General features: G+C 47.3%; 4 protein-coding genes across 11 annotated transcripts; 3 read left to right on the forward strand and 1 right to left on the reverse strand.

Annotated features, from left to right (window-relative positions):
- Window positions 1–1284: 1284 nt before the first annotated feature.
- On the reverse strand, window positions 1285–75596 carry LOC310711184 (F-box only protein 44-like). 4 transcript variants are annotated; one of them, XM_083512714.1, is made up of 7 exons: window positions 19135–19645; window positions 17494–17760; window positions 13549–13726; window positions 9501–9596; window positions 6518–6638; window positions 4253–4464; window positions 1285–1986 (listed from the first exon to the last, which is right to left on the reverse strand). In XM_083512714.1, coding segments are annotated over exons 2-7 (849 nt in total). In that variant the 5' UTR covers window positions 17735–17760; window positions 19135–19645; the 3' UTR covers window positions 1285–1985. The 4 variants fall into 4 exon arrangements, with proteins under 4 accessions (XP_083368840.1, XP_083368839.1, XP_083368838.1 ...); XM_083512713.1 differs by lacking the exons at window positions 1285–1986; window positions 19135–19645 and adding an exon at window positions 75431–75596 and having other exon boundaries at window positions 2725–4464; XM_083512712.1 differs by lacking the exons at window positions 1285–1986; window positions 19135–19645 and adding an exon at window positions 57707–57729 and having other exon boundaries at window positions 2725–4464.
- Window positions 22881–31105, forward strand: LOC310711188 (F-box only protein 44-like). Its single transcript, XM_083512721.1, has 6 exons — window positions 22881–23278; window positions 23812–23929; window positions 24984–25079; window positions 26077–26212; window positions 26352–26698; window positions 30846–31105. The coding sequence occupies exons 1-5, from the start codon at window positions 23017–23019 to the stop codon at window positions 26475–26477; spliced, it is 738 nt and encodes a 245-aa protein (XP_083368847.1). The 5' UTR covers window positions 22881–23016; the 3' UTR covers window positions 26478–26698; window positions 30846–31105.
- LOC310711190 (F-box only protein 6-like) lies at window positions 33653–44648 on the forward strand. Of its 4 annotated transcripts, none has more exons than XM_083512725.1 (6): window positions 33653–33698; window positions 39373–39637; window positions 40078–40195; window positions 41516–41611; window positions 43258–43396; window positions 44311–44648. In XM_083512725.1, exons 2-6 carry the CDS (start codon window positions 39376–39378, stop codon window positions 44425–44427), a joined length of 732 nt encoding a protein of 243 aa, XP_083368851.1. In that variant the 5' UTR covers window positions 33653–33698; window positions 39373–39375; the 3' UTR covers window positions 44428–44648. The 4 variants fall into 4 exon arrangements, with proteins under 4 accessions (XP_083368851.1, XP_083368850.1, XP_083368849.1 ...); XM_083512724.1 differs by lacking the exon at window positions 33653–33698 and adding an exon at window positions 35324–35427 and having other exon boundaries at window positions 39376–39637; XM_083512723.1 differs by lacking the exon at window positions 33653–33698 and adding an exon at window positions 35328–35427.
- Window positions 49117–62723, forward strand: LOC310711187 (F-box only protein 2-like). Of its 2 annotated transcripts, none has more exons than XM_083512720.1 (6): window positions 49117–49745; window positions 52659–52929; window positions 55414–55540; window positions 57959–58054; window positions 58951–59086; window positions 61247–62723. In XM_083512720.1, the coding sequence occupies exons 2-6, from the start codon at window positions 52677–52679 to the stop codon at window positions 61379–61381; spliced, it is 747 nt and encodes a 248-aa protein (XP_083368846.1). In that variant the 5' UTR covers window positions 49117–49745; window positions 52659–52676; the 3' UTR covers window positions 61382–62723. The 2 variants fall into 2 exon arrangements, with proteins under 2 accessions (XP_083368846.1, XP_083368845.1); XM_083512719.1 differs by having other exon boundaries at window positions 49131–49745; window positions 52676–52929; window positions 61247–62717.
- Window positions 75597–133545: the final 57949 nt, after the last annotated feature.

Consider the following 133545-nt stretch of genomic DNA (forward strand, 5'->3'; position numbering starts at 1 on the left):
TTGTGTGTTAGCAAGCATTATGATTAGCACAAAAAAAGCCCCAATGTTATGTGTGACCCACTAGGCTGAATTCAGTTCCACCACTGGTCCCCATGAAGCATGGCTGTGGCCCCTGGAAGGCGCTCCACGACCCTCTGTGGTGCATTTATTTTGCTTGGTTACTTCCTCCAAAAGGGTGCTGTACAAAAGTTTAAAGCAGTATATATAGCACACAGCGCACGCAGATTTCTTTAACAAATTCTTCAAAAGAACCAACATCACAAAAATCAGCTAAAAAGCAACAACTCGGGATACTTTGCTACAACAAAAAATGAAAATTTTATTATGAGATTACCTTGAAGAAGTCGTAAAAGGTATCAGTTTAAGGGTCTGGAAACCAAGACAGGTGAGACACGGTTGAGGGAGCTGGGTCTGTTTAGCCTGGAGGAGACTAAGAGGGGGATACAATATCCATCTTCAAATAACTAAAGGGCTGTCCTAAGGAAAATGGAGCAAGCTTGTTGTTTTGGTGCTCGGGAGGGTAGGACCCAAACCAGTGGATTCAAGTTACGAGAAAGGGGATTCAGACTAAATATCAAGAACAACTTTCTGACCCTAAGAGCTGTTCAGCAGTGGAATGGACTCTTCTTCATTGGAGGTCTTTAAGCAGAGGGTGGGTGGACATCTGTCATGTATGATCTAGATGAGATTCCTGCATTGCAGAGGGTTAGGCCAGATGACCCTTTGGGCCCATTCCAACTCAACTATTCTGTGTATTTGGAGGTAGATATATAGATATAGGTAAAGGAGCCCTGGATGGTTAAGTCCAGTCAAAGGCGCTCATCTCGCTTTCAGGCCGAGGGAGTCGGCGTTTGTCTACATCTGGGTCATGTGGCCAGCAGGACTAAACCGCTTCTGGCACAACAGAGCACCGTGACGGAAACCAGATCGCACAGAAATGCCATTTACCTTTCCGCTGCAGCGATACCTATTTATCTACTTGCACTGGTGTGCTTTCAAACTGCTAGGTTGGCAGGCGCTGGGACAGAGCAATGGGAGCTCACCCTGTTGTGCGGCTTTGAACTGCAAGCTCAAGAGGCTCAGTGGTTTAGACCACAGCACCACACATATCCCAGATATAAATCTGCTTCTAGTAGCTGAAATATGCATGGGAGCACAATTGAAGTGGAAAAGCCAATTGCTCCTTTGATCTTGATGGATACTACAGGAGGGATATAGAATGTAGCGTTTTCCTCTATGCTGACGTCTTTAAAAAGTGATTAATGTAAAGAACAGGCAAACACATTTGTTGAAAGATAGACTTTATTTGCCAGGTTTTGTCACAGTAAATGTCAGGGTGGCGCTCAACCAAATTTCTTTTTCTCTCTCTTATCGTAAGAGTTTGGATAACTCTTTTTGTATGAGACAGTTCTTTATCCCCTCTGTCTTTTCATAAGTTCTATGTTCACTGTCACAGTTTACTCTTCAAAGATTATTGAAGGCAGTGTTATATAGCCATGGCAGAAAAACGAATTCATCAAATTCATCTGGCAAAGGATTTGGGAGAAGTCTCAGAGTTCTATGCATTTGTTTATGAGAAGGAAAACAACACCAAGATGTCTGCAGCGAGGATTGCATTGGGAAATGCAGCAATCAGGGCTTCGGTTTAAGGAAAAGGCAGGGGTCCTCATTCCCTCCAGGACAACTTTCTAGGGGCCACAAACCAGCAGTAGGAGCGGCTTGAGGCAAAACAGAAGGCTTCACCCAAACCATGCACAATCCAGAGGTTTGTATACGCAGGTTTCTCCACCCAGGCAAGCTAAAGGCTTTATTACAGCTCAGGGACACATTCTGCTAGGCAAAGGCACTCAAGGAAGCAAGCAGAGCAGGGCCAGTGAGAGGAGAACCCCGAGGGCCGGATGGGAGGGCCGCACCTGGTCCCAGGGCTGCAGTTCATCACCTCAAAGTTAGGGACTAGAAGCTTGAATGGTGTCCCGGAGGACTCATCTGCAAAGGAGGACAAAGATATGGATTTAGCACAGGGGCAGGGAACCCTTGGCTTGTCACAGAACTACAACTCCCATCAGCCCCAGCAAGCATGGCATGCGCAATATCAAGGAATGACGGGAGTTGTGGCAGGCCCAAGGTTCTCCATACCCTGACTTAGTGTAAACCACGGTAATCCCCATAGCTTGCTTTGCTGTGCTGCAATTCCCTTTATAGTAAATAACCCCTCACAGTCAGTTACATAGAAATATGTCTCTGAAGAGCAGAGAGAAGGAAGGGAGCATCCTACCCACCTCAAAAAAAAAAAAAAAGTGAACCCAGAAAAAGACAATGTTTGGTATCCAGTTACTATGCCAAACACAAATTAGGCCGCAAGCCTAACCCCACTTACTTGAAAATAAACCCCACTGAATTCAATAGGGCTTACTTCTGAGTAGACACAGGATTGCAGTGCCTATTCCTATTTTATTAATTCAGGACGAGAAAAAGACCCAGTTCATGAAGAGATACTTGATTTACATGTCGCTGTAGAGAAAGACAGAGGACTCTTTGCTACCCAAAATTATCTACGTTCAAAAGTCAGCTTCCATCGTTCTCCCTAACTGGCCATTCTACAAAGATCAGGAAGCCCAGATGCGTCTTTCTTTCTTTTTTAAAAAAAGTTTTTATTTATACTTTTCAAGTTTATATATTTCATTAGTTTCACAATCAATTTAACATTTCAAAGTTTGACTTCCCCCTCTTTCTGTGGTGCCTTAAATTTATTTTTCAATATCTTCTGCATATCCAAATTCATTTAATTATCTACTTTAAATATATACAGTGGTACCTCGGGTTAAGTACTTAATTCGTTCCGGAGGTCCGTACTTAACCTGAAGCTGTTCTTAACCTGAAGCACCACTTTAGCTAATGGGGCCTCCTGCTGCTGCCGCACTGCAGGAGCCAGATTTCTGTTCTTAACCTGAAGCACTATTTCTGGGTTAGCGGAGTGTGTAACCTGAAGCGTATGTAACCTGAAGTGTATGTAACCCGAGGTACCACTGTACTCTTATGAAACTGCAGGTTGAGACTTCTGGTTGGCCGCGTGATTAATGGCGGATGAGAGCTCTTTCAGAAGAAGGAGTCCTTGCGCTTTGGTGACCGCAACAGCGTCGCGGAACCCCGAAAAAACCCCAGATCAAGAGTTCTGAGGACCTGGTGTTCTGGCGGGTACCCCTTGTGACTCCCCTGCTCCCCGGTAAGCTCTAATAGGAGCCCCAAGAGCGAGCGGGGTTGGAGACGCGGGTACTGTGGAATCTACTCGCTTTCTTCATCGTGCGAAGCTCCGAAGTCTGGCAATCATGAGCGACCAATTTCTCTGACCAAATTTTAAAAGACTGGGTAAAAAAAGGTTTTAAATTAGGACTGTCAATTGGATTGGAAGGGATTTAAATTACGGAGGTTGATCCCTTTCCGCTGAAGTAGAAATGAAAGAAGTTACCGCTGACCGAAACTGTAACTTTAAAAGACTTGTCAAAACTTCCAAGGAAACATTCTAAACCCCTCTTTCTGCGGGGGGGGGGGGGTTGACTAAATTGAAAGACCCTGCAAGAGATAGATTTGACAGGGGAATAGTCTCTTTCTGGAAGTGGACCTCCTGGTGGGGGAAGGCTAGACTCCATTATTGTGTCACAAAGGGAGAGGAAACATTCAACTTTCGTTTTCCTCTTTGGGGACTACAAAGTAACTGCTGCTGTCTGAGCTTGTTAAAATAGTATACAATGTTTCTTTTACCCTCCTTGAATTGGATATAAGTGTGTGAATGGATTTTGGATGGTTTTTAAAAAGAATAAGAAGAGTAAAGAAATTAAGACTTTGAAAGGGGGGAGCTGCTGAGCTGTCTGCTGCTGCCTGTGCACTAAAAATCTTCTTGACTGGGACTGGGTGAGTTGACCTTGATACTATGGAATAGTCAGGGCTAATGGTGTAGGTAAGTCTGAGAAAAGTAAAATGAAAGACAGAAGAGACTCCAAAACACCAAATTTTGAAGAGGCGATGATGCAAATGTTGTCGGACATAAGAACAGATGTCAGAGGAACGCAGCAGAGTGTACAGGACAGAATTAAGAGTCAGCGGGGGCTGGCAGTGCCCATTGGCACTGGTAGGGCAGTAGGTAGGGAGCCCACCTCTAGGTGGCGCCGCAGCCAAAGACAGATGGAGGGAGAGCCAATAACAGGCAGAGCCTCCCCTTGATTGGTTGCAAGAAGACAGGGGGGAGGATCCTCACCAGTTGCATCCGCTGCCACTAGCGCCGTCTTCGTCATCTGAGTTGGGAAAGGGCTCTATGAAGTCTTCGTCCCAATTAAACGGCCAAAGAGTGACGCTGCTCCTGGTGACTCTTACGCTGTTCTCGGGTGGCTGGCCGCTCCCGTTTACAGCCAGGTGTTCAAAGAGGATGTAGCGGAGTCCAGCCTGGCATTCGATAATCCCTTGCGAAATCTGAAGACAGGAGAGAAAGAGAGAGATGCTGAATACAGGGCAAGGCTGCTGAGCTAGGAGGAAAACTACCCCTCTCAAAGGTAGGGGTCTTTGGGCTGAATGTGGCCCTCAAGCCTGGCCCCTGGATCTCCCCTCTGGACACTCCACTGCTTTGCAAGTATTTTTAGGAGCTGGGAGATCTCCTTGACCCCCCCCCCCACACTCAACCAATATGTCCTGCCAGCTTACAAGGAATGCACAAAGGTTCACTGTGCACTTGGATTCCATCTTTTAGCATGGCAGAACCGATGTTTTGGAACTCCCTGCCCATGATGTTTGTCAGGTGCCTTTGCTGTCCTTCTTTCAGTGCCCAGCTAACCCCTTTTTTCTTTTAGGCACGCACACACAGACATCCAGGGACGCGGGTGGTGCTGTGGGTTAAACCACAGAGCCTAGGGTTTCCCGATCAGAAGGTCGGTGGTTCGAATTCCCGCAACGGGGTGAGCTCCCATTGCTCGGTCCCTGCTCCTGCCAACCTAGCAGTTCGAAAGCACGTCAAAGTGCAAGTAGATAAATAGGTACCGCTCCGGCGGGAAGGTAAACGGCGTTTCCGTGCGCTGCTCTGGTTCGCCAGAAGCAGCTTAGTCATGCTGGCCACATGACCCAGAAGCTGTACGCCGGCTCCCTCGGCCAATAAAGCGGGATGAGCGCCGCAACCCCAGAGTTGGTCACAACTTGACCTAATGGTCAGGGGTTCCTTTACCTTTTACACAGACATCCAAAGACATGTATATATCAATGTGCAACTTTGTTTTATAACATGCATGTCATCTAATTTCGTTCCTATGTCGTGCATTTTGCTTTTTTCATCTTATTTCTCAGTCATTAGAGCATGGGGCTCTTAATCCCAGGGTTGTGGGTTCAAGCCCTACGTTGGGAAAAATATTCCTGCATTGAAGGGGGGTTGGACTAGATGACCCCTGCGGTCCCTTCCAACTCTGCGATTCTCTGAACTTGCTTTATTCATAATTTTGTGTATATCATACAGGTTTTAAAATTTTGTTGTTGTTTAGTCGTGTCCGACTCTTCGTGACCCCCTGGACCAGAGCACGCCAGGCACTCCTGTCTTCCACTGCCTCCCGCAGTTTGGTCAAACTCATGTTCGTAGCTTCGAGAACACTGTCCAACCATCTCGTCTTCTGTTGTTCCCTTCTCCTTGTGCCCTCCATCTTTCCCAACATCAGGGTCTTTTCCAGGGAGTCTTCTCTTCTCATGAGGTGGCCAAAGTATTGGAGCCTCAGCTTCACAAGCTGTCCTTCCAGTGAGCACTCAGGGCTGATTTCCTTAAGAATGGATCGGTTTGATCTTCTTGCAGTCCATGGGACTCTCAGGAGTCTCCTCCAGCACCATAATTCAAAAGCATCAATTCTTCGGCGATCAGCCTTCTTTATGGTCCACCTCTCACTTCCATACATCACTGCTGAGAAAACCATAGCTTTTACTATACGGACCTTTGTCGGCAAGGTGATGTCTCTGCTTTTTAAGATGCTGTCTAGGTTTGTCATTGCTTTTCTCCCAAGAAGCAGGCGTCTTTTAATTTCGTGACTGCTGTCACCATCTGCAGTGATCATGGAGCCAAAGAAAGTATTCATTTCTTACTTTTATAGACGATGTTTTCTCCAATGAGCTCAAGATCCCATATATAACTCTCACCTCCTCATTTTATCCCCAGGGAGGTAGGTTAGGATTGGAGAAGACATTGAATGGGTTCAAGCTTCATAACCAGGGATTTGAACCCTGGTCTCCCATGTAATTGTCTTGACACTCTTAACTACAACACCACACCGGCTCCCTCTTTTTGTGATGACCACAAACTCCTTTAGATAAAAATAAATGAATAAGCACCCGCTTGCCCACTTCAACCTCTGCTCCTGCCCATCACTCCTGGAATGTGGCCCCCGGAAGCCTGCATACAAGGGAATGCCGGCCCTCAGATTGATAAATCCTTCCCCCATCTACTGCAGGCTTTGCTTCTGCTCCCCATCCCAAGCATTTCCCACTGGGGCTTACAGACCCGACGCCAGCGTGGAGCTTCCGAACCGCGCCCTTCCGTATGGAGGATGTGGAGGAGCTGAAAGTCTGCGTCCAACATCTTCACACTAAGTTGATAGCGGCTGCCAGGGGGACAATAATAGCTGTTTTTTTTGGGGGGGGGAGGGAGAGAAAACATCAGTTTGGGCAGAAACCAAACTAGGCATGATTTGAACACTGAACACCAAACCAAGAGTATATATTTCGTGACCGATAACCTCCAGATAAAAAAATCAAGGCAGCCTAGACCTTTCGATACAAATCTATTCCCATGTACTTGAATGTACAACTTTAAAACAGTTACTTCTAATAAATAATAATAAGTAGTAATATAGCCAATAATGGCGAATGGCTGTAATTTACATCAATCAGTTTCATGCATAAATGCGGCTTTCAATGGCCATTATTATTATTATTATTATTATTACAGTCATACCTCGGGATAAATGTGCTTCAAGTTAAGTATTTTTGGGTTGTGCTCCGCGGCGATCCGGAAGTAACGGAGCGTGTTACATCGGGGTTTCACTGCACGCACATGCGCAGTCAAAATGACATCATGCGCATGCGCAGATGTGGCAAAACGCGACCCGTGCACGTGCAGGTCGCGTTCGCTTCAGGATGCGAACAGGGCTCCAGAATGGATCCCGTTCGCATCCCAAGGTACCACTGTATTATATTTCTATAATGCTCTATACGTGCAGGTCTCAGGGAGGATACAACATAAAATCGCAATATAAAACCACAATACACATAATCAAAATATATAAAAAAACAACCCAATACATTTTAAAAGGACATCAGGTGTCAGTCAGGCAAAGGCCTGATTAAAGAGGAACGCTTTTGCCTGACACCGAAAGCTGTATAATGAAGGAGCCAGAGAGCATTCCACAGATGGGGAGCCACTGCAGAGGAGGCCCCGTTCTTGTGTTGCCACGCTCCGGGCCTCTCGAGGAGGAGGCACACGATGGAGGTCCTTGGAAGATGATCTCAGGGTCTGGCTAGGTTCATATGGAGCTCTTGAAGCCATGGGGTCTGTGTTCTCCCTCCACTGTCAAGAGGTGGGACACATTTGAATACCAGTTGCACAAGAACAGGAGGCTAGACTAGATGGGTCACTGGCCTGATCTAGGAGGGCTCTTCTTACGTTTGCATGCAAATATATTATTTGGTGTGTCTACAAAACATAAGAGCCTGCTAGATCAAGCCAATGGACCATCCAGTCCAGCGTCCTGTTCTCACAGTGGCCAACCAGATGCCCATTCTGGGAAACCCACAAGCAGGACCCGAGTACGAAAACCCTCTCCCTTCCTGCCTTTCCAGCAGTTGTTACTCAGAAGCATTGCTGTCTCTGACTGTGCCATTCATTTACAGATAGGTAGCCGTGTTGGTCTGCCATAGTCAAAATAAAAAAAATTCCTTCTAGTAGCATCTTAAAGACCAACTAAGTTAGTTCTTGGCATGAGCTTTCGTGTGCATGCACACTTCTTCAGAAGCCAGTACACTTCTTGGTATCTGAAGAAGTGTGCATGCACACGAAAGCTCATACCAAGAACTAACTTAGTTGGTCTTTAAGGTGCTACTAGAAGGAATTTTTTTATTGTGCCATTCATGTCTGCCTGCAGGCCCTTTCAGAAGGATCTTATCTCAGTGAGGCACAGCTTGCTCAGGAAATTCAAGGCCTGCAAAGGTGCAAAAAGGCTCAGGGTGCTAACAAAACAAGGTTATTTATGTATGCTACTACTGCGGCCCATGTTTTGTTAGCCCCAAAATGGAAAACGAGCAAGGTCCCAACTAAAGAAGAGAGGCAACTTAAACTGATGGAATATGCGCAGCTTGCGGACTTAACATATAGAATAAGACAACATATGTTTAAAGAAGATTGGAAAATGTTTGTTGAATATATTGGGGGGGGGGAATTGTGTACACTCGAAAACATTGGCAGCATTCAGATAAATTCAACAGTGCAAATAAGTTTGGATGGATGCAATAATGGAATGGTTCAGTTTATATAAAATATGCAGGGATTTATGTTATGCAAAATGAACCATGGAAAGAGAAGAAGGGAAGTCATTGGTATTTTAAGGTTGTTTAAATGGATATTCTAAACTGTAAAACAGAAAAATTATAGGGGAGGGGGAAGGCTCAGAGCAGATGAGCAGTGTTTTATAACCTTTGGTGGTTGGACTACAAGTCCCATCATCCCCAGCACACCAATGGTGAGGGATGATGGCAGTAGTAGTCCAGTAACACTTGGAGACCCAAGGCTGAAGGGTGTTCGGTTGGAGCACATTGCCAGCTTTGGAGCTGTCTGGAATCCTACCAGATCCTGCTTTTCAGATTTCTACATTTCACTAATTTTACAAACATTTTAACATTTCAAAACTTGACTTCCTTCCTCCTCTTCCTGCGGTTCCTTAAATTCATTTTTAATATCTTCTTCATATCCAAATTAACTTAATTTGCTCATTTATTCATCTATTTCAAATATATATACAGTGGTACCTCGGGTTACATATGCTTCAGGTTACAGACTCCGCTAACCCAGAATTAGTGCTTCAGGTTAAGAACTTTGCTTCAGGCTGAGAACAGAAATCATGCTCTGGCGTCGTGGCAGCAGCAGGAGGCCCCATTAGCTAAAGTGGTGCTTTAGGTTAAGAACAGTTTCAGGTTAAGTACAGACCTCCGGAATGAATTAAGTACTTAACTCGAGGTACCACTGTATTTAAAATTGATGAATAAATGAGCAAATTGTATGTAATTGCAGGTTATTTACAATAATCCTGCCAACGTTCTGTTTACAATTTATCTGTAAATATTAAATAACCATTTCCATTATTTTGTTGTCTTGATCTCTTAGTCTTCCATTAAGTTTTGCCATGTCTGCATATTCCATACATTTTTGTTCTGTCCTTTGGACCACGCAGCCCCACCCCCTCAATAACCAAGACTGGATGCTCTGAACCCACCATTCATTCACGGTGATGTTAGGTCTGGCTTCATCTATTAGCTCGTCCCAGTACCCAAGGTCCTTCAGAATGATGAGCTGAGCCTTGCTGCAGAGCCTGAAGCACAAAGGAACATCTTGTGTGAATGTCTGAAGGCGTTTGGAGGATGGATGGCCTGAGGTCGAATCCCGACAAGACAGAAGCACTGTTTCTGGGGGGACAGGGGTGGGCACGTGTGTGGGGTTCCCTGGTCCCAAATGGGGTAACTGTGTCCCCGAGGGACCAGATTTGTTGAGGTTGGAACTTAACAGGTTAAGTTCTTCCCATGATGCCACACCATTCTGACGTCATTTTTGGAAGCTTGGGAGGAGCTTGGGCAAAAGTTTGCTAGTCTCACTCTGTACTGTGAGGGAAAAGGAGTAGTCCTACAAATGGCTACAAGCAGTCCAGGATAATCCTGAGATATGTCGGAATAAAGAGCTGTAAATAGACAAACCTGTCCTGTGTGTGTTTGTCTGGAAGCTGAGACGAGCTGTGTGACAGTTTTACACCGCTGTGTTTTACTCTGCTGGGCGTGACGGAGAAGAAGGAGCAGATCGCGCAGAGGAAGTGTGCCGGACCTGCCGAAGCTGCCATAAAGAGCTAATTGAGGATCGCAAATCAATTAGCGGGAGTCACGTAAGATCAATCACATTGCAAGAGGTTATGGATGTCCTAAATCATCGCTTGTAAAACTGTCACGGGAGATACTGCCGGAGCTTTGATCTGCGGTTTCGAGCAGAGAAGCACGGTAGGAGACGCAAGCAAGCAAGCAAGCTGGAAAACGCAGAAAGTGCCTGTGTTGCTGAGAGCTGAGGGCAGCAAGGTACCGTTTCTCCACGGAGCTGAGGAGCCGGAGGAGCTGGTGCGTCTGTAAGTACAGCTTGGGGCCCCTTGGGAGAACGGGAGAACATGGCAGATGGCCAGGAGGTGTTTCAAGCTCCGTTTGAACAGCTTGAGGAACTCACCGTCCAAGCGTGGAATACCTGGACAAAAAGGGTGAGAGCGTGGTTCATGGCCACGGAAGTTTGGGACATTTCCCAAAGGGAACCAGTGCAACTGGTGGACAGAGATGACAGAGATGCAGGAAAGTCGCAATCTGCTTCTCTGGAGGAGAAAATGCAGAGGGTGAAAGCTATGAGAGCTGAGGTCTGCATGTTGCGGGCAGGTGTTCATGCAAATTTGCAACATCACCTGGGAGGCGTTGAATCTGCGTGTGAGGCCTGGAGTGTGCTGAAACGTCTGTGTGAAGGCTCAGCAGGAGGCCAAGGGCAGGTGAAAGCTGAAAGCCTAGAGATGGCTGGAGCCCCTGTTCCTGATGTTTTAGCCTCAAGGAGTGCTAGTGAGCAAGTCGGGGGGGCGGAAACTTCCAAAGGCAAGTTTGAAGAGTTTTCCACTGAACCTGCTGGAATGAAGCGGCAGTTCAGGGGGGGCGGATCTGGCAAGGAGTGCTTTTCCGGAAGAAGGAGGGCCAGGCCAGCTGGGAGGAGCCCCAGGCAGTGTTTTTCCACTGGAGTTTGTCGTTGCTACGTGTGTAAAGCACCGGGACATTTGCGGCGAGATTGCCCCCACCGGAGCAGAGAGGCAAGACAGGATGTTGCCAAGGTCAAACAGCTGAACTCTCATGGGAACCAGTCGGGTTTCCATGGCATCCAGTCTGGGAAAACACCCAGGCGTGGGACTGAGGCTGGTGGACGTGCCAGGTGCCAGGAAGAGACTTATCTGATCACGGCTAGTCTGGCGTTGGCTAAAGACAGCTGTGGTACAGAGGAGCTAAGTTTTGTTATTGACTCTGCAGCTAATTGCAATTTGATTCCAGAGACACCTGCTGTCGAGAGGTGGAACTGCACAGCAATTTCAGCTGGAAAGACTGTTCTCTTTGCAAATGGACTGAAAAGAAATATGACTAATTCTGTAAATTTGCATTTTTCTATTTTACAGGAAACGTTGAAGTGTTGTACTGTTCCTGGGATGCACCACTGTCTTTTATCTGTGCCTTATTTACTGAAAATGGGATTTACGGTTTGTTTTCAGGATGATGTGTGCACAATCTCCAAAGGAGGGAGGATGCTTGCCAAGGTTAAAAAGGGGCAGAATGATCTCTTCATTCTTAAAACGTCTCTGGAGGGTGATGGGAAGGTTGAGGAAGCACAAGCACTGCGTGCTACAATTCCCAATCATGATGAATGTGTTCATGCTTGGCATACACGAACAGCTCATAGTTCTCTAGAAGAACTACAGGTGCTGCCGGAAGTTTCTAAAGGGTGTAGGATTTCAGAATGTGGACATGCTGTAAGTTGTGAAACTTGCAAACTGGCAAAGGTAAAAGGATGCAGTTATCCAAAAGTAGAGAGGATAACAACAAAACCTTTTGAACAAATTCACATAGATTTGTGGGGTCCTGTAAAGGAACCAAGTCTGGGAGGGTCAAGGTTTCTGCTTACGATGCAGGAAGATTTTACGCAGAATACCTGGACTCACGGTCTCAAATCCAAGGATGATGCAGCACAGCTGATCAAACGTTGGATTGAGGAGGTGGAACAAAGGTTTGCCACCAAAGTGCAAGCTGTCACAAGTGACAGAGGTGCTCAATTTACAGGTTCTGCTTTGCAGAAGTTCTTTCGCAAGAAAGGAATACGTCACACAGTGACTTCACCCAATCAGTGGGGGGTGGCAGGGCTGAAGTGTCAGGCTCTAGTTAAAACTGCACAGGTGTTGCTGAAAGATTCTGGGTTACCTCCAAGGTTTTGGCTGGAGGCAATCAAGTATGTGAGCTTCACCTGGAATCGGACCTACAATTCCATGGTAGGGGACACACCATTTAGGCTGTTGCATGGCAGGAAACCCCAGATTCATTTTTTGCGTATGTTCGGGTCACGTGCATCTGTGTCAGTACCTGCTGCTTTGCAGGGGCCAGATGGATCCAAGTTCCGGAAAATGATCTTCTGTGGGTATGAGCCAACAGCGAGTGCATGGAGGTTTGCATTTCCATCAGGTGATCAGAGTAAGTTGCTGATCAGCAAGCACGCTGAGTTCTATGAGCAGGATGAAAAGTCAAAACCCGCTGTCAAGCGTGATGTTCTCTCAGAGTGTCTCTCTGACTCAGAACAGGAAGATTCAGAGGGGGAGGAAGGAGAGGCTGAGTCTGCTGATGACGATCAGGTAACTGACCAAAGTCAGGAACAGGAGGAGGTATCTGTAGTTTCTCCACAGGTTGTGAAAAGAGAGGCCAAGAGTGAGCCTAGTTCTCCTGTGAGTGTAATGGAGAGGATTCGAAAACGCTTTAAGTCAGAGGGGGAATCCCGTGATGCTGAGGACACATCTTCTGGTGGCAGTGAGTCAGAGGTAACATCTGAGTTTGTGCCCAGAAGGTCTAGTCGCTCAACAAAGGGCATTCCACCTGAAAGATACCAAACGACAAGTGCGTGGGCCAGATTCGCACAGTGTGATTCTGGGAGTGTTGAAGAGGTTCAACAGGTGCCTGGGAAAGATGCCGGGAAGGGGCTCAAGGCAAAGGGAAAGGTGTTGAACTCAAAAGGGTCTTGTCAGAAGGTGCGGCAAGAGGGGGTGTTGAGGTTGGAACTTAACAGGTTAAGTTCTTCCCATGATGCCACACCATTCTGACGTCATTTTTGGAAGCTTGGGAGGAGCTTGGGCAAAAGTTTGCTAGTCTCACTCTGTACTGTGAGGGAAAAGGAGTAGTCCTACAAATGGCTGCAAGCAGTCCAGGATAATCCTGAGATATGTCGGAATAAAGAGCTGTAAATAGACAAACCTGTCCTGTGTGTGTTTGTCTGGAAGCTGAGACGAGCTGTGTGACAGTTTTACACCGCTGTGTTTTACTCTGCTGGGCGTGACGGAGAAGAAGGAGCAGATCGCGCAGAGGAAGTGTGCCGGACCTGCCGAAGCTGCCATAAAGAGCTAATTGAGGATCGCAAATCAATTAGCGGGAGTCACGTAAGATCAATCACATTCCAAGATTTGCAGCCAGGGAGTCATTTTGGACTCACAGCTGTCCACGGACACTCACCCGTCACATGCAGCAAAGCATCGGTTGACCCACTGTGGGGAGGAGTCTTTCTTTTTTGCGTAGGAATTCCTCTGGAGGAAACTTTGCACGGGGAGGGCTGCCAAATCCTCCTCGGACAGCTCCTCGGTTTTCCAGTGGCCCTCGGAAGGGACCCTCATCGCCCAGGAGTCCAGGCCCTCTGCGGAAACCAAACCAAAACCAAAATGACGGACACTGAAGGAGGAGGATTTTGAGTCAGTGGAAGCAACAGAGGAGTCAGCAGCCAGACAAAGGAGAGCGTACGGATCCTGGAGGAACACGCAGGCCTGCGAGGACAACAGGGGGGATGTTTTAGGCATGAACACAGAAGTGCCTGGCGTGCTCTGGTCCATGGGGTCACGAAGAGTCGGACACGACTAAACAACAACACTGACATCACACGCAGCAGCAGCAGAAGAAGAAGAAGAGGAGGAGGAGCAGGAGTTTGGATTTGATATCCCGCTTTATCGCTACCCGAAGGAGTCTCAAAGCAGCTAACAATCTCCTTTCCCTTCCTCCCCCACAACAAACACCTGTGAGGTGAGTGGGGCTGAGAGACTTCAGAGAAGTGTGACTAGCTCAAGATCACCCAGCAGCTGCATGTGAAGGAGTGGGGAATCGAACCCGGTTCACCAGATTACGAGTCCACCACTCTTAACCACTACACCGCGCTGGCTCTCAAGCATCTTGCCTCCTTCCCTAAGTCAGGCAGAAGCTTCCTGGGCTTTGGAAAGGTGGCGTCAGGGTTTAATACTTTAATACTCAGATATACCAGGAACATTTAGGGGAACAGCCTAGTACCTCTAGTCCACTGACTGACTGCCATTGAACCCTTCCCCATTAGGCCTGGGCAATAATAATAATAATAATAATAATTTATTATTTATACCCCGCCCATCTGGCTGGGTTTCCCCAGCCAGATCAATACATCGATATATAGCCCAGGACCGTTATGTGGTGGCAGACCGCGATGACAGCTTCATTCAGCGGTACAGTGGTGCCCCACAAGACGAATGCCTCGCAAGACAGAAAACTCGCTAGACGAAAGAGTTTTCCGTTTTGGAGGTGCTTTGCAAAACGAATCTCCTATGGGCTTGCTTCGCAAGACGACAATGTCTTGCGAGTTCCTGCTGGTTTCCCCCCTCCCCCCTTTTTCTAAGCCGCTAAGCCGCTTATCAGCTGATCCGATCAGCAGAGAAGCCGCTAAAATCCGCTAATAGCGCTAATCCGTCAATGGGCCTACTTCGCAAGACGAAAAAACCGCTAGACGAAGAGAATCACAGAATGGATTCCTTTTGTCTTGCGAGGCACCACTGTATATCACTGGTGAAACTGCCACCGCTCTCCAGTCCCTCTGCCTCCAGCGCCCAGAGGGAGAAACAAACTAGCTGGGAGCTGGAGGCAGATGTACAGCTGGTGAAACTGCCATCGTACTATATCCCTGCAGAGGGAGAATCAAGCGGAACTGGCGAGGAGTTCCTTTCTCTGCTTCTTTAAACTGCTTGCCTGAGGAGCAAGCTGCTGCACTTTCCTGAGCCAAGCTGCTTTACAGAGCCCTCGACCCACCAGCGGCTCGCACGAGCCAGCAGCAGGATGGGGGCTCTGTCAAAGTGCAAACCCTCCCCAGCTGAGAGAGCCCAGACTCCAGTTGAAGGAAAATGTTATGAAAATGATGTATAGATGGTACTTAACCCCTGTAAAACTAGCAAAGATCTACCACAAGAGTGATAATCTATGTTGGAAATGTAAAGAAAAAGAAGGTACCTTTTACCATATGTGGTGGACCTGTCCCAAGGTGAAAGACTTCTGGGAAAAGATTTATAATGAATTGGGAAAAAATGTTGAAATATACATTTATTAAGAAACCAGAAGCCTTTCTACTTGGAATAACAGGTCTGGAATTGCCCAAGAAAGATGTCAGATTGTTTTTGTATGCCACAACTGCAGCTAGAATTTTGTTGGCCAAAAATTGGAAATTACAAGAAGTGCCAGCAGTGGAGGAATGGCAGATGAAGATGATGGACATTTGGGAGCTAGCCGACCTGACAGAAGAGTCTGCGACCAGAAGGAGGAGGAGTACCAAGAGGAATGGAAGAAATTTAAAGACTATTTAGCTAAATATGTTAAGATAACTTAAATAGAATTACTTGCGAGTATCAGATCGGCCTAAGACTTAAATAAGTGATGTTAATTGACCAAGTAAATTTTATGTGAAAACAGTTTTGGAAAACTGCTACAATGATTTATATGGAAACTCAGCCAGGGGGACTTGAGGAAATCATCCAACAATGTTAACAAAAGTGGAATTATTATAGCTAGGATAAATGTGTGTTTGTTTTTTATGTTTTATTTCTATTTGTTTGTTATAAATTTGGAAAACTAACAAAAAACTAATAAAAAAAGAGAGCCCAGACCCCACCTGGCTGCCTTCCTCGAGGAGGGGGTGCTGTGCCTTCCCTCCCAGGTAGACGGAGCCCACCCTCCCGGTGAGAGGCAGCCAGGTGGTTTAGGGGCTCTTTGATGCCCCTGGCAGGCCCCACACTCGCCAGCAGTCCCTCTCCACAAGGTGAAGACACCCACGCCTTGTGCTCGGGAAGGTGGGTTGCGTCATTCTTCCCGGGGTGAACGACACCCCCACCAGAGCGCACCCGCACAAGCGAAGGCAGTCAAACGCACAGAGCCAGACAGGTTCCATGTGCTTGGCTATTGCTGCTAGGTTGGTCTTTGGGAGTGGGGGGATGAGGGAGCAAGATAGCTCACCTGCCCCCAATGCCAGCAAAGGCAGAGGCAGCTTGGGTCCTTGCTGCTCCAGCACGAGCGGCAGGGATGTCAGAGCTGGCTCCGCTGCTTGTAGGAGCCATTCCGCCCTCCAGCTGAGCAGCAATTCAGGGCCAGCTGTCTTGGCCCCCCAGCCCGCAAGGCGCTGGACTGAAAATGCCTCAGCTCCCACAATGAGATCTGTGGTGTTTTCACCTGGCACCTCGCCAGCTGGGGCCGATGCAGCTTTTTTCAACATTGCAGTATATCGCCAAACCACGATGTTTGGCTGGAGATGCACCGCGATGTCGAAAACCCAGCACTGCCCAGCCTTGTTCCCTATCATTCGCAGCAAAGTGCCTTCCAAAAATGGTAAAGGACCCTAACAGTTAAGTCCAGTCACAGACAACTCTGGGGTTGCGGCGCTCATCTCGCTTTACAGGCCGAGGGAGCTGGCGTTTGTCTGCAGACAGTTTTCCCGGGTCATGCGGCCATCATGACAAAGCTGCTTCTGGCGCAATGGAACACTGAGACCAGAGCAGCGCACAGAAATGCCATTTACCTTCCCGCCACAGTGGTACCTATTTATCTACTTGCACTTTTTGGCGTGTTTCGAACTGCTAGGTTGGCAGGAGCAGGGACCGAGCAACGGGAGCTCACCCCGTCAGGATTCGAACCACTGACCTTCTGATCGGCAAGCCCAAGAGGCTCAGTGCTTTAGACCACAGTGCCACCCACCTTCCAAAAGGGTCAGGCAAATCATTTGTCAGACTGCGGCCATTTCCCTTTCCTTATTTATTAAATTTGTATACAGTGGTACCTCGGGTTAAGTACTTAATTTGTTCCAGAGGTCCCTACTTAACCTGAAACTGTTCTTAACCTGAGGTACCACTTTAGCTAATGTCGCCAGAGCACGATTTCTGTTCTCATCCTGAAGCAAAGTTCTTAACCTGAGGTACTATTTCTGGGTTAGCGGAGTCTGTAACCTGAAGCATCTGTAACCTGAAGCGTCTGTAACCCGAGGTACCACTGTACTGCCCTTCATCTGTAGATCTTAGGGATGTAAAAATGCAAGGTAACAAACACAAAACACATAATAAAAACAAAGAACAGAAACCAAGCAATAACCCCCCTCCTCCCCGTTTCCCCCCCAGCTGAACAGGGATGCACCTTTGCCGCAAGGATTCTTGATTAAGTTCTTCTCCCTGTGGGAGTAAATGAAGAAGGCCTTCGACTCTTGGGTCTCGGGTCCGCTCTTTCGCTGGAACTTAATCTTCCACAGCTCGGGGTCGTCCACCAGGCGTCGCCACTGGGAGCAAACCAGACGGCAGTTGCAAAGCAGGTTCCTCGCTGGTACCCGGGCCAGCACCTCCAGCAGGACATGTTCAGGCAAGTCTCCGATAGTCAGCATCTTTCTTCAAAGTGGTCTTTTGGCCGCTTCCAGGGAAGAACCACAAGAGGGCGAGAATGAGAGAGAGAACCCCCACAAGAACAGCAGCAGTGGGAAATAGTTGTAAAGAGGAACGCTGCAACAAAATGTTGTAGCCACGTGCTTCATTCCTTTCCTGCTTCTTCCCCCTGGTTTCTTTCTCTGCTCTAAGAGCCAGTTAAACATTCTGTGCTCTATCCACATCTATCTGTTGCCCCCTTTCATTCTTAGCTTTCCTTCTGCATTTTGTGCTGGCCATCAGGCAATGGCATTTTGCCTGACCTAGGAGGAGCCTTTCCCAGACCACGCAGAAGCAGCTGGGAAAAGAGGAGTTCAGGGATATTTTATTTTATTTTATATAAATTGTGTGTCTTTGCTTCTCAGTATGTATTGTGTTATTTTATGCACTGTTATTTTTATTGATTATAGTTTAGAAACTGTTTATTGTAATTAAGAGTGAATTTGTGCCTAATTCTTATTTGCTGATATTTAATTTCACTGTGCACTACTATATCCCAATGGGTTATCGAAGAACGCTTTATTGGCTATAAGTTGTTCATTTTAAAGTTATGTTTTTATTATGACATAACTTTTGTATGTCATAATATTGGATTGGATCATATTGTTATAAAGTGCACAATCTTTTGTTATTTCTTCCGCTTGCAAACCGCCCTGTGTATAGTGCTATAGAAAGGTGGGATACCAGTTAAAAGTGAAATGAAATTAAATGAAGTGAAATTAAATCCAAAATTAGCATATTACATTTAGAAACCATTTAAATCAGCCCCACTCCCCAAATAAAACAGCACCCACCCAAGTTAAAACCCCATCCCCCGTTAAAATGTTAAGTTAAGCAGGGTTCTTATCGGGTTGTATCCATCATCAGTTGCCTTCAGAGATGACCCATTAAAATGAGTGAAACTGGCTAACGTAGGCCCATTCATTTCAATGGGCCTATTCTGAGTCATTACAAACTATTGCATTTCACTGTTCTGTACTGACATGCAGAACCCATTGGCTGTGGGTCTAACAGGGATCCTCTGGATAGGCCAATAAATTTAATTCTGAGCATGCCCACGGACCCCAAAACGCAATTGCTCCATGCACGTGGCAACACTTCATAGCGAGGGGAGGGACTCTCATCACAAGTTCACACGTATCTGAAACCCTGAAAAAACACACACGAACTTATACTTAGAGGGAAGAAAAGAAGGAGGGGTCGCTCTGCACATGCTCAGAGGCCATGTCATCACTTCTCCTACCGCAAACAGGTCCGGAGGGCAGGAGAGGGCGGACCCCCCCCCCAATACAAACTGAACCTCGCAGGCTCCACAACGTCCCCTCCCTCCAAAACAAACAAACAAACAAACAAACAGGCTTACCGGGGCTGGAAAATGCGCAAGAGCCACGCGGTACCCCAAGACACTCAACAGCCTTGCAGGAAAAAGAAACCGAATGTGAACATGGGCGAGGGCGCAGGAAACTCTCGGGGAGGGTCCCCCAAGGGAGCACCACCCCTTGTAGGCCGGGCGAGCAGGGGATTCCCAGCCGGGGTGACTTTGCGCACGATGATGCGCCTCTCGGATTGAGCGCGCCCCGGTCGAGGACACAGACTCTTCTCCAAAGAGCAACTGCAATTCCCAAGTCCACTTTTTCCTGCGTTTCCCGGAAAGGAAGTCTATCTGCCTGAGCTCAAGGAGGCTGACTTCCAAAGCACGGTTGCAGAAGGACCCTATAAAGCCTTCGCTGCCAGGATGGAGAGCCCTGGTTTTTAAAAAAACCCGCTATTATTATAAATACTGTAGCTTCCAAAAAATCCATGCACACGTCCAAGGAGCGATCCCCAAGTAAAGCTCATTTGCATAATATGACGAGACTCTCCTGTCGCCCTGCCCCGGATTTCCTGCTTGGCAGGGGGTTGGACTCGATGGCCCTTGTGGTCTCTTCCAATTCTATGATTCTAAATGAAGCCCTGGTGGCCAGAATAAGCTTGGAACCGAAGCGTTGCGCGCGCCTCTGTACTTTGCATCTGGAGGCGCCTTAAGCTATTAAACGATTAAAGCGGGAGGAGAGGGGAGGGATTCCTTTGGAAGGAGCCAGCTGACGTCGAAGGAGCGTCATCGTATGCAAATGAGCCAGGATTCCCCTCCTCGAGGCGGAGATTGGGTGGCGTTATCTGATATCAGAGCAGTTTCACTTCCTCCTTGTCTTCTGGGCGCAGAACTGGGCAGAGACGACTCTTTCCCCCAGGAGGTGAGGTGGGGGTTCCAGGTACCGTAAGCTGGAGGGCGGGGGGGGGGTGTTGGGGTAAATCCGTTTAATTAAAACTTTTTTAAAAAAATAAGGAAAGGGGAAAATTTATAATTTCTCTTAAAAACCATTGTAAACAGTTAAAATCGTTAGTTGGATTGGAAAAACACTTGTAGTTTAATGGTGAATTTTGGATGCAATGGAGATGTAAAAGATATGGATTATTATAAAAGTTGCAGGAGGAAATGACTAAAGATAGGACCCACAAAGGGGAAGAGAGAAGTCCAGGAGATTCTTTGGAATCTTGTCTTTATGATTGTTACGGAAAAATCTGGGTGCGGGGTTACTCTGCCACCCAGCTCGTTGGACTAGGTCCGCGGGTCCCTGCGGAAGAAAATGAGCTCAGCCGGACGCAGGAGCAAACTACAGAAGGTCCAAGTTTATTGCGCAACAGGTTCAAGGCGAGATTGAACAGCGAGAATACAGTGCAAAATACATCCCAGTTACATCATGAATACATTAAGAAGAGGTTGGGTTACACAGATTAACATATGGAGGAGGGAGGGGGGAATATGCAGAGCTGGAGATATGGAGGAGGGAGGGGGGAATATGCAGAGCTGGAGATATGCACAGATAAGCACATCCTGAGAAGACAATGGTCCATGTATGCATAGTCTGTCACCTGGCATCGCCTGGAGGAAGGGCTTGGCAGAACGATTTGACCAGATTAGGGTCTTGACATCTTGCTTGAGGGATTATGGAGGACAGGGGAGGTGTCATGGGGTCCTAGAGAAATTGAGCAAATTGGCACGTTGATTTTCTATGAATTTTATAGATTTTAGTCCCTTTTGACATTGACAATTGGAAATAAATGGATATATTGTAGCAAAGAAGGAGGTGAAGAAGACATGCCCCCCCTTCCGTATCAATGATGTATGTTGGATATGCGAGTGTAAAATGTTAATTCGAAAAACCAAATAAATAAATTTGCAATAATAATAAAGCACTTTGGGGGGGGGGGGGGACCAACCAAAACGTTATTGTTATCTAAGTAAGCAAGCTTGCATTTTCGAGGGCAAGCTGTAAATAAGTATTTAGTATAAGTCAGTACAGTAAAAAGGCCTGCATCAGAAACAGTCTCCAAGAGCACAAGTGGCCACAGTGCCTCTGAGCAGGGAAAGAAGGAACTTCCCCCATGATCAGAAAATGAGAAGCAGTGGAAGGCTGTGGACTCTCCTTCCTTGGAGGTTTTTAAGCAGAGCTTGGAAGGCCATGGATGCTTTCGCTGGGATTCGTTCCTGCCTTGCAGGGGGTTGGACTAGATGACCCTCTGGGTCCCTTCCAGCTCTAGGTAAAGATAAAGGGACCAGAGGTACCTATTTATCTACTTGCACTTTGACGTGCTTTTGAACTGCTAGGTTGGCAGGAGCAGGGACCGAGCAACGGGAGCTCACCCCGTCATGGGGGTTCGAACCGCAGACCTTCTGATCAGCAAGTCCTAGGCTCTGTGGTTTAACCCTCAGCGCCAATCGCGTTCCCAGCATCTTCCAGCTCTACGATTCCATAATAACTTGGATGGCTTTAAAAGAGGATTGGGGAAACTCATGGAAGAAGATGAGGAGATCCGTGGCTGCTAGCCAGGATGGTTGTGCTTTGCCTTCACAGGTGAAGGCAGCAATGCTTTTGAATGTCAGTTGCTGGATGTGCTGGGCCCGGGGGTAACCCGAGAACCACGGTCCAGGTCTGGTCCAGAATCCATAGGTTCCACTAGGAGTCAGTCTGACAGGGTCAAGGCAGGACACAAGGCAGGAACCCAGGCAAGGACAGGTACAGGATCTCAGACAGGGTCTGGTATACAGCAATGTTGCTCCCGCAACCTGGGACAGGGTCTGGCAGCCTTTTATCTCGGGGGGGGTATCAGCTGGTCCTGATCTGGCGACTCATCTCCCTGTTTCGCCTGAAGGTGAGCACTCCTCCTGCGAGTACTCAGGTCTCTCCTTCTCTCAGACCTTAGTCTCTGCAGCTCGGGAGACGTCAGTGAGTTACTAGACCCAGGGGCCGCCTCAGCCTCCCCTGACCAAACCGGTAGTGGAGCAGCTGTAAGTGATGGCCCAGCTGAAGGCAACGAGGTAATCCCCGCATCTGGAGCCAGGGCAGGCTCAGGCCCCTGACTCGGCCCAGCTGGTGTATGTTGCAGGGGAACCTGTGCAGACTGGGACCCTTCAGGATCAGGACTTATTTCAGATGATGCCTGAGGCAAAGGATCCGGTGCAGACTGAGACTCCTCTGGTTCCAGGTCTGAGCCCGGGTCCCAGGCCATCACATTGGGAACCACAGATGGTTCTCTGGCTTGTGGGCTTCTTTTGGAGGCATCTGTGAGAACAGGATACTGGACTAGATGGAACATTGGCCTGATCCAGCAGGCTCTTCTCATGTCTCCATTACCTTGTTTAATCCTTATTTATTTATTTTTAAATTTATTTATTTGGTTTTTCAAATTAAAAATTCACAGTCACATATCCAACGTACAACATAAAAACAAAATTCCAAGGAATCTCTTGGACTCCCCTCCTCCCCCTTTGTGGGTCCTATTGTTAATCATTTCCTGCAGCATCTCTTAGGATAATCCAAAATCTTTTTTACCTCTCCACTGTGTCCAAAATTCACCATTTAACTACAAGTGATATTCCAATCCTACTGACGACTTTAACTGTTTACAACGGTTTTTATGATAAGTTATAAGTTTTCCCCATTCCCTATTAAAATTTTGGTCTTCCTGATTTCTGACTCTTCCGGTCATTTTGGCCATTTCGGCATAGTCCATCAACTGGATCTGCCATTCTTCTCTGGCAGGGACTTTATCTTCTTTCCATCTCTGTCTAATCCTCTTTTAAAGCCATCCGAATCGGCAGTCGTTGCTACTTCTCGCGGGAGCGAATCCCAAAGTCTGAGATGCTTTCTCTTCCATTTCTTCCCCCGCCTCGTGGGCCTCCTCAGACATTTCCCAAAGGAAGATGGTGAATATCGAAGACCTTCCCAAGGAGATGCTGCTGGAGATCTTCCTTCGGCTCCCTTCCTGGTTCCTCCTTCGCAGTTGCCGTCTGGTTTGCTCTGGGTGGCGAGACATGGTGGACCCTCTGAACATGGGATGGAAAGAGAAGTGTGAGCAGGCCGGCTACCCACTTGGAGTGTTGACTGGCGCTCTCCCTGACTGGAAGACTTTCTACTTTCTCTGCAGAATGAAGAAGAACCTCATCAGGAATCCCTGCGGCGAAGGTGGGGAGCAAGAACTTATTTCAGACTTCTCCCGCACCATAAATCATAATAATATAATAATTATTATTATTTATACCCCACCCTTCCCGGTTCAAAAACCGGGCTCAGGGCGGCTAACAACAAATTTAAAACATTTAATTATAAAAGCAGCATAAAATACAGTATAAAAACATGAATAACCATAAAATTCAAAATTCAAAAAATAAGCATTAGATAGGGACACGGGTGGTGCTGTGGGTTAAACCACAGAGCCTAGGACTTGCTGATCAGAAGGTCGGCAGTTCGAATCCCCGGGACGGGGTGAGCTCCCGTTGCTCGGTCCCTGCTCCTGCCAACCTAGCAGTTCGAAAGCACATCAAGTGCAAGTAGATAAATAGGTACCACTCTGGCGGGAAGGAAATAGTTTTGGTTGCCTCGGGTGATTACCTTTATCTGGAGACAGTGTTCGTGTGTAGGAAGTGCAGAAATCCCAGGTTCAATATCTGTATGTATCCTTTCCTTTCACTGTCCTTTTCTTTCTGGATTCGCCACAGAGGGCCTGAACTTCTGGCAAATTGGGCCAGATCAAGAAGAGGCCTGGGATGTAGGGAAGCTATCAAGGGATGACTCTCCCTTTGAGGATGGAACATGGTGCTTTGGTGCATTTAGCGGGTAAGGAGCACATTCCCAATCAAATGAATTTGGGGCGGTGGTGGTATGTGTTTAATAATAATAATAATAACAATAATAATAATTTTTTTTAAATATATATCCCGCCCTCCCCAGCCGAAGCCGGGCTCAAGGCAGCTAACAACAATAAAATAATACAACATTCTAAAATCATTTCATTATAAAATTCATTCAAATCAAATTAATGGCAACCATTGGGCTAGAGTTCTGTGAAGATTGCCAAAGGAGGAAGTCAGGCTGTGCCCTGGCCAAAGGCCTGGTGGAACAGCTCTGTCCAGCAGGCCCTGTGGAAAGATGTCAAGTCCCGCAGGGCCCTAGTCTTTTGTGACAGAGCGTTCCACCAGATCGGAGCCACAGCCGAAAAAGCCCTGGCTCTGGTTGAGGCCAGCCTAACCTCTCTGTGGCCTGGGACCTCCAAGATGTTTTTGTTTGAAGACCGTAAGTTCCTCTGTGGGACATACCAGGAGAGGCGGTCCCATAGGTACGAGGGCCCTAGGCTGCATAGGGCTTTAAAGGTCAAAACCAGCACCTTAAACCTGATCCTGTACTCTACCGGGAGCCAGTGCAGCTGGTATAGCACCGGGTGAATGTGATCCCGCAGCGAGGACCCTGTAAGGAGTCTCACTGCGGCATTCTGCACCTGCTGGAGTTTCTGGGTCAGTCTCAAGGGCAGCCCCACGTAGAGCGAGTTACAATAATCCAGTCTGGAAATGACCGTCGCGTGGATCACAGTGGCTAGGTCAGGGCAAGAGAGGTAAAGAGCTTAGCAGTTACTTATTTGTCCAGTGGGAGTTTGCTATGGGGAGTTGAAACTTTGCATGCTTTCGTGGAGGGTAAAAGCTTCTGAGTTGGGTCGTTGAGTTTGTCAAAGTCAGTAGGGCATGGGGTCAGGAAGGGGTTGCAGCCTGGGCCAGACAGAGAGGTTTGGAGGGCTGCAGTAGGTGCTGGGGCCTGAGATTTCCCACCAGTGCTCTCCAACCCAATATCAATGGGTCCACGTGGGTGATGGTGATAATGGCTTTGATCTCTTTTTCAGGCCCTCACCCAAAAGCCAGGTCATCGTCTTAAAGGATCATGGCTACTGGGATGAGCTGATGGATGAAGTCAAGCCTGATATTGTTGTGAAAGACTGGTGAGTGCCGGAGCCGACGAAACCAGGGATTGCGGGCTGGGTAGTCCTCCTTGATAGCAGAAGCAAAATGAACCCCTACCGTTGGGGTTCCTCGTCTGCCATGATTTCTGGGCAAAGCGAGGAACGCAATAGATAGCGAGGAACGCAGTAGATAGCAGAACTCAGCTTAATTTGGAATCAACAAGTTCCTAGTCCTCAGGGTTTCGAAGATCTCAGGGCTTCACCTCCTTCCCCTGAATTGTGCCAGCTAGTCCCTATAGGTACAACTGTTTAGAAACTGGTGCCCATGTTTTGATTTTCCTCTTCCTTCCTTGTCCCTTTTCTCTCTTGTGTGGTGCAGATTGCAAGCAAGTGCTGCAGATTGCAAGCCTGTGAGAAGGGGTGGTCTAGTTTTCAGTTTCAGTTCTGTGTAAGCTGATCTGGGGGCCTTTTTGGCTTAAAAGCAGGGCACAGATACCCTTTGTTGTTGTTACTCGTGTCTAACTCTTCATGACCCCATGGGCCAGAGCACACCAGGCACTCCTGTCTTCCACTGCCTCCCGCAGTTTGGTCAAACTCATGCTGGTAGCTTCGAGAACACTGTCCAACCATCTCATCCTCTGTCCTCCCCTTCTCCTTGTGCCCTCCATCTTTCCCAACATCAGGGTCTTTTCCAGGGAGTCTTCTCTTCTCATGAGGTGGCCAAAGTATTGGAGCCTCAGCTTCAGGATCTGTCCTTCCAGTGAGCACTCAGGGCTGATTTCCTTCAGAATGGATAGGTCTGATCTTCTTGCAGTCCATGGGACTCTCAATAGTCTCCTCCAGCACCAGAATTCAAAAGCATCAATTCTTTGGTGATCAGCCTTCTTTATGGTCCAGCTCTCACTTCCATACGGATACCCTAAATAAATGCATAATAAGCAGGCAGCTGCAAATTCTCCAAATGCGATCAGCTCTTTTTTGCGGGACCGGTTCCTCCTCAGAAATCGCTCTTGTATCGTTTTGTGCCCCAAAATAGGTGCGACGTCCTTGACGAGGACCCCTACAACTACACTCTGCACGTGAAACTGTTGTCTGCTGATTCTGAAGTCCTCTGCGAATGTCGTGCTGAAGAGTTGGTCTTAAGTGAGCCCGGAGAGACAGAATGGAGAGAGGTTAGCATGAAAAAGGCATTGAATCAGCTCTGGGATATTAATGTGGGCCTTGAGTAAACAGTTCTTGAAAACATCAGTTCCTTCCTCTTCCTTTTGTTGAACTGACTCCTAACCATTCCTCCTCCTCTTTCCTCTCTAGGGCTCGTATACATTCCATAACTACCCTGCCGGAGTCCGTTACATCTATTTTGAACATGGAGTGACCGGTGTGGACTCTGGGGGCCTAACTAACAGCAGCATCACTGTGGGACCCAGATTTCCCTAGAAAGAGGAGGAACTGCCAGAAGGGAAAACGGTTCCACTCATCTGCTTGAGCAACAGGGCGGGGAGACACACAAGGGCTCACTCTGTTGTGTCATTCTACACACACACACACACTTTCCAGCTAAATGTGTTGCAATCCTGGGTCCTACATCTGTTTTCTTGTTGTGTTTTTGTGTAGTTTTCAGATGATCAGCATTTTTTTAAAAAAAAGAGTGTGTGTATGTGTCAGGGAACTGCCATCAGAGCATCAGGTGGTGGAGGGACTCAGGCAGGATGAAAGAGACTCAACTGCTGAAGCAGGGACCAGCAGGGGGAGGAGTGGGTCTCTGAGGGAATGCGAGCAGGAGGGAGGGCTCAGGGAGGCTTCCAGCGAGAACAGTGGGGAGGTATCGGAGTCTCCCATAGGGAGACCCACACCTCGCAGGAAACTGTCACGCCGTGAGTCCAGGAGACGCGTTTCCGTTAAGGAACTTCTTTGCTGGAAACGCTTCCGCAGACAGCCACTGTCGGACTCTACTAGTGACTAGAGCAGACATGTCTGAGGAGCTCCGTCACACACGGAGGTTTGTGGGGTCGCACAAACTCTGAGGGAGCACGTTTTCACGCACAAGCAGCTAATCAAACCCTCACAGCAGTCCGACAGTCTTTGTACGCTGCCTGTGCAAGAGAAGGCATCATGAGCGAACCAACCGGAACCGGAGGAGCAGGGGCTGGAGCTGGTCCAAGCTTGGAAGATAGATACCGAGCGTTGGAGGTTCAACTGGCCCTGCAGACGGCGAGGTTGGAGGAGAGAAGGGCTCAGGATGCAGACAAGAAGGGGAGAGCCACGCAATTCCCCAGAAAGGTACCACCACAGTATGCAGATCTCAGCGACGTGTTCAGCGAGAAGGAAGCTGACCAACTACCACCTCATAGACCCTTTGATTGTCAGATCAATTTACTCCCAGGAGCACAGCTTCCCGTGGGCAAGTTGTATGCCATGTCAGACAGGGAAATGCAGGAGTTGCGAGGGTTCATTGACAAGAACCTGAAGAGAGGCTTCATCAGAGAGTCCAAAGCAGCAGGGGGGAGCCCAGTGTTCTTTGTGGACAAAAAAAATGCGGACAAGCCGAGACTTGTATGTGATTTTAGGCGGCTGAATGCAGTGACTGAACCGGTGGCGTTCCCTATGCCCAGAATTGATGATATTTTGACCAGGGTGAGGAAGGGAAAGATTTTCACAAAGCTGGATCTAAGGGGGGCGTACAACCTGATACGCATAAGGAAAGGGGATGAATGGAAAACCACCATGTTTACCCCTTTGGGGGCGTTTGAATACCTCGTTATGCCATTTGGATTACAAGCAGGCTCCGCGTGTTTTCAATCTTTTATGAACCACGTGCTGGGCCCTTTGCTCTACAAGAATTGCGTTGCCTTTCTAGATGATGTGTTGGTGTATTCTGAGAATGAGGAGCAACATGTGAGAGACGTCAGAGAAGTGTTGAGCAGACTGCAAGCCAACAGGCTGTGGGTCAAACTGGAGAAGTGTCGGTTCCATACCAAGGAGGTGGAATTCCTGGGGTACCGCCTGTCAGACAAGGGATTGGCCATGGATCCCGGCAAGGTACAGGCAGTGCTGGAATGGAAAACACCCAAAACCAAGAAGGATGTGCAGAGGTTCCTAGGGTTTGGAAACTTTTATCGTAAGTTCATCCGCAACTTCGCCCATCTGACGGCGCCCATCACTGACTGTCTCAGCAGTAAAAAGAAGTTTGTATGGACGGCGGAGGCGGAGCGAGCGTTTGAGGAACTGAAAAGGGCCTTCGCCTCTGAAGAACAACTTCTGCATGTGGATTTACGAAAGAAGCTAAGGGTTGAAACAGACGCATCTGACAGAGCCATAGGGGCGGTGCTTCTTCTGCAGCCGGGGAAGGAGGAGTCAGAGTGGCGTCCGTGTGCCTTCTTCTCGCGGAAGCTGAACAAATCCGAGAGGAACTACACGGTGTACGACCGAGAACTGCTGGCTATTCATGAGGCGTTCCGGAGATGGAGGCATCTGCTAGTTGGTGCACAACATAAAGTGCAAGTGTGCACGGACCATAAAAATCTAGAGTACTGGAGAACGGCGCGAGTGCTCAACCAAAGGCAGTTGAGATGGGCCCAAGAGTTCTCCAAATTTAACTTTGAGATTTGTTATGTGCCAGGCCCAGAGAATGTTAGGGCGGACGCTCTCTCACGCAAACCTGAATATTTGGAGGGGGAGGGAGCACCCGAAGAAACCCATATCATTCCAGAGGACCGCTGGGTGTGTGGGGCGACTTTGGTGGGGCAAAGGGAATTGGTAGAGGGTACGGTGCAGGATGCATACGCCCAGGGGAAACTCAGGGATCTCAGAGGGGAGGAAGACAAATCCGGTGGTTTTGAGGAGAGAAATGGGGCATTGTATTATAAGGGAGCGTTATATATACCTGAAGGGGAATTGAGGGAGAAGGTACTCAAGCAGCTGCACGATAGCCCCACAGCAGGGCACTTTGGGCAACACAAAACCATGTGGCTGGTTACCAGGGAATTTTGGTGGCCCAAGGTCAGGGAAGATGTGCGGGAGTATGTGAGAGGGTGTGAACAATGCCAAAGAGCCAAGGGGGAGAGGCAGGCGCCGGCTGGTTTATTAGAACCACTGCCCACACCTGAGAGACCGTGGGAAGCAGTGGCAATAGATTTCATGACTGATCTGCCAAGGTCTAGAGGGAAAACAGCCATCATGGTTGTAGTAGACCTGTTAACTAAAATGGCCCACTTCATAGCCTGCTCACATGCGGTTACAGCAGAAGAAACCGCCAAATTGTTTGTAGAGAATGTGTTTAGGTTGCATGGCGCCCCCTTGAGGGTGGTTTCAGACCGAGGGAAACAATTTACTTCCAGGTTCTGGAGGAAGCTCATGAGCTTACTGCATGTAGAGGTTAATTTCTCGACGGCCCGTCATCCTGAAACCAACGGGCAGGCGGAAAGAGCAAATGGGGTTCTCCAACAATATTTGAGGTGTTATGTTAATGACAGAGAGAATGATTGGGTGGAGAAGTTGGCGTTGGCAGAATTTGCCTACAACAATGCAGAGAACGTGTCCACGGGGATGAGCCCCTTTTTGGCTAATCACGGGTGCCATCCCAGAGCCTTCCCAGGGGGGGAGGGGGAGAACTGGAGCGTTCCAGCTGCAGAACAGTTCGTGGAAGAAATGGAAGCGATCCATCGCCAGCTCCAACTCAATTTAAACAGGGCTAAGGAGGAATATAAGAGGCAGGCAGACAAAAACAGAAGGGAAGGTGAAAGCATCAGGGTGGGGGACCAGGTGTGGCTGTCAACCCAAGGGTTGCCATTCAAAGGAGGTTGTAAGAAATTAAGACCCAAAAGGCTGGGTCCGTTTGAAGTCATACAGCAGGTCAATCCAGTGGCTTTCAGGCTCCGGTTACCGAACCACATGAAGCTGCACCCAGTTTTTCACAGGTCGTTGCTGTCACCGTATAGAGGAGACAGTGAGGGGAGGGTCACTAGGGGACCAGCAATGGAGGAGAAGGAACACAGCTACCATGTAGCGGAGATCCTCGATTCCAGGTGGAAGGGAGATCAAGTAGAGTATTTGGTAATGTGGGAAGGGGAACCGGAGTCGGAAAACACCTGGGTTAGGGCAGAGGATGTCAATGACGAGGTTTTAATAGAGACTTTTCATCAGAGGTTCCCACGTAAACCTCAGCCTGTAGCGAGGTTCCGAAGGGAATACTTTGCCACCACCGACGAGGAAGAGGAGTTGGAGGGGTTCCCAGATTCTGAAGAGGAGGAGGATTCAGCTGGCCAGGACGACGATCGATGGAGAGAATTGTTCGAGACGTCAGAAGATGAGGAAGATTCGTTTCGGGGTTTTAGCCCTTCACCTCCCAGGGGGGAGGAATTGGGAGGGGGTGAGGGGGGCCCTGGAGGGGAGGTGGATGTCAGGGAACTGCCATCAGAGCATCAGGTGGTGGAGGGACTCAGGCAGGATGAAAGAGACTCAACTGCTGAAGCAGGGACCAGCAGGGGGAGGAGTGGGTCTCTGAGGGAATGCGAGCAGGAGGGAGGGCTCAGGGAGGCTTCCAGCGAGAACAGTGGGGAGGTATCGGAGTCTCCCATAGGGAGACCCACACCTCGCAGGAAACTGTCACGCCGTGAGTCCAGGAGACGCGTTTCCGTTAAGGAACTTCTTTGCTGGAAACGCTTCCGCAGACAGCCACTGTCGGACTCTACTAGTGACTAGAGCAGACATGTCTGAGGAGCTCCGTCACACACGGAGGTTTGTGGGGTCGCACAAACTCTGAGGGAGCACGTTTTCACGCACAAGCAGCTAATCAAACCCTCACAGTATGTTATTTTGTAAGAGAAGGTGAGGGACCCGGCAAACAATATTATACTGCAAAAAAGAAAATGCAACCAGCCTCGGTATTGCAGTTGCGTTGAGGAAATACATAACGTGGGACTCATCTACACAGCTGCAAATGAAACGTTTTAAATGTGTTGTAAAGTATACAAATGTGACACCAGATGGTGACAGTGAGCTATGCAAAATTCAATGTATTTTTAAAAACATGTTCGTTTGTTTTTAAAAAAAGCATTTTCCCAGCATGGGGTGGTTGGGTTTTTTTTGGTGTGTGTGTATATCCCATCGTGGTTAAGATAAAAGAAAGTCCTTCTTTACACAGCTCACAGTTAAGCTATGGATCTCTCTTCAATAGGAGACAGCAATGGCTACCAATTTGGATGGCTTTAAATACGAGATCAACATGGAGGAGAGGTCCAGTGCCGAGGGCCTTCTGGTGGTTCCCTCTCTGCGAGAAGCCAAGTTACAGGGAACCAGGCAGAGGGCCTTCTCGGTGGTGGCACCCGCCCTCCCACCAGATGTCAAAGAGGAAAACAACTACTAGACTTTTAGAAGACATCTGAAGGCGACCCTGTTTAGGGAAGCTTTTAATGTTTAATAGATTATTGTATTTTAATATTCTGTTGGAAGCCACCCAGAGTGGCTGGGAAAACCCAACCAGATGGGCAGGGTATTATTAATAATAATAATAATAATAATAATAATAATAATAATAATAATAATAATAACAATAATAATATGAGCCATGATGGCTGTCTTCTGGCTCTGCAGTTGGAGGCAGCAAAGCTTCTGAAGACCAGGTGCTGGAGACAACAGCAGGAACAAGTTTTTTGTGTGCTTGAACCCTCTTTATGGGTTTCCCATTGAGGCATGTGGTAGGCCACTGTGAGAACAGGATGCTGGACTTGATGGGCCAGTGGCCTGGGCCAGCAGGCTCTTTTTACATTCTTATAAGTACCTGGGAGTGATACTAAAGGCAAATGATATACGGTATATACCCCCCCCCATCCACCCACGGTCAATTCAGCTGTGTCAAAATAATGAACTGAAGTCAATGAATCTCTCCAGAAAAAAAGTGATAAAATCGTGGTGTAAGTCAGGGTGGTATAATGGATACAGTGGCGGACTCGGAGCTGGGTTCAAATCCTCCGCTTGGATACGAAGCTGGGGCCGCTCGCTGCCTCTCAGCCTAAGCTGCCCTTGCAGGGCTGTTGGGATAAAATGAGGAGAACTCTGTATGCCACCTTGAGCTAGCTTGGATGAAAAGGTGGATTCATAGAATTGTAGCGTTGGAAGGGACCCTGTTTAGGGAAGTTTTTAATGTTTGATGTTTTATCGTGTTTTTAATATTCTGTTGAGAGCTTCCCAGAGTAGCTGGGGAAATGGAGCCAGATGGGTGGGGCATAAATAATAAATTATTATTAATTAATTCCCCTATGGATCATCTCATCCAACTCCCTGCAATGCAGAAATATGCAGTTGTCCCATATGGGAATCGAACCTGTAACATTGGTGTTATCAGTACCACGCTCTAGCCAACTGAGCTATCCAGAATGCAAGCAGAATAAAGAAATGAAAGTGAGGAAGTAGTCAGATTTCTAGAGGAAATAAAGTGGTACTGCACTGATGAAAACTGCTCAGCCTGAGGACCTCATTCCCTTCCGGGAACCTCATGCCTGTGATGGGAGGGGCCAGAGACAAGGGGGCGGAGCCATGAATGCAAATTTTACCTTTGTCCACACACTTCCACACTGCTCTCTATTCCCCATCTAGGCAAGCAAGAGGCATTATCAGAGTCCCCTCCCCATATTAAATTAGTATCCCGCCTTCCCTGCAACAACCTCAGATATGCAGATGACACAACCTTGATGGCAGAAAGTGAGGAGGAATTAAAGAACCTTTTACTGAGGGTGAAAGAGGAGAGCGCAAAATAAGGTCTGAAGCTCAACATCAAAAAAATGAAGATCATGGCCACTGGTCCCATCACCTCCTGGCAAATAGAAGGGGAAGAAATGGAGGCAGTGAGAGATTTTACTTTTTTGGGTTCCATGATCACTGCAAATGGTGACAGCAGTCATGCAATTAAAAGACACCTGCTTCTTGGGAGAAAAGCAATGAAAACCTAGACAGCATCTTAAAAAGCAGAGACATCACCTTGCCAACAAAGGTCCGTATGGTTAAAGCTGTGGCTTTCCCAGTAGTGATGTATAGAAGTGAGAGCTGGACCATAAAGAAGGCTGATCGCCGAAGACTTGATGCTTTTGAATTCTGGTGCTGGAGGAGACTCTTGAGAGTCCCATGGACTGCAAGAAGATCAAACCTCTCCATTCTGAAGGAAATCAGCCCTGAGTGCTCACTGGAAGGACACATCCTGAAGCTGAGGCTCCAATACTTTGGCCACCTCATGAGAAGAGAAGACTCCCTGGAAAAGACCCTGATGTTGGGAAAGATGGAGGGCACAAGGAGAAGGGGACGACAGAGGACGAGATGGTTGGACAGTGTTCTTGAAGCTACCAGCATGAGTTTGACCAAACTGCGGGAGGCAGTGGAAGACAGGAGTGCCTGGCATGCTCTGGTCCATGGGGTCATGAAGAGTCGGACACGACTAAACGACTAAACAACAACAACTTCCCTGCAAGGAGCTGAATGGTGGTGCTCACAACTGTCCCTTTGTATTATCCTCACAATGACCCTGTGAGGTAGATTTGGCTGAGAATGGGGATTTGAACCCTGGGCTCCTAGGTCCACGTTCAGCAGCCTAAGCACAATGCCACAGTGAAGACACCGTGACAGGGGAAGCTTACCTGGTTGAACATCTGCCTGTTACGCAGCAACTAAGTACAGCAAATCCCTACAAGAATTATAACCATTGCTAACTCCTCTTAACATAATTGTCTAACAATAATGTACTAAAAAAAAATATTAGTTGTGAGAAATAGATGGTGCGGTAACACCCACTTTGGAACTCCCTGCCTGTTGACATCAACCAGTCGCCTTCTCTGTACTTTTTTGCAGGTGTGTGTGGCTTATACACCTTTTAGGGTGGCAATGCACAAATTTATTTATTTATTTATACTTTTCATGTTTATACATTTCACTAATTTTACAATATTTTTTGACATTTCAAAATTTGACTTCCCCCTCTTTCAGTGGTTGCTTAAATTTATTTTTAATATCTTCCGCATATCCAAATTAACAATTTGCTCATTTATTCATCTTATTTAAATATATACTCTTAAGGCTTAAACGATGCGGGTGCCACTGTGGTCTAAACCACAGAGCCTAGGACTTGCCGATCAGAAGGTCAGCGGTTCGAATCCCTGCGACAGGGTGAGCTCCTGTTGTTCAGTCCCTGCTCCTGCCAGCCTAGCAGTTCGAAAGCACGCCAGTGCAAGTAGATAAATAGGTACCACTCTGGCGGGAAGGTAAACAGTGTTTCCATGCGCTGCTCTGGTTAGCCAGAAGCGGCTTAGTCATGCCGGCCACATACCTGGAAGCTGCTGGCTCCCTTGGCCAGTAAAGCCACAACCCCGGAGTCGTCCGTGACTGGACCTAATGGTCCTTTACCTTTAAGGCTTAAACACCTTTTTGTTCACACAAGCCTATCCAGATACATAGATGTTGACATCACTTTTGCTGTTGATTTTGCATGTTTTTTACTGATTAAAAAAACCAAAACTGGTCACATTTCTTGTAAACTGCTAGGCTTTCTTACAATCAAGTGGTATGCACATATTGTTAAATAAAAGAAACATCATCAAAAACTCAGGGTAAAGTGGACAGAAAACAAATCCATGTATGCGATCACAGTGGCTAGATTGTTACTTGCCCCAAAATGGAAAGAAGCAGAAGTCCCAACAAAGGAAGAATGGATTTAAAAAAAAACAACTTATGGAATATGCAGAAATGGCGAAACCTTCCTGGAAGAATATGAAATCAAGATAACAAACTTTTTTTTATAAAAGAATGGAAAATGTTTTATGGAATATTTACAGATAAATTGTAAACAGATAAGATCATTGGCAGGATTATAGCAATAACCTGCAGTTTTATAAGAGTATATATTTGAAGTAGATGAATAAATGAGCAAATTAAGTTAATTTGGATATGCAGGGGATATTCAAAATAAATTTAATGAACCGTAGAAAGAGGCGGAAGTCAAGTTCTGAAATGTTAAAAAAAAATGTAAAATTAGTGAAATGTATAAACTTGAAAAGTAGACATAAAATTTTAGAAAAGGATAAAGGAAATCCAATATATGGAAAATCCCTCTCCCGCCACCTTGGTGGGAGATGCGATTGAACTCTCTCTCATTGATTTGCCACTGGCTTGGGAAACGTTCTTTTGGAAGGGGCGTGACGTTGCAGACGCGTCACTGAATGCAAATGAGCTGGGGTTCCCCTTCTCCGCCCCGCCTAGGAAGGAGGCAGCGCCTGGCCGCTGACGCCTCCCTGAGTTATCTTGCCCGCCTTCTGCTCCTGCATGCTGAGCGGGGCGGAGACGGAAACTTCCTTCGTTTTGTCTTTCCAGAGAGCTTGGGACGCTGCCATTCCTTTTCTTAACCGAGGTAAGGCTGGGCTTACACTAGCTGCGAGGTTGAACCTCAAGGCAGCAACACTTTGGTGATAGGGTCTCTGAGCATGGAAAGAGTGCCTCTTCACTCCCTCCTTCGCTTGATAAAGCCAATTCTTACCTATCTCCAGGCTAGGCAAAAAGGCTAGTGACATTTAGGGCAACCTCTCGGAGCCTAGGCTTCTGCATTCTGTATTTGCCATCAGCATGGATGAATTTTTAGGGCTTATTTTATTTACCGCATTGATATTCCACCTTTTCCGCCACATGCTGGCTTGCATGCTCATTAACTTCATTAGTTCCACTCTGAGTAGGCCTAATATTGGATGCAAGGCATCGTTAGCAAAAGACTTTTGCATTAAAACTTTTGTTCCCTCTAGCAATAAAATGAAGGTTGAGTGTGAAAAACAGGTTGGGGAGTCTAAGCTGTAGTGGAATATATTTAAAGGAGTATGTGTTTTTAGTTCCTATTTCCCTCCAGAGCACCAAATGAGAAAACTCCAAACTTTAAAACAGCTGCAATAGTCCCTGCATGAACAGTCATTAATTTGTTCCCGTATAGAGAAGCTTGTTTTCATACCGTTAATATTCCCTTTGTGTGTGTTTGTTTATCTGAACCATTTTTACCCTGCTCACCAGCAAAAAAAAAAAAAAAAAGGGCAGGGGCTTGTGAATGTAGCTCACAAATGTGAAGGCACTGTCCTCGTGCTTAACAAGACTAAAAAATAAAAATACACACAGCACAAAAGGAAACAAGGTTGGGAGGGAGGAGGAAGAAAGCAAACTTGGGTCCTTACCAGAATCCTTGTTATGATCAGCTGGAGTGGAAAGATTTCAATTAGAGGAGGAGTCAAAGTTGCTGCTTTTTTTGACAAAGATCTGAAAAAGAGGTTTTGCTGGCTTCCTGTCCTGTAGCCGTATTAATTATAATGTTTGACCAGGTCTGATAATACCAATCTGAGCCTGAAACCAAGCAGCAGCTTGAGGGCTGTTTTTGTTAGCACCAAAGCTGGAGAAGGAAGGGTTAAAACTCAGCTCCACCTTGCTGGGATCCTAATTAATCAGGTGATCCCCAGCTGGGGCTCCTGCTTTGCACTTAAAACAACAAAAAAATTCCTGCATCTAGTTTGTCCTTGTATCAGCCCAAGTGAGTTTAGAACGTGAGCCTAGCCTCTTGCACCCTAATTCATTCATTTGATATGCTGATTTAAGAGGCCAGCTAACATTATTGTTTTACGGGATTTCCCCCCCTGACTAGCTCAGTGATAGAATTCTCTATTTATAAGATTCTAACCTTCACTGGAGGGACACTGGTGGGGCTGTGGGTTAAAACACAGAGCCTAGGATTTGCCGATCAGAAGGTCGGCGGTTCGAATCCCCGCGACGGGGTGAGCTCAGTCCCTGCTCCTGCCAACCTAGCAGTTTGAAAGCACGTCAAAGGGCAAGTAGATAAATAGGTACCGCTCCGGTGGGAAGGTAAACGGCGTTTCCGTGTGTTGCTCTGGTTCGCCAGAAGCGGCTGAGTCATGTTGGGCACATGACCCGGAAGCTGTACGCCGCCTCCCTCTGCCAATAAAGCAAAATGAGCGCCACAACCCCAGAGTCGTCCGTGATAGGACCTAACAGTTAGGGGTCCATTTACCTTTACCTAACCTTCACTGGGCACAAGATTCCAAGAACTGGAAGGGACTCAAATGGATTGGTTTTCTGTTCTTGCCACGACAGGACCTAATGGTCAGGGGTCCCTTTACCTTTACCTATATTTTAACAATCCCAAAGGTTTGAGAGTCAGTAGCCCAGAGGTTGTGACAGTCTCACAGTAAGTTGTGCATATTATCTCCAGAAAAACGATATTGCAGGGAAGCTCTCATAGGATGAAACTGTATGTGAATAAGTTGCTAGAAAAACCAGAAAAGAGAATACTTTGTAAAATGTGCTTCGTGTAACAGGAGGTAATCCAGTACAGCAATTTTAATCAAAACTTGAGATATGGTAGTTATTATTATTATTATTATTTACTGTGGTGATTTGTTGTGGAACAACCCCACTGAAGAAGATTAACTTAAGCTACCCAGACGTCATTGCTGGTTGCGAAGAGGACTTCATGACAGTGAAAGCTTCTAGGACCCCAAAATGTAGTGTGCCACCGATCCAGATTGACCCCAGAAACCCACAACAGTGTTGTAATTTTCCTACCACCACTGCAAGTTTCCTACACCCCCCCCATGCGCACCCCCCACAGTGCTTTTTTCGGGGGGTACGCAGCGATATATATACCCCTAAACATTTTGTGAATCTAAGTTTGGCCTCATTGAGGGGTAGTATTTCAATATGGGATGTGGGTGGCGCTGTGGTCTAAACCTCAGAGCTTTGGCTTGCTGATCGGAAGTTTGGCGGTTCAAATCCCCGTGACGGGGTGAGCTCCCGTTTCTCAGTCCCTGCTCCTGCCAACCTAGCAGTTTGAAAGCACATCAAAGTGCAAGTAGATAAATAGGTACCGCTCCGGCGGGAAGGTAAACGGCATTTCCGTGCGCTGCTCTGGTTTTGCCAGAAGTGGCTTAGTCATGCTGGCCACATGACCCGGAAAAACTGTCTGCGGACAAACACCGGCTTCCTCGGCCTATAGAGCGAGATGAGCGCCGCTACCCCAGAGTCGTTTATGACTGGACTTAACTGTCAGGGGTCCTTTACCTTTATTTCAATATGAGTAGGAAAATCAAAGTACCCCTAAACATTTTTTTTAAAGAAAAAAGCACTCGTGTGTGTGTGTAAATTTTGTTATTAAATTTTCTGTTTTGCAATTTAGAATATTCGTTTAAACAACCTTAAAATATCCATGACTTCCCTTCTTCTCTCTCCATGGTTCATTTTGCATAGCATAAATCCCTGCATATTTTATATAAACTAAACCATTCAGTATTCCATTATTACTTCCCTCAAAACTTATACACACTGTTGAATTTATCTTAATGCTGACCACATTTTCAAGTGTACACAATTTCCCCCATATATTCAATAAACATTTTCCAATCTTCTCCAAACGAATGTTCTTCTTGTTCTCTTATTCTGTAAGTTAGATCCGTAAGCTGTCCATATTCCATCAGTTTAAGTTGCCATTCGCTCGTTTTCCATTTTGTGGCTAACGAACCATGGGCTGCTGTAGTGGTGTACATAAATAACCTTTTTTGACACCTGGGAATTTCCATCTGAATCATCCCCTACAAAAAGGGGTTTTTTTTGGAAAGGTGTTTTTAAACATATTTTCTTTCAATTCATTATGGCTTATTTCCCAATACCCTTTTACCCTTTTTCAAGTCCACATATGAAAGAAAGTACCATCAACATCATTGCATCTCCAGCACTGATCTGATTCAGTCTTACACATCTTAGCCAGTCTAAAGGTAAAGGTAAAGGGACCCCTGACCTTTAGGTCTAGTCGTGACCGACTCTGGGGTTGCGGCGCTCATCTTGCTTTTTTGGCTGAGGGAGCCGGCGTACAGCTTTGGGGTCATGTGGCCAGCATGACTAAGCCGCTTCTGGCGAACCAGAGCAGCGCACAGAAATGCCGTTTACCTTCCCGCCGGAGCGGTACCTATTTATCTACTTGCACTTTGACGTGCTTTCGAACTGCTAGGTTGGCAGGAGCAGGGACCGAGCAACGGGAGCTCACCGCATCGTGGGGATTCGAACCGCCGACCTTCTGATTAGCAAGTCCTAGGCTCTGTGCTTTAACCCACAGCGCCACCCGTGTCTACTTGGAGTTAAATACCATCTATAAATCATATTCAAGTAGCTCTCCTTCAGGGAATGACATGCTGTAAACTTCAGGTCGCTCTGAAGGAGCGAGCCCTTTTGATTCCTAGGGAGAGTGGGTCTGAGTAGCCCGGGACTCCTGTCTTTGCATCTTTAAAACCTCTCTCAGCCAAGACTTCTCTTACAGAAGATGGTGTCCATCAATGACCTGCCACTGGAGATCCTGCTGGATGTGTTTGACTTCTTCCCCTCGTGGCACCTGCTCCGCTGCTTCCGTTGGGTGTGCTGCTGGTGGAGAGACCTGGTGGACTCCTTGAACGCTCAGTGGAAAGACAAGTGCAGACGGGCCGGCTACCCCATTGAGATGCTGACCAGTCCTTTCCCAGACTGGAAGGTCTTCTACCTTCTCTGCAAGCTGCAGAAGAACATTGTCCGGAATCCTTTCGGCAAAGGTGGGTCTCTGTTTGGTGGCAGAGGGCTACCCCTGGATGCTAGCCTATGGTTATCAGATTTTTTCCAATGAATCCAATGAATTTTTTTTTTTTTTTTTTGAGGCTGAGTAGCAACAGGGAGTCAGTAGTGGGGATGGTGAGGCAAAAGACCCTGGGCCCAAGTACACATGCATACAGTGGTACCTTGGGTTACATACGCTTCAGGTTACAGACTCCGCTAACCCAGAAATATTACCTCACCACTATGAGCTGAATAAAGAGCATGAAATCCACTCTCGACTATGAGTATATTTCAGTCAGTGTGTTTTATTGTTCTCCTGGGAACTTTGTGGCTCAGGTGCCTTGGCACGCAACAGGATTCTGGACTTGATGGGCCATTGTCCTGACCTAACGAGTATCTCTTAAAGTTCTTACGCCCTCCTTTCTTCCTTCTCTTGCAGAGGAATTTCTCTACTGGGAAATCGACAAGCATCAGGAGCACTGCTGGGGTGTGGAGGAGCTGTTAGCAGACGAATACCCCCATGACAACATCACAACATGTTTCTTTGCCTTCAATGGGTGAGGACCATGTTAGAGGTTCAGTAAATCCTCAAATGCCTCTATGGATTTAGAAGATTGGTCACATGGTAGTGGAGGACCTCCATTGAATGCAGAAGGTCCAACTTCCATCCCTGGCATCTCTAGGTAGGGCAGGGAAAAGACTCTTCTAGGAATCCCTTGAGAGCTGCGGCCGAAGTCAGAGAGCGGACAATATAAAACTAGATGGATCAATAGTCTGACTCAGCAGGCAGCCCTTCCTTCATGAGGACTGGAACCTTAGAGAAAAGAACGTAGGTTAGATGGAGAACACGTGCTTTGCATGCAGAAAGTCCTGAATTTGATTCCCAGCATCTCCAGGTAGCTCTAGAAGAGACTCTTCTTGTGATAGGATAGATAGATGCTGCCATTCAGTGGTCTGACTCAGTGTAAGGCAAGAAGATCCAGTCTCCTTTTCTCCCCTCAAGGGCTATTTCAGTAGAAGCAGAGAGTAAAATTAAAGATGTCCATAGGTGGCAGAAGAAGGACTAGAGGAAGACTTAAGGTATCTGGTCTTCTCGCTGCCCTCCTCTCCTGCAGTGCAGGCTGCCTTCTGAGGGCTGGATTGGGACTCATTGGCTGCCAGTTGCCAGTCTCCAAGGGCACAAAAGGTTAATAAGCTGGGCTGGTGATGGTGATACCTTGGTTCTCAAACTTAATCTGTTCCATAAGTCTGTTCCAAAACCAAAGCATTCCAAAACCAAGGCACGCTTTCCCATAGAAAGTAATGCAAAACGGGCTTTTAAAAACAACCCCTAAAACAGCAATTTAACATGAATTTTACTATGTAACGAGACCATTGATCCATAAACTGAAAGCAATAATCGATGTACTGTTCTATAAAATAAAGAAAACAGTTTTGTAGATGATACAAATTAAAATTTATTTTTTTCTTACCTGCACTGATGATAGTCATTGTTTGGTTGGGGGGATTTTATCCATTTCCGCAGTCACACAATCAATCAATCAATCAATCAATCAGTAGCTGAACTGGGTTCCACACAGACACAAAAACAAATTAACCAAAAAGTCCTCAAAAACAAAACCACAAAATAAATAGCAAAAACAAAAGCACCAAACTTAATTCATTCTGGAAGTCCGTTTGACTTCCGAAATGTTCAAAACCAAGGCGCAGCTTCTGATTGGTGCAGGTGCCCTGGAAACAATAGCTGACAGTGCATTGGATGTTTGGCTTCCGAAAAACGTTCGGAAACCGGAACACTTACTTCCGGTTTTCCGAAAGTTGAGAACCAATGTACCACTGTACTTAAAATGGCTTTGATTTCCTTCCTCACATCTCAGGCCCGACACAAAAATTCAACGCATCACCTTGAAGGACCACGGCTACACGGACGAGTTGATGGACTACGTGACACCCCATATCGTGGTGCAGGATTGGTGAGTGCTGGAACTGGCCTCAGAAGAGCTTGCAGGATCAAAGCCCTATCTAATCCTGTGGTCACAGTTCCCAGCCAGATGGGTGGGTTTGGTAGGTCTTGAGTAGCAGGAAAAACAACAACCCTACCAGGGCTGTTTAGGCGTGTTCGAGGATTTATCCTGAACTTCTGAGGGTAATTTAGCAAAATTTACAGCCCACTTAAAGGTAAAGGTACCCCTGACCGTTAGGTCATCAGGAAACCCCTATGGGTTCATTCATGCTTTTGCATTTTAATCATTTTGCAGACTTCAATGTTTCTCAAAACTTGGGTCTCCAGCTGTTTTGGGACTACAGTTCCCATCTTCCCTGACCACTGGTCCTGCTAGCTAGGGATGATGGGAGCTGTAGTCCCAAAACAGCTGGAGACCCAAGTTTGGAAAACACTGGCATACAGGTTAATTCCCCCCCCCCGAGAGCTTTTCCTGTTGTTCCTTGCGGAAAACTGGATCTTACTCTCTTATCAGGTGCGTGGAAAATCCAGAGAGAGATTTTGCTTTGCTTATCTTGCTTAGTTCAGTTCCGTGGGTAAGGCTGGATTTTCGGCAAGGCTGGAAAAGCGAGAAAAGCTCTCTGACCCAGGGTGGGTGGGAATTAACCAATTCACAAAACATTCAAAATATGGGTTGGGAGAAAGTGTGGGCGGTTTGCAAAAGAACAATCTAACATATTCGTTAGGAAATACCGATTCAAACTAAACGTCAGAAACAAATTGATGTGATTTTTAAAATCAAGATATAAATCCAAGTGTTTTTAATAGGCTGGTTTTATGTGGCCAGAAAGAAAACAACTGCACTCCTGAAGCAGGCCTGAAATATCATAGAATTGTAGATTTGGGACCCTAAGGGTCATCCAGTCTAACCCAACCCCCCGCAGTGCAATGTGTGATGAGCTGTCTGCTTTGGAGATGCCCCACTTTTGTTTTGAAGGTGCCGTGACTGCCTCTAAAGCAGCTGGTTTTGCTTCAGCCTTTGGGCTTCATCTGCACACTTGTTGTTGTTTAGTCGTGTCCAACTCTTCATGACCCCATGGACCAGAGCACGCCAGGCACTCCTGTCTTCCACTGCCTCCCGCAGTTTGGTCAGACTCATGCTGGTAGCTTCGAGAACACTGTCCAACCATCTCGTCCTCTGTCGTCCCCTTCTCCTTGTGCCCTCCATCTTTCCCAACATCAGGGTCTTTTCCAGGGAGTCTTCTCTTCTCATGAGGTGGCCAAAGTATTGGAGCCTCAGCTTCAGGATCTGTCCTTCCAGTGAACACTCAGGGCTGATTTCCTTCAGAATGGATAGGTTTGATTTTCTTGCAGTCCATGGGACTCTCAAGAGTCTCCTCCAGCACCATAATTCAAAAGCATCAATTCTTCGGCGATCAGCCTTCTTTATGGCCCAGCTCTCACTTCCATACATCACTACTGGGAAAACCATATCTTTTACTATACGGACCTTTGTTGGCAAGGTGATGTCTCTGCTTTTTAAGATGCTGTCTAGGTTTCTCATCTGCACACTATAAAGCAGCAATTATGATATTGTCTTTACTCTGCCAATGATTGGGCAGCCGTGATACTTTTTATACTTGGCTTGATTTTGCCTTGTGCTCTTCTTCCCAACAGGTCCGATGTCCTCTACCCAAATCCTCGTTACAACTACAGACTGACCGTGAAGCTGCTGGCTGCAGATTTTAAAGCCCTCTATACCTGCTATATCTCGAATGGGGAGGTAATCAAGGATGGCACAAGGAACTGGAAAAAGGTAAATCTGGGATTTAAGGCAGGGGAAGTACTCAGCCAGGGCGGGATTTGGGTTTGATGACGCCCTAAGCTACTGAAGGTAATGGGGCCCTTTATATGTCCAGCTTTCCTTTGTCAACAACAAATTGTCCCTCTTTTTTGTGTTGAATATTTGCTACAATACTAGATAACAGGTACAACAGCTTGACCCACATTCAAGTGTGCTGCACTGCAGTTTGCAGCTGCATGCTGCATGTTGCCATACAACCAGTCCATGCAGAATGTAGGCACCCTGTACAGTCATGCCTCGGGTTACAGCCACTTCAGGTTGCATTTTTTGGGGTTACAGACCGCCGAAACCCGGAAGTACAGTGGTACCTCAGGTTAAGTACTTAATTCGTTCCGGAGGTCTGTACTTAACCTGAAACTGTTCTTAACCTGAAGCACCACTTTAGCTAATAGGGCCTCCTGCTGCTGCCGCCCCGTCGGAGCACGATTTCTGTTCTCATCCTGAAGCAAAGTTCTTAACCCGAGGTAATATTTATGGGTTAGCGGAGTCTGTAACCTGAAATGTATGTAACCTGAAGCGTACGTAACCCGAGGTACCACTGTACCAGAACGGGTTACTTCCGGGTGTTATCCTATATTTTGGAAATGTACATCCAGTTGTTGTTTTTTCCTTTAATTTTTTGTGTGCCTCCAAGAGAGTGGGGCCCTAAGCTATAGCTTGTTTAGCTTATATGTAAATCTGGCACTCTGTGCTCAGCAGTGGCCTAGCTTGAGGGTGGTGTGGGGGCAATGGGGTAGTTGTCCCGGGTGCAAAGTTGTGAAGGAGGCACAAAATTCTGACACCTGTTGCCACTTCAATACAGCTGCACCCACCTGTTGCTGGGCTCTGGTGAAAACTCCTTCTCCCTCTCCACCCCAAATTTCCAGACTGTGTACATCTTCCGCAACTACCCCAGCGGAGTCCGCCACATCCATTTTGAGCACGGCGTGGACTATGGAAAGCTTGCCAACAGCAGCGTCATCGTGGGCCCGAACTTCCCGTAGAAGAAGAGGAAAACACCCCGAAGAGAAGGAAAGGGTTGCTGAGCTGCCTGAACCCACCTCACTTGGGGTTCTCTCGGTTTCGCTACGGATCTTGCTGGTTGTGGTCCCTGCCTAAGAAACCTTTCCTCTGAAGCTGCATGTCTGCATTTTAAAAGTTATCATTCGATTTTTATTTTTTATGGGGAAGTTTTAAAGAATATCAATAAAGTACTCGACTCGCATGTATGTCCTGGGTATGAAGAAGGATGGGACAGCTGTGGCTCAGTGGTAAATGGCTGCCTCATATGCAGAAAGGTCGTGGGTTTGATCCTCAGCATCTTCAGGTGGGAGAGCTGCTGCCGGCCAGTGTAAACCACGGGTAGGCAAACTAAGGCCCGGGGGCCGGATCCGGCCCAATCGCCTTCTAAATCCGGCCCGTGGATGGTCTACATGAGTAATTAGCGCGGGTGGCGCTGAGAGTTAAACCACAGAGCCTAGGACTTGCGGATCAGAAGGTCGGTGGTTCGAATCCCCGCGACGGGGTGAGCTCCCGTTGCTCGGTCCCTGCTCCTGCCAACCTAGGAGTTCGAAAACACATCAAAGTGCAAGTAGATAAATAGGTACCACTCTGGCGGGAAGGTAAGCGGCATTTCCGTGCGCTGCTCTGGTTCACCAGAAGCGGCTTAGTCATGCTGGCCACATGGCCCGGAAGCTGTACGCCGGCCCCCTTGGCCAATAAAGCGAAATGAGCGCCGCAACCCCAGAGTCGGCCACGACGGGACCTAATGGTCAGGGGTCCCTTTACCTGTCCTTTATATGAGTAGAATGTGTCCTTTTATTTAAAATGCATCTCTGGGTTATTTGTGGGGCCTGCCTGGTGTTTTTACATGAGCAGAATGTGTGCTTTTATTTAAAGTGCATCTCTGGGTTATTTGTGGGGCATAGGAATTCATTCATTTCCCCCCCAAAAATATAGTCTGGCCCCCCACAAGGTCTGAGGGACAGTGGACCGGCCCCCTGCTGAAAAAGTTTGCTGACCCCTGTAAACATTGCTGAGCTCTGCTTTCCTTTGGACCACATCAGAGAGACTGGGGGGGGGGGTCTTGTCACCTGGGCAGCCCAGGACCTCCAGACACCCTGCCCAGGCTTGCAGCCCAGGGAGATCACTTCAGTGCTGTTAATACAGCAGTGGGCTTGAAGCGTCCTTGGTTGACCATCGAGCCAGTCACTATCTCTCCGCCCAACACACCTCGCAGGGTCGTTGTGAGGATAAAGAGCACACAGCGTGGGGAGACTCATATATGCCCACCTTGGAGGAAAGAGGGGATACAAATACAGTATAACAATAAATAAAACAGAAATGTTACAGATAGGTAGCCGTGTTGGTCTGCCATAGTCAAAATAAAAAAATTTCCTCCCAGTAGCACCTTAAAGACCAACTAAGTTAGTTCTTGGTATGAGCTTTCGTGTGTATCTGAAGAAGTGTGCATGCACACGAAAGCTCATACGAAGAACTAACTTAGTTGGTCTTTAAGGTGCTACTGGAAGGAATTTTTTTATTTTGACTAAAACAGAAATGAAATGAATTACAAGGGCTAGAACGGTAATAATCCAACAGCTGCTAGAGGGCACTGCCTGTTGGCTACCAGACCATTGGCCATGTTAGCTGTTTTTTAGAGTCAGAAGGGACCTCCGGGGGTCATCTAGTCCAACCCCCTGCAACGCAGGAATCACAGCTAAAGAATCCCTGTTAGATGGCCATCCAACCTCTGCTTAGAAACCTCCCAAGGAAGGAGAAGCCACTGTTATAAGAAAAACTGCTCCCTTTCTCTTATGGGGTATTCCTGAGTCTGTACAGAGTCCTTACGTGGGTTCCCTATTAGTAGGCGAAAATGACAGAGACCAACCAGAGTATATTGAGAAGCAAAGCAGCTAGTAAGCCTGATCTTTATTAAACTATTGCAGCAGGGTTCCTCACTCACCACACGCAGGAGGGAGGGGAGAATACTGAACAATGGTGCGTAAGCCCTTATATAAACTATTGAAATTGCCCACCTTGTAGGCCAAGGCCACCCCCCAAAACATCATACATACATCACAGAAGGAGGCGGTCTCCAGCAGAAATCCTGACCCCCAAGATACCTGATAATGGTCACTGATTGCATTACCAGGGCAGCCTGGCTATTCTTTTGTGATGGTTAATACTTTGGGTTCCTGACTCTAGGTTACAGGCTCACCCTATTCATACACAAATACGCCCTTAAGACAGGATTCAGGAACTAAAGACAATGGGGAGGTTTTCCTATTCCCTTCCTCCTAGCAGAGAAATATTTGAGGTCAATTTGGGAGAGTCAAAATGGCTTCAGGATTGCTCTCCTGTACTATTTCAGACACTTGGTTTATATACTTATGTATGGTTTTTTCTTGTACATTTATGAACATTTAATTTATATTTGAGGGATGCGGGTGGCGCTGTGGGTTAAACCACAGAGCCTAGGTCTTGCTGATTAGAAGGTCGGCAGTTTGAATCCCCGCGACGGGGTGAGCTCCCGTTGCTCCTGCCAACCTAGCAGTTCGAAATCACGTCAAAGTGCAAGTAGATAAATAGATACCGCTCTGGCGGGAAAGTAAACGGTGTTTCTGTGCGCTGCTCTGGTTCGCCAGAAGCGGCTTAGTCATGCTGGCCACATGACCCGGAAGCTGTACGCCGGCTCCCTCGGCCAATAAAGTGAGATGAGCACCGCAACCCCAGAGTCGGCCACGACTGGACCTAATGGTCAGGGGTCCCTTTATCTTTACTAATTTATATTTGAGACCCTAGAATTCTTATAACACTAACACGGCAAATCTACACACATTTACCTGGATGGATACCACATCAACCTAAGATGGAGATGTATAGGCTGTGGGGGCGGGGCGGGGGGTGTTGTGTATGGTAATTTTGGTGGATGCTGGTAGCTGGATAGACACAAGATTGTCTTGCTCTGAGCTGGAGCCAGAGCTTTGGCCTGGGGCACCCCTGGAAACCTAATGGGGAAGCAAGATCGATGGGAGGGTTAATGTTGTGAAACCCTCCATCCTCATACATATGTGTGAACAAAGCCTAATAGCCTAAAGACACCACAGTCTTCATTCCAAGGAAACGGAACCCTGGGTAAGCACAGGTACCCCTGGAGTCTCCTGCCACCCAGAGATGGGGATGTTCACAACAACCCTTTTTCACCGTCCCATGCCACTTCCCCATGTGAAGAACAGAAGATGCTCCATCAGTTCTCTCAAAATGCATCTTGCCTGCAGGAACCAGGCTATTGGGACTGCTTAAAGGTAAAGGGACCCCCTGACCATTAGGTACAGTTGCAGATGACTCTGGGGTTGTGGCACTCATCTCGCTTTATTGGCCGAGGGAGCTGGCGTATAGCTTCCAGGTCATGGGGCCAGCATGACTAAGCCGCTTCTGGCGAACCAGAGCAGTGCACGGAAATGCTGTTTACCTTCCCGCCAGAGTGGTACCTATTTATCTACTTGCACTTTGAGGTGCTTTCGAACTGCTAGGTTGGCAGGAGCAGGGACCGCCCAATGGGAGCTCACCCTGTTGTGGGGATTCAAACTGCCGACCTTCTAATCGGCAAGCCCAAGGGACTCAGTGGTTTAGACCACAGCGCCAAGCAGTCCCTCTATCGGGACTGCTTAGCCAATGTAAATACCGTAATAAAGAGAAAGCTCTTTGCCAATGTCTTCCATCCTGTTCACACTGGGAAGCAGGACTGAAAAGGGTCTTCTTGCCTGTGGGAGGTGGGGGCAATAGAAAAGCTCAAGTTGTTGTCCCTTCAGCACTTAACAGCCACTGCTGAAAACACAGGGTTGTATCCAATGCTGCCTGCAGGGACTTCAGCAGGTGCTTTCTGTCTCCTCTGAGCCTGAGTCCACATCACAGTGCAGCCAGTCAAGCACTAGGTGGGTGTTGCCAGTGAAGTGTTGTAAACAAAAACTGCTCCCTTACCCTTATGGGGTACACAAGAGCCCTTATAGAGTACTTTGTAGATTCTCCATCGGTAGGAGAAAATATCAGACGCTAACCAGAGACTATTGAGAAGCAAAGCAGCTAGTAAGCTTGATCTTTATTAAAGCTGTTGCAACAGGGTGCTCCCCCCACACGCAGGAGAAAGGAGGAGGACCCAGGACAAAGGTGTGCAAGCCCTTATATAGACTTTTGAGCTGCCCACCCTGGAGCCCAAGACCACCCCTCCATACATCATACATACATCACAGAAGGGGTGTAGCCCAAGACCACCCCCCAGTTACATCAGAGAAGGGGTGGACTACAACAGAAATCTGAGTGCCTTGTTTTTCTCCTGTCTGCCAGGTTACCTGATTGGATTACCTGGGCATCCTGGCCACTCTTTTGTTGTGATAACTACTTGAGACCTTAGAATTCTTTTAACATCACCCTCTTCTGAGGGAGTCGGTTCAGCTCTGACCTTCAGATAGTTCTCCCTAAGGTTGAGTCAGAATCTCCTTTTTTGTACAATGGTACCTCGGGTTAAGAACTTAATTCATTCTGGAGGTCCATTCTTAACCTGAAACTGTTCTTAACCTGAAGCACCGCTTTAGCTAATGGGGCCTCCTGCTGCCACTGTGCCGCTGCCGCACGATTTCTGTTCTCATCCTGAAGCAAAGTTCTTAACCCGAGGTACTATTTCTGGGTTAGCGGAGTCTGTAGCCTGAAGCGTCTGTAACCCGAGGTACCACTGTAGTTTGAATCCGTTGGTTTTGGCCCCACCCAAACGAGCTTCCTCCATCTTCCGCGGGACTGCTCTTGGAAGTGTCAATGAAAAGGTTTTCCTCGCAGGGCACGTTTTCTTGGTTTGGAAGTTAACTGCGGTGCAAACATTCTCCTAGAGAAAGCGAACTTCGGTCTTGCAGGGCACGTTTTCCTGGTTTGATGCTTGCGTTGGTTCGTCTGCATGCGCTCTCTTCTCTCTCTCTCTCTCTCTCTCTCTCTCTCTCTCTCTCTCTCTCTCTCTGCCACAGGGAACAAGAGCCAAGATCTGAAGTTACTTGCCTGCGACAGACAAGATCAGACCAGTCCCGCTCCAGAGGCGGAGTCTGACGCCCCAGAAAAAATCTCTCCTCCTCCTCCTCTTCTCTAACCTTGCTGACGAGGCTGGGATATCAGAGACTTGCTGTGTCACGGAAAGGAAAGGGACCACTGCGATGCTGCGCTAGGAGACGGAAAGCACCAACTCCTCTGTTTCCCACCTCCCTCCTGCAAAATCCACCTTTTCGCCCGCCTGCAGACTCCTTACCTCCCCAGCCTTGAAAGTCCGGACGTCTTGAAGGTACGTGAGCCCTTGCAAAAATGCCCTTCCTCTCCCAACTTTCTCCCATTAAACAATTAGAATAGGCAAGTTCGTTTCTAGAAACATAAATAAATCATTGATAGACGAGTCGACGGAGCCCGGATCAAATGATCCTGGTTTATGGATGAGTGTATTGAGTTGACGTTGCATTTGATGGGTCATTGGATAAACGGACGTTGCTTTTGATTGATCATTTGTTCGGGATTATCTGCTCCAAATAGGCAGCCGTTTCTCAAGGTTTGGGGGCAGAGATCTTTCATCTTTTCATCAAGGTAATAATAATAATAATAATAATAATAATAATAATAATAATAATAATAATAATAATAATAATACACCTTTTCGCCTAATGGCACTCTAGGCAGCTTACAGATAGAAACAAGAATGGCTAAACACATAGAAAAAAGAACTAACATTAACAGCATGGGTAGGCAAACTAAGGCCCGGGGGCTGGATCTGGCCCAATCGGCTTCTAAATTTGGCCCACGGACAGTCCTGGAAAGAGCATGTTTTTACATGAGTCAAATGTGTCCTTTTATTTAAAATGCATCTCTGGGTTATTTGTGGGGCATAGGAATCCGTTCATCCCCCCCCCAAAAAAATATAGTCCGGGCCCCCACGAGGTCTGAGGGACAGTGGACTGGCCACCTGCTGAAAAAGGTTGCTGAGCCCTGATTAACAGAATTAAAACTTGAATGTAGGGAACCGACTCAAAGGGACAGCGGTGGAGGTGGTAGCAGTAACTACCGAGTCATTGGAGAAGCACAACTGGCCAGCCTTGCAAGGCAGGTGTACAAAGAAGGGGGTTGTAAGAGGCTGGATGGAGCCCCCCCCTTTGCTTCGTGACTGAGGGAGGGGGGAAAGTGTGTCTCAGAGACAATTTCTTAGGACCTTGTCCTAGGAAGCTGGCTTATGCTGAGTCAGACCAAGGGTCCCTCTAGTACTGTCTACACTGATTGGCAGCAGCAGTCCAGAGTTTTTGGCAGAAGTCTCTCCCCAGCTGCACCTGGAGATGGTTCTGGGGACCTAACATGGGACCTTCTGCAAACCCAGATTCTTGAGAGATCCCTGCAGGATCTGATCAGATCACTGGCGGCCAAACTCTGGCTTCTTCTCACCAATTTTAATAAAACTAGGTTGTAAGCTCAAATGGACTTAGGTCCCTAGTACAGTGGTACCTCGGGTTAAGTACTTAATTCGTTCTGGAGGTCCGTTCTTACCCTGAAACTGTTCTTAACCTGAAGCACCACTTTAGCTAATGGGGCCTCCTGCTGCTGCCGCGCCGCCGGAGCACGATTTCTGTTCTCATCCTGAAGCAAAGTTCTTAACCTGAAGCACTATTTCTGGGTTAGCGGAGGCTGTAACCTGAAGCGTATGTAACCTGAAGCGTATGTAACCCGAGGTACCACTGTAAATGCATTTTGGATTGCAACATGCAAGCTTATCTCCAACCCTATATAGCAGGGCTCAGCAAACTTTTTCGGCAGGGGGCTGGTCCGCTGTCCCTCAGACCTTGTGGAGGGCTGGACTATATTTTTTTTGGGGGGGAAAGAACAAATTCCTATGCCCCACAAATAACCCAGTGATGCATTTTAAATAAAAGGACACATTCTACTCATGTAAAAACACGCTGATTCCCGGACCGTCTGCGGGCCTGATTTAGAAGGCGATTGGGCCGGATTCGGCCCCCAGGCCTTAGTTTGCCTACCCATGCTATATAGATTTGGTGGTGCTGACCATCAGCTGCCCTGAGCCCGGTCTTGGCTGGGGAGGGTGGGGTATAAATAAAAATTTATTATTATTATTATTATTAATCTGTCTGGTTCCCTTTTCCTTCAACAGAGGCTAATTTTTAAATCCTTGAGATTGCAAATTGCTCATCCAGGGGGCTGGGTGTTAATTAAACACCCGCTTGCTAATTTGGTTGGTTTTGAATATATTTGGCTTCTGTTACATTGGAACGAGTAGGCCGATAGGCAGAGGGAGGCTTTTTCTTTTGGTAACGAGCAGCGGCTTATAAAATTGCTAAGTTTCTTTTTCACACCCCAAAGCTAAGTCTGTTTACCCGATTCTGTCTCGTCATGGAGTCCAATAACATATCCTTACAGTTGCAGTCTAATTATTGATTTATTTTAAATGATCTCGCCCCTTTGCTCTTCATTTTTAAAAAAGTTCCCAACCGTCTTGACCTCAACCACCATGTTTCCTCTTCCTCCAAGGCTTCTATCTCCTTTCTCCATGAGCCTGGGCCGCTCCTGAGTTGTTGGTTCTTCGGTGATGGTGGAGGTGGGGAAGCGGTGTGTGGTGGGTCAGGCATGGAAGGTGGAGAAGGAGGGCCCAGAGCAGCAGCGGCAGCGAGGTGGCGACCCCTCAGCTGGGAAGTGAGGCTTCACGCTGCCTTTTGGAGCGTAGCAGCCCCATCCCAACTCCTACTTGCGTGCAAGCAGGAGGGGGCAGGGATCCCTCAGCTGGGAAGGGAGGCTTCCCGTTGCCTGAGAGATCCCTGCTCTGATAGGCAGCATGAAGCCTCCCTTCACAGCTGAGAGATTCCCGTCCCCTCCTGCTTGCACACAAGTAGGAGTTGGGAGGCTGCCCCAACAGGCAGCATGAAGCCTCCCTTCACAGCTTGGTTGCTGGGGTCAGCGAAGGTGGAGGCAGCTCGGAAGCTGCATCTTAGAGCCTTTGCACCACCATCATATGGGGACTTCTGAGCAGCTCCTGAAGCCAACCTGAGCCAACTGCTCTGGGCTGCTGAGACTGCCGCTGCTGCATTTCCCGGGGATATTAGATGAAATCCGGGGACATTCCGGGGATGGAATTTGTCCGGGGACTTATTCGCAAATCCGGGGACTGTCCCCGGGAAACAGGGACGTCTGGTAGCCTTACTTTTAGCAAGCTCTCTCCTCCAGGATGGAGACCCTCCCGGAGCCTCTTCTGGTCCGGATCTTCGCATCCCTCCCTGAGGTCGAACTGGTCTTAGTGTGTCGCCTCGTCTGCTCCCAGTGGAAAAACCTGATTGATGGAGCTGCCCTCTGGTTGTTGAAATGCCAGCAGGAGGGTTTCGCCGAGGAAGATGCAGAAGAGGAAAGCGCCGACAGCTGGCAGACCCTCTACTTCCTGAATAAGAGGAAGCGGAATTTAATCAAGAACCCGGACGGCGAAGGCAAGTGGCTAGAGAACATTCTGGAAAAATAATAGGAGTTGGCAGTAGGGTGGCCCTCTCCACACACCCACCGTGTGTGGCTTTTGGCACCCTCACATCAGGGTGCTTGCGATCTGGCAGGTGAAACTTTTTGCCCATTGCTGTGCTTTTAGGCTGGAAAAGCCTGCGCCTGTTGAATTTCTGTCTGACCCGTTCAAGGCATGCTCCCCCCAAGGGGTGGGGAGCTGGTAAATCTACAGCATGAGAATAAAAATAATACATTGTGAGTGTGTGTGGCTAATTTGTGGCCCTCCGGATAATACTGTATTTTTCGCTCTGTAAGACGCACCTGACCATAAGACGCACCTTGTTTTTAGAGGAGGAAAACAAGAAAAGCCAGCAAGAGCAACAGACATGCTCATTCGGCGCGGCTCTTTAAAGATAGAGTGGCTCTTGCTGGCTTTTCCGGGAGGTGGGAGAAGGGACTGATGGGCTGCCCTCCGTCCCTTCCCCCACCTCCCTAAAAAGCCAGAGCAAACCCTTAAGGAGCCCCTTCTGTCTCTCATCCTGCTTCGCTGGGAAGCCAGCAACCCAGAAACGCTGCACAGCTCTCTCTCTTGCTGTGCTGGCTTCAGTAATAGCTGCGCAGCCTGCATTCGCTCCATAAGACACACACATACAATTTCCCCCTTACTTTTTAGGAGGAAAAAAGTGCGTCTTATGGAGCGAAATATACGGTACTTTTTTTAAAAAAACCCAACAATTTTTATTTGATTTTACAAATATAAATTTATAACAATCCAAATGCATATGCATATACAGTGGTACCTCGGTTTAAGAACTGCCCTGTTTATGAACTATTTGGTATACGAACTCCACAGAACCGGAAGTAGTGTTCCGGTTAGCGAACTTTACCTTGGTCTACGAATGGAAGCCAAACAGTGGAAGGGCACCCGCGGTGGGAGGCCTCATTAAGGAAAGTGTGCCTTAGTTTAAGAATGGTTTTGGTTTAAGAATGGACTTCTGGAACGGATTAAGTTCATAAACCGAGGTACCGCTGTATAGAGATTACTCTGGATCTTGAGACTTCTTCACCCCATCCCCTCCATGGGTCCTAACGTTGACATTTACAATTGCATATTATTCCATAATCTATATTTTGTACCCATCCATAGTATCCATGGTATTTGTTACATTGCAAGTGAAATTAAAATCCTGCGAATGTTTTCATCTGCTTGCAGTGGTCTCTTAAATAAAGTATACATTCCCCCCCATTCATTTAAAAAAGTTTTTGTCCACTTGGTTCTTGAGCTTTCCATTCAGCTTTGCCATTTCGGCACAGTCCATCAGCTTAGCTTGCCATTCTGGCCCTCCGGATATTACTGAAGTACGACTCCCATCAGGCATTGGTGACATCAAGACTAGATTACTACAATGTGCTCTTTGTGGGGCTTTCCTTGCACTTAATCCTGCAGTTAGTGCTGTGGCAGGGCTACTGGCAAGCCCTGTCAGCATAAAATCTCATCATCATAAAAAACTCATCATCATCATAAAAAACACATCAGAGCTGTGCCCTGGTTGCCAATTTGTTACCAGGCCAAGTTCAAGAAGTTGCTACTGGTATAGAAAGCTCTCAACAGCCAGCTTGGGATCAGTTTTACTTGTGAGATCACCTTACCAGATATATGCCCATTTCCATCTGTAGAATTGGCACTCTTGCAAGTGCCACAGAATACCCATTCTGCACTGGTAAGCAATCGATCCTATAGTGTGGCAGCATCTACCCTTCGGAACCCCCTGCCTCTTGAAATCAGGCAGGTACATTTGCTCTCTTAAAACATTTTTTTCTTTAGCCAAGCCTGTTCAGACATGTAGAAGTTGTGTGTGTGTTTTATCGCTTAGCTCCCACTGACTTTTACCGCCTTTGGATTATTATTTTTAAAGCAGCTTTAAAACTTTAAAACCGATAATTTTAATGTTTTATTTTGTATTCTTGTAAACCACCAGAAATCAAGCGCTATATCAATTTTGTTAAAATAGATAAACAAAATCAGCCCTGGGCAGCATGTTCAATGGTCAGGGATGATGGGAGTTGTAGTCCAACAATATCTGATTAGGCACAGTTGCATACAAAAATGGGTGTGTTAGGCAAAAACTCACACTAACATGCCATTGAGCTTTCATAAGCACTAGTTTTCTTTTCCTTTTTTGCAAAGTGATGTGTAGCTTTGGAGAAATGAACGATAAGACTCTGAAAACGAGAAATTGAGGAAACACCAAATTGAGAGATTTCCCTCCAGGAAGAACAGTATTCTATGTACATGCATGTGTGTGTGTATACATGTGTATTTAAGGAACTGCAGAAAAAGGGAGAAGGAAGTCAAGTTTTGAAATGTCAAAATGATTGTAAAATTAATGAAATGTATAAAATTTGTGAAATGTATGAACCTGCAAAGTATAAATATATATTTTTAATGTTGCTGTTGTCATTCTGCCATCCCACAGAGGGTCTTGAACATTGGCAGGATGTGGAAAATGGAGGTGACGGCTGGGCAATTGAGGACCTGCCTGGAACTTTTGGGCAAGAATTCCCCAGCGAGGATGTCCATAAATACTTTGTCTCATCTTTTGAGTAAGTCAAAAGCCCTGTAAGGTGGCCTGGTTTGAGCCAAGATGCCTCTGTGGAACATCTGAAATTTGGAGTTCTTTTTATACCTCTGAATGGGAGCAACAATGGAGAGGGTTAGTGTCAGTCACCCCCTGCTTATGGGCTGCTTGGTGGCCTCTGGGGTCAGGATGTACGACCCTAGGGACCTCTGCGGCTCTTCTTGGGTTTTCTTATCCATCTGCAATATGCCACTTTTAACAGGGATGTGGGTGGCTCTGTGGTCTAAACCACTGAGCCTCTTGGGCTTGCCAATTGGAAGGATGGCGGTTTCAATCCCCACGATGGGGTGAGCTCCCGTTGCTCCATCCCAGCTCCTGCCAACCTAGCAATTCAAAAGCACACCAGTGCAAGTAGATAAATAGGTACCACTGTGATGGGAAGGTAAACGGTGTTTCCATGCACTCTGGTTTCCATCACGGTGTCCCGTTGCACCACAAGCAGTTTAGTCATGCCGGCCACAGGACCCGGAAAGCTGTCTGTGGACAAACGCCGGCTCCCTCGGCCTGAAACCAGATGAGCATGGCAAGCCCATAGTCGCCTTTGACTGGACTTCTTCTTCTTCTTCTTCTTCTTCTTCTTCTTCTTCTTCTTCTTCTTCATTTATTTATACCCTGCCCATCTAGCTGGGTTTCCCCAGCCACTCTAGGCAGCTCCCAACAGAATTAAAAGCACAATAGAACATCAAACATAAAAACTTCCCTAAACAGGGCTGCCTTCAGATGTCTTCTAAAAGTCAGATATTTGTTTATTTTGTTGACATCTGAAGGGAGGGCATTCCACAGGGCAGGGGCCACTACCGAGAAGGCCCTCTGCCTGGTTCCCTGTAACCTCACTTTTTGCAGTGAGGGAACCGCCAGAAGGCCCTTGGACCTGGATCTCAGTGTCCGGGCTGAACGATGGGAGTGGAGATGCTCCTTCAGGTGTACAGGGCCGACTTAACCATCCAGGGGTCACTTACCTTTTATCTTTACCTTACAGTTCCCTGGATTGTTTGGGGGAGGGGGGAGTAATGTGCATGCAACCTAAGTGTTGTAGTGTGAAGTGCTGCAACTCAGGGTTCCACTCACTCCATTCAATTCCTTTGCCCTCCCCCTTCTGGCTTCTGAGCATGCTCAGTTCTTGTTGGGCTGTTTTCAGCAGGTCCCTTTGGATACTCTTCCAACCGAATACCTTTTTATGGTTCTGTAACATCATTCTTGTGGGCGGGTGGTGCTGTTTGGGCCTCATGTGAACCGGCACTCATGACCTGTGGATGGCACAGCAGCACAGATCCTCCAATGGGCGCTGTGTGATGACAACCTTACATTTTAATGTATAGAGAGAGAGTTAGAAGATGGACAAACTGCTTAATCAAAGAGACTCCTCTAAATGACCTACATAAAAAAATAATCAGTGGGTGGTACCATTTTTGGCTAAAATAGAAATGGCGCCAGTAACCTGAGCATCAGAAATAGAGGGAAGGATGAACTCCTCCCCATATTATGGGCTGTATTCAAGCCCATATTCACCATTTGATTGAGTGCAGATAGCAAATAGTTTGAGGCAGTTTCATACCCTCCAAGTATCCCTATTTTCCAGGATCAGTCCCAGATTTACAGAAGCCATCCCAATTTCTGATTTGATCCCAGAATGTCCCGCTTTTCCTTAGGATGTTCCTATTTTCATCAGAGAAATGTTGGAGGGTAGGGAGTTATCCGACCCCTGAGCCATCTGAAGGTTACCCTGTATAGGGAAGTTTTTTAGTGTTTAATGTTTTGTTATGTTTTTATAGAAGTTGGAAGCTGCCCAGAGAGGCTGGGGAAACCCAGTCAGATGGATGGGGTACTGATAGTAAAATTATTATTATGGAATAGGATGTCCCTATTTCTATCAGAGAAAAGTTGGATGGTATGCAGTTGCTGTCAAATGAGGAAGAGGAATTGCACCGAGAATGCTACTAGCAGCGAGTGGCCTGAGAGGGAGGATGTTTTATTATGTTTTTATATATGTTGGAAGCCACCCAGAGTGGCAACCCAGCCAGGTGAGTGGGGTGTAAATAGTAAAACTCTTATTACAGTGGTACCTCGGGTTACAGACTCTTCAGGTTACAGATGCTTTAGGTTATAGACTCCACTAACCCAGAAATAGTACCTTGGGTTAAGAACTTTGCTTCAGGATGAGAACAGAAATCGTGCAGCGGCGTCGCAACAGCAGTGGGAGGCCCCATTAGCTAAAGTGGTACCTCAGGTTAAGAACAGTTTCAGGTTAAGAACGGACCTCCAGAATGAATTAACTAGAGGTACCACTGTATTATTATTGAATAGGATGTCCCCATTTTCATCAGAGACATATTGGAGGGCATGCAGTATTATACATTCTTCTCGCATGTTAACCTTTTAACAGGTGGTGCTGTAAGTCGCAAGTCATTGATCTTCGCGCCGAAGGATACTGGGAGGAGCTTATGGACACCACCCAGCCTAAAATTGTGGTGAAAGACTGGTAAGAGTTTGGGGGGTGGGGTGGAGAGACTGTGGAACTTGTTGGAATCCGGCAGGGAAATTGGCAAACACGGCCACTGTAGAATTGAATCCTGCCTCCATCACTGCCCATCGGCTGATGCTACACCTGTGGGAATGTTGTAGATACTAAAAGAGGATCTCGAGACCCCCCCCATCCCCTCCATGGGTCTTAACGTCAACATTTACAACTGCATATTATTCCATAATCTATATATTTTTTATCAATCCATATTATCCATAGTATTTGTTACATTACAAGTGAAATTAAAATCCTGCTAATGTTTTCATCTGCTTGCAGAGGTCTCTTAAATAAATTATAATTTCCCCAAATTCATTTATAAAGTTTTTTCCTCATGGTTTCTGGGTTTTCCAGTCAGCTTTGCCATCTTAGCGTATTCCATCAGCTTAGTTTGCCATTTTTCTCTGGTACTTTGTCTTCTTTCCAACTCTGGGCTAATAACATCTGGGCAACTATTGTTCCATACATAAATAGTATTTTCTTTATGTATGGAACAATTTGAGTATTTTGGTACCTGTAATTCCTAATAAAAAGGCTTCTGATTTCTTAACAAAAGTTATTTTAAGCCTTTTTTCCCGTTTCATTATATATATCATCTCCCAGAATTATTACCTTACAAGTCCACCACATATGATAAAAGGTAGCTTCTTTTTCTTTAGATTTCCAGCAGATATTTGTACTTGTCTTATACATTTTTGCTAACTTAGAAGGAGTCAAAATCTATATTACGTCCTATATCTATTGCCCAGTGCATCATTGACAACCTCAAGCTGTGTTTGGCTCTTCCGCTGCCAGCTTCACATGACTGGCTCATGCTCAGGTTATACAGTCACAGGTGTTGTGGTCTCATCCTGCAGGTATGCGGCCCGGTGTGACGCTGGCTGCCTCTACAACTTGAAAGTGCAGCTCCTGTCTTCAACCGAGGAGGTGCTGGCTGAGTTTGTGAGCGACACCATTGCCGTCCCGCAAGGCAACGAGGGCGAATGGACCGAGGTAGGTGCTGACGGAGGGACCTGCCCATGGGTGTCTCCTGTCGCAAGCATTCCCAGTTCGCTTTGCCTTTTTCCAGCATCGGCTTGGCTTGTGGACATCAGTAACTGGTCCCGTATATATTGTGTACGTCTGTAAATCTCAGGCCTGGAGCCTGAAAGTGGCCTTTCAGGCATCTCTGCCAGTGTTGGGATTCACAGAACGCTGTGTGAGATAGTAAGTCTGCAGGCTTGAGTTTGCTAGCTGATGCAACTGGCTGATGTAATCAGCCTGCAATACTTTCTATGGAAGTGCTGTGTCAGTTGATTGGCTGTCATCGGTTTAAAAGGGAAACCTGTCCAGCAGTAAGTGGTGTGGTGTAGAGGGGTGTGGTCAGAGAGAGAGAGAGTTAGAGGTCTTCCTATTTGCCTTAAGGTGCAGCCAGGTGCTCTGTTTGGCTGTATTAACGGCTCGTGTATTATAACCTGTAGATATATAGCAAAGGTAAAGGGACCCCTGACCATTAGGTCCAGTCACAGACGACTCTGGGGTTGCAGCGCTCATCTCGCTCTATAGGCCGAGGGAGCCTGCGTGCAGCTTCCGGGTCATGTGGCCAGCATGACTAAGCTGCTTCTGGCGAACCAGAGCAGCGCACGGAAACACCGTTTACCTTCCCGCCGGAGCGGTACCTATTTATCTACTTGCACTTTGACGTGCTTTTGAACTGCTAGGTTGGCAGAAGCAGGGACCGAGCAACAGGAGCTCACCCCGTCGCGGGGATTTGAACCGCCGACCTTCTGATCGGCAAGTCGTAGGCTCTGTGGTTTAACCCACAGCGCCACCTGCGTCCCTTAGATATATAGCTCGCAATAAATATACTGCATTGAAGAACCAGGAACTCTGAGCATTTCTGCTAAAGCGCCGCGGAGAATTCGTGACAGCCAGGCCACCAGGATAGGGCATGACCCCTCTCCAAGCCGCATCTCTCACCTGGAGCACACCTGGAGTGCTTTTGCCTGGCTGTGATGACGCCTCTTGCTTCCTTGAACTACATCTCCCATCAGCCTCAGCAAGCGTGGTCAGTGGCCAAGGGTGATGGGAGTTGTAGTCCGGCAACATCTGGAGGCCCAAAGGTTCCCCACACCTGATGCAGATCCTGCCTTGAGAAGGGAGGCAAATCATGTGACCTCCTTGGTACCCCATCCCCAAATACTCTGATTCTAGGCTTCCACTGTTAGCCAATATTGCTGAATGGATTTTTAGCCGCTTCAGTTGGTTGTCTTGTCAGAGTTCCTGTCAGTGTATTTAGATCGGAGCTTCCCAAACCTGGGTTTCTAGCTCTTTTTGGACTACACTCCCATCATCCCTAGCTAGTGGTCAGGGATGATGGGAATTGTAGTCCCAAACCAGCTGGAGACCCAAGTTTGGGAAACCCTGATGTAGATCAGGAGTGAGGAACCTTGGGCCCTGCAGATGTAACGGAACTCCAACTCTCATCAACCCCTGCAAGCATGGCCAATGGCCAGGCATGATGGGAGTTGTAGTCCAGCAACATTTCGGAGAGCCAAAGGTTCTCCACATCTGCGTGGGCCAGGTGTCCTCTTAGGTGCCGTCCAATTCTTTTTTTTAAAAAAAATATTTTATTGATTTTCCATTTTCAAAACAAATATCCAATATCAATACTAAACATTAATTTTTCACCCCCGTTGACTTCCTTCAGCTTCCATTTCTGGTTTATTACATCAAATAATATGTTCTGCTGTTTATATTCAATACTTTATTATCACAGTGTTATATTCCTTGTTTTATGTAAAAAAAATTGTAAATGCTTATTTATATCCTGCCAACGAGTCCATGTTTTTTTGGGTGTTTCTGCAAATATATTGTAAAAGGCTCCCATTCTTTTTCCAAGCTCCTGTTGCTGTTTTCTCGCAGTTTGTCCGCTAAGTTTGCTAACTCTGCGTAGCTCATCGGTTTTTCTTGCCATTGTTCTTTAGATGGTATTTCTCCAGTTTTCCAATTTTGTGCTATTAGAATTCTTGCTGCTGTTGTAGCAGACATAAATAATGTCCGTTTTCTTTTGGCAGCAGGTGCCTTCCAATTCTATGCTTCACTTTTTTTTGGGGGGGGGTCAAATATTTTCCTCTAACCCTCTTGCCTTTTTCTCTTCCTCCTGCACCGAAGATCACCCACACCTTTGCCGACTACGGTCCCGGGGTCTGCTTCGTTCGCTTCGAACACGGCGGTCAGGACACCGTCTACTGGAAGGGCTGGTACGGCGCAAGGGTGACACACAGCAGCGTGACTGTGGAGCCGTAGTGGCGGAATCGGAGAGCCCTGGAGCTGCTTAGGAGCCTGCGCATCATGCCATCCCTCAGCGAGGCCAGAGTGAACTTTGCATGGTTGTCCTCAGGGCTGGATGAAACCTGGCGCTAAATGCCCAACAGGATTTATGCACTTCCTGCGATCTATTTCTCTGGAATTTCCATAAGCAAGAGAGAAAATAGAGTGCTTTCTTACGTTAAAAGTGTTTCCCTGGGTCTTCCAGCAATGTAGAATAATATGATGCTGGCTTGTGTGTTAAAAAAATATAGGATAGCAGTAACCACTTCACCGAGGATGTAAAATGTTTTAAAATACTGAGTATTAATTAGACATCACCCCAGAACTGGCCCTACTAAACATATTCCAAGACAACAATGCCCATTTTCACCACAAAGTTCTCATAACCCACCTACTTTCAGCAGCCAGAAACACCATAACCAGACACTGGAGAGACCGGTCAGGAGTAAGCATGGACCAATGGTACCAAATAGTATGGGAAACAGCCCTACTAGAAAAATTAACCAATAAACTGAAACTGACACGGGGACAAATAGAAGAAGACGCCTTTACCCCGGTATGGCTCCCCTTTATCACATACACAGCCCAACAAGACAGTGACAATAATCCACCAACAGCATACAAATCAATATGGCTAACCTGGTCCAAAACACCCACCCACCCCACTCACACACGAAAACAAAGATCACCACAGCCAATCACAAACAAACAACCACACCCTAGGCCAACCCCAACCTCTCTCACCACCAAAGAAACACAAATGAACAGCAGAGAACCTGCAAGAGCAACGCTGACACCAAACCCTATATACATTAAGCAAAATAGAAATATCGCCCCCCTCCCCCCCCAATGTCTCAACAAATGAAACTGATTTGTAAAAATGTTACACGGAAAAAATACGAGAGACATTACACATACTTCTGTAAAACAAGAAAATCTTTAATTAGAATTGATGGTTTGATAATTTACTTTGTTTCTGCGTTCCAAAATCTTACTGATTTCAATCACGGTCCTGTCATAACAGTAATCCCTTATACAACAGCTGCAGTATTTATAACTTCTGTTTGTGTTGACACATGAGATTGCAAGTGAAGATCTCTTTCTGTGTCATTGTTTTTCCTGTGTGTGACATTCTGTCCATGATGTTTCTTCCTACTCTTATCTGTCAATCCTGTCCCTGCTTTTGCCGCAAACCCTCATGCCTTGAGCGAAGCTGATATCCCAATGTTGTTCCAAAAGTTTCTCCCTGCCTCAGTCCTGTGCTCTTTGTTTTTGCAACTTTAACAATACAGTGGTGCCCCGCAAGACGAATGCCTCGCAAGACGAAAAACTCGCTAGACGAAAGGGTTTTGTGTTTTTTGAGCTGCTTCGCAAGACGAATTTCCCTATGGGCTTGCTTCGCAAGACGAAAACGTCTTGCAAGTTTGTTTCCTTTTTCTTAACACTGTTAATACAGTTGCGACTTGACTTCGAGGAGCAACTCATAGAACGCGGTGTGGTAGCCTTTTTTGAGGTTTTTGGCGATTTTTGAAGCTTTTCCAAAACTTTCCCGACACCGTGCTTCGCAAGACGAAAAATTCGCTAGACAAAAAAACTCACGGAACGAATTAATTTCGTCTTGCGAGGCACCACTGTAGCTGCAAAAGTCCCTCTACCCCAGTCAGTAGCCTGTTTTTTGCCATTCCCCCCACCCCAGCCTCAGAAGAAGAGTGATATTTTATCCTGCCGGTACAGGATGGGGGGAAATCTGACACTTTGAATGTTGCTGGACTCCCCACTCTCATCTCCCCCAGCAATCGAGGCCAGTTTGGTTTGGTGGCGATGGGAATTGAGTCCTGTGGAACTAGGAGAGCCCCAGGTTTGCCTTCCCTCTTTCAATGCCTTGTGATGCCAAAGTTCAGAGTCTCACGAGCTGCCTTCTCTTCCTGTTAACAAAGCGCCTTGCCCCTGCTTCCGGAAACATGCCAGAAAGGGTATGTGTGAGCTTCTATGCACTTGTCCTGCCCTGCAGCCACCCTGCTGAAGGTTGGCAAAAATAAATAAATAGGCACTGTGTTTTATATTCCTCACTCAGCTGGTATGATGGGGCCACCCCACTCCAGAGGTTTTTCTTCTGCCTTAGGTTTTGGCTCCCCGGGGCTCCTCACAAAATTGTGTATATCAATAAACGTTGAATTGAAAGCAACAGCGCCTCCATGTGGTGAGTTTCTCCATGTGGTGAGTTTCATGTGGTGAGTTCACCTGATGGTCAGGGGTACCTTTACCTTTACTTTTTGATTTTACAATACAGTGGATGCTCAGGTTGCGAACGGGATCTGTGCGGGAGGGACGTTCACAACCCGCAGCGTCTGCAACCCACAGTGCCCCATCTGCACACATGCGGGTTGCAATTTGGCGCTTCTGCCCATGCGCAAAGCACAATTTAGTGTTTCTGCGCATGCGCGAGCGCCGAAACCCGGAAGTAACCACTTCCAGTACTTCCGGGTTTCAGCATGTCCGTAACCTGAAAACGCACAGCCTGAAGCGTCTGTAACCCGAGGTATGACCGTAATAAAATAGCTTCTGGTTTAAAATAAAACATTTTTTTCAGTTCATTATATATCATTTCCCAGAATTCTTTTACAACCGTACACTTCCACCACATATGGTAAAAGGTGCCTTCTTTTTCTTCACATTTCCAGCAAATGTTTGAACTTGTCAACTGTGTGATGAGCCTCTCTCTGCGTTCAAGGCTATTCCATGTACGGATCTGTTCTGCTTTGAGCAATGGCCTCAGCAGTTTGAATGCGAGGCTTCAACAACAAAAACACCCCACAACCTTGAACGAATGAGATTAGGCAAAATCAACTAACTGTCCACTTTCAATGAACTCATTTACCTACATGATTGCCCACTCGACTGTTTTGAGTGCCACATAATGCCTGTTTCACATTTGTAAGGACTTTATCTTCTTGTGTGGCAGCATCTACAATTTGGAACTTCCTGCCTATTAATACCAGGCAGGAGCCTTCGCTGTTCTCTTTTCAGCACCTGTGAAAAGCATCTTTGTTTAGACAGGCCTACCCAGGTACACAGGTGGCGCTGTGGTCTAAACCACTGAGCCTCTTGGGCTTGCCAATAGATCAGAAGGTCAGCAGTTCGAATCCCCGGGATGGGGTGAGCTCCCATTGCTCTGTCCCAGCTCCTGACAACATAGCAGTTCGAAAGCACACCAGTGCAAGTAGATAAATAGGTACAATGTCCTCCTTTATATTCAGTAAACATTTTCCAATCTTCTTTAAACGTATGTTCCACTTGTTCTCTTATTCTCTATGTTAAGTCTGCAAGCTGCGCATATTCCATCAGTTAAAGTTGCCATTCTTCTTTAGTTTAGGGAAATTTTTAATGTCTGATGCTGTATTTTTAATATTCGGTTGGAAGCCACCCAGAGTGTCTAGGGAAACCCAGCCAGATGGGTGGGGTATAAATAATAAATTATTATTATTATTATTATTATTATTATTATTATTATTATTATTATGACCTTGCTTGTTTTCCATTTTTGGACTAACAAAACACGGGCTACAGAAGTGGCATACATAAATAAGCTTTTTGGATGCCTGGGAATTTCCAACTGAATTATCCCCAACAAAAAGGTCTCTGATCCCCCCCTGAAAAGTACTTTTAAACCTTTTTTTCCAATTATTATAAACTATTTCCCAATACTCTTTTACCCTTTTATCCACCACATGTGATAGAATGTTCCCTCAGTCTCCCTGCATCTCCAGCACTTATCTGATTCAGTCTTATACAGAGGACCTTCTGAATTTAAAGTATTCCAGACTGTTAGCAGCCATTGACTCTGATGGTGCGGAGGACACGAGGGACACTGCGGTCGCACTATTGTATATCTGGTGTTTACACAATCAATGGCTACTACCCACAATGATTCTATCTCCACTGTCAGAGGTATCATGCTCCAGAATGACAGGTCTTGGGAATCGCAGGTGGCCAGGGTGCTGCTACCGAACTTAAAAATGGAAAGCGTAATGCTGGTGGTCAACAAAAATGGTTTAGAGACTATCTCAAGGCAAATCTAAAAAAAATGTAGTATAAACACCAGCAAATGAAAAAGGTATTTAAATATACCTTCCTGAAGAAACCAGAGGGCTTTCTCCTGGGCATAGTCGGCCAATTGGTGCCAAAGAAGGATAGAACTTTCTTTATGTATGCCACAACAGCAGCAAGAATACTTATTGCAAAGTACTGGAAGACACAAGACCTACCCACTCTGGAAGAATGGCAGATGAAGGTGATGGACTATATGGAATTGGCGGAAATGACTGGCAGAATCCGAGATCAGGGAGAAGAGTCGGTGGAAGAGGACTGGAAAAAGTTTAAAGACTATTTACAGAAATATTGCAAAATTAATGAATGTTAGAATGATGTTGGATAGAAATTAAGTGGTTTTTAGCTGTAATATTATAAGGGAATATGAAAAATGGATTATTAACAGGTAAAAATTTAATGTCACAATATTTTAAGATTAAAGACTAGGATAAACAAAGAGGGGAAGGATTTGCTGAACTAACAAACTGAATTGGAATACAAAAAAGGGAGGTGTGAGGAGGTCCGGGAAACAAGCAAATGAAAGATAAGTAACGGAAAGATTGAGTTGTTTTTAACTACTTTTATTTTGTATTTTTGTATTTTTGTTTTTTCATTTTGTAATATTTTGAAAATCTTAATAAATATCTTTTTTAAAAAAACAAAAAACCAACAATTGGGAAACGCTTGTGAGCGCTCCAATTGTAGAACAGCCTTTACCAAAGGTGTCACGGGCAGTTAAATGCAACACCTATCTCACTTTCAGGCCAAGGGAGCTGGCGTTTGTCCACAGACAGTTTTCTGGGTCATGTGGCCAACAGGACCAAACTGCTTCTGGCACAATGGAACATTGTGATGGAAACCAGAGTGCATGGAAACACCGTTTACCTTCCCACCGCAGCGGTACCTATTTATCTACTCGCACTGGCGTGCTTTTGAACTGCTAGGTTGGCAGGAGCTGGGACAGAGCAATGGGAGCTTACTCCGTCACAAGGATTTGAACTGCTGACCTTCTGCTCAGCAAGCCCAAGAGGCCTGATGGTTTTAGGCCACAGCACCAACAGCTCCCTTCACTTTGAAGTAAGCCCCATGGACAGAATACACATCCCAGGTTGGGCTTGCTAATCCCAGTCACAGCCACCAGGTGTCATGCTTGATCCACTGGTTAAAAACAACAACATCTCAGTTCTGGAAATTAAAATGATGCTGTCTGGTCTGGTTGCATTCAAACTCTAGAGACCTGTACCAGAGATAGTGGAGGTTTTTTTGGTCTTGATAAAAGGAAATAATTTCCTATGCAATGCATAGAACTTATGCAATTCATTGCCAAACAGTGATGACTCAGTTTAGTTGTCTGTAAGAAATGCTGCCATTCAATAGGCTGGTCATCAGCCATTAGATATGAGAGCAGAATTAGAGCCTCTGAGCACAGTGTTCCCAGCATGGATGTTTATATATGTATGCTCCTGCCAACCTAGCAGTTCAAAAGCACGCAGTGCAAATAGATAAATAAGTACCACTCTGGCAGGAAGGTAAACGGCGTTTCCGTGCGCTGCTCTGGTTCACCAGAAGTGGCTTACTCATGCTGGGCACATGACCCAGAAGCTGTACGCTGGCTCCCTCAGCCAATAAAGTGAGATGAGTGCCGCAACCCCAGAGTTGTCCGCGACTGGACTTAACAGTCAGGGGCCCCTTTACCTTTTACCCTCCCTCTAAAAGCAAGTTCAGGCGAGTGAGCATAGGCGCCGACTCCATGGGGCTTGAGGGGGCCCGAGCCCCCTCAAAAATTCGTTTGGGGGGGCTCCGCCCCCCCAATAATCTCTGGCGCCCCTCCAGCAGAGCGCCATCGCCGCCCCTCCCCCAGCCCAAAATGCACAGGGTCGGGCTGCATGCCTCCTGCCCTCCCTCCCGAGCAAAAGCTCCACCCAATTTCCGCTCCGGAGCTGATTAATAGGCGCAGCACGCTCTCCCCTATTCGCTCACGAGGAGGCGGCGCCACTTTATCTGCATATTCATGAGCTTATTTATTATTCATGAGCTTTCCCGGGCCCCCCCAATATTTTTTATAAGTCCGCGTCCCTGCGAGTGAGTGCCAATCATTTTGGAAGCCAAATGGGGCCACAGCCCCAAATATACCCTGTGTTTGCAACAAGTGCGGCACAATGTGGACTAGCTGCTCCTATGCCATACACTTCAATATACAGTGGTACCTCGAGTTACAGATGCTTCAGGTTACAGACGCTTTAGGTTACAGACTCCACTAACCCAGAAATAGTACCTCAGGTAAAGAACTTTGCTTCAGGATGAGAACAGAAATCGTGATCCGGCGGCATGGCAGCAGCGGGAGGCTCCATTAGCTAAAGTGGTGCTTCAGGTTAAGAACAGTTTCAGGTTAAGAATGGACCTCCAGAATGAATTAATTTCTTAACCTGAGGTACCATTGTACCTACCCACTTAAATAAGATCAGAAGGTTGGCGGTTCGAATCCCCACAATGGGGTGAGCTCCCATTGCTCTGTCCCAGCTCCTGCCAACCTAGCAATTCGAAAGCACACCAGTGCAAGTAGATAAATAGGTACTGTTGCAGCGGGAAGGTAAATGGCATTTTCATGCACTCTGGTTTCTGTCACGATCTTCCGTTGCGCCAGAAGCGGTTTAGTCATGCTGGCCACATGACCCGGAAAGCTGTGTGTGGACAAATGCCATCTCCCTTAGACTGAAAGCGACATGAGTGCTGCAACCTCATAGTCGCCTTTGACTGGATTTAACCATCCAGGGATCCTTTACCTTACTTAAATAAGATAGCAGTTTCTCTAAATCTGTAGGTTATGCAGAAGTATATATAAATTTGTAATTATTCTTTTTCAAGAACCTTCAGAATGACATGACCAGCTATTTTGCCAAAGGCCCAGTGCTTTTTTTCTCTCTTAAAAATGTTTTGGGGTACTCTCATTTGGACTCAAGAAAATCAACATTTTGTAGTCTGAACTGGGGAAAATAAATACAGTAAATGCACAAAAGTACAAAGATTCATAAAACGTTTAGGGGTATGCATATCCCTGCATCCCCCCAGAAAAAAAATCACTGCAAAGGCCCATACTCTTCCTGTGACATCACACCCAGTTGACCCGGCAACCTTCAAAATCTCTTGGTCTCTGTTCACACATTAGAGCAAGGGGTTAGGCCCTCAATTGTTTCTTAATGGCTCTGGTTTGGCTAGGTCGTCTTGTATAGCCTAGCCCAGGAATTCCTTGGCAGCTTGTATTTTCCCTTCATATCCTAATTAATCAAAATCCCACCATTTATTAATTTCTCGGGACCCTCCCCGTCCCGCCATTCATAACACAACTGCATCTATCCTGAAATGAACAAGGGTTTTCTATGCCTGCATTTACAACAGCGGGGCCAGTAGGTGGCGCTGTGGCATCGCGGGAACCCACCCCTGCATTCATCTCCTTTGTAATACTCACCAAATCATTTATAGCGGTGCCCTGCGTTCCCCAACCTACGGTTGCCATGCATCTGGAATTTTCCGGACACAAACGGAACATTGTAGTCGGAAGCAGTGTCCTGGCGGAAATTGGCAAATTGTCCCGGGAGACGTATGGCAAGCCATGTCGGCAGTGTCGTTTTTGCTGATTCTTCTAAAAAAAAAAAAAAAAAGAGGCTCAAAATAGCTCAAAAACGGATTTTTTGCAGTTTTGCAGCTCAACAACTTTGCTCAGAAAAGCTCATACAGTGGCATCTTGGTTCTCGAACTCAATCTGTTCTGGAAGGCTGCTCGACTTCCAAAAATGTTCACAAATGAAGGCACTGCTTCTGATTGGCTGTTTGGTCCCTGAAACAACGATGACATACGAAATAGACATTTGGCTTCAAAAAAACATTCGCAGACCGGAACACAAAAAGTATTCACAAATTGGGAGCTCATTTGTTCGGTACCACTGTACTCACTTTTTGAAATATGGCAAACCTGAGAAACACAGTTCCTTAATATTTAAAATGAGAGGTTTGCCTGCCTTAAAGCCACACAGTTAGAGTCTTGGACTAGAACCTGGGAGATCAGGGTTCGAATCCCGGCTTAACAATGACACTCAATGGGTGACCTTGGGCTGGTCGCTAGGCAAATTAACTACAAACCCCCAAATTTGGAATCCCTTCCAAACCTGTGCCAAACTGCTGCAGTTGTTTTTCAGCGAAAACCCCACATTTTGCAGCGGCCCACTAGCTGAGCAATTGATACGTCAAACTCGGGGATTGTACTTAACATTAACCATGGGTAGGCAAACTAAGGCCCGGGGGCCGGATCCGGCTGAATTGCCTTCTAAATCCAGCTGCCAGACAGTCCAGGAATCAGCATGTTTTTACATGAGTAGAATGTGTCCTTATATTTAAAATGCATCTCTGGGTTATTTGTGGGGTCTGCCTGGTGTTTTACATGAGTAGAATGTGTGCTTTTATTTAAAATGCATCTCTGGGTTATTTATAAAGGTAAAGGGACCCCTGACCATTAGGTCCAGTCGTGGCCAACTCTGGGGTTGCGACGCTCATCTCGCTTTATTGGCCAAGGGAGCCGGCGTACAGGTCATGTGGCCAGCATGACTAAGCCGCTTCTGGCAAACCAGAGCAGCGCACGGAAATGCCGTTTACCTTCCCACTGGAGCGGTACCTATTTATCTACTTGCTTTGACGTGCTTTTGAACTGCTAGGTTGGCAGGAGCAGGGACCGAGCAATGGGAGCTCACCCCGTCGCAGGGATTCGAACTGCTGACCTTCTGATCGGCAAGCCCTAGGCTCTGTGGTTTAACCCACAGCGCCACCCATGTCCCATGGGTTATTTGTGGGGGATAGGAATTTTTTAATCCCCCCAAAAAAGTATAGTGCAGACCCCCACAAGGTCTAGAGGGACAGTGGACCAACCCCCTGCTGAAAAAGTTTGCTGACCCCTGACATTAACTATGAATCCCCAAATTTGGAATTCCCTCCAAGCCTCTGCCACTACCTTCTGGCAGGCCACATGCCGGGGATGCAAAAAGTCAAAAGCAAAAATGATCAGAGAAGGAAATGTTAACGTTAGTCATGTTCCAGCAGAGCTATTCTGCTAGCTTCTAAGGTAAAGGTAAAAAGGTAAAGGGCTCCTGGGCAGTTAAGTCCAGTCAAAGGGGACTATGGGGTTGCAGCGCTCATCCCGCTTTCAGGCTGAGGGAGCCGGTGTTTGTCCACAGACAACTTTCCAGGATATGTGGCCAGCAGGACTCAACCGCTTCTGGCACAACGGGACACAGTGACGTAAACAAGAGCGCACAGTAAGGCCGTTTACCTTCCCACCACTTGCACATGCTTTCGAACTGCTAGGTTGGCAGGAGCTGGGACAGAGCAACAGAAGCTCACCCTGTAACGCGGATTCGCACCGCTGACCTACCAATCGGCAAGCCCAAGAGGCTCAGTGGTTTAGACCGCAGTTGACCAGGACTGAGGTTCTCCACCAGTGATCTAGGACATTGGTTACCTTGGACTCCTGTGTTATGGGGCTTGGTGGTGGTGTGGTAGGAATTTTACGGTCTTGTTGTTGTTTAGTCATTTAGTCGTGTCCGACTCTTCGTGACCCCCTGGACCAGAGCACGCCAGGCACTCCTGTCTTCCACTGCCTCCTGCAGTTTGGTCAAACTCATGCTGGTAGCTTCGAGAACACTGTCCAACCATCTCGTCCTCTGTCGTCCCCTTCTCCTTGTGCCCTCCATCTTTCCCAACATCAGGGTCTTTTCCAGGGAGTCTTCTCTTCTCCTGAGGTGGCCAAAATATTGGAGCCTCAGCTTCAGGATCTGTCCTTCCAGTGAGCACTCAGGGCTGATTTCCTTCAGAATGGATAGGTTTGATCTTCTTGCAGTCCATGGGACTCTCAAGAGTTTCCTCCAGCACCAGAATTCAAAAGCATTAATTCTTCGGCGATCAGCCTTCTTTATGGTCCAGCTCTCACTTCCATACATCACTACTGGGAAATCCATAGCTTTAACTATACGGACGTTTGTCGGCAAGGTGATGTCTCTGCTTTTTAAGACGCTGTCTAGGTTTGCCATTGCTTTTCTCCCAAGAAGCAGGCATCTTTTAATTTCGTGACTGCTGTCACCATCTGCAGTGATCACGGAGCCCAAGAAAGTAAAATCTCCCACTGCCTCCATTTCTTCCCCTTCTATTTGCCAGGAGGTGATGGGACCAGTGGCCATGATGTTAAGATCAAGCTTACTAGCTGCTTTGCTTCTCAATATTCTCTGGTTGGCCTCTGTTGTCTTCTCCTACCAATAGGGAACCTATGTAAGGACTCTATATGGGCTCTTGAATACCCCATAAGGGAAAGGGGCAATTTTTGTTTACAACAGTGGGTTATCACAGCAATAAATAACAGCAGGCACTATGCCCAAGCACTAACATCCCCCCCCCGATCTCTTTTGCAAGGTTATTCCACAGGAAAAATGGATTATAGTTCCTTGAATTTTTGTTCCGCCCAAAGCGTTGCTATAGAATCATGCAGAGGACGATCCGTCCTGGCTTCTCTCCCCCCCCCCCCACCATCCCAAGAGGAGTGCCTCAAACCCACCACTGTACAAAGATGGATGTTTGGCAATGGTGCCTAACAGGTATTGCACACAGTAAAAAAAAATAAACTAAAAGAAATTAACCGCCCCGGGCCTCGGTTTGTGTGAGGTCTCAATCCCAGGCGATGCAAAGTTAAGGAAAGAGGAAAAACATGCCCCTGAGCAAGTGCAGAGTTCATTTCCTTTCCGGCAGAACTACAGAGGGTTCCATCCTCTCTACCCTGGCGCAGCTGGGATTCGCAGATGAAGGGCTGGAGATCAGACAGTGCCTTTTCTAGACATTCTCTCCCCAGAAATTACAGACACCGTGTCTCCCCTTTGCTGGGTGAAAAGGTGGCTCTGTTCAATGAAACGTTGAGAAAGTGAACATCACATAGTGAAGGGTTGTTTTTTTTTTAAAAAAAGAGAATAAAAATCTGATTCAGAATAATGGCAAGAGATTTGGAGATTCCCAACCCCCCCCCCCCGCTTCCGCCCTTTCGTTTTTTTGCTAAATTAAACCTAATCTTGTGTTGACTCTGTGCTACAAAAAGAAATAATGAAGATTAAGATGAGATCTTGTTTGCTCTTGCTCAACAAAAGCCAATTAATTGCCTGGAGTGGATTGGGGGCTGCATGCCTCACCTTAGACAGAAAATGGGATCAGATAAGGGTGACGGCTGGGGAATGGTCCCAGCCCAGTTTGAGTGATAACTTGGGAAGATTGACAGGCTGCCTCTGGAAGGGAGAAGAGAAACTGGCTCGGAGAATCTTTTGGGGAAACTGCGGAGGACTCACTGATTCGGAAGCCATCCCAGTTGGCTTGTGGTGGTTATATTGGTCTCAACTAGGGCCTTTTCAGCACTGGCCCCGAACTTGATGGAACGCTCTGTCACAAGAGACTAGGGCCCTATGGGACTTGACATCTTTCTGCAGGGCCTGCAAGACAGAGCTGTTCCACCTGGCCTTTGGTTTGGACTCAGTCTGACCCTTATGTTTTCCCTCCCCTTATGGTTTTGATCCACGATCCCTGTAAGGGACAGAACCTGCAACCTTGGTGTTATCAGCACCATGCTCTAACCAACTGAGCTATTCTGTTCAATGACTAGAGCATTTGCCCTCCATCCTCCATCCTCTATCTCTCAATTTTATGGGTGGGGTGGTGAGCCAACCTTTTGAGACCAGGTATCCGTAACCCTCAGAAATTGATGACATTTAGGGAACACGAGAACAATTTAGCCTCCGTGCTCTGCTTTGTACCTTTCTCATCGGGGCAACATTTAGAAGAAGAAGAATTATATACTGTATGTATTTGTCAACAAAGGCCACTGATCTCCATTTCGCAACCCCACCAGCAACAGACGGAAATGACTTAAAAGAAGAAAGAGGGAAGGGGGTTGGGGGAGCAGCCACGGAAAAGTGATTTTCTGTGCCTGCCTCGCCAAGGGAATTAAATCTTGTTTTCCCCCGTCACCAGCGAGTGGAATAATCCAATATATTACAGTTAATGTGCATCTGGTATTTATTGCTGTGTGGTTGACCTAACAGAGTTTTATTCTTACATTACGGATAAAAACCATTCCGAGAGGCGAGGCTGCAGGCTCTGAGATCAATTATGAGCCTTTGCAACACTGGAAAAATGAATTATTCCTCGTACAAGATGAAAATATATATAAATATATAAAACACAGGGCGAAACACACAGACACCATTTCATGCTACCCCCCAGCTCCTTCTCCCTCCCACTTCTGCACTGCGGATTTGACTGAACCAAGTTTGGGCTCTGAGCAAGATTTTTACTTGGGCAAACTTTTAAGAGTTGACCTGAACCAGCAATTCCTGAACGAGAGGCTAGGAGGACTCAGTGGGGAATTGAGAGTGAGGATTGCTCACATGGGTTTTGTGGAAGCAGGGGCTTAGACTAAACCTGACCCCAAATGCACCCTTCCTTGATTTTTGCACCCTAGCGCCGTTAGGGAAGAAGAAGAAGAGTTTGGATTTGATATCCCGCTTTATCACTACCCGAAGGAGTCTTAGAGTGGCTAACATTCTCCTTTCCCTTCCTCCCCCACAACAAACACTCTGTGAGGTGAGTGGGGCTGAGAGACTTCAGAGAAGTGTGACTAGCCCAAGGTCACCCAGCGGCTGCATGTGGAGGAGCGGGGAAGCGAACCTGGTTCACCAGATTACGAGTCTATTGCTCTTAACCACTACACTACACTGGCTGTACACCACTGAAGAGCTGTAGTTCAGTGGTAGGACACCTGCTTTGCATGCAGAAGGCTGGGCATGTCCCCTGCCTGAAACCCTTGAAAGCCACTGCCTGTCAGTGTGGACAGTACTGAGCTAGATGGACCAATTGACTCTGTATAAGGCAGCAGCCTTGTCCCTGTATCTTAAGGGAAGGGGTGTAGCTCAGTGGTAGAGCTCCTGCTTTGCATGCAGAAGGTCCCAGGTTCCATCCCATGGTCAGGGCTAGCCCAATACATTTCGGCTTCTGAAGTGAACCGCAAAACTGCACAGATGCACCCACCCACAAACAGCAACATTTAAAGTAGTCATGGAGTTAAGCAGTAGTATAGCATGGGAATATTGGTTCCTGGACCCCTGTTCACACGTGTGGCGCTGTGGTCTAAACCACTGAGCCTCTTGGGCTTGCTGATCAGAATGTCAGAGGTTCGAATCCCTGTAACAGGGTGAGTTCCTGTTGCTCTGTCCCAGCTCCTGCCAACCTAGCAGTTCGAAAGCACAGCAGTGCAAGTAGATAAATAGGTACCACTGTAGTGGGAAGGTGAAATGTGTTTCCGTGCACTCTGGTTTCCATCACTGTGTCCTGTTGTGCCAGAAGCGGTTTAGTCCTGCTGGCCACATGACCCGGAAAGATGTCTGTGGACAAACACTGGCTCCCTCAGCCTGAAAGCGAGATGAGCGCTGCAACCCCATAGTCACCTTTGATTGGAACTAACCATCCAGGGGTTCTTTACCTCCCCCCCTTACCCGCTTAATCCACCTACATCACTTGCCACTCTCTACCCCTCTGGCAACGAACAGACCACACTCTTAAGTAAGTTTAAAAGTAAGCTTTACTTACAAAACCCAAAGGTCTGATTCATGCATTATTTCATGCAGCAGCAAGGAGAACACTGGTAAAATACTCCTCGGTATGAAATATCGAAAGTTAGCTTTAAGCATGCTAAAGGAAAGTTCTGAGGAAGCCTGAGCAGATGATTTAATTTTAGATCATTTAGATTTAATTATTTTAGATATTTCTTCATCTACTTGATATAGATACAGTGGTACGTCGGGTTACATATGCTTCAGGTTACAGGCGCTTCAGGTTACAGACTCCGCTAACCCAGAAATAATACCTCGGGTTAAGAACTTTGCTTCAGGATGAGAACAGAACTTGTGCTCCGGCAGCACGGCAGCAGCAGGAGGCCCCATTAGCTAAAGTGGTGCTTCAGGTTAAGAACAGTTTCAGGTTAAGAACGGACCTCCGGAACGAATTAAGTACTTAACCCGAGGTACCACTGTATATGCTTGATATTGATGAAGATGATTATATTCTGCCCATTGCAACGAAACAAAACAAATCGCATGGCTGCCATTCTTCCCCCTGTCCTCTGCCCAAATCCTGCCCCCATTTGCTGGAATAAAACAGCCTTCCAAGCTGCTTTTCCAGTAGAAGCAATGACCTTCCGGAAAACTCCCAAGGCAGCCCAGAGAACCAGATGGCACTGCAGGCCTCAGAATTTCGCCAATCATCAATGCACAGACCTCATCCTTTTCGGGCATGTGGTGGGGAGGGCAAGTGCCTGACTCGGGTCTCCATCAAAAAACCAACGAATCATAAACCTTCTGCAAGGGAATGGAGTCAGGCGGGGGGGGGGGGAGCGGACAGCTGGTGACTAAAGGCAGCTCACCCATACATGTCCGGAGAATGTCGACGATGCCCCCCCCCCGTGCTTTGAGCACCTGTTCTGACTTTTCTTTTCGCAGAGATTTGCTCAAAGATGCTTAAATGCGTGCCTTTCCCAGAAAGGTTCACAGCATTTAACGCCTGCTGCTCGGATCAGAGGGCAACGAGGCACAGAATAAGGAAGGTTGCAGCCGCCGCCCCCCAGTTCTTTTTCACGGTCTCCCCTGCCCCAACTCCAACTCTTTCTGAGCAGCAGGGTGATTTGCCACCTAGCAATGCCAGTTCCCTTTTGAAGCTGAAGTTGCTGCGTTTGGAAGGACTGGTTGCTTCTCACACACAGGTTGAGAAGGCGTTGTAAACAAAATCTGCCCTTTTCCCCTTATCCAAGAGCCCGTATAGAGTCCTTACGTGGGTTCCCTATTGGTAGGAGAAAATAACAGAGGCCAACCAGAGAATATTGAGAAGCAAAGCAGCTAGTAAGCTTGATCTTTATTAAAGCTGTTGCAACAGGGTGCTCCCCCCACACGCAGGAGGACGGAGGAGGACCCAGAACAAAGGTGTTCCTGCCCTTATATAGACATTTTAAATTGCCTTTCCTGGAGCTCAAGACCACCCCTCCATACAACATACATACATCACAGAAGGGGTGTAACCCAAGACCACCCCCCACAAACATCAAAACTACATCACAGGAAAGGCGGTCTACAACAGAAATTTGAATGAAGGTTATCTGATACAGTGGTGCCTCGCAAGACGAAAAGAATCCGTTCCGCGAGTCTCTTTGTCTTGCGGTTTTTTCGTCTTGCGAAGCAAGACTATTAGCGGTTTAGCGGATTAGCGCTATTAGCGGCTTAGCGGGCTTAGCGGATCAGCTGATAAGCGGCTTAGCGGCTTAGCGGATCAGCTGATAAGCGGCTTAGCGGATCAGCTGTTAAGCGGCTTAGCAGCTTAGGATCAGCTGATAAGCGGCTTAGCGGCTTGGGAAAAGGGGGGGGGAGGAAAACCCCCCCGCAGGAACTCGCAAGACATTTTCGTCTTGCGATGCAAGCCCATAGGAAATTTGTTTTGCGAAGCACCTCCAAAACGGAAAACCCTTTCGTCTAGCGGGTTTTCCGTCTTGCGAGGCATTCGTCTTGGGGGGCACCACTGTAATGCCTTATCTGATTGCCTTTCCTGGTAGTCTGGCCATTTCTTTGAAATGGCGATTACTAAATTCCTGTAACAAGGAAGGTTTTTTTTTCACCTCCTCCCTCCTTGCAGAGAAACATTTGGTTAGCTTGGGAGTCAAAATGATTTCAGGATGGTCTTCCTGTGCTGATGTATGTATGTATGAAAATGGGATCATGTTACAGCACTGTACCGTGATGCTTTGGCCCGTCCCCTAAAATGAATATGAGATCCCTGCTTCAGTAGGGGAACAGGAGAGATTATGGTCTCACTGGGGCTTCTGTGACAAAGTCTAAGAGGAATGGGATGCCATCATGTCAAAGGCACACAGGCTGCACAGGCTGGTCTTGTGGGTGGCGGTGGGCTCTCCTCCATTGATGGGTTTAAAGCAGAGATTGGATGACCATCTGCCAGGGACAGGACCGGATTTAGGTTAGATGAGGCCCTAAGCTACTGAAGGTAATGGGGCCCTTTATACGTCCAGCTGTCCTTTGTCAACAACAAATTGTAGCTGTTTTTGTGTGTTGAATATATACTATATGGTAATTGATGGCCCTATAGATATCTAAAGCCATTTGCACATAACAAATAGGAGCCTACACAACACAAAATGCTGTTGCTGTACATTCAGCTGTGCTGCACTGCAGTCTGCAGCTGCATGCTGCATGTTGCCATGCAACCAGTCCATGCAGAATGTAGGCACTCTATATATAGAAATGAGCAAACCAGCAATATTTTAGGGAACAGGCTAGTAGGCGGGGCCCATTACTTACATCATAGGAGCCCACACAACACAAAATACTGTTGCTGTATGAAGGCTTTAGTTTATTTTTTTTATATTTTTATAAAATTTTATTTTATTTTATTTTTATATTTTGGAAATGTACACCCAGTTTTTTCCCCTTTAATTTTTTTGCCTCCCCCCCCTCCCGGGAGATTGGGGACCTAAGCTATAGCTTGTTTAGCTTATATGTAAATCCGGCACTGGCCAGGGATTCTTTAGCTGTGATTCAGGCATTGCAGGGGGTTGTATTAGATGACCCTTGGGGCCCCCTTCCAACTCTATGATTCTATGATTCTGTCTACAGCAGAAATCCTGTCTGCCAGGATACCTGATAGTGGTCACTGATTGCATTACCTTGGCAGCCTGGCCATTCTTTTGTGATGGTTAATACTTCAGTTCCTGAATCCAGGTCACAGGCTCACCGTATTCATACGCAAATGCACCCTTAAGACAGGATTTGCAAGCAAAAAGACAATGCGGAGGCTTCCCTATTTGCCTCTGCAGAGGAATTTTTGAGGTCACTGGGTGAGTCAAAATGGCCCCAGGTTTGCTCTCCCTTACTATTTCAGACACATGGTTCATATATTTAGATATGTGCGCATTTATGAATATTTATTCTATATTTGACACCTTGAAATTCTTATAACACTGTGGATTGCCTCTGGGCTCTGCCCTGCTTGCAATCCCCTTTCTGCCTCTGGCAATGTCAGGGATGGAAACAGGGACCTCACTCCTGAAGAGGGAGAATCTGTTCCCAGGATCCTGTCCACATCCCAGCCCTGGAAGATTATAGGAGAAGCCTCTTCACCGTCTTGAGTCCCCCTTTCTCCTAAATTCATGCTCTACAGTTAAATTAACTCCCCTCCCCACACCTCGTGCAGGCGACTGTGCCCCCCCCTCCCGCGCTGAAAAATAGAAGCAGCATTAAATGGCAGGGGTCTGCCAGAAGGCTCCTCCAGAGCGCATCCGCTTTCTGGCGCCTGCCTCAGACATCGATTCCCTCTTAACCTGCCTCCCTTGGCACCAGGATCAAGTGCCACCGTGTCTCCGGTTCCTGCCTGCGCTTTGGAGGGAAGGGTTAAGGGGGGCGCCCGCCTCTAATGAGGCTTAGAGCAATCGATTGTGTTCTACCTGTTTAATTATGGAGATTGGGGCTTAAAAGCTTACTCAGGCCACGGAAGGCAGCTTTGGAGAACAGGGAATTGGATAACAAGTGAATTGCTTGGCAGGAAACGAAGGTCTTTGTGTGTGTGAATGTGTGTGTGAACCCGGTCTGCAATCAGTTCGAATCTAAAAAAGAAAGAGGTTCCAAAACCCCAATCGCCCAGAAGCCGACCTTCTGAAAGAAGTCTGTAACTTTATCCATGGCACAGAGAAAGCGGAGGAAGAAAAGTCCCCCCCCCCCGCCACCTCTCAAAACGCTAGTAGCTCATGGACATCCAATGAATGAATAATTTTTTAAAAATTAAAATTTTAATTTTTTTTAATTTTTAATTTTTTTAGATTTTTAAAATTATTTCGACTGCATCAGACCAACACAGCTACCTACCTGAATCTAGATCCAATGAATGAGTGTAGGAAGATTCAGGAAAGAGAAAATGAAATCCTTCTTTGCGCAATGCATTGTTAAACTACGGAACTCACTGCCACAGGAGGCAGTGACAGCCACCAACTTGAACTAGGTGGGTTTCAAAGAGGATTCGGCAAATCCACGGAGGACAAGGGATTCATTGGTTATTAGGCACAATGGTCATACCAGTTATAGGAATCTGTATGGAAACTAAAAGAGGATATGTTTCTTAAATGTTATCTTTCCTTCCTTACATTTGTGAGTTCAGCAGAGTACATCCCTTTGTCAGCAAAAAAGAAAGAAGATAGCTTTAGCCTTTTAATTTAAGTAATCCAGGATGGAGACTGGATTTCCTGTTATTTCCCCCTCTTCTCTCCTTTAAAACAATAAGCACGCAAAATGATCTTCTTATAAGATAGATTTACTCTCTATTTCACACCAGCAGTCTAGAGGCAGACTTATATTGTAGGTACAGACGTATATTATATTTTAGAATGGGAATCTGAGCTGTGACTCAGACTCAGCATATGTCCTATGTCCCTAGTCATTGGTGGAGCTTTTTAAAGACAAAGCCCAAAGTTGTTGAACTCTTTCTTTCTTTCTTTCTTTCTTTCTTTCTTTCTTTCTTTCTTTCTTTCTTTCTTTCTTTCTTTCTTTCTTTCTTTCTTCCTTCTTCTTCTTCTTCTTCTTCTTCTTCTTCTTCTTCTTCTTCTTCTTCTTCTTCTTCTTCTTCTTCGATAAATGCCAAAAAATTGTGATTTTTCAATTGACTTCTCTAAGATCCAGGACAAAGTGCCACCTTTCAGAAATTCTCCCTAGATGTCAATTCTGCATTTGAAAGGTGGGAAAATGCGAAAACATGGCCCTAGAGAAGAGCTCTAGCAGGAGGCTGGACACAGGGGGAGTAGCTCTCACAGAAAGGATTTCCTGTAGATCCTGTGAGATCCAACTTTCTCTCTGTGTGTGCTTTCCTAGCAATCAGAAGTAGTTGGGTTTGATTGCTTTACTTTAGATATCCCACAACAATTTCTGGAAGCCCCAGGCAGGGAGAGAGCTCTTGTGCTCAGATCCTGCTGTGGCCACAGGATGATGGGCTAGATGGGCCATTGGCCTGATCCAGCAGAGGTCTTCTAATGCTCCCAGGAGCCATATTCTCTGACTTACATGTGAGTCTACAAATGCTGCCTCGAGTTCCGGAAGCAGCGAGAAGCATGCTGTGTGTCTATGCGCAACAACGTATTGAAATACTGCAGCCGAGGCCAGGTCACCAGCATTCATGCACAGTGCTGTCGGAAGGCGTTGCTGCTACATTTGGGGTGGCCAATGCAGTATTCTGAGCACACATGCATATGGAAACGTGGCCAGGAAGTCTGGGGCAAGCGCAGAGCTTCTATGTGCACATGTGCAGTATCATAAGAAGATGTAATTGCTAGGGTCAGAGCATTCCAAGCATGAGGGTGCACGTGAGGGTTTGTGTAGAAATATGACGCCTGGGTCTGAGGCATCAACTGAGCACCTGTGCATGCATGCACAGCACCACAATAAACTATATTGGTTAGAACAGAAACGCTTTGTCAGGAGTCCAGTTCCCGGCTTGATAACTCAGTAAGTGTAGATAATTAAACAGGATGCTTTATTGTCAAAACAAACAGATAGCTCCGGATGGCTTTAACGCAACCTCCACCACCATCAATCAAGATGACCCTTCTGAAGACTGCTTCCTGACCAGAAGCAACTGAACTTTCGCTTCATACGTCTTTTGTTTTGCTTCCTGTCTTGCAGCCCTCCCATTCGTCGAGACCATGAGAGGTCAGCTCCCCCCTCTTCACCATTCTCTGAGAGGCTGTCTCTTTCAGACTCTTTCATGTCTGTTTGTGCTTCGGGCAAGCTTTGCCTGCGTTCTAGCTTGCTCTCAGCCATTCCCTGATCAGCCCGCATTCCAAGGTGTGATGGCCTGGGATTCGGACTTGGATGCTGAACCTGAGGGGTCCCAGCCTGCACAGAATTCGCCGGCTCCAGAATCAGCTGAGCTGGGGCTGGGGCATGAGCCTGAAGGGTCCTCACCTGTGCTGGATCCTCAGGTGCAGACACCAGCTGAGTCTGCTCTGGCTCCTGAGGTGCCTGCAGGTGCTCCACTCTCAGCCCCGTCAGAGGAAGCTGAGGTTGCCTCTGGGTCCGGTAACCCTCCAGCCTCTCCTGGGCTGCAGAGACTCAGGACAGAGAGGCAGAGGGAACTAAGTTCCCACAGGAGGAGTGCTCACCTCCAGGCCAGGAGAGGCGAGTTACCAGAGGATCGGGGCCACCCTATGCTTCGGGGCAGATAAAAGATGGCCAGCCCCAGTCCCAAGTTGTGGGAGCAACATTGTTGGTTGCTAGTTCCTGCCTGAACCCTGTCCTGCTTTCCTGCCTGAGCTCCAGACCTGCCCTGGCTCCCTGCTTGCATGTCTGTTCCTGACTTCACCTGACTCCCTGACCTGCACCCAGCTTCAGCTACTACGGACTGCCTCCATGTTGCACCTTTGACCACGGTCCGGACTTGGTCCTTGCCTCTCATGTAACCCACGGGACCAGCACACAAGGGGTGGAGGAGTTGGCACTAGCTGATGCTCATCCTGAAGGGCACTTAACCCTCTCTGTTCCTGGCTGCTTTCTTCATTTGGCAGCACTTCTTCCTTGGGAGCTGGCTCATTCATGACACCGTTGCAGCCAATGGCATATTCTGAGAGTGGCATGCATGCACAGCAGTCAAAGGAATGGCCCTCCTCCATGTCATCAGATACCCCAAGTGGTGGGTCGCCCTAATTGTGTTTCATAAGAATTCGCTGTGCTAAGCTTTCTTACCTGGCACAGACACGGAATGAGAAGCAGCTCCAGCGATTGCTTCGCAGTCCAGGAATGACAGCAGGAGATGACAGCAATCTCTCCAGAGCTGCATGTGAGGCGGCGACGCCCACACCTGCCTGGTACATGCGTGGGCGCCGGAGCTGAGTTGCTGAATGAGAAAGGAGGACGCCGGGGGAAGAGGGAGGCATCGAGTGCTGTTACTGCCACTCCTGCACCACCAGGCGAGCTAGTTTATCCCTGAAGCATGAGATTCAATTACCTTTATTGTTATCTTAGCTTACATAGCGGGGGAAAGTTATTAGCCACCACAAAATTATCTGGTTCTGTGCTTGTTGTTTTCTTTCTTTCTTTCTTTCTTTCTTTCTTTCTTTCTTTCTGGAAAGATAGTGCGCTGGGGCAGCCAGGCATGGATGCAAACGGAAGCTCGGGACGGCTGGACAGATGTACATGGATGCTCACGGCAGCCGTTGAGAGCAGAGAGTCATAGAGTTGGAAGGGACCGTGAGTGTCATTGAGTCCAACCCCTGCAATGCAGGACTCTTCTGACCATGTTGGACTCGAACCCACAACCCCAAGATTAAGAGTCTCATGCTTTTCTGACTGGGCTATCCCAGAGACAGACAGAAGAGTGTGCAAATGCCCTCATTTCCTTATCACACACCTCTCCTGATGGGGCAGAACTTCCTCACCTGCCAGTATTCCTTATCTGATATCTGGGCTATGTGAGATCAGCTTTGCTTATGAGTACATTTTTAAAAATGTAGCATAAGCACCAACAATTGGGAAACACTTGCTTGCGAGCGCTCCAATTGGAGAACAGCCTTTACCAAAGGTGTCATGGGCTTTGAAGACACTCGAACTCAGGACGCAAGGGAGAAACATGCTAAGAGGAAGGCACGCTTGACAAACCCTCACCATGATCAAGTCCCGCCTTGAAACCTACGTCCCCACTGTGGAAGGATGTGTGGGATCCAGAATGGGCTTCCACAGTCACTTACGGACTTAGTGTTAAAACTGTGTTTATGGAAGACAATCTTACTCGGCTATGAGTGAAGAAGAAGGATGTCAGATCCTCTTTTAAAGCCATCTGAGTCGGTGACTATTGCTGACTCTTGTGGAAGTGAGTTCCACAGTTTAACTGTGTTAACAGTTAACAGTAACTGTGTTGCGTGAAGCCCCAGTATCAGGGCCTGGGGAGCCGGGGTATGGCAAGAGCAAGGGAGAGTGTGAGCGAGCAAAAGGCAGTCAATGGGAATTATTAATTGCCAGAGAGCAGAGCGCTACATGCTCCATTTCAAGCGTTCTCTTGTCTGTTTTGAAACTGTGAAATGAGGCGAAGCAATCAAGAAGGGGCTTTTAATAACCATCCCCGTCTCTGACATTTAAATTACAGATGGCATTTTCAATTAAACGGGCACTCTCGGCAGGTTTAATTTAGCTATCAGTTCTGCTCTAGGTCTCAAAATTCATGTAAAAAATAATAATGTGGGGGTGGGGGGTGGAATAAGCTCACAGATGAGCAAAGACGACAGAACAGGTGCCTTCTCAAAGGAGGGAGCAGGGGACTCCTGAGTGTGAGCAAATGTCTGGACAGAGGACTCATTCTGAGATCGGACCAGAAACTGGGATGGCTTCTGTAAATCTAGGACTGTCCCTGGAAAATAGGGACACTTGGAGGGTCTGAAATGCCCTGGACCAACTGCAGTTGGCTTGACAGCTACGGCCATTCCTGAACCAGGGAAGCCACAGTGGTTCATGCATTGCTTACTTCAAGACTAGATGGCTGCAATGCGCTCTATGCGTTGCTCCCCTCGTACTTGCTCCAGAAGCTGCCGTTCGCGCAGAGTGCTGCAGCGCCATCGCTGACAGGAGCGGGGCCTTATCAGCACATGATGTTTGTGCTCAGAGAGCTGCACTGCTTGCCAATTTGGTACCGGGTCAAGTTCAAGGTCTTACTCTCAGATCATAAAGCCCTTAACAGCTGGCCTATGAGCTGGCCTTACCCGCCCAAAAGCAATTCCACTGCTTCAGCTGGTGGAGCTGGAACTGCTACAGATGTTGAATCACATCTGTTCAGCTCTTGTAAGAACTCAATATTTTTGGGTGGGAGTACCTATACTTCGGAACTCCCTGCCTATTGATATCAAGCATACCCCTTCTCTCTATAGCGGGCACTCGGGTTGCGAAGTTGATCCGTGCGGGATGCACTTTCGCAACCTGCAGCATTCGCAACCTGCGTCTGTGCATCTGCACTCGCGCGGGTTGTGATTCGGTGTTTCTGCACATGTGCAAAGCATGATTTAGTGCTTCTGCACATGTGCGACCGCTGAAACCCGGAAGTAACCAGTTCTGGTACTTCCAGGTTTCAGCGGTCAGTAACCCAAAAAAACTGCAACCTGAAGCAGCTGTAACCCGAGGTATGACTGTACTCTTTTTGGTGCCTGCTACAAACATTCTTATTTAGACTAGCCTATCCACGAGGGTGGCGCTGTGGTCTAAACCACTGAGCCTAGGGCTTGCCGATCAGAAGGTCGCTGGTTCGAATCCTCGCGATGGGGTGAGATCCTGCTGTTCAGTCACAGCTCCTGCTAACCTAGCAGTTCAAAAGCACATCACATTTCCGTATGCTGCTCTGATTCGCCAGAAGCGGCTTAGTCATGCTGGCCACATGACCCGGAAGCTGTCTGTGGACAAACGCCAGCTCTCTTGGCCTATAGAGCGAGATGAGCGCCGGAACCCCAGAGTCGTCCGCAACTGGACCTAATGGTCAGGGGTACCTTTACCTTTATCCAGGTGTTTAGAAAGTTGATACGCAGCTCAGTCTGTCCTCAGCTACCTTCCAGGGGTGTCAATCTGAATAAAATATTGGAGAGGCCCAGGTAAGTTCTGCCTTGCAGAATCGAACATATGATGCAGTGCACACACCCCATTTGTATAGTAATTCCCATCAATATTTTTTTTTTGGGGGGGACCTCAAATATTTTATTGTGGGGGCCGAAGATGCCTCGGCCCCTAGGAGTTGGCTCCTATGTTACCTACCTAGAGTGCCATTAATAATAATAAAAATATTAAGCTAGCAGAGAATGCAACTTGCAAGCTTCAGCCCAGCAGAAGCTGATTGCAAATGATAGAATGGATCTGTCTATGCGCCTCTCCCCCTTTTTAAATCCATTTTTATTAATTTGTAACATATTAATTAACATTCATACAACAGAACTTCTCATCTTATACAATATTTTTTTGGACTTCCATCAACACCTCTGATGATTTTCCATACTTATCACTTATTATGCATTTCTTAATTTCATATTACCTTTAAATATCTTTAACTAATAATTATCTATGCTCCTCTCCCAATTTACCTCCATCTCCAGGATCCACCCCTGTGACATCACTAGCTGACACCCCTAGGCCTCAAGTTTGGCCCCCGAAATCTCAAAGTCTGGGGTTCCTCTGACTTGGAAATCCTATAAAGCGGGGATTGGGAACCCCAGGCTCACAGACTGAATGCAATCTGTCTTTGGTTCTAGCGCCACCTACTGTTGACCTCCTTGCCTTTTGCCCTACCAGTCTCCATGGTCGACAAGCCACCGCTGTTAGCCACAGCTGCTAAACCAGCTCTTCCTCTGCTGAGCTGATTTGGCAGGTTTCTCCCTGAGAAGGTGGTGGGAGGGAAAAGCAAATTTCGTTGGCGTGCACAGGGTCGGCAAACAGCAGCTCCCCGTTAGATGACATCATTGTCGCTGCTGCAAAATAAGTGGCAGCCCTTGCTCACAGCCGCGATTTACGCCCAGGCTCCTTTCCACTCTGCCGACACCAGCTGCCGGGAACATCACGTCCGCTGAGCTGAGAACAGTGTGAGAGAGTGGGAGATGGGGAAATATTGGCTGTAATTAGATCGGCATCGTTTTGAGGAGGTCATCCCAGACAGAAAGCGCTTGGCTCATTAGAGGCAACAGTGTTATTGACATTCTGATCAATTTGCATAGCTTAGGCGCAATTAGGTGAAAACAGCACCGGTTTCTGCTTGCCAGGGATTCAGGCTGTCAGCGTCTCCTTATCTGACAAGGATCCTCTGCCCTGACACGATGCTACTTGCAGTGTAGCGACACAGGGCTTGGTGACTTGTCGTCCCTCTACTTCAGTATTGTCCACACTGACTGGCAGCAGCTCTCCGGGGTTTCAATTTTCCCAGCCTACCTGGAGATGTTGAGCACTGGCCTTAGAATCATAAGTTTGGAAGGGGTTCCGAAGGTCCAAGCTCCTTCTGTGTGCAATGTCCCTGCGTTACAACCCTTCCCTTAAGACACAGAAACACAGGAGGCTGCCTTCTGCTGAGTCAGGCCACTGACTCATCTAGCTCAGTACTGCTGACTCTGACTGACAGTGGCTCTCCAGGCTTTCAGGAAGGGAACAAATAAATAAACAAACAGAGCAGATCAGCCTAATACCCTCTGTGAGCAACATCTCTATTTATTTATTTTAAGGGGGTGGGAAGCTGTAGCATGTAAGAGAGAGAAAGAGATCAACATTCTGCTTCGGTTGTGGTTAGGAAAGGCACAAGTCAGCCGACCTTCTTGGCTGATTTCAATTTTATCCCCCTTAAAATCCATAATGTAAGGAGATAAAAAGGGAAATAATTAGAAAATTAGCAAATGCATCTGGAGAGAAGAAAGAAAGGGCCCCGGGGCAATTAATCCCATCCCTCAGCTAGCTCCATTAAAGCTCACTGTAATTAGATTGTAAACTACCGCGGTTTACATTAATGTAAAAGAAAAAAGACCAAATTGAATTATAGGACTAGAAGCCGGCTCGTGTTGGGGGAAGAAGGAAAGGGAAAAGGAAAGACTGTAATTAAAACCAGTGATAAGTTGAACGGAACCCTCTTCTAATCATGCCCACAAGCACCTCGTTCCTGCCACAGCTCCTGGAAGTGGTGCTCTTCATTTTGCATGAGAACGTGAGCGCCCTGCTAGGTTAAACCAAAGTTCTGTCTAGTGGCATCAACGCATGCCGTTGTTTCAGAGCTAAATTGTAGGGTGGGAGGGCAGAGTCAAGGGGAGGAAGCTGCAGGCTGGGTGAGCCTGCAGGCACTTCACCTCCCGCCCCCATATGTAGCCCCAAACTCTCCTTTCCTTCAGTGCCTCAGAGACATCACCTTGCCAACAAAGGTCCGTATAGTTAAAGCTATGGTTTTCCCAGTAGTGATGTATGGAAGTGAGAGCTGGACCATAAAGAAGGCTGATTGCCAAAGAATTGATGCTTTTGAATTCTGGTGCTGGAGGAGACTCTTGAGAGTCCCATGGACTGCAAGAAGATCAAACCTATCCATCCTTAAGGAAATCAGCCCTGAGTGCTCACTGGAAGGACAGATCCTGAAGCTGAGACTCCCAATACTTTGGCCACTTCATGAGAAGAGAAGACTCCCTGGAAAAGGCCCTGGTGTTGGGAAAGATGGAGGGCACAAGGAGAAGGGGACGACAGAGGACGAGATGGTTGGATAGTGTTCTTGAAGCTACCAGCATGAGTTTGGCCAAACCGCGGGAGGCAGTGGAAGACAGGAGTGCCTGGCGTGCTCTGGTCCATGGGGTCAGAAGAGTCGGACACGACTAAATGTCTAAACAACAACAACATGTGGAAGCTCTGAGCCTCCAGGTTCTTTTGGACCACAGCTCCCACCGGCAACCAAGACATCATCTTCACCATTAATGCAGACTTTCCAAGTGTCCCTATTTTCCAGATTTACAGAAGCCATCCTGGTTTCAGATTGATCCTAGAATGTCCCACTTTTCTTTAGGACATCCCAATTTTCATCAGAGGGATGTTGGATGGTATGGGCTATGCGACCCCTGAGCCAGGAGATAAGTAACTATACAACCTTTAGAATGCATGTTACGGGCAGCCCTGTAAGGTTTTTGTAAATGTTTTATTAGGTTCTTATATACAGTGGTAAAAGGGATGCGGGTGGCACTGTGGGTTAAACCACAGAGCCTAGGACTTGCCGATCAGAAGGTCAGCGGTTCGAATCCCCGCGACGGGGTGAGTTCCTGTTGCTTGGTCCCTGGTCCTGCCAATCTAGCAGTTCGAAAGCATGTCAAAGTGCAAGTAGATAAATAGGTACCACTCCGGCGGGAAGATAAATGGTGTTTCCGTGCGCTGCTCTGGTTCGCCAGAAGCGGCTTAGTCATGCTGGCCACATGACCTGGAAGCTGTACACCGGCTCCCTCGGCCAATAAAGCGAGATGAGCGCCACAAACCCAGAGTCGGTCACGACTGGACCTAATGGTCAGGGGTCCCTTTACCTTTATATAGTGGTACCTCAGGTTAAGTACTTAATTCATTCTGGCGGTCCGTTCTTAATCAGATGGATGCAGCATAAATAATAAAAGCATTCTGATATGTAATAGGATGTCCCTATTTTCATCAGAGAAATGTTGGAGGTTATGTTAACATGGAAATGATCCTTTTCCCCCTCTCTCCTAACTCCGGGACACCCAATGAAGGTGACTGTTTTGTTGGATGATTCAGGGCAGGTGAAAGAAAGTCGTTCTTCACACTGCACAGAGTTAAACTGTGGAACTCCCTCCCACAGGAGATGGTGATGGCCACCAACTTGGATGGCTTTAAAGGGACTGGGCAAATTCATGGAGGAGAATCAAGCTACTGATGGCTGATTCTGTGGCTGGAAGCAGTAGTCCTTCTGAATGCCCATTGTTGGAAACCTCAGGCAGGGAGAAGGCTCTTGTGCTCTGCTACTGCTTGTGAGCTTCCCATTGAGGCATCTGATTGGCCAATGTGAGATGAGAATGATGGACTAGATGGGCCATTGGACTACTGCAATGCACTCTACATGGGGCTACCTTTGAAGATGACACAGAAACTGCAATTAATCCAGAATGCGGCAGCTAGACTGGTGACTGGGAGTGGCCGCCGGGACCACATGACACCGGTCCTGAAAGATCTTCATTGGCTCCCAGTACATTTCCGAGCACAATTCAAAGTGTTGGTGCTGACCTTTAAAGCCCTAAACGGCCTCAGTCCTGTATACCTGAAGGAGTGTCTCCACCCCCATCATCCAGCCCGGACACTGAGATCCAGCACCGAGGGCCTTCTGGCAGTTCCCTTGCTGCGAGAAGTGAGGTTACAGGGAACCAGGCAGAGGGCCTTCTTGGTAGTGGCGCCTGCCCTGTGGAACGCTCTCCCAGCAGATGTCAAGGCAATAAACAACTATTTTACTTTTAAAAGACACCTGTTTAGGGAAGTTTTTAATGTCTGACGTTGTATTGTTTCTGATATTTGGTTGGAAGCTGCCCAGAGTGGCTGGGGAGACTCAGTCAGATGAGTAGGGTATAAATAAATTATTATTATTATTATCCAGCAGAACCTTTCTTACATTGATATCACTTCAATTAGAAAGCTGCCAGATTCTCATGATAAGCGAGAAGGAGAAAAATCTGCAGCCGTTCTCTCCACAGTATTCATAATTTTATTAACCTTTCCTCGTGCCTTCTCTGCCTTGCTTCTAACAAGCTAAAGAACTGTCATCAAGCTCTCTCTCTGCTTGTATCTAAACATGTATAAATTGATGGATTCATTATGCTTCATTTGGTATATAGGTTTTTTCTTCTTCTTTTAGGCATAACTAAAAATATAAAATAAACCCAGCAACCCTGAATGTGTTATAAATATGCATCTCCTCTAATAGTGGGGGAGAAAACAGTTTTGAAAAGCTCCATAATGATGAATTTAATGAGCTGTTCCTTAATTGCCCCAAAGAAAAAGAAGAAGGAGGGGTGCATGAATGAATCGCTGGGATGATGAGATAATTACACCCAAACCATGAACTTCTTTTGGGTTGCTGGGAAATAAGGAACAGGAGCTGTGTAGGGAAGGGTGGAATTAATCTAGGTTGCGTGTTTTTTTCAAAAAATTTTTTTTGAAGTATCACAAAGTGAACAGTAAGCTAATGAGGACAAGGAGAGTAGTTTAGCTGCTACCAGACTCTGATGCTCATAGAAGAGGTCCGTCAGCTTTCACTAAGGTATTATTTCCACCAAAATAACTTCTTCCCCAAACCAGAGACCCAGCCAATTAGTCCCCTTAAATAATCAGCTGCCTCAAAACAGCTGCATGCTTCCATAGCTGGTCTCCATCAAAAATGGCTTCTCCATGCAAACCAGGAAGTGACCTCTCTGGACAACTGAAGGACTCTTCTTTTCTTATATTTGTGGCTGTGGTCTGCTGGGTGACACAGTGTGATGGCCTGGGATTTGGACTCAGAAGCTGAACCTGAGGAATCCCAGCCTGCACAGGAGTCCCCGCCTCCAGAACCAGCTGAGCCGGAGCTGGGCCTGAGCCTGAAGGGACCTCACCTGTGCTGGATCCTCAGGTGCAGGCACCAGCTGAGTCTGCTCTGGCTCCTGAGGTGATGGAGGACCTATTGCCTGTAGGTGCTCCACTCTCAGACCCATCAGGGGAAGAGGAGGTTGCCTCTGGGTCTGGTAATCCTCCAGCCTCTCCTGAGCTGCAGAGGCTCAGGGCAGAGAGGTGTAGGGAACTAAGTTCCCGCAGGAGGAGTGCTCGCCTCCAGGCCAGGAGAGGCGAGTCACCTGTGGACCGGGGCCGCCCTATGCCTCGGGGCAGATAAAAGCCAGTCAGCCCCAGTCTCAGGTTGCGGGAGCAACATTGTTGGTAGCCTGTTCCTGCCTGCACCCTGTCCTGTGTTCCTGACCTCACCCGTCTCCCTGCCTTGGACCCCGCTTCACCTTTGATGGACAGCCTCCATACTGGACCCTCGACCTCGGACAGGACTCAGACCTCACCACACGGTTGACCCTCGGGACCAGCACACACAGACACCATTAGGCAGCTGAATGTGCATGTGTACTCCATCCATTTCCCTCCCTCCCACCCCTACTCCACATGGCTCCGGGTCTGGCAACTCACTCTACGTCACTGCCCATCTCACTTGTATGGTTTCTCTCCTTCACTCCTCTTCCAGCTTGAGGCTGACGGGACTAAGTTGTATGGAGGAATTGCCACCTTGACTATGGAGGTAGCAGGTTTTTATGGTGGTGGGTGGGGAGAGGAATTGTTGCCTGTTTCACAGCCCATAACTCAATGGAGAAACTTGACAGAGTAACAACATAGTCGTATCTAGCAAGTTGAACATGTTCTCTATGTCCTGGAAGCCAACTTGGCCAGACTCCTTGATGGGGTCACAAAATAGCTCTCGCTAGAAAGTCAAGCATATTCTCAATCTCCTGTATGGGACGGCCCAAGACATGTTGGCACCTGAGGCGAACTAACAACAACAACAACAACAATTTATTATTTATACCCCGCCCATCTGGCTGGGTTTCCCCAGCCACTCTGGGCAGCTTCCAAAAGAATATTAAAATACTATGATACATCAAACATTAAAAGCTTCCCTAAACAGGGCTGCCTTCAGATGTCTTCTAAAAGTCTGGTAGTTGTTGTTCTCTTTGACATCTGGTGGGAGGGCGTTCCACAGGGAGGGCGCCACTACCGAGAAGGCCCTCTGCCTGGTTCCCTGTAACTTGGCTTCTCGCAGTGAGGGAACCGCCAGAAGGCCCTCGGTGCTGGACCTCAGTGTCCGGGTAGAACGATGGAGGTGGAGACGCTCCTTCAGGTATACTGGACCGAGGCCGTTTAGGGCTTTAAAGGTCAGCACCAACACTTTGAATTGTGCTCGGAAACGTACTGGGAGCCAATGTAGGTCTTTCAAGACCGGTGTTATATGGTCTCGGCGGCCGTTCCCAGTCACCAGTCTGGCTGCTGCATTCTGGATTAGTTGTAGTTTCCGGGTTACCTTCAAAGGTAGCCCCACGTAGAGCGCATTGCAGTAGTCCAAGCGGGAGATAACCAGAGCATGCACCACTCTGGCGAGGCAGTCCGCGGGCAGATAGGGTCTCAACCTACGTACCAGATGGAGCTGGTACACAGCTGCCCTGGACACGGATTTAACCTGTGCCTCCATGGACAGCTGTGAGTCCAAAATGACTCCCAGGCTGCGCACCTGGTCCTTCAGGGGCACGGTTACCCCATTCAGGACCAGGGAATCCCCCACACCTGCCCGCCTCCTGTCCCCCAGAAACAGTACTTCTGTCTTGTCAGGATTCAACCTCAATCTGTTTGCCGCCATCCATCCTCCAACCGCCTCCAGACACTCACACAGGACCTTCACCGCCTTCACTGGTTCTGATTTAAAGGAGAGGTAGAGCTGGGTGTCATCTGCATACTGATGAACACCCAGTCCAAACCCCCTGATGATCTCTCCCAGCGGCTTCATACAGATATTAAAAAGCATGGGGGAGAGGACAGAACCCTGAGGCACCCCACAAGTGAGAGCCCAAGGGTCTGAACACTCATCCCCCCCCACCACTTTCTGAACACGGCCCAGGAGGAAGGAGCGGAACCACTGTATGACAGTGTCCCCGGCTCCCAGCCCCTCAAGATGGTCCAGAAGGATGTTATGGTCGATGGTATCAAACACCGCTGAGAGATCCAGCAGAACTAGGAAACAGCTCTCACCTTTGTCCCTAGCCCGCCGGAGATCATCAACCAGTGCGACCAAGGCAGTTTCAGTCCCGTGATGAGGCCTGAATCCCGATCCAACAATTTATTATTTATACCCCGCCCATCTGGTTGGGTTTCCCCAGCCACTCTGGGTGGCTTCCAACAGAATATTAAAATACAATAATCTATTAAACATTAAAAGCTTCCCTAAACAGGGCTGCCTTCAGATGTCTTCTAAAAGTCTGGTAGTTGTTTTTCTCTTTGACATCTGGTGGGAGGGCGTTCCACAGGGCGGGGGCCACTACCGAGAAGGCCCTCTGCCTGGTTCCTGTAACTTGGCTTCTCGCAGCGAGGGAACCGCCAGAAGGCCCTCGGTGCTGGACCTCAGTGTCCAAGCAGAACAATGGGGGTGGAGACGCTCCTTTGGGTATATTGGACCGAGGTCTGTCCACACCCCCCCTCCCCACCTGGGAAGGAGGGGTGAGTGAAGATCTACATATGAATTATACTACCTGAGGCAGTTACCTCACTTTGCCTCATGCATGGGCCGGCCCTGCTCTTGGAGGCCAACTCAGCCAATCTTCTTGATGGAATAAAGACATAATCCTCTCTAGGAAGTCATAGAATTGTAGAGTTGGAAGGTGACTTTCAGATTATCTAGTCCAACTCCCTGCGATGCAAGAATATGTAGTTGTCCCATACGGGGATTGAACCTGCAACCTTAGCGATATCAGCACCATGCTCTAACCAACCAAGCTATCCAGTCAAACATCTCTGTTTCCGGGAGGCCAATTCAGCAAGTCTGCTTCTTGAGCAGGTTGCTGGACTAGATGGGCCATTGGCCCGATCCAGCAGCCTCTTCTTATGTTCTTAAACTTCAGGAATGCCATGTGAGGATGTGTGGTCCTTTTTGGCAACAAAGCAGAGAGTCTGTAAGGCCTGGCTCACATTGTGACCTAGAAGGAGGGATGGTGGAATAAGGTTTGGGTAACAGGGCTTTTTGAGGTATGTTTGTGTGCTAAGTTGCAAAATCCTGCACCCTTTTAAAAAAGCCCATTGTATATGACCTCTCTCCCACTACATCAGTGAGGGCATTGCAATTCATAAACTGTATAAATGGTGTCTCTCTCTCTCTGTGTGTGTGTGCTTGGCATGCGCTCTTTACAGGAGCCAGCTGCCTCTATCCGTGACACAAGCGTAATTCATTAGGCTGGGATTGTGTAGCTGGTGCGTCAATGCTGGATGTGGGTCAGTCAATTAACTGCATAAAAGGATGGCAGAGTTAATACCACTGCCCTTCCCGGGGGCCCTGGAGCAATCTGCGTATTACAGGCTGCTGAGAAAGAACTTTTTTCTACCCCGCCTCAGAATGACAAGCCATTTCTTTTCACATTATCCTTCAGTTTGGTTTCAACCCTTTGCTGTCCAGGCTGGAGGTCTGGGGTGAGTTGAAGAAAGCCTAGGGTTGCCAACTTTTTTATATATATTGTATTCTGCTCCTGTGCCTTTTAATGGCACGGGATTAAGTTGCAGGGGTTATTGGGAGAGGAGGCTCAGCTCCAATCCACACTACAGAAAAAATATTCAGTTTGCTGATTTGTGTGGGTCAAGACGGTGAGCACACGAGCAGAAGAAGAAGAAGAAGAAGAAGAAGAAGAAGAAGAAGAAGAAGAAGAAGAAGAAGAAGAGGAGTTTGGATTTGATATCCCGCCTTTCACTCCCTTTAAGAAGTCTCAAAGCGGCTCACATTCTCCTTTCCCTTCTTCCCCCACAACAAACACTCTGTGAGGTGAGTGGGGCTGAGAGACTTCAAAGAAGTTGGACTAGCCCAAGGTCACCCAGCAGCTGCATGTGGAGGAGCGGAGACGCGAACCCGGTTCAGCAGATTACGAGACTACCGCTCTTAACCACTACACCACACAGGCCAGGGTAAGCTGGCAATCCAAAGCAAAACAGATGGGGTAGCAAGGGGTTGGGTGGGAAACCAGGGAGCAGAATGCTAGAGGGGCAAGGAAGAGAGATTTGATAGTAACAGACAATTTAGCCATGATTTCCGTGCTGCAGTTGGTTGGATAAGATGACCAGCATGGTGTAGTGGTTAAGAGCGGTGGACTCGTAATCTGGTGAACCAGGTTCACTCCTCCACTTCTCCACATGCAGCTGCTGGGTGACTTTAGGCTAGTCACACTTCTCTGAACTCTCTCTACCCCACTCACCTCACAGAGTGTTTGTTGTGGGGGAGGAAGGGAAAGGAGATTGTTAGCCACTTTGAGACTCCTTAGGGTAGTGATAAAGCGGGCTATCAAATCCAAACTCCTCCTCCTCCTCCTCTTCTTCTTCTCTTCCTTGGGGTACCTTCCAACTCATTCATTCATTTGTTCATTCATGCCTCTTTTTCACACAAAAAATCATGCTCAAAGTGGCTTACAATAAAGAAGCGGGTGGCACTGTGGTCTAAACCACTGAGCCTCTTGGGCTTGCCAATCAGAAAGTTGGCAGTTCAAATCCCCGCAATGGGGTGAGCTCCCATTGTCTGTCCCAGCTCCTGCCGACCTAGCAGTTCAAAGGCATGCCAGTGCAAGTAGATAAATAGGTACTGCTGTGGCGGGAAGGTAAACGGCATTTCTGTGTGCTCTGGTTTTCCTCATGGTATTCCATTGCACCAGAAACAGTTTAGTCCTGCTGGCCACATGACCCAGAAAGCTGTACGTGGACAAACGGCGGCATCCTCAGCCTGAAAGTGAGATGAGCGCTGCACCCCATAGTCGCCTTTGACTGGACTTAACCATCTTGGGGTCCTTTACCTTTTACATCAAAGAAACAGGGATGCATTTCAAACAAACATTACAAAAGCAGTTTCTTAATAACATTGCACAACAAAAATATAAAGGTAAAGGTAAAGGGACCCCTGACCGTTAGGTCCAGTTGTGGCCAACTCTGGGGTTGCAGAGCTCATCTCGCTTTATTGGCTGAGGGAGCCGGCATACAGCTTCCGGGTCATGTGGTCAGCATGACTAAGCTGCTTCTGGTGAACCAGAGCAGCACACGGAAACGTCATTTACCTTCCCGCCAGAGCGGTACCTATTTATCTACCTGCACAAATCGCGGGGATTTGAACCGCCAACCTTCCAATAGGCAGGTCCTAGGCTCTGTGGTTTAACCCACAGTACCACCCGCGTCCCTAACAAAAATATAATAACACACAAAAACCCACATTTTAGTACTATAAATATAACTTAAACAACATACAGCATTTGATAGGAAAACTAAGAAGAGAGCTTCACAGTTTCACCTTAGAGCTAGAAACACCCCTCCCATGATGGGGCTCAGTATCTCTTTCCTGCAGCAACTTCTTAAAAGGCTTCCAAGGGCAAAGAGCGGGGTAGCTGAAAACTCCTTTCTCATTATGTTTCTCTACTGTAGTACTCTAAAGTTCTGTAAGTCCACAACTCAGTATTTTCCTTTGGCTTCCTTTTTAAAAATTAATCCCTTGGGTCAACTTGTAGTTTGTAAGAAGGGCCGGTGACTGGTCAGGCTTGATCTTTGTAAAGGACCACAAGCGTAGATTGTGCTATCACCTTGCTGACTATCTCAGGTACGGGGACCTGTGCCCCCCCACATAGTTAATGATAGTGATGAGATGCCATCACCAAGCACCAGGTAGAGGCCCACAGGTTCCTCTTCTGTGGATTAAAGGTTGGAGCCCACTGTGGTTCTCAAGGGGTTCTTGGAACTGTCCAGGGTGCTGAATACTTGTACTGGACACAGCACCTGCTTGCTTGCTTGCTTGCACACCCCACCTTTTTCTGCAAGGAGCTCAAGGTGGCATATATGATTCTCTCTCTCCTCATTTAATTACCACAACAACCCTGTGAGGTAGGATAGGCTGAGAGGCACTGGCTGGCCCAAGTTCACCCAGCGAGCTTCATGGACAATGTGGGGATTTGAACCCTGGCTAAACTTGGGACTCTTACACCAAAGATGGAGAGCTTGTGGCCCTCCTGATGTTCTTGGGCTTCCAACCCTCATCAGCCCCTTCCAGCATAGCCAGTGATTGGGGGTGTTGGCAGTTGTGGTCCAGCAAAATCTGTAGCATGCTAACATCTGTCTCAATCTTAGCTCGGGCGATCTGTCTCTCATATAATGCCTGCATCCTCAACCTCCTCCACCCTTTCCAGCATCCTTTTTGAAACTCCAGTATGCAATTCCCGTGACATCTCACTCTAGCAGATCAGATTGATTCATTTTGGGAGTTCTTAAATTGCAAGCTCATCTTTCAAAAGCAGCTCTGGTAACTTCCCGGGGCAATCAGGAGTGCTAATATAAATGGAGGAGCTATTTACATCAGGCTGGCAGGGGAGACAGTGGGGTGAATATGGATGAGCAGGAGTTTCAGGGAAAGGAGGCTGAGCCACAGAAAGTTGTGTGGATGGCATGGGGTGAAAACAGAATGGTTTTATGTGGAAATGGTTGGCTAGCAATAAGAAAAAAAGAGATTTTTTTTTTTACAAAAAAGAAAATTCTTTCCTTCTTGGAAATACATGAAATGTATTCATTGATTGATTGATTGTAAGGTCTAGTTTAAGAGAAAATAAACCTCGCCCAAGGAGGGTTATAGGTCAAAATGAACACACTTAACACAGGGATGGGGAAAGAATTTGGTTTGCTGTTGCCTAAAGGTAGGGTCAGCTCTACCTAATTTGCACTTCCTGAAGTGATACACAAAGCAAAATGCAGCCATCTTTTAAAATTTGCAGTTCTCTAAATTTTATGATGCTACTCTCTGGCCCCCATACAGTTCAATATCAGCAGAAACATTTAAATGCAAAACAGCTTCCAAAAACAAGGACATTCGGAGAAGTGAGCACTCAAATGCCAGTCAGTTTTCGTAAGGACCCTTTTCTTAATACATAAATGACACACTGTGGCAGAATAGGGTGAATTGAACTTAGGACTGAAAATGAGAAAGAAACATGAAGCTGACAAATTTGCCCATTCCTACATTTAGAATTGAAACCTGAACTAAGTTAATAGAAAACCAGCAATGCACACAGATACTTGGGCAGCTGCATTCATCACTCAGAACCGGGCAGGCCTAGGTGGACTGCATTGTAGTAGTCCAGCCTGGACAGCACCAATGTATAGATAACTAAGCCTCCCCAGCAACCGAGTTCCAGGAACAGGAAATTTTGGCACAGAAAGGTAGGCATGGGGAGGGAGACAAGCCCACACCTCCCTTCTGCAATGAGTTATCCTGGTCCTCATTTTCCAGCAGCCCAAGTCTCCTTTCTTTCACCCATGAAGTGCAAAGTAATAAAAAAATAAAATAAAAGAGTGCTGTTATTTTGCCAGTCAGTTGAATTTCATTTGTACTGTACGAAATGTATTTTCTAGTTAATGAACCTGCCATGTTTTTATGACCACCCATTTCCAGTGGTAGGAAGAGAGTGGGAGGAATGAGGTAGGGGGATGGGGAGAGGGGCGGAGAAGGAACGCAAGGCTGCAGTCTTTTAACTCAACTCGCAGCTGAGATGTGTTTTATAATGGTAGGAAAAAGGCTGCGCTTTGAGAGGTCTCCTCCTCGGGTCGCTTCGGGGTCAGGCCATCGCCTGCTTGCAATGCAAGGCCACGTCTGATTTATACGGACATTAAATCCCCTGAAGAAAAGTTGCTGCAGTTGCTAAGAATGAGAGGAGGAGTTGTGAACTTTGCAGCAGGAGGTAAGCATCTTTGGAAAAGCTCTAAGGCAGGGCTAGGGAGGGCCTCCCACCCACCATCAACTCCAGCCTCCAGTGTGGCCAATGTGATGACTCTTGGAGCTGTCCAAGGTGCTGAATACTTATACTGGCACATTCTTTCTTGCAACACTTATTTAGGGATGTGGGTGGCGCTGTGGTCCAAACCACTGAGCCTCTTGTGCTTACCGATCAGAAGGTTGGCACTTTGAATCCCTGCAACGGGGTGAGCTCCTGTTGCTCTGTCCCAGCTCTTGCCAACCTAGCAGTTTGAAAGCAAACCAGTGCAAGTAGATGAATAGGTACCACTATGGAGGAAAGGTAAACAGCATTTCTGTGCGCTCTGGTTTCCGTCACGGTGTCCTGTTGCACCAGAAGTGTTTTAGTCCTGCTGGCCACATGACCCGGAAAGCTGTCTGTGGACAAATGCCGGTTCCCTCAGCCTGAAAGCGTGATGAGTGCTGCAACCCCATAGTCACCTTTGACTGGACTTAACCTTCCAGGGATCCTTTACCTTACCTTTTACTGCTAGTTTCTACACACATTCTCACATGATCTCTGTATCCTTCATCCAGGCAAGCAAGGGTCATAGTTGGAGTGTAAAGGCATAATCCAGCCTGACAAAAGCACTCATGGTGGGTGAGAAGCAGGACCAGTGAGGGGCAGGGCCTGGGGGAAAGGGGGTGTGGCCTGTAGAGACTATTGTGGGCCAGGTAAAGAGGGTTGATGGGCCACAGCTGGCGACCAGGACATCCTAAGGAAAAGCGGGATATTCCAGGATCAAATCAGAAACCAGGATGGCTTCTGTAATTCTGGGAATGGAAAATAGGGAGTTTGGAGGGTGTCTGTGGACAAACACCAGCTCCCCCGGCCTGCAAGCGAAATGAGCGCCGTAACCCATTTGACTGGACTTAACTGTCCAGGGGTCCTTTACCTGCCTTTACCTTTACTAACTTCCAGTGTGGCCAATGCGATGACTCGTGGTGCTGTCCAACGTGCTGAACACTTATACTGGCACCTCCTTCCTTCCTTCCTTCCTTCCTTCCTTCCTTCCTTCCTTCCTTCCTTCCTTCCTTTTCATTCATTTATATCCCACCTTTTCATCCAAGCTGCTCAAGATCACACACATGGTTCTTCCTCTCCTCATTCAATCCCCAGAACAAAACCATGAGGTAGGTTAGGTTGAGAGGCAGTGACTGGCCCAAACCCAAGGTCACCTAGTGAACTTTATGACTGAGTAGGGATTTCAACCCTGGTTTCCCAGGTCCTAGTTTGACACTTTATCCACTCCACCACACTGGATCTCTTTCATCAGGGGTGGGGGACATTTGTGACTCTAGAGATGTACCAGAAGCCATCCTGGGTGCCGAATACTTATACCAGCACCTATTTCCTTGCAACTCTTACACCTGGGTGAAGGATGCCTGTGACACCCCACTGGCAGGATGTGAAAACTCAGGACACATAGCACCTCCTTCTTTTCAGGATTCAACTTCAGTTTATTGGTCCACATCCAGCCTATCACCACCTCCAAGCACTGGCTGAACACCTCAACCAAATCTCCAGATTTAGATGGAACAGAGAAATAGAGGGTGGTGGTGTCACTTACATATTGATGATACTTCATTCCAAGTCTCCTGATAACAATTAAATAGACATTAACTAGCATGGGGGACAAGATGGAACCCTGCAGGACACCACAGGACACCTCTCATGGCACCAAATAGTTGTGTCCCATAACTGGGTCCTGGAGGTATGAGAGGAACCAATGAAGTGCAATGTCAGCCTTCAGGGACTCAGCTCCCTCCCATGGGGCAGCCCAGAATAAGAGAAATGATAAGAGTTCTTACCAAGCAATTTATTCAATAATTCACAGAGAACGATGAAGGAATACAGCCTTCTGAAAAATGGAGTTGCTCCAACTGAGCTCCTCCCCCCTCCCTTCCTAACAACAGCAGTTCCCCTTACGGTGGCCGCCAGGGGCTAATTGTCTCTGAGTCCTTCACTCTTCCACTTTCAATGCACGCTGAGTTCTGGGAGAAGGGGGTCTCAGAAATGCTCTCCAGTGATAATGTGTCAGCTGGCTGCTCTGTCTCTGTCTCCTGCTTCTCTTCTCCTAACACCTCCCAACTCTTTTGTCCATCCGTCTCTGTGCTGTGATCTTCCTTAAACCACTGCTGTAATTCAACACTCCCTTCCTGTTCTCTGGGAAGTTCAGGAGGGTGGGGGGACGGTCTCCACCATTCCTCCTCAGTCTTGGCTCCCTCAATCCAGTCCCTGACACACAGAAGCACAGTGACCCCAATTCCTACCTCTGCTTAATTATGGTGCCAGTCTCCTTTTGGTTCCCCACTGCTGCATCCCCTTCCTGACAGATGACAGCTTCTTATTGATCCTTTGAAACAATCAGTTCCAGATGTTGACATATTATCCCATGGCTGTTTGATGCTGGGGCTAATGGGAGCGGGGCTGTACTGGTGGGACTGGTGATCCAAACCATCCATGCTGACTGGGAATTGTAGTCCCAGTTGGAGGGCAGCAGCTCAGGAAGGGCTGAATTAATTCAAAGCGAGTCGATGACGCAAAACCAGCGAAGGATCTCAAAAGTGTGTGGTGCTAGAATTGAAGTGTTTCTCCATGGAAGTGGGCTTTCACATCTATATAAAACAGAGCCCTTTTCAAATTTGTTCCCTTTTCCCCTTAAGTATTCACTCAAGCCTGTGGATCATAGGGGAATTAAAGAAAGCAAGAAAAATCTGCATTTTGGTCACAGTTCTCCAAGAACAGAAATCTTCTGAGAGCACTGTCAAAATGTGAAAATTAGCCAGGCTACATCTGGAGTATTGAGTACACTTCTAGGCACCGCATTTTAAGAAGGACATTTTGCAAATTAGGGTAGTAGTAACTGGTTCCAGCAACATCAGGAGGGCACCAGATTGGCTAATTCTGACTTAGAGTACAATCAGAGGGTGGTGCCCAGGCTGTCCTACCTCAATTGCCAGAAGTAAGTATGCCTTTGAATACCAGGTGCTGGGAAATGCAGATGGGCAGAGGGCTTCTGTGCTCAGGTCCTGCTTGCAGACTTCTCACAGACATCTATCTGGTTACAATGAGATCAGGAAACTGGAATAGATGGTTCATTGGCCTAATCCAGCAGGCTCTTTGTATGTTCTTATGGTTGAGAGTTCTGGACAACAAGTCCTGCAAGGAACGATGGGAAGATATGGGCATGCTTAGCTTGGAGTGGATGTTGTTGTTTTTCTGGGGCAGAGACCAATTCCTTTATTATTCTTTATCCTATAGAGCTCTATGGGCAACTCAAGATGCCAAGTAAACATGGATAAGATGCTTCAGTTCCTTGGTCTGCCTGTTTCCCTAGCCGAGCCCAAGCTTGGCTGGACCTTCCTAGAATTGATAACAGTGGATTTAGCCACAAAAGAAGCTTGAGCAGATTTAGCCACATAACAAGTTTGGATGGATCTGTCTAGAATTGATAGCCATGAATTTAACCACACCGCAGTCAATGGGTTGGTTGGAATCAGATTGAATGCAAAGCCATACATTCAGCCCCAAATCTCTCTCGCTGCTTGTTATCCCTCATCCTTTTCCTTTATTTTTAGAATTCTTAAATCTTCCAACTTCCTTTCTCTCTCCCTTTCTTTAACATCCTTTCCCCTTTCATAGGGACTGTCTTCTCAAAAGGACAGCCAGCGTCCTTTCCCTTTGTACCCCGTTCAGACACAGCTCCTGAATATGGAGCAGGATCCCTTTCATATGCCACTCTCTCAAGGATCAAAACCTTAAGATACTTTCATGGATCCTCCCTTCTTCTTCACTTAAAAAAAACAAACAGCCAGAAACTTTTCACAGCCTGTCTTGAACTTTCAAGAGTCTTTGTGTCCCATGCAATTAGTTTTGCACCATACCCTGTCCATGTTGGCTTTCTGTTGGATTATTGTCACTCAGCACAAATCAGTAGTGATGTATGGAAGTGAGAGCTGCACCATAAAGAAGGCTGATTGCCGAAGAATTGATGCTTTTGAATTATGGTGCTGGAGGAGACTCTTGAGAGTCCCATGGACTGCAAGGAGATCAAATGCATCCATTCTGAAGGAAATCAGCCCTGAGTGCTCACTGGAAGGACAGATCCTGAAGCTGAGACTCCAATACTTTGGCCACCTCCCTGGAAAAGACCCTGATGTTGGGAAAGATGGAGGGCACAAGGAGAAGGGGATGACAGAGGACGAGATGGTTGGACAGTGTTCTCGAAGCTATCAGCATGGGTTTGACCAAACTGCAGGAGGCAATGGAAGACATGAGTGTCTGGCATGCTCTGGTCCATGGGGTCACGAAGAGTCAGACACAACTAAACGACTAAACACCAACAACAAGCACAAATGGTTAAAACGATTCTAGCCTAACTTGTTGCTTAATGCAAGATCTGCAATGCAGGATACGGCTGTAGCATCCCTGGCAGATGGTCTCCTGGCCTCTGATTAAAGATCTCCAGCAAAGAAATGTCCACCTCTTCCTGCGGCAGCCTGCTCCCCTGTCAAGCTGCTCTTACATTCAGCTTTGCTGAATATCTCACCAAAATCTGCTTCCTTGTGTTGCCCACTGGTTGGTTTGAGTCTGGCCTCTGGAGCAACAGAGATCAAGTCTGCCCCATCTCCTGTTTGACAGCCCTCCAGATATTGGAAGGCCGCTGCCATTTATCCTCTTCTGTCCCAACTTCCAGTCGTCAAAGTCCCCAGGTGGGTTCTAAATCAGAACATTAAAAGCAACCATTTGCTAAAATCTGGAAGCAGTGTAAGCTGCCAGACAGGAATCACAACAGGTACTGGCAAAACCAAATGAATCAGTCACTGCTAAAAGCCTTGCATGGGTGGGGGTAAAGCAAAACTAACAAACAACCGCCAGAGAGCCTTTTGGTGTCAAAATTACACTCCATCTGCAGCAACATGCATAATTTTATATTCCTCTGTCGTATCCTCATCTTAGCTGTTTTCTACTCCCCTTTCTTCCCTTCTGAAAATATGAAATGAAGACAATGGATTATGAAGCCCTGGAATGAACCACAATCAAAGTATTTACGAGCAGCTTCCACTATTTTCCTAAGGCTTTGACAAACTAGAAGGTTTAAACCAATCTCTTAAAACTTGTTAATGAGGCAGCTTAGTAGACCACCTCTGGGGAAGGCATTCCGCACTCGCAGTTAAGATACAAAAGTCTTACACAATCCCACAGTATCAAATTAGAAAAGCCCTGGTATTATAAACCTTCTTGTTACTTGGGAGGAGATTTGAAAACAACAACAGCCAGCTCCAGTCTAGCTTAAACAGATTTAGTTGTGATGCGTGGCCTGACGACGGAGGCACAGAGTACAGGAGCCACGGTCCAGGAGTTCAGGAACCAGGCAAGAAGTTCAGAATTGGATGCAAACAATGAAGATGTCCCAATGAGTGCCACACCCCACCCACCAAGTTGTTTAAAACACCATGTATGTTAAAGTACATACAGTACTGTGTCTGTTATGATTCTGTAATTGAGAGTGAGTGGATGGAAGTAGCTCTGTACCCACCAGGGTGAGAGGCTGTTCTGTGCCTCTCTCGGATGAGAAGTGGGAGAGGAATATTAGATAGTCCAGTGGGGTTGGGACATGTCCATTATTCCATCAGGTATTAGCAGTGTTGTTTCCTCCTCCTCCTCCTTCTCCTCCAAGTTTATATGCCACCCTTTATCAAAAGATCTCAGGGCAGTTCACAAAACAAAGTACAGTGGTACCTCGGGTTACAGACGCTTCAGGTTACAGACTCTGCTAACCCAGAAATAGTACCTCAGGTTAAGAACTTTACTTCAGGATGAGAACAGAAATCGTGCAGTGGCAGCAGTGGGAGGACCCATTAACTAAAGTGGTACCTCGGGTTAAGAACGGTTTCAGGTTAAGAATGGACCTCCAGAACGAATTAAGTTCTTAACCCAAGGTACCACTGTACAGTGGTGCCCCGCAAGACGAATGCCTCGCAAGATGGAAAACTTGCTAGATGAAAGAGTTTTCCGTTTTGGAGGATCTCCTATGGGCTTGCTTCGCAAGACGACAATGTCTTGCGAGTTCCTGCTGGTTCCCCCCCCCCCCTTTTCTAAGCTGCTAAGCCGCTTATCAGCTGATCCGATCAGCAGATAAGCCGCTAAAAGCAGCTAAAAGCCGCTAATAGCGCTAAGCCGCTTATCAGCTGATCCGATCAGCAGAAAAGCCGCTAAAAGCCGCTAATAGCACTAAGCCGCTTATCAGCTGATCCGATCAGCAGATAAGCTGCTAAAAGCCTCTAAAAGCCGCTAATCCGCTAATCCTTCAATGGGCTTGCTTCGCAAGACGAAAAAAACCGCTAGACGAAGAGAATCACAGAACGGATTCTTTTCGTCTTGCGAGGCACCACTGTACAAGATAAAACACAAGGAAATCATAGAATTGTAGTGATGAAAGGGTCTTCTAATCTAACCCCCCACAATGCAGGCATCTCAGCTAAAGCATCCATGACAGATGGCCACCCAACCTCTGCTTAAAAACCTCCAAGGAAGGAGAGTCCACAACCTCCAGAGGGAGACAGTTCCACTATCAAACAGCTCTTTCTGCCAGAAGGTTTTGCCATATGTTTAGTCGGAATCGCCTTTCTTATAACTTGAAGCCATTGGTTTGAGTCCTACCCTCGAAGAAGAAGAAAACAAGACAATGATTAAACCCAAACAATAAAACAATAAGCCCCCTTCCCACAGACACATTTAAAAGGCTGTAGAATACTAATCAGCCAAAGGCCTGGTTGAAGAGGAAAGGCCTGGTGCCTAAAATATATATAATGAAGGTGCCAGGTGAAAATTCCTGGAGAGAGCATTCCACAAACAGGGAGCCACTGCAGAGAAGGCCCCGTTCTCGTGTTGCCACTCTCTGGATCTCACATAGAGGACACAAAGAAGGCCCTCAGATGATGAATGCAGAGTCCAGGACAGTTTATATGTACAGTGGTACCTTGGGTTACAGATGCTTCAGGTTACACATGCTTCAGATTACAGACTCTGCTAACCCAGAAATAGTACCTCGGGTTAAGAACTTTGCTTCAGGATGAGATCAGAAATCGTGCTCCGGTGGTGTGGCGGCAGCAGGAGGCCCCATTAGCTAAAGTGGTGCTTCAGGTTAAGAACAGTTGCAGGTTAAGAACGGACCTCCAGAACGAATTAAGTTCTTAACCCGAGGTACCACTGTATCTTATTTGTATGCTTGGGTTGTGAAGTTGCTGGGTGTGAGTGGCTTATGTGGTTGACAGAGGCAATGTCTGACAAAGTGAATGCTTGTAGCGGTTGTGTGAAATGGATAGGGATTGGACTTGGAAGTATGGCTGCAATTTATTTAGTTAGTCATTGCATTTCTATCCCACGTTTTCCTCCAAGGCGCACAAGGCTCTCCCCTTCCTCACTGAATAGCTACAGCAACCCTGTGAAGGAGTTTAGGCTGAGAGGCAGTGACTGCCCCAAAGTCACCCCTTTGGGGGGGATTTGAACCCTGGTCTCCCGGGTCTTAATCTGACACTCTTAGTCCGACACTATACCACACACTGCCTTGCATTGGAAGGTTTTTGTTTCCTTCAAAAGCAGAAATATCAATGCCTGGAGAATGGTGGATTCACCCAAAGATCTATTATGCCTACAGACTGATCAAACTGAGCTCTGCATCTGAGTGTTTCCCAGTGCTTGGCATTTTGGGTGCTTCTTGTTTTGTGGCAGCAGGCAGCATGGTATCCCACCTCTCTCGCTCCATTTTTTCTTTTGTTAACAAAGACCTTTTCCCTCCCCTGTAACGGCAAAGATGGATGTCTTAATCTGTTTTAAATGGGTTCCTTCCCACCCCGCAGCTGAAGCCGTTTGACAAAGATTCTCATTACCGTAATGCTTCAATGCAGAAAAGCCCATTCGTGCTATTAGGCTAAAAATCTCTCTCTTTATAGACATTTCCCTCTTTTACACTGAACAGGTTTCAAGCAGCACAGCAGGAGGAGGCTGAAAGAGTAGGCTTTGCTTGTGTTGAACAGATTTGGAGGGAATTACAGCCTCTTTGGCAGAAAACACTTTTGTTTTTACGGTTCAGGGCCCCGCTCTCTCCTCTTGTGGAGATCAAGATGCCCACGATCTGGACAGGTACTTAATGGGAGATGTTGTGTCAACAGAAACCTGCCATTTCACTCCTCTAAGAACATAGGAGGGGTGTGTGTTTACCAAATTCCTTTGCCTTCTCCTCCCTCCACTCACCCTGAAACAGAGCTGTGTGTGTAAGATGATGAGATTCTGCAGCTTGAAGGGAAAAATCTAAGAATTGTAAAGTTGGAGGGGAACCCAAGGGTCATCCAGTCCAACCCCCTGCAATGCAGGAACCACAGCTAAATAAGCCCTGACAGATGGCCATCCAAACTCTACTTAGAAACCTCCAACGAAGGGGAGCCCACCACCTAAGAACATAAGAAGAGCCTGCTGGATCAGGGAAATGACTGATCAAATCCAGCATCCTGTTCTTTGAAGCCCTAAACGGCCTCGGTCCTGTATACCTGAAGGAACGTCTCCACCCCCATCGTTCAGCCCGGACACTGAGATCCAGCGCCGAGGGCCTTCTGGTGGTTCCCTCATTGCAAGAAGTGAGGTTACAGGGAATCAGGCAGAGGGCCTTCTCGGTAGTGGCACCCGCCCTGTGGAACGCCCTCCCATCAGATGTCAAGGAAATAAGCAGCTATCATATTTTTAAGAGACATCTGAAGGCAGCCCTGTTTAGGGAAGTTTTTAATATTTAATGCTGTATTGTTTTTAACACTTGATTGGGAGCCACACAGAGTGGCTGGGGCAACTCAGCCAGATGGGCGAGGTAAAAATAATAAATTATTATTATTATTATTATTATTATTATTATTATTATTATTATTATTATTATAGTGGCCAACGAGAAGGCCATTATGAGAAGCTCACAAGCAGGATCCGAGCACAAGAGCATTCTCCCCTCCTGTGGTTTCCAGCAACTGGTATTCAGAAGCATTGCTGCCTTCGACTGAAAGGGGCAGAGCCATTGATAGCCTTCAATGAATTTGTCCAAATCTCTTTTAAAGCCATCTAGGTTAAAAGAAGAAGAAGAAGGTGAAGGACCCCTGGACGGTTAATGTCGGAGCCCGCCGTTATACAAATGGTGCTTTTTAGGCATAAAATAAAGAAACAGAGGCCAGAATATTTCCATGGACGGAGGACAGCTCATTTCAGACTTCTCTCCTCTCCGGTCACTTTTTATTACTCTTTGTTCTGTCCAGCCGCATGGCTGCATTCCAATGTCTCACGTTACCTCATCCGGTCAAGCTTTAACCCACCCACAAACGATATAGGGTTACACTGCCCAGAGGGGGGGGAACATAACTCCTTATAAGGTCAATGCATTCCAATGCATTGTAAAGGTCAGAGTGCTAGTCAGCCGAGGTCAGGGGGCACCCTGCAATATTACAAGCCTTTACCGTGGCTATGACTCCCACAGGTTAAGTCCAGCCAAAGGCGACTATGGGGTTGCGGCGCTCATCTCGCTTTCAGGCCGAGGGAGCCGGCGTTTCTCCACAGACAGCTTTCCAGGTCATGTGGGCTGCAGGACTAAACCACTTCTTGTGCAACTGGACACTGTGACAGAAACCAGAGTGCACGGAAACGCCATTTACCTTCCTGCCAGAGTGGTATCTATTTATCTACTTATACTGGTGTGCTTTCAAACTGCTAGGTTGGCAGGAGCTGGGACAGAGCAACGGGAGCTCACCCCGTCATGGGGATTTGAACTGCCGACCTTCCGATCAGCAACCCAAGAGGCTCAGTGGTTTAGACCGCAGCCATCTAACACTGTGGCAATCACTGCCCTCTGTGGGAGGGAGTTCCGTAGTTTAACTATGTGACACAATTCAGCTCCTTCAGATGATCTGCTTTCACAATGAAATCCAAGTTTCTAGTCCTTAGGGAAAGATGTGCTTGAAACTCTGACATCAATGCCTGTTGAAATAGGAGACAAACTTACAGATGCTGAGGATCGCCCTAAACTCTGAGTGTTTGATTTTTTTAAAAAAACGTTATCCATTTCATCTTCCTAATTGGGGTGTGCTGGGGCTGCACACAAAGCAAACCTAAGCTTTCTAGGGTAGGATGGAATGAACTGAACCATTTTAGCAAGAACCTCAATGGAAGAGCTCGCCCCTAGGTCTGCCTTTCCCATGTGGTCCTTGTGAGGATAGAATGGGGAGCGGCAGAAGCATGTACACCATCTGGCACTCCGTGGAGAGAGAAAAGTTGAGATATCAATGCAATGAATGAGTAATAACAAAGTCTACTTGCTTAATAAGCTACAGCCATATGCAATAGACAAGATAGTCTGAGTCTAGGAGGGCTCTTAATTTAAAGACTGGAGCAGAGGAGGAGGAAGAAGAGAGAGGGATAATTTGAAGGACCGGCGAGTTAAGTGAATTGATGTAGAATGTTTAATGTTAATTTCATTAGCAAATCTCTTGACAACTCCCTGTGTTTCTGTACCCAGTTTTTTATATTTTTCAAATTGCACACATGCACGCACACACAAACCATTCTGATTGCAATCAAGAACCTTTGTTTCGGCATTTAAGGGTCTGGCACAAAGGGCCACTGAGCGCACTCCTCCACCATCGCTATCGCCGCTGCGGAGAGGTTTTGCGGCATCGATCGGGCCTGCGAGCCATTGTCTCAAGTAAATTACCCCTTTAACTATCGTTGGCTGGCGGCACGCGGAGCGCACCTGGACATTATGTTCCCCTCTCAGATGCTTTGTTACTCTCGGCTTTAAAATGCACAAGGCGGTCATTGCAGCCTCATTAGGAGCCCTTGTCTCCTCGCTCGGCAGGGTCCTCTCTCCTGTGCCTTGAATCTCAGCGCAAAGCATTATCCCAGCGCAGCTGTCAGGATGTGGAAGGGAGTTTCGGTCACCCTTCTTGAGAAGGGGAAGTGATTCTTCCCACAAGAATTAGGGACGTCGGGCTGACTCAGACCACAGGCACACCTAGCTCAGTGCTGTCTACACTGACTGGCAGAAGCTCTCCAGGGTTTCAGGCAAGCACCTTTGTCACAGCCCTATCTGGTGCCAGGGACCGGCTAGAAGGAGTGCCTACCTTCCAGCATTTCTCCAATGAAAATAGGGATGCCCTAATCAATAATAAGGGACCCAGGTGGCGCTGTGGGTTAAACCACAGAGCCTAGGACTTTGTGATCAGAAGGTCGGCAGTTTGAATCCCCGGGATGGGGTGAGCTCCCGTTGCTTAGTCCCTTCTTCCGCCAACCTAGCAGTTCGAAAGCACGTCAAAGTGCAAGCAGATAAATAGGTACCGCTCCGGTGGAAAGGTAAACGGTGTTTCCATGCGCTGCTCTGGTTCGCCAGAAGCGGCTTAGTCATGCTGGCCACATGACCCGGAAGCTGTACGCCGGCTGCCTCGGCCATTAAAGCGAGATGAGCGCCACAACCCCAGAGTCGGTCACATCTGGACCTAATGGTCAGGGGTCCCTTTACCTTTTTAATCATCAACAACAACAACAACAACAATGATAATAATAATATAATAATAATAATAATAATAATATATTAATAATAATAATAATAATAATAATAATAATAATAATAATAATAATAATAGTAGTAGTAGTAGTAGTAGTATTTATACCCTACCCATCTGACTGGAATGCCCCAGTCACTGTGGATGGCTTCCAACACATATAAAAAGCATAATAAAACATTAAACATGAAAAACTTCCCTCTGCAGGGCTACCTTTGGGTGTCTTTTAAAGTTTGCATATTTACTTTTCTCTTTGACTCGGGGGTCACATAACTCCATATGCTCCAACATTTCTCCAATGAAAATTAGGACATCCTAAGGAAAAGCGGGACATTCTGGGATCAAATCAGAAATCAGGACACCTTCTGTAAATCCGGGACTGGAAAATAGGGACAATTAGAGGGTGCAGGCACTGGGAGAAAGGCGGTTGGAGACTGACTTGGAAGAAGGGATCAGTGATCCAGGGGGATCTGCAACAGCCAGGAGATGAGAATCAGAGGCAGGAGAAGATGCAGGATCAGGGAGTGAAGAACAGGTGCAGGAGGAGAATCTGGAGCAAAGGGCTTCCATATCTCCTCCTTGCCTGCTCCACTGTCTTCCAGGACCAGGAGAGGTTGGGAGTGGGAGGGGCAGAAACAGTCTTTCCCTACTTGCTGACAGCTCCGGTGGGGGACATAGTAAAAGGTAAAGGTAACGGACCCCTGGACGGTCAAATCCAGTCAAAGGCGACTATGGGGTTGCGGCGCTCATCTCGCTTTCAGGCTGAGGGAGCCAGCGTTTGTCCACAGACAGCTTTCTGGGTCATGTGGCCAGCAGGACTAAACCACAACGGAACACTGTGATGGAAACCAGATTGCACGGAAATGCCATTTACCTTCCTGCTGCAGTGGTACCGATTTATGTACTTGCACTGGTGTGCTTTCAAACTGCTAGGTTGGCAGGAGCTGGAACAGAGCAACGGGAGCTCACCCTGTCGAAAGGATTCGAATTGCTGACCTTCTGATTGGCAAGCCCAAGAGGCCCAGTGGTTTAGACCACAGCGCCACCTGCGTCCCTTGTGAGGACATAGTAAGCTGAGCTCGGGGATGTGGCTTTTCTGTTGTTGCAACAATCTCACTGGGTGCACATCTAGGAGTAGCTGAGAGACTCAGGGCTGATGGACCTGCCTTTCCCTAACTTGTAAGTGTACTTTTGACAATAAAGAGTACATTCTTCCATGCCATCCAGCCCCTTGTTCTCACTGTGGCAAACCAGCTGCCCACAAGGGAAGCCCAGAGGGAAGCCCAGAACCCTCTCCCCTCTTGTGATTTCCGGAAACTGCCTTCGACTGTGGAGGCAGAGCTTAGCCATTTTGGGTAGTAGCATTCAAGAAACTCTCTCCTCCATGAATTTATCCAGTCCTCTTTTAAAGCCACCCAAGTTGGTGGCTATCACTGTCTCCTAAGGGAGGGATTTCCACAGTTTAAACTATGCATTGTGTGAAAAAGGACTTTATATTATCCACCCCAAATCTTCCAGTATTCAGCTTCATGGTATGGCCATGAGTTCTAGTGTTATGAGAGAGGGAGAAAAACTTTTCTGTAGCAACTTTCTCCATGTCATGGAGAATTTGGCAAACTTCTGTCCTGTCCCATACTACTTGCCTTTGATCTAACCTAAAAAAATCCCAAATGCTTCAACCTTCCATGGGAATGAATGAAGCCCAGAGATGCCCTGCTAGATCAGACCAGAGATTCCATCTAGTCCAGCCTTCTGATTCCCACTTCTTCTCAGGGATAAGTGTTGCCACTGAAACCACTGGTGCGGAATGAGGACCCCATCAAAGAAAAGAAAAGATGTATCTAGTCTCTGCTTGTTTTCTGCATTCTCTGACTTCCTCTATGCCATTACAAATAATAATAAAACTTGAAATCCTCATTCATTGGCCAGAGCAGGCAGCGTGATTATCTGTAAATAACACAGGAGTTACGGCAGATGATGTTCTGCTCCAGAAAATTCTGAATTCCTGCTCACCTACATCATAGTTAAAGGGATCAGGGCTGAGACCATGTCTAGATGGATGACTCTCTCATATATATACCAGGTCCTTCAAACATTGCTCATAAGGCTTGGTGCATATATATATATGCCAAGCCTTATGAGGAATGTTTGAAGGACCTGGTATGTTTAGCCTTGAAAAGAGGACACTGAGAGGAGATATGATAGCCATCTTCAAATATCTCAAGGGCTGTCACATGGAAGATGGAGCAAACTGGTTTTCTCATGCTCCAGAAGGTAGGACTCGAACCCATGGCTTCAAGATTTAAGAAAGGAGATTCTGGAGGTTTTTAAGCCGAGGTTGGATGGCTGTCTGTCAGGGATGCTTTCGCTGAGATTCTTGCATTGCAAGGGGTTAGACTAGAAGATCCTGGGGGTCCCTTCCACGATTCTATGATACGCAGCTCCGAGGCGTGGAATCGAGCTTGCTTCTCCTTGAGAGTGAAATAATCTTCACACACCTGCAGGCTTGAATTATGCATTGCCGTGGGGCCTGGCGGGACGGAAACCGCCGCATGCATAAATGATTAGCCTCCACAATAAACCCCCCAAACGCAGGGAGATAAATTAGAAAGAGAAATTAGACAGTGTTGGCACGCAGGCCCGACCCGCGGGCCATCAGAATGCACCGTCGCGCTTCCCCCGCCATGTTTATCGCCCGCCGAGGTGATTCCACTCGAGTAAGCCGCCGCTTCCGCCATCTGCTCGCCCCGGTCCTTTATCACCGGAGACTCAGCAAACTTCCCGGCGCTGTGCAATTAAGCGCTTAGCAAGCAGTAAATGCCATTGTTATCCTCCCGCGGTTGGGATTAGACAAATTCCTGCTCTGGTCTCTCCCCCCACCACTCCCCAGATAGTCAGGCGCTGCCATCTGGGGTGATTTTGTTCAGCTTCTGGTGCTGAACGACCTGGGATGCTAATGGGTTTTGTTAACTGGAGTCAAAGAATGAGAAGACCCATTCGGACACCCCGGAGGCTTCAGAGAACAGAATGTCAGGGGCTCCCAGGAAGCCTCACCCATCGCCCCAAGCCAGCCCTGCCCATTACCCTTCTCCAAGACGTGCTCAAGTGCTTTTGCTGAGCTGGAAGATGCCTTAAAGGTAAAGGTAAAGGGACGTCTGACCATTAGGTCCAGTCGTGGCCGGCTCTGGGGTTGCAGCGCTCATCCCGCTTTATTGGCCGAGGGAGCCGGTGTACAGCTTCCAGGTCATGTGGCCAGCATGACTAAGCTGCTTCTGGCGAACCAGAGCAGTGCACGGAAACGCCGTTTACCTTCCTGCCAGAGTGGTACCTATTTATCTACTTGCACTTTGATGTGCTTTCAAACTGCTAGGTTGGCAGGAGCAGGGACCGAGCAACGGGAGCTCACCCCGTCACAGAGATTCAAACCGCCGACCTTCTGATTGGCAAGTCCTAGGCTCAGTGGTTTAACCCACAGCACCACCCACATCCCTTGGAAGATGCCTTAAGGATGGAGAAATGTGCGCTGGAGGAATAAGTTGTAGAAACCTCTGGTGTTTTGTGTGGCATGGAGTTTACTGCACAAATGTAAGAGTTAAGTCTCTGGCTCCGCCCACCTTTGCCTCTAGCCCAACCCATTTCTTGCCTCCAACCACCACTGGTAAACAGGCCCTGGAAGGTTGCGCATGAAGCCCTGGGCCTGGAAATCTCCCTCGACACCAGCCTTGGAGAGTCAAAATTCGTCTCTGCCTCTTGACATAACCAGAGCATTTTTACAAACAGGTTCCATCAATATAGTGCATCCCCCCAAATCCATTGAAGTTGAAAAGTGTCCCCAGATTTATTGGAAAAAATCTGGTAACCTTAGGCTGAGGGAGCCGGCATTTGTTCACAGACAGCTTTCTGGGTCATGTGGCCAGCAGGACTAAACCACTTCTGGCACAATGGGACACCGTGACAGAAACCAGAGTGCACGGAAACACCATTTACCTTCCAGCTGCAGCGGTACCTATTTATCTACTTGCACTGGTGTGCTTTAGAACTGCTAGATTGGCAGGAGCTGGGACAGAGCATCAGGAGCTCACCCCATCATATGGATTCGAACTGCCGACCTTCTGATCGGCAAGCCCAAGAGACTCAGTGGTTTAGACCACAGTGCCACTTGCCACCTGTATTGTTTCTTAATGGCCCCAGCCTGACCAGGTCATTTCACATAGGCTAGCTCAGGAATTCCTCTGCAGCTGGTATTTCTCCCTTCACGCCCCAAAATAATCAAAATCATAAAGGTAAAGGGTAAAGGGACCCCTGACCATTAGGTCCAGTCGTGGCCGAATCTGGGGTTGTGGCGCTCATCTTACTTTATTGGCCGACGGAGCCACCGTACAGCTTCTGGGTCATGTGGCCAGCGTGACTAAGCCGCTTCTGGTGAACCAGAGCAGTGCACAGAAACGCCGTTTACCTTCCTGCAGGAGCGGTACCTATTTATCTACTTGCACTTTGACATGCTTTCAAGCTGCTAGGTTGGCAGGAGCAGGAACCGAGCAACGGGAGCTCACCCTGTTGCGGGGATTCGAACCGCGACCTTCTGATTGGTAAATCCTAGGCTCGGTGGTTTAACCCACAGCGCCACCCGTGTCCCTAATCAAAATCATACCATTTATTAATTTTAGGGGAGTTCCCTCCCCGAAATCTATAACAATACCCCTCTCCACCATGAATTTGTCCAGTTCACTTTGGGTCATCTATCTCTATTGTTGTTCTATTGCTCCTGTGCTAGTCCCGGGGGGAAGGTTACCGTTGTCGTAGTCAAAGTCCAGTCCTGAGTCACTAGCCTGGAAACAGTTCACAAGGAGCAAGGCGAGGTCCGAAGCAGGAAGCCGGGCGGGGCAGGAACACTGGAAGGTCAGAAGCAGGAAGCCGGGCGGGAACAGGAACACTGGAAGGTCAGGTCTGGGTCCAGGTAGGAGCAGGTACTCAACGACGACGTTGCTTCCGCAACCTGGGACCGGGCTGACTGGCCTTTATCTTCTCTGAGGCCAGGGGCGGTCCCGGCCCCCAGGAGACCCGCCTCTCCTGGCCTTAAGGCGAGCACTCCTCCTGGGAGAAACCAGTTCCCTTCGCCTCTCTGCCCTGAGCCTCTGCAGTTCAGGAGAGGCTGAAGGGTTACTGGGCCCAGGGGGATACTCACCTGTAGGCACTGAGTCCTCAACCACCTCTGGAGCCAGAATGGATTCACCTGGTGCCTGCTCCTGAGGATCCGGCACAGGTGTAGGCACCTCAGAATCAAGGCCCTGCCCCAGTTCAGCCGGTCCTGGAGGCGGGGACTCCTGTGCAGGCTGGGATTCCTCTGGTTCATCCTCTGAATCGGATTCCCAGGCCATCACAGCTCCACCCATTGAACTTGCACATCTGCCATCTTTTGTTCTCATGGAGGAGAGTGGGTGAGTTGCAGTCTTCAACTTGGCCCCACCTTTTATGTTTCTCGCTGAGTTGTTAAACTGTCCTGTCAAGGCCCTGAGGGATTGTTACCGAATCTGGGCGCCATTAACGGCTTGTTAAGGGATAACACAGCATTTGCTGGAACAAACTTCCATTTATCATCCCCTTGGCCTTTTCTCTCTCTCTCTCTCTTCTCCCCACCCCCTCATCGCTCATGATAAATCCGAGTTGAGAATACCCTCAGGGCTTCCAGCAAAGGCCTGACAGGCGTCCCTCTTGTAGCCAAGCGGCCTCTTGCCCTTCTGTTATTTCCACTTCTCTTCCCCGGAGAAGTTCCAAGAGAGACTGTTAATCAAGAGGCATTATAAAGATGGCTTTGCGAACGTCTCCGAAAAGGGAGAGACTCACTTTGATGGGGGAGCCCAGGGGAGAAAGCTCTGCCTATTTCAGCACTAAGTACTAAGCTGTTTCCACAAACAATGCAAAACATTAATTTTGCATTAAAGAAGAAGAATTCAACCTGTGGCCACTGCTGCGAGCCCCACCAACCCCATGTGAAGATGTTGAATGTCTAGGAGGAGACGCTGGGCAGCTGGAAAAGGAGAAGCCAGAGGGACTCACCTCTGTCCTGGCTGGTTGGCCATTTTTTATGGTTTGGGGGTGGCGCATGGGAATAAAGGAGGGTGCCTTGTAAGCAGGGCCAGATTTAGGTTTGATGAGGCCCTAAGCTGCTGAAGGTAATGGGGCCCTTTTTATGTTCAGCTGTCCTTTGTCAACAACAAATTGTCGCTGTTTTTTGTGTTGAATACATGCTATATGGTAATTTATGGACCTAATAGGTATCTAAAACCATTTGCACATGCAGAATGTAGGCACCCTATATATAGAAATGAGCAAACCAGTGATATTTTAGGGAGCAGGCTAGCAGGTGGGGCCCATTACTTACATCATAGGAGCCTACACAACACAAAACACTGTTGCTGTATGTAGGTTTTATTTTATTTGTTTTTTATCTTATATTTTGGAAATGTACATCCAGTTTTTTTCCCTTTAACTTTTTTTGGGGGGGGGCCAAGATAGTGGGGGCCTAAGCTATAGCTTGTTTAGCTTGTACATAAATCTGGCACTGCTTGTAAGCGAGTCAGGTCCTTGATCTAGCTCAGTCCTGTTGACACTGGCTGGTAGTGGCTTTCCAGAGTTTCAGACAGGGGACATTCCCCATCCTACTTGGAGATACTGGGGACTGAATCTGGGTACTTCTACATGCAAAGCGAGGGACGCGGGTGGCGCCGTGGGTAAAACCTCAGCGCCTAGGACTTGCCGATCGCATGGTCAGTGGTTCGAATCCCCGTGGCAGGGTGCGTTCCCGTCGTTCAGTCCCAGCGCCTGCCAACCTAGCAGTTCGAAAGCACCTCCGGGTGCAAGTAGATAAATAGGGACCGCTTACCAGCGGGAAGGTAAACGGCGTTTCGTGTGTGCTGTGCTGGTTCGCCAGATGCAGCTTGTCACCCTGGCCACGTGACCCGGAAGTGTCTGCGGACAGCGCTGGCTCCCGGCCTATAGAGTGAGATGAGCGCACAACCCTAGAGTCTGGCAAGACTGGCCCGAACGGGCAGGGGTACCTTTACAATGGGACGCGGGTGGCGCTGTGGGTAAAACCTCAGCACCTAGGACTTGCCGGTCACATGGTCAGCAGTTCGAATCCCCGCGGCCGGGTGCGCTCCCGTCGTTCAGTCCCAGCGCCTGCCAACCTAGCAGTTCGAAAGCACCCCCGGGTGCAAGTAGATAAATAGGGACCGCTTACTAGCGGGAAGGTAAACGGCGTTTCCGTGTGCTGCGCTGGCTCGCCAGAGCAGCTTCGTCACGCTGGCCACGTGACCCGGAAGTGTCTGCGGACAGCGCTGGCTCCCGGCCTCTAGAGTGAGATGAGCGCACAACCCTAGAGTCTGTCAAGACTGGCCCGTACGGGCAGGGGTACCTTTACCTTTTTACATGCAAAGCATGCCACCTCATCATTTGGCTGAATTTGGAGAAGGGCTTAGATGTGTGTGTTTGTTGGGGGGGGGGCACACAGTGCAATCCATAGTTCCAGGAATAAGCCAGTCATCGTCTCATCTCTTTCCCCCCGCCTTCCACCCCATGGGCCAGCTACCCTAATAAGTCATTGATTTCCCTGTATCTTCCCCTTTTAACTCATGCTCCTGTCAATATAAGGCGCTTTGATTCATTCAATAAGGAGAAGGGGCGAGGACTCTGGTCCAAAAAGTTTAATCATTACAACATCACCAGTGACATTTCCAGTGACAGCTTTCCTGTGAACCTGACAGCTCCCATTTGGCTGGCTCTCAGGCTGACTTGTTGACCAGTCAAATCCTAGAATTTTGGGAGAATGAAGGGCGGGGGGGGGGGGGAAGGATACACACAGAGAGATTAACCCTCATCATGCAGCTGTTAGCTTTGGGGTGACACCATGGAAAGGGGATCTGATAGTCCAGATTTAAAAAGCATAAGTAAAGGGGCTTCTCAGGTGCTTTTGAGGTCAAGCTATAGATTTCCAAAGGATGCAATGATGGCCACTGATTTGGGTGACTTTTAAAAAAAATGATTTGACAAATTTACCAAGCAATTGAGGGTGTCAATAGTTATGAGCCACAATCACAATGTTTGAGCCTATCCTACCTGTGTCCTGCCTATGTTTTCTCCTGAACCAATGGAGTCAAGTTGCAAGAAAAGCATTTCCAACTAAGCATTAGGAAGAACTGGGAAATGATATATAATGAATTGAAAAGGATGTTTAAAATAACTTTTGTTTGAAAACCCCAGAAGTTTTTCTTTTGGGAATTATAGGGACAGAACTGCCTAAATGGTAAAGAAACTTATTCATGTATGCAACTACAATGGCAAGAAAGTTACTCGCCCCCAAATGGAAAGAAGCAGAAGTCTCAGCAAAGGAAGAATGGATACCAAAACTTATGGGATATGCAGAAATGGCAAAACTTACCAGAAGAATAAGAAACCAAAACAACAAACTTTTTATAAAAGAATGGAAATGGTTTACTGCATATTTACAGATAAATTGTAAACAGATAAGGACATTGGCAGGAGTATTGTAATAACCTGCAGTTTTATAAGAGTATATATTTAAAGTAGATGAATAAATGAGCAAATTCAGTTAGTTTGGATATGCAGAGGATATTAGAAATAAATTTAATGAACTGCAGAAAGAGGAGGAAGGAAGACAAGCTTTGAAATGTTAAAAGGATTGAAAAATTAGCGAAATGTGTAAATCTGAAAAGCATTTTTTTAAACAAAGCATTAAGAAGAACTTTCTGACAGTAAGAATAATAGAATCAAGAAATTGTAGAGTTGGAAGAGACCCAAATCTAATACAACCCCCTGCAATGCAGGCATCTCAATTAAAGCAACCATGACAGGTGGCCTTCCAACCTCTGCTTAAAAACCTCCCAAGAAGGAGAGCTCACAACCTTCTGAGGGAATCCATTTTACTGTCAAACAGTTCATACTGTCAGAAAGTTCCTCCTGATGTTTAGCCAGCATCTCCTTTTTTGTAACTTGAATCCATTGGTTCGGGTCCTATCCTCTGCAGCAGGAGAAAACAATTTCGCTCCATCTTCCTACCTACATTGGAAGATGGCTATCATATCTCCTCTGGGTTTCCTCTTATCCAGGCTAAGGTCCCTTGGAAGGTGGTGGCAAGTCTGTTATGTGAGCGTATGTCTGTCAGACTCCAGGGAATTCTCTCCCTCCCCTGGTTGGCCGCAAGGAGCAGAGAGAAACAAAGAGTTCTTACTAATGAGTTCATTCAGCCATCACAAGGAATGCAGTCTGCCCTCCCATTAATGGCGTTGCTCCAACTAAGCTCCTCCCACCTCCCTTCCTACCAACAGAACTTCCCCTTATGGTGGCCACCAGGGGCTAATTGTACCTTTGCTTTTGCACCCTCAATGAATGCCAAGTTCTAGGAGAAGGGGGGTCAGAAATACTCTCCAGTGATAACGTATCAGCTGGCTGCGCTGTCTCTGTTTCCTCTGTCTCTATCTCCCCCTTCTGTTCTCCTAACACCTCCCAACTCTTCTGTTCACCTGTCTCTGTGCTGTGATCTTCCTCAAACCACTACTGTAATTTAATACTGCCTTCCTCTTCTCTGGAAGCGTCAGGAGAAGAGGGGGGTGATCTCCACCATTCCTCCTCCTCAATCTCGTCCCCTCCAGTCCAGTCCCTGACAATGTCCCACCACAGACATGACATGATAAGGAGGGATGATGATGATGATGATTACATTCCTAGCAATGCCCCATCTGCACTGTACAGCCAAAGCAGCACCACACCTCTTAAAACAGCCATGGGTTGCTCCAAAAGAGAGCATAAGACATAAGAAGAGCCTGCAGGATCAGACCAATGGCCTCTCTAGTCCAGCATCCTGTTCTCACCGTGACCAACCAGATGTCCATTATGGGAAGCCCACAAGCATCTGGATAGCCACTGAGTGAACACCATGCTGGACTAGATGGACCATTGACCCAACCCAGTAGGCTTTCCTTATATGAAGGTCTTAGTTCTAATCACCCTTTGGCCTGAATCCTGGAAGGTGAGAAGTCGAGCCCATTTCTAACGTCAATGGCAAATGTTGTGGGTTTTTTTTTGGGGGGGGGGGAGTCCTGGACACCTCTTTCTGTAGAGTTCAGCCCATGAAGAAGAAATAATAATAATAATAATAATAATAATAATAATAATAATAATATTTATACCCCGCCCATCTAGTTGGGTTTCCCCAGCCACCATGGGTGGCTCCCAGCAGAATATTAAAAACACGATAAAATATCAAACATTAAAAACATCCCTAAAAAGGGTTGCCTTCAGGTGTTTTCTAAAATTCAGAGAGTTTTTTATTTCCTTGACATCTGATGGGAGGCTGTTCCACAGGGTGGGTGCCAATACTGAGAAGGCCCTCTGTCTGGTTTCCTGTTACCTCATTTCTCGCAGGGAGGGAACCGCCAGAAGGCCCTCGGAGCCAGACCTCAGTGTCTGGGCTGAACAATGGGGTGGAGCCGCTCCTTCAGGTACACTGGACCGAGGCCGTTTACGGCTTTAAAGAAAGAATTGTGAGCACTCGTTTCTCCTAACGAAGCTCTTGCCGGGCGCTTTCCCCCTGATTAAGCTCCAATTAAGCACCGACGTGGAGGGTATAATTAAGAAAAATGGCACAATGCAAATTCGGTTCCGTCGTGCTGGCTCGAAAGCATGCTAGGATACCAAGTTAAAACTCTGGCTGGGAGTCTGATGTTTGGAGAGTGCTCGGTCTTCAGACCCCCCCCCAAAAAAAAAGAGAGTGGGGATGGAAAGATAGATCACAGCCCTGATGCTTCCAACATGTGCACTAGGAACATATGGAGGTGGTCGGGTGCCAGCACTAAAGATTCATCAGGGATAATTGCTGTGTGTAATCCCTTCTGTACTGGTGCTGGATCTGCATAAGGAAGGTGGGAGAGGGATAGGTGTGGGCGATGTCTGGTCAAAATCTGCCCACGATGCACGAGGCTGTCTTATGCCTAGTCAAATCATTGTGTCCACCCAGTTCAATTCTAAGTACAGAATCGTAGAGTTGGAAGGGACCCTGAGGATCATCTAACCCAGCCTTTCTCAACCTGTGGGTTCCCAGTGTTGTAAACAAAAATCTGCCCTTTTCCCCTTATGGGGTATCCAAGAGCCCATATAGAGTCCTTACGTAGGTTCCCTATTGGTAGGAGAAAATAACAGAGGCCAGCCAGAGAATATTGAGAAGCAAAGCAGTTAGTAAGCCTGATCTTTATTGATCTGTTGCAACAGGGTCCTCACCACACGCAAGAGGGAGGAAAAACCCAGAACAAAAGTTTGCCTGCTCTTATATAGACATTTTAAATTCCCAGCCTGGAGTCCAAGACCACCCCCAGAAACATCATACCTACATCACAGAAAGGGCGGTCTACAGCAGAAATTGAGTGCTTTGTTTACCTCCTGTCTGCCAGGTTACCTGTTTAATGGTCACTTGATTGGATTGCTTGGGAAGCCTGGCCAGTCTTTTGTAATGATAAATACTTAGTTCCTGGGCCAGGTCACAGGCTCACACCCTATTCATATGTTAAATGTGCCCTTAAGACAGGATTTGTGAAGGAAAAGACAATGGGGAGGCTTTTCCATTTTCCTTTGACTTTGCAGAGAAAACATTTGGTCAGTTTGGGAATCAAAAATGGTTTCAGGTCGGTCTTCCTGTGCTGATCTATGTACGTGCTTGGTTGGTACACTTATGAACATTTAACATATATCTAAGACCTCAAAATTTCTATCACAACAGATGTTGTTGAACTACAACTCCCATCACCCCTAGCTAGCAAGGCCAAAGCTCAGGGATGATGATGGGAGTTGTCCAACAACATCTGGGGACCCACAGATTGAGAACCGCTGAATTCTAATTCAACCCCCTGCGATGCAGGAATATGCAGCTGTCCCATACGGGAATTGAACCTGTGACCTTGGTGTTATCAGCACCATGCTCTAACCAGCTGAGATATTTAGCAGATGTTGCCATTGACAGACAGTGACTCTCCACGGTTTCAGGCAGGGAATATTTCCCAGCTCTGCCTGGAAATGCTGCTGGGGATTGAACCTGGGACCTTCTGCATGCAAAGCAGACCACTGAGCTACTGCTATTCCCTTAAGATGTAGGAATATGTTTGCTCCTGGAACATCCTGTTCTGGATGCTCCACCGAGAAGCTTGGCTTCTGTGACATCACAGACTGTTCACTCCGAATGTGTGGATGTGAGCAGAATGGCTTTTCTCCTGGAACACTCAGTTTTCATCTATTATTATTTAACTTATATATTGCATTTATATCCCACCTTTGCCTTCAAGGAACTCTGGATGGGGTACATGGCTGTGCATCTCACCATCCCATCCCCACAACACCCCTGTGAGGTAGGTTAGGCTGAGAGGCAGTCAGTGGTCCAATGGCACCCAGTGAATTTCATGGCTGAGTGGCCGTTCAAAAACTGGTTTGCCAGGTCTTAGTCGAACCTTCTTTCTGCTACACCACACCAGCTCCTTTCCCATTGGCTTGGCTTCTGTGATGTCATGGAATGTTCTGTTGGAACATTGGAATGGCTCTGCTCCTGGAGACCAATCAGGTTGTGGACCCTGGACCCTGGACCCTGGACTCTGGACCCTGGACCCTGGACCCTGGACCCTGGACCCTGGACCCTGGACCCTGGACCCAGAACCTGTCCAGACAAAGGAGGAAAACTCATTCTCTCTCCTCCTCGGAGCCTCCCTCCTTAACTGGAAGCAGGCTGGCAATAACTCAGCCTAGGAAGCAGGAGTAATTTGATATTGCTGAGCCCAGTCAGGGCCCAACAGAAAATCAATGAGGCACGTTGGATTTGTGTCAGAGAAGCAGGGAGGAAAGAAAGTAAAAACTTAACCCACTAGAGGCTCCCCCCCCAACTCCTCTTGGCGTCCTCCCCTCCTCTACTTGGAGGCCTGGAAAGATTCTGGCTGCTTTCCCACCGAGAAATAAGAGCTGAGATTGAATCCTAATGCCTGCCTTTCCCCAGCTCTCTTGCTCTCTCATTCCGGCGCCTGCCTGCCTGCCTGCCTGCTCATGGCCTCTGATGGCTTTCTTGTAACAAACTGGCTGTCTCCGCCGCTGTCGGTTCGGTCTCGGTCTGGATGATAAAATAGCAAATTCAAGGCCCTTGGGTGCCAACAGTGCAGAGGGCAGTGGGGAAATTGTGGGGAGGGAGTCGATTGCTGGCACAGCCATGGATTGCGGCAGAAAATTGAATTTCAGCCTCCCTGCTCCAGTCGGGGAAGGGGGTGGGGAAAAAGCTGTGTTCTTAGGGGCAAGGGGGATTGTTCGCATCCAAAGGGAAATCAGAGCCAGGCGACAGATTCAGAGAAACCAGGTGGTGTGAACTCCTGGGACTGCACCACTTCAGGTTGCAGGTGGCAGCAAGTGGGGGAATCGGGAAATTGCACATCTGAATGCTCCCCCAGGTGAAAAAATTAAATACACTCTTAGGCATAGAAAGCTAGCAAAGAACCTGGCTGCTGGAGTGGATCAAGGGCCCATCTAGTCAAGCATCCTGTTCTCAACTTGGCCAACCAAATGGGAAGCCCTCAAGGTGGATAGGAGCTTCATAGTTCTCTGTCCACTTATAATTCCCAATGTTGTCCAATGCTTGGATGTTGACCTTGATGTGAATGGACATGACTAACTTGGGTTCCTTAATTTCACTGAGTCTACTCCTACTCCGTTGGAGACAACCCAGGATTTCTACGCTGAGTGCCATACCTTCAGGTCAAGGACAAAAGAGGAGCCGGCTAGATCAGGCCAATGGGCCTGTCTGTCAGAACCCTCCTGTTCTCATGGTGACCAACCAGATGTCTCAGTGGGGGAACATAAGAAGAGCCTGTTCAATCAAGCCAATGGCCCATTGAGTCCATCCTCCTGTTCTCATGGTGGCCAACCAGATACCTCAATGGGGGAACATAAGAAGAGCCTGCTCAATCAAGCCAATGGCCCATTGAGTCCATCCTCCTGTTCTCATGGTGAGCAACTAGATGCCTCAATGGGGAAACATAAGAAGAACCTGCTGGATCAAGCCAATGGCCCATTGAGTCCATCCTCCTGTTCTCATGGTGACCAACCAGATACCTCAATGAGGGAACATAAGAAGAGCCTACTCAATCAAGCCAATGGCCCATTGAGTCCATCCTCCTGTTCTCATGGTGGCCAACCAGATGCCTCAATGGGGGACCATAAGAAGAGTCTGCTGGATCAAGCCAATGGCCCATTGAGTCCATTCTCCTGTTCCCATGGTGACCAACCAGATGCCTCAATGGGGGAACATAAGAAGAGCCTACTCAATCAAGCCAATGGCCCATTGAGTCCACCCTCCTGTTCTCATGGTGGCCAACCAGATGCCTCAATGGGGGACAATAAGAAGAGTCTGCTGGATCAAGCCAATGGCCTATTGAGTCCATCCTCCTGTTCTCATGGTGGCCAACCAGATGCCTCAATGGGGGACAATAAGAAGAGTCTGCTCAATCAAGCCAATGGTCCATTGAGTCCATCCTCCTGTTCTCATGGTGGCCAGTCAGAGGCCCTGGTGGGAATCCCATAAGCAGGACCAGAGCACAACTTTTACCCCTCAGGGAGGTTGTCAAGGCAGCCCTCCCAAAGGGGGCACCTCAGGACAATAATGCACTTTAATCTGTTACTGCCGGATTAGGGGGCCTCTCTGGGTTTGCCTTCCACTGCTGAAGGCAAGGAGATGCTTGGAACTGGGGACTGCAAAGGCAGCAGCTGCTATTATCTTGATAGCTTTGATCACATAATCCCCTATTAAAGCCTGGATAATGCCAGCCATCTGGAGAGAAAGTGCTCCGGAGTGAAGGAGAAGGGGGGGGGGGGAGAGAGAACAGGTCAGGGAATGAGCACCATGGATATTATTGAAGCTGAGCTTCGGCCTTATGTGTTTGGTAGGAGGCCACCAAGCGAGCAATGGCAGGGTTCAAGTTTACGGAATGATTAACCAGCATGGAGAGCAATGTTGGAGATTAATTAACACAGTGGTAGCTTGGTTCTCAAACTTAATCCGTTCTATAAGTCCGTTCCAAAACCAAAGCGTTCCAAAACCAAGGCGAGCTTTCCCATAAAAAGTAATGCAAAATGGATTAATCCGTTCCAGACTTTTAAAAACAACCCCTAAAACAGCAATTTAACATGAATTTTAGTATCTAACAAGACCACTGATCCATCAAATGAAACAACAATCAATGTACTGTACTGTAAAATACCTAAATAAGACAGTATTGTAGATGATTTTTTTTCTTACCTGCACTGATGATAGTCATTGTTTGTATGGGGGGGCTTTTATCCATTTCCACAGTCACACAGTCAATCAATCCGTAGCTGAACTGGGTTCCACACAGTCACAAAAACAAATGAACCAAAAAGCCTCAAAAACAAAAGCACAAAATAAATAGCAAAAACAAAGTGCCAAACTTAATCAATTCCGGAAGTCCGCTTGACTTCCGAAAAGTTCAAAAACCAAGGCGCAGCTTCTGTTTGGCGCAGGTGCCCCAGAAACAATATCTGAAAGCCACATTGGATGTTTGGCTTCCAAAAAATGTTCAGAAACTGGAACACTTACTTCCGGGTTTTCGGCGTTTGGGAACCAAGGTGTGTGAGTACCAAGGTGTTTGAGAACCAAGGTACAGTCATACCTCATGTTACGTCCGCTTCATGTTACGTTCTTTCAGGTTACGTCCCGCGGTGACCCGGAAGTACTGGAAAGGGTTACTTCCAGATTTCGCCACTCACGCATGCACAGAGGTGCAAAAGGATGTCACGTGCATGTGCAGAAGCAGCAAATCGCAACCTGCGCATGCACAGACGCACCACTGCGTGTTGTGCTTGCAAACGGGCCTCCAGAACGGATGCCGTTCACAACCAGAGGTACCACTGTACCACTGTAGATTAATAGAGGAAAGTTTTTCTTCCTCTCTCATAGTACTAGAATTCATGGACTTCCAATGAAGCTGAAGGTTCTCCTTTTCTCTGCTGCCACAGGAGGCAGTGATGGCCACCAACTTGGATGGCTTCAACAGAGGATTGGAGAAACTCATGGAGGAAAAAGCTATCAGTAGCTACTAGCCAGGATGGGTATTGCCTGCATCCATGGTCAGAGGCAGTAATGCTTATGAATACCAGCTGCTGGAAACCACAAGATAAGTGAGTGCTCTTGTGCTCAGGTCCTACTTATGGGCTTCCCATAACGGGCATCTGGTTGACTACTACGAGAACAGGATGTTGGACTCGATGGACCACTGTCAGGCACCAGGGAATCCGATCCCTTCCATGGTAGGAAGCCAGGAATAGGTAAACAAGGAGAGCTCTTACCAAGTCTTGTATTCAATATTCACAGAGAGAGGCTTAGAAAAGCTGCCCCTTTGTGGTCATGGCATTGCTCCGAGTGAAGCCCCACCCCCTCCGTCTCTCCTATTATACGTCATCCCTACGTTGGCTGATCTGTGCTTCCTGCCTCTGAGCTTTCTGCTCTCCTACTTTGAATGCCCACCAGGTTCTGGGAGGGTGGGGTCTGGCATGCTTGCTAAAGATACTGTTAGCTGTCTCTCCCCTTGTCCTTATTATTCCTGCTCCTCTCCCAATATTTCCCAGCTTCTCCCCTCTGCAGCCTCTGAGCTGTGACCTTCCTCAAACCACTGTTTCAAATCTATACTGTTTCCCTCTTCTCTAGAAGGTTCATGCTGAGGAGGCGGTATCCACTATTCCTCCCCCTGTTCTGCCCAGTCCCTGACGGCCACTGGTCTGATCCAGCAGAGATCTCTTTATGGGTCCTTCATTCCATTTCCCCCTTGACTCATTTTCCATTTCCTCCCATGATCAATCTGCATTCCATGGTGACTGAACATGCTGAATGTGCTATTGGGGGACAGGGCAGAAAACCATTCCAATTGGGTCACTTCCCCCCCTCCCCATATTTTCTTTTTTGCATTTACACTAACCTTGAGAGCCCTCTGAGCCTAGTAATGCCTAATGCCTCTGTCTTGTGAGTGGCTGCTGCTATTTTGGCTATTTAATGAATGGAGGACACACACTGTGTACATTGGAAATAGAAGGAATTACTCCCACCATTCTGCAATGAATTGGCATGAGAGTCATTTGTCCTGAAGGGCTGCTGTTCAGTTCCTCTGAAGTTCAGCATGGTGGTGAAAGATCAAGTTCTGGAAAAGCCTGTTTCGCTCAATGTTGTTGTGTCAAAGAATAGCTCTGTCTGTGTGCGCGCGCGCAAGTGTGATGTGTGTTATAATTTATAGCCTAAATCCCCAGGCTTACAAAGAGATTGCCCTCAAAATCCAATCCGGCAGCCCCATCCCTCATGAGTTCATTACTGTTTAATTTAATCACCTACTGTCACCCCAGCGCCATTTATCCTGCCTGGTCACCGGAGAGATTTACCTATTTATTTTACATTTCAAATGAACAACTCATTATTCTGTCATTCAGCCGGTTCGTTCAGTAATTCATTTCGCCAATCCTGACAAGTTGAAAATGAAAACTCGTCTCCCCTCCTCCTCTCCCTGCCATCCCCTCCCCCCACTCACCCGTCGCCTTGCATGTTAATATGACTTGTTCTTTGGATGACCACCACCATCTCCCCTTTTTCTCCAAGACAGGCAGTTCATCATCTTAGGAGAGGGGGGGGGGCCCAGAGATGGCCCTCAACACAATCTCTTGCTTATGCCCCTGTTGGCAGGACCTCATTCCCAGTGGCAAGATGTTAGAAGGGGAACTGATTCCAGGTGATGACCCTAAGCTCTAAGGGAGTGAGCCATGCTGTAAATAATCTGTTAGTCTAATAAAAGTGTTGGTTCCAAGGAACTTCCAAGGGAGACACAAAGCCACTGAATTTGGGACTTTCGAATTAGCAGTTCGAAAGCATGTCAAAGTGCAAGAAGATAAGTAGGTACCGCTCCGGCGGGAAGGTAAACGGCGTTTCCATGCGCTGCTCTGGTTTGCCAGAAGCAGCTTAGTCATTCTGGCCACATGACCCGCAAGCTATACGCCGGCTCCCTCAGCCAGTAAAGCGAGATGAGCTCCTCAACCCCAGAGTCGTCCGCGACTGGACTTAACGGTCAGGGGTCCCTTTACCTTACACACACTGTATACACCATTGATTGATTGATTGATTGATTGATGTATGGATGGATGGATTGATTGATTGAATTCCTTTATATCCCATCCTTCCTCCTTGTTGGATGGATTTAGATGAATAGGAGAGGATATTTTATTTAGTAATTATCCTTCCTCTTTCTCAGTTGTGCGAGAATGCAAATATCTATTTCAGCAGAATTAAAAATCACCATCCGTGTGCAGTTTATCTCTAGAAGCTATAAGGACAAGTTTGCTTACCCTTCGAGAGCAATTCTGATATCCAAGGATATTTTAGGCAGGCTTGGATTATCTTCTTCCTGTTTTATGTTCCCTCTTGACAAAGAAATCACTCTCAGGCTCCTAGGTAGACAAGAAAAACACAAGGTTTACTCACATCAAAATCTTGCCAGAATTCAACAGCTACTGTGACAAAGATCAGGCAGACAATAATCCTTAATTGTTACAAATATCCATAGTCCAGGTCATAATGGAGATTGCTTTCCGGAGGAGAACTAAGATATGTCTTTCCCCATCACAGGAAGGGGGGAAAAGTGTGCAGTGGCAGGAAGGAGTAAAGATTAAGTTTTCTATTGTTTCCCTCCCTGCCACAAAAGTTTAGAAGATATGACATCATAGAGCTCCTTGTTTGTGACTATCTAGCAGTCATGCAGTTATGATTTGGCTGCAGATTGTCCCATACTCCTCAAGGAGCCCACGGTGGCAAACAGATATACCATTTAAAAGCAAAACCAGAAACACTCTAAAACAAATTGTCTAAAAACAATTCTAAATGAAAATATTCTAAAATGTTAGTTTTAAAAAAGAAATCTAAAAACCGTTAAAAATGTTCTTCCACCCAATGATCATAGGGTCCTCAAGAATGTGGAACCCTTTTGAGTCTGAGGGCCAGGTTCCCTGCTAAGCAACCTTCCATGACTATAACAACAACAGCAACAATTTATTAGTCGTACCCCATCCATTTGACTGGGTTGCCCCAGCCACTCATATAAAAGAATACATGAAGGAATTGATTTATTTTGGTCAATGACCAGAATGAATGTGTTCTTTTTAAAAAGAACACATGATACATCAGACTTAAAAAGTTTCCTGGTACAGGGCTGCCTTCAGATGTCTATGGAAGGTCATCTCTTTGACATCTGATGGGAAGGTGTTCCACAGTGCAGGTGCCACTTCTGAGAAGGCCTCTGCCTGGTTCCCTGTAACCTCACTTCTTGCAATGAGGGAACCACCAGAAGGCCCTCTGAACTGGACCTCAGTGTCCAGGCTGAATGATGGGGATGGAGACGCTCCTTCAGGTATTCAGAGCCAAAGCTGTTTAGGGCTTTAAAGGTCAGCACCAACACTTTGAAGTGTGCTCAGAAGCATACTGGAAGCCAATGTAGGTCTGATGTAAGACCAGGGTTAGCAGCAGCGTAGCTAGCTGCTCGGGTGCCCGGTGGGGTGCGCACATCCTGCAGCCAGGGAAGGGGTGTGCCACCCACGGGGGAGGGGTGAGCCACCCATGGGGGTGGGGCAAGCAGCCCATGGGGGCAGGGCATGCTGCGTGGAACCTCTCTGCCACCTCCCCTTCAGCTGTAGGGTGACTGAGGGAGAGGCGGTGGACAGACATAAGTCTCACCCAGGCAGCGTGGAATCTGCAGGTGTCCAAACCACCACGTCACTCCCAGGAGAGATGCGTGGCTCGGGCACGATGCTGGCCCCACGGTAAGTGCCGGCCCCCATGGTGTGGTGCTCAGTGCCAGCCACGTTTCTTTACATTTGTTGACTGAACTAAAAAGTTTTGTGAGCCCATTTTTTAAAAAAACTCATATTTTTGTCATTTTGTCAACCCCCCTCAGTGATGATACCCAGGGCAGACTGCACCCCCCCCGCACCCCCTTCCTCCACCACTGGGTGTTATATAGTCCCAGCAGCCTCTCTCAGTCACCAGTCTGGCAGCTGCATTCTGGTTTAATTGTAGTTTCCGAGTCACCTTCAAAGGTAGCCCCATGTACAGCATGTTGCAGTAGTCCAAGCAGGAGATAGCTACAGCGTGTCACAGATGGTTGGGCCCAGAAACAAAAGTTAGTGGAGCAATTAATACAAATGTTTCCTTTGCATCTGAGACTAGCTCCTTCACACAAACCGCTCCAGCCTCTATCCACAACAGCATGGAGTATTATCGGAGTTCAAGGTTTCAGGTGTGGCGATGTTCCCATTCCCAGATTCTTCCAGAGAGCAACATCTGTGAGCTCTGAGGTTTAATTGTTTAAAGAATTCAAGAGCTTTTAAAAAAAAAACCACAAGAAACCAACAACGCAGAATACCGAACTCGACATCTGAATGAACATCTTGTGAGGCAGAGAAAGTTAATTGAAAATGTCACCTGCAATTTGAAATGCCAACAAGAAAGCTCCCTGCTGCTTAAAGCCGTCAGATGGAAATTTTGGGGCAGCCCAGGACAGGAGTCAAAGACCAGCACCTGTCTGGGTTCCACAGATCAGTACTAGTTGGAAATGAGCTGATGTGATGCCTTGGAACTCAGTGGTTTTCAAAGTGTGGTTCGTGGACCACCTGTAGTTTGTGAGCTTCATTCAGAAGCTACATGTATAGGAAAAGGCAGTGCTGGACCTGACTCCTTTTCTGAACCTTTTCACCCTGTGAAGAGCAGACTGGGCCCCTGAGCCCATGCGTACAGAAGAAGCAGGGTTTGGGTCTCCTGCTTTATCAGTAGCTTCAGTTGTGCCTACAACTGGTGGGGCATCATCTCCCACCTGGAGTCTTCTTTCTTAGGTGCCTCTTCCACCCAGTCTGAATCGGAGTCCTCTTGTTGTTGTTGTTTAGTTGTGTCCGACTCTTCGTGACCCCATGGACCAGAGCACGCCAGGCACCCCTGTCTTCCACTGCCTCCCGCAGTTTCGTCAAACTCATGTTGGTAGCTTCGAGAACACTGTCCAACCATTTTGTCCTCTGTGATTTTGTCCTCTGGGATGTCCTAAAGAAAAGTGGGACATTCTAGGATCAATCTGAAACCTGGATGGCTTCTGTAAATCTGGAAAATAGGGACACTTGGAAAGTCTGCATTAATGGTGAAGATGATGTCTTGGTTGCCGATGGGAGCTGTGGTCCAAAAGAACCTGGAGGCTCAGAGCTTCCGCATGTTGTTGTTGTTTAGACATTTAGTCATGTCCGATCTTCTGACCCCACGGACCAGAGCACGCCAGGCACTCCTGTCTTCCACTGTCTCCCGCAGTTTGGTCAGACTCATGCTGGGAGCTTCGAGAACACTTTCCAACCATTTCGTCTTCTGTCGTCCCCTTCTCCTTGTGCCCTCCATCTTTCCCAACATCAGGGTCTTTTCCAGAGAGTCTTCTCTTCTCATGAGGTGGCCAAAGTATTGGAGCCTCAGCTTCAGGACCTGTCCTTCCAGTGAGCACTCAGGGCTGATTTCCTTCAGAATGGATAGGTTTGATCTTCTTGCAGTCCATGGGGCTCTCATGAGTCTCCTCCAGCACCATAATTCAAAAGCATCAATTCTTTGGCGATCAGCCTTCTTTATGGTCCAGCTCTCATTTCCATACATCACAACTGGGAAAACCATAGATCATGACAAATCTACTCACTGCTTTCTTTTGTCATCTTCTGCTGCTGCTGCTGTCGTCTGTGCCAAGCTAAGCAGGTGCACACTGATGACACCATCAATTTGTGCCAGGCTTGGGAGAAGGTGAGTGGGGTTAGTCTTGTTCGCTCCACTGGCAGGTGGGATCTTGGAAGCTGGTGGAGAAGGTAGGGTAAAAGGTAGGGAGTAGAACCAGAGCCAATGACAGACAGAACCAGCTAATCCTAGCTTTTGTCCCAGTTCTCCTCTCTGCTGAGTTTTACAAGGGCAGTTTTACAAGATTCAAAGGGTCATTATTTGAGCCATAGAGTCGGGAGGGGACACTGAAAAGCACTGGTGTCTGGTGTCCACTGGTAGGGTAGAAGGCAGGGAGCCCAACAGTAGAGGGCGCTACAGCCAATGACAGGCAGAGCAGAGTAACTCTCATTGCGTTCTGCTTTCTCTCTGCTGACTTTTACCCTGGCAAAATTGAGACTAGGGAGGAGGATGTTGACAGGCAGGGGCCACCACCTGGACTTGTTGTATGTAAGAAGGCAGGCAGCTGGGGGCAGACAGACATTGGTGGGGCAGGGCTCCTCCCCCCCGACGAGTAGCACCCACTGAATATTAGGGGTCTCATGAAGAATGGCAGCTGAAATTGACAGAACGTGTAGAACTGACCAGTTTGATCAGAAAGATCAGAAAGAGATTGATTTGAAAGAATGTTTGCAGAATCATTGTAAAAATGCAAGAATGCAAACTGGATTTGAATAAGGACAGCAGCGGGGGTGGGGGGACTTTTTGTTTTTATTGTGAGATAAGGTGAAGGTATAAAATACGCAGCATAAATTGAAATTTTTAGGAAACCATAGAGGAAGGAAGGGGAAGTCATAGGTGGAATGATTGATTGCTAAATTTGAAATGTTGTCAAATTGTTTATTTGTTGAAATATATCTATATCTATATCATCTATATCTATATCTATATCTATATCTATATCTATATCTATATCTATATCTATATCTATATCTATATCTATATCTATATCTATATCTATATCTATATCTATATCTATATCTATCTATCTATCTATCTATCTATCTATCTATCTATCTATCTATCAGAATATTAGGGTTCTCACCCACAATTCCTCTTGTCCTGCTTCTTCCCTGTTGTTAGGTTTAGTACATCTCTCATATACGACGCAGCAAGCTGGCAGTTTAACTCTTTAGCTTTATTTGGGCAATTACAGGCTTACAGCAAACAGAGCCTCCCACAGCTCATTCTTCACTTTCAGAGTCTGTTGACTCGGCTGGCCTCCGACCCCTTCCAGATATATGCCGAACCTGCCCCCGCTTCCAGCTGGTCTTCCTTTGCTGTAATCTCTTGCTCCGCCTCCTACTTCTGGGAGACTCTGGTGCAGTCTTCTGTTTTCCTCTCCTTCTTCCTCCCCCTCTGCCGATTCCTCTCTGCAGGCCATGTCTCCGACATCCGTAGGGAAAACTGCTCTTTAGCGCACAATA

Source organism: Podarcis liolepis, assembly GCF_965112155.1.
Source record: "Podarcis liolepis genome assembly, chromosome: 7".
NCBI lineage: Eukaryota > Metazoa > Chordata > Lepidosauria > Squamata > Lacertidae > Podarcis > Podarcis liolepis.

What these genes read in the sequence shown, in the direction of transcription:
- LOC310711184 (XM_083512713.1), bottom strand. Translation starts at nt 17,734, where the DNA reads ATGCTGACTATCGGAGACTTGCCTGAACATGTCCTGCTGGAGGTGCTG. An exon ending in TGCTTTGCTGCATGTGACGG is followed by an intron (nt 9,597 to 13,548) that starts GTGAGTGTCCGT and finishes TTTGTGCTTCAG; the next exon opens with GCTCTGCAGCAAGGCTCAGC. An exon ending in AACATCACCGTGAATGAATG is followed by an intron (nt 6,639 to 9,500) that starts GTGGGTTCAGAG and finishes CAAAAAAAACAG; the next exon opens with CTATTATTGTCCCCCTGGCA.
- LOC310711187 (XM_083512720.1), top strand. Translation starts at nt 52,677, where the DNA reads ATGGAGACCCTCCCGGAGCCTCTTCTGGTCCGGATCTTCGCATCCCTC. An exon ending in TACTTTGTCTCATCTTTTGA is followed by an intron (nt 55,541 to 57,958) that starts GTAAGTCAAAAG and finishes ACCTTTTAACAG; the next exon opens with GTGGTGCTGTAAGTCGCAAG. An exon ending in ACGAGGGCGAATGGACCGAG is followed by an intron (nt 59,087 to 61,246) that starts GTAGGTGCTGAC and finishes CCTGCACCGAAG; the next exon opens with ATCACCCACACCTTTGCCGA.
- LOC310711188 (XM_083512721.1), top strand. Translation starts at nt 23,017, where the DNA reads ATGGTGAATATCGAAGACCTTCCCAAGGAGATGCTGCTGGAGATCTTC. An exon ending in CAGGAATCCCTGCGGCGAAG is followed by an intron (nt 23,279 to 23,811) that starts GTGGGGAGCAAG and finishes GATTCGCCACAG; the next exon opens with AGGGCCTGAACTTCTGGCAA. An exon ending in TGCTTTGGTGCATTTAGCGG is followed by an intron (nt 23,930 to 24,983) that starts GTAAGGAGCACA and finishes TCTCTTTTTCAG; the next exon opens with GCCCTCACCCAAAAGCCAGG.
- LOC310711190 (XM_083512725.1), top strand. Translation starts at nt 39,376, where the DNA reads ATGGTGTCCATCAATGACCTGCCACTGGAGATCCTGCTGGATGTGTTT. An exon ending in CCGGAATCCTTTCGGCAAAG is followed by an intron (nt 39,638 to 40,077) that starts GTGGGTCTCTGT and finishes CTTCTCTTGCAG; the next exon opens with AGGAATTTCTCTACTGGGAA. An exon ending in CATATCGTGGTGCAGGATTG is followed by an intron (nt 41,612 to 43,257) that starts GTGAGTGCTGGA and finishes TCTTCCCAACAG; the next exon opens with GTCCGATGTCCTCTACCCAA.